General features: G+C 46.4%; 1 protein-coding gene across 1 annotated transcript; it reads right to left on the reverse strand.

Annotated features, from left to right (window-relative positions):
• Positions 1-10,410: 10,410 nt before the first annotated feature.
• LOC142576600 (glycosyltransferase 8 domain-containing protein 1-like) lies at positions 10,411-100,568 on the reverse strand. The gene is made up of 8 exons (XM_075686798.1): positions 100,352-100,568; positions 95,273-95,377; positions 87,840-88,135; positions 82,169-82,256; positions 64,362-64,462; positions 47,050-47,216; positions 24,614-24,714; positions 10,411-19,306 (listed from the first exon to the last, which is right to left on the reverse strand). The coding sequence occupies exons 1-8, from the start codon at positions 100,392-100,394 to the stop codon at positions 19,059-19,061; spliced, it is 1,149 nt and encodes a 382-aa protein (XP_075542913.1). The 5' UTR covers positions 100,395-100,568; the 3' UTR covers positions 10,411-19,058.
• Positions 100,569-144,179: the final 43,611 nt, after the last annotated feature.

Genomic DNA, 144,179 nt, shown 5'->3' on the forward strand with positions numbered 1-144,179 from the left:
AAAGGATGTGCTGCAGTACCCAACAGTGCCTCCCACTCGACGTTTATTTACCGTGATGGTAATGTGGGCGGGGGAGGATGAGTCCGATAGCAGATTATGATGAGTCTGATGACAGAGTCTAGGCAGGAAAGGAAAGAAGACGTCACACGTGCTTTTGTCCGCGTGCCGTGGGGCATGCAATGTTCACTGTTCGGGCTAGGGTTGTGGAAGCATGAAGGGGGAAGTTGGAGAGCTGGACACAAAGGCCAGTCTCCAGGGCCCCTTCCTGCCTATTGGCTGCGCACCCTCGCGCACGCTGGACGGAAAAAGTAGGTCAGACTGGCCGCCGAACTTTCCAGAAAGAAGTAGAAAAAGATGACTCAGAGGCGATGGAGGGCGCGTAACTTTGCCCGCGCTAGGAGTCGGCCTCTCTCCTTCGTTCTCGCACACGGCGTCGACGGGGCGAAAGAAAAATCGTGAACTTCCCAGAACAGACGATTGCTCCTAGCCAATAGGAAGACGAGACCGGAACGACAGAAGGAGTGAGTTTGTACGGGCACCGGCCTCCGAGATACTGGTGATGGCGAGGGAGACCTGGTTGTCGCGGCAACGCCCTCTCCCCTCACGCCACACCTGGCGCGCTAGCATATGCAGGTGTGTCCTTTCGTCCGCTCTGCTCCGTGGAAGTGCGTCCGTGACATGGCGTCGCAGCCAATTGCACTTTGCGTGCCGTTTAGCTGCTACAGACTAGATGCCGGCTTTTTTGCTCAGTGGGCCTTGACGCTTTCGCACCATGAAAAGTTAATATATTCCTAGCCTGTCTTCAGTTGTTCAAAGCATACTTCGCGTTGAAGTCACAAGAGGAAGTAATGGAAGTGCCGTACATAGTCGTGTAATGGCCGCACACGTGTAAAAGCCACACCCAGAACTTTCTAAAAAAATCACCTAAATAATTTTTGAGCATTGGCTGAGAATTATTTTTTGAGAATGTTGGCAGAGTTATCTGTTGGCGGCGCGAAAATTTCGAAGCTGCTTCTTTTTTTTTTTTTAATAGGTGGCGAAACAAGACAGGAAGGCCAAGTTTTTGGCGCCTCCAGCTAGCAAAATCACAGCTTCCGAGATTTAGCGGCTGTCTCCAACACGCTGCCGTCGCTGGTTTGTGGGGCGTCGCCATTTATTCCAGCTGGCAGGTGACGCGCTACGGGAATAGCCAAGAATAGCCAGAGCCAGTACAAACAAATACTGCAGGAAGTCACCATACTGCAGTTCAATAAAGGCGAGTACCACCAAAAATATTTATGAAAAAAAAGTACTTTTCTTCGTGGAATGGCCGCACCCCTGATTTCCACCCGAAATCTCAGGGAAAAAGAAACCTGCGGCCATTACACGAGTATATACGGTAGTCTAAGTACAGTAGTTACATTTTTTCAGAGAACAGAAGACGTGCCTGAAGGCAGAGTCGTTTACAATATCTTGTTGCTGCACAAGTATGTAGATTTCCGGCTGGAGTCACTGATATGCCACTCGGCACTGCCTTGTGCGAGATTATTTTAATACAAAAACATAAATAAGTTTCAAACAAGTTCTTAAAGTATTGAAATAAAGTGGTATCTACGGTAGGATACAACTTAAAGAAACAGCAGTTAACAACTAAGACACATGGACCGTGCCGGTTGTTATTCCGCCAGCCAATCACAGAAGCAAACAAAACAGTCGTCATGTGACCTTTTCAAAATGGTGTCATACTTGATAACTCCGGAATGTCTGCTGTTCTTGCAGAATTTTCATCGGCGGATGCAATGAAGTGTGCAAGAGACATGGCCAAGGTGTATGGAGTCTGAGCGTTTCACTCTTTAAAAGTCCGCGGTAGAGTTCATTTCATTGCTGAGCCCGTTTTTCGTTTTACTCAGGAAACTTCACTGCCAACTGAAGTGGAACTTGATAATAAATAGCTGCAGCGAAGCAAGCGTTTTATTTCAGTTCAATAAGGAATTAGGGTTTCCCCGTTCCACTATAATATGCGAGTGAAACCGTATAAAATTACGAACCAATAATTTAATTTTTGTGGTTATTGCCTTATTAAGGTAACAGGGAAAGTTGAAGTACGAACTATTTGCAGTCTCGTGGAAGAACGGTGGCTGGCGGTTCTGAGGGCATGGGCGGGGCTTCACTGCAGGCTTAAGTTGTATCCGACTTTAGTTAGTTCTGGAATATTCATCAGCAGATAATTCGTGTTATAGGATAGTGCAAATCGCCTACTGGTTTTCATTATATTTCTTCACTATTTGCTTTAGTGCAATGAATATTCTGTGGTAGCATATCGCACAATTAGTGAAACTATTTAAATTTAGACTTTGAATTGTCCATTATTCTTAGATAAATATTTTAAGCCTTCACGGATGTTGCAGAATTTTGCAACATTAGTAAGAGGGATGTGAAAAACAGAACAAAGCAAGTTTTACTCTCGCATTGCATTTTTTAAATGTTATTTTCACATGTTAAATGGCTATACCACAGTGTTCTAGAAGGAGGCAGTGCGCTCACGTGGTGGCGGCGCTTGACGCACTTCGTGTCGCCGCCGACGGGTGGCGCGGTTCGCAGCGTCACGTGAAACTCGCTGCCATGTCGCAGTAGAACGGGCACCGCGCATTGCTGCAGTTCCCGAAAGAGATGCAGCACTCACGATGTGCAATGCGCGATACTTGTTCTGGTGCGTCTTATCGGTGTACAGAGAAAAGAATTACCGCCGCTGTGGCTGATCTACGGAGCGTAGGCGATGTCTTGTACCGGAAGCGCGGATGAACGCGCCTGGCTATTAACGCATATACAGGGCGCGAAGCAACCGACGATACTCTTTTATTTCCTGCTATTAAAATGTGCAATGTGGTTTCGCTAATGCAGCAGTCATATTGGACAGAATTTTAGCATTGCCTTTTTTTTTCGTAATCGCTGGCCTGCAGCGGGAATGCGCGCTACAAAGCAAAATTTTTTCCACGACACTTAACATTAGATTATCGCTTTTTCGAGTGTTAAGCTCATGATTTATATGCATGAAATCGTTCGCACTGTTAACACGACACAGCATATAGAAAGGAAATATAAAATCCAGGTACATTTATGCAATGTTTATTTACAAAGAAACGAGGAAGGAATGTGGACCAGAAAAATCAGGCTCAAGAAGGCTGAACGTTTATAAGTGGAGGTGTTTGCAAATTGATATAAACATGCACCTGCAGACTCGCCTCAGGAAGTTTTCGCGATCTTCCTGTGCATGACTGTTTACCTTCTCTCGTGATTTTCCGAGTTAATGCCCTTTGTAAAAAAATGGAACCGCGTTGTAATATAAAAGCTTATTACATTCTTGGTGAGTTCGGCTGAATGCTCACTGCAACCAATTTTGTGCGAGCACTTTGCTTTCACCAGACTAAGCACATCCAAGATGCTATCAGCATATAGTTGCTTTTGCTGAAGCATTCAGTAAACATGTCCTCAAGCATTTTTACAAACGAAAAAAGTGTTCCACGTGGGTAGAGAAGCCCGCCTCTATCCCTGTGCAGTGTCAACGCAGCAAGCCCAGGATTCTCATCTTCGGACGACACGGTTAGCGCATTCATGCAATCCTGGCAGTTGGTTTTCATTACGCACTTTCGTGCGACATATCCAGACACATAGTAAGTTATCCGAGAGTCGCTCCTCTCTATGTGCTGGTCGTGATCGACCGAAGAGAACACTACTTCGGCGCCTGGTAAATTCCCCGAAACAATGAGAGCATCTACCTGGTCCCACAAGTTGTTGCTGGGAGAGCAACTTGCGCTGCTCTGCTGTGTGTTTAGCAAGGCAGCTACCGCACATGGATCCGCATTACCATATCTCATGGTTTTCACTAAACTGTAAAAAGACATGCAGTTCATCGTAATGAGAAATTGGGTGAACAAAGACGCCTTTGGTGCATCCTTCGCACGACTGTATCCAGTCCGGCACCCGGGCGCGAAACAGTAATTTCGACGGCGGCCAGGCATTCTCACGCACACATACGCACATTGAGCCAAGCACAGCACAGGCACAGAGAGATATTGCCACGCATACAACTCCGGCGGTATTTGCAGTCGAGCGCCGACAACGCCGAACCAACCGAGCTGTACCGAGCGCACCACCGCAACCGCAACACGAGGCAATAATAATAATAATATTTGGGGTTTTACGTGCCAAAACCACTTTCTGATTATGAGGCACGCCGTAGTGGAGGACTCCGGAAATTTTGACCACCTGGGGTTCTTTAACGTGCACCTAAATCTAAGTACACGGGTGTTTTCGCATTTCGCCGCCATCGAAATGCGGCCGCCGTGGCCGGGATTCGATCCCGCGACCTCGTGCTCAGCAGCCCAACACCATAGCCACTGAGCAACCACGGCGGGTGCAACACGAGGCAAGAGAAGTTTTTCAGGTGAAACATGCGTCAGCGCCCCTGGCAGGCATGCGGGAAGTCGACGCTGAGTGCGCCGCGGCGGAGCGGCGCAGGGATACGACAGTGAGGCCACTGCCCCCTTCTAGAACACTGTAGGCTAGACCCGTGTGTTCATAGCCTTGTATATGATTTTCTTGAACTAGTTGGGTTCTCTGCGAATTTACTTTAAACAGCAATCTCATCATATCCGAACCTAACAATAGAAAAATAACTATGTGGCCTATGCTCTACATGCGCTGTGCTTGACACCCTACATAATTAGACAACAGTAGACAAAGTACAAATTAGCTCACATTCCAAGACGAGGATGCCTAAATTTATACCATTATAATAAAGCTGAATAAGGCAATAAAAATGGCATGTTCCATCTGACAATATTGTAACGTAGGTTGGAGACGGAGTGTTCCAAAAGAGACGTTCCTCTTTAATGGCGGGCCAGAAGAAGAGCGTGCAGCTTACGCACTTCATCGCCTTCCATGGCGCCGGCCGTTGCGCGCGCCGTTCTGCAGTGCGGGAACCCCACAGCATTGTGTCAATTGCGCCCCATGCGAAAAGCGACCGTCTCGGTCGCGTCACAAAGTTCTTACAGCGACATAAGAAGTGGAGCTCCTCAGGTGCATCTCGGCGTTCACGTACGCGCATAGTATGGTTTCATACGCACTACACGAACAACTTCAGCGCGAGGACGACGACGGAGCGAACCGGGGTCAAAACTGCAGGGGACGACTTCGTAGGTCACGTCACTGAGGCGGCGCGTAACCTTGTAGGGACCAAAATACCGGCGAATCAACTTTTCCGAGAGTCCACGGCGACAGACGGGCGTCCAGACCCACACGCAGGCGCCGGTATTGTAATGGACGTCGCGTCGACCCTGGTTGTAGCGAAGGGTGTCTTATTTTGTTAGCTCCGGATACGATGCCGAGCAAGAACTGCGCCGAGACCCGCATTGTTGACGTCAGTATGAATTTCAGTGTCAGCGTCTTCGTCGAAATGAGCAAGTATTGGGGCCTCTTGCAAACGCTTGCGCAATTCATTGAACGACTGCTGCTGCTCATCCGCCCAAATGAAAGGCACATCGTCGCGTGTGAGCAGTGTCAGAGGTTCAGCAATTTTCGAGAATCCCTCAACGAAGCGCCTATAATATGCGCACAAACCAAGGAAGCGTTGGGCAGCCTTCTTGTCTGCGGGTGGTGAAAACTCGGCTACGGCGGCTAACTTGTCGGGGTCTGGTCAGACGCCTTCAGGGCCAACGACATGGCCAAGAAATTTGAGCTCTTGGAACCCGAAGTAGCATTTTTCAGGCTTGATAGTGAGGCCGGCAGTATGGATCGCAGCGAGGTTACTCTCGAGTCGTGCGAGATGTTCGTTAAACATGCTCGAGAACACGACGACGTCGTCCAAGTATAGGAGGCAGGTTTGCCATTTGAGTTCAGCAAGCACGGTATCCATCATCCGCTGAAAGGTGGCAGGTGCGGAAGAGACCGAAGGGGAGAACTTTGAACTCATAAAGCCCGTCAAGTGTAACAAACGCTGTTTTTTCGCGATCCTGTTCATCAATTTTGATTTGCCAATACCCTGATTTAAGATCCAACGATGAAAAAAACTTGGCATGTTGTAGACGATCCAGTGCGTCGTCGATGCATGGCAATGGATAAACATCGCGCTTGGTGACACGGTTCAGCTTTCTGTAATCTACACAGAAGCGTAGTGTGTTGTCTTTCTTTCTGACTAACACTACAGGGGAGGTCCACGGGCTGGTGGACGGCTGGATCACGTCGTCTTGGAGCATCTCTTTTTACCTGATGCTTGATCGCTTCCATTTCCACTGGAGACACTCTGTAGGGATGCTGACGGTCAGGACGTACGGCCTCGTCCGTAATGATTCGGTGCTTTGTGATGGATGTGCGCCGCACTTTGGATGACGTTGAAAAACAGTCCGCAAATTCATTCACGAGACTCAGTAGACGATATTTCTGGTGGTCGGGCAGAGCGGCGTTAACGTGAATCCGTTCTTTTAGGCTGGGTAACCCACTATGCTGACACGATGCGGTTTCAAATGTGGCAATGTCAGTTACATCAGTGATTTCGTGAATGAATGCGATTGTCGTTCCTCGAGGTACATGCCGATATTCGTTGCTAAAGTTCGTTAGCAAAACGACTGGACATTTGTTTCGCAACTGAAGAAGCCCTCTGGCTATACAAATGTGGCGCTCAAGAAGCAGGGGCATGTTCACCTCAGCAATTCCTTCGGCGTCGTCCTCCATGGTAAGCACGCTGCTCTTGGGTGGCAACGTGACGTGATCGTCAGCTACGCGAAGCGCGTCATGGTCGTTGCCATTACTGTTCGCTATAGCTTGCGTAGTAGCGAAGCTAACTCTGGACACTTGCAGGTCGACGATGGCACCGTTCGCCTGAAGGAAATCCATGCCGAGTATAAGGTCCTTTGAACATTCAGGAAGAATGACGAAGTCGCCGATGTACGCGAAGCCCCGAATGTTGACTCGTGCCGTGCACCGGCCCATTGGAGTTATGAGGTGCCCTCCTGCAGTACGAATCTGAGTTCCGGTCCATTGCGTCGAAACTTTGTTCAGTATACGCGCGAGATTATATGGCTCATAACAGACGTGTCCGCACCCGTGTCGATTAACGCCGTGACTTCGTGGTCATTTATGGTAACTGGTACGTCGCAGGATACTGACACGGAATTACACTGCTTTCTCTGCGTCTCAATTACTTCATATCGCGGTCGTCGTAGTGGAGGATCTTCAGCGTTCGCAACGTCAGCGACCTCACCTCCGCAGGTCGCTGGACTCGGTTTTCCCGGGAGGCAGGGCTGGGTGAGCGACGCCTCGTTGCTCTTGACGTGAAGAGGGGGCTGGAAGACCTGTTTCGGGCGGGTGACGGTGACCGGGGTTCACAGAATCGTGGGGCAAACAAGATCCTGGCGTCCGCGAGGTAGGCTTCAATCTCCAGGGGGCGTTCACCATTGCGCGGGCACGGCGCATTCAGTGAAAATCCACGGAACCCAGCTCGGCGGTAAGGACACGCCCTGTAGAGGTGATCGACTTCACCGCAATGAAAACACAAGGGCCTCCGGTCTGCGGTGCGCCATACGTCGCTCTTGCGGGGTGGTCGTGTTTCGGCAATGAATGGCGTGCGGCGGGTCCTGAAGTCGCCAGTTGCTTGTTCAACGGCGCGCACACGTCGCGCGCATAGTGAAAAGTCGGAGACAACGAACTTCGCGCAGCTTCCACATACGACATACGAGGCTGTGGCTGCCGTATCTCGTACTGTGGTGTCTCGCTGCGCTCCGGGACTTGGACTGCCTGCCTGATTTCCTCCCGGACGACCTCAGCCAGAGCGAGTTGCTGTACCTATGCTGAAGCCACCTGAAGCTTTTGGAGCTGTTCTCGAACAACAAGCCTAATGAGCTCCCGCAAGGCGTCGGTATTGTCCAAGGGCATAGCGAGAGGGTCACGCGATAGGGTCGACACGTCGCGGTAGTACTACCGTGTTCGCTGCTGCAGTGCCTTTTCCATTGATATGGCTTCCGCAAGAAACTCTGCAACGGTCTTTGGTGGATTGCGTATTAGGCCACCGAATAACTCTTACTTGACACCGCGCATCAAGTTCCTGAGCTTCTTTTCGTCCGGCATGCATGGAGGGATCCGCGCGTCGGAAAAGTCGGCACATATCTTCAACAAACATTGCGACGCTTTCGTTCGGCCGCTGTACTCTCGCCTGAATTGCAGATTCAGTTCGCTCCTTGCAATCGAGGCTGGCGTATGTGCCGATTAGCTGCCGTCGGAATTCGTCCCATGTCGATAGGGCCGCCTCACGGTTCTCGAACCATGTCCGCGCATAGTCCTCGAGGGCAAAGTAGGCGTTGCGTAGCTTGCGCTCTGGAGTCCAGCCGTTGAATTCTGCGACACGCTCAAAGTAATCGAGCCAGTCCTCTACATCCTCGAAGGTGCCCCCATGGAAGGATGTGGGGCTTCCCGGCTGGTTGAGGACGAGCTCGGTCGGCGCGGTCGAGGAAAATGATCCTTCTGACTTGGTTGGGTAGCGGCTCGTGCTCAGGTGGCAGTCCTTTAAGTCGGCGGCTTGTCCGTACGTGCACAGGAGTCAGCTCGACCGGACTTCGTACTGGGCTTGTAGACGGTGTTCGATCTGGGAGTGGTAGCATGTACCCCGCACCTCCACCAGAAAAATGTAACGTAGGTTGGAGACGGAGTGTTCCAAAAGAGACGTTTCTCTTTAATGGCGGGCCAGAAGAAGAGCGTGCAGTTTACGCACTTCATAGTCTTTCATGGCGCCGACCATTGCGCGCGCCGTTCTGCCGTGCGGGAGCCCCACATCTTTGTGTCAATATGATAGCACATGAGTGTCACCAATTCCTGTTTAATGAAAAAAAGCTTTTAATGGCCGTGCATTATGGCATTTATGAAACCATAAACCAGTGTACTTAAATTTACATTCGAGCCAAGTTTTTTTTAAATTCCATCATTGTACATTGAAATGATTTTACGAAATTCAAAAGAAATCACTAGCGGTAGGTAGAGCAGTGTTCACTATGCCTTTGCTATAGTTAAAGCTCGATTTAACGAAGTGACGACCACGCTCACATTATTTAGTTAAATTGGAAGTTCGTAAAATCAAGAAACAATTTGTTCGGTCCTTATGGGTACCTACCGCGTATGGATGGAGATGGAAAAATTTTATTGGGTACCTACCGGGGAATGGAATTTTTTTTTAGATCGAGAACTTCATAACATTGGGTTTTGTTAGATCGAGTGTTAGCTGCATATTGCTACGCAACTAGTTGGAAAGCCTAGTACGGTCATTCATATCCCACTTTAAAGCCCGAGCATTGTGATCAAAGGATTTACTTTTTTTATTTAGCAGCAACTTTAGCAGTAAACTTGGCGCACTGAAGTCTGCCTTTTACAAATAATCTTCTAATCTACCGCCCCTCCGCAACAGTAAGCAGGTGCTGTGCCACCTTCAGCGGCAGTTGCCAGCTTGTTAGTTCCCTATTTTCTTTCACTGTCCATTGTATATGTGTGTTTGCACATCGAATAATAATTTGTGCTGGTTCGACTAGTAGTGAAATGTTTATTGCTCTCAAAGTTACAGAGTAGCTGTGAAGAGGGTAGGCAAGGCAAAAACCTGATTCAAGACAGCCCCATACCCTTTGACCACATGACAGTATCTTCAATATATTCCAGAAGTCAACCTAGCTAGTGCAGGCTCAAAGGCTAATGTGTCGAACCATACCGGGCCGGGTACGGGCCAGGCTCGGGCGGGCCACCGAACGGCACTTTCAGGCTCGGGTCGGGCCAGGATCTGAAAATATGGCCTGTGCAGTGCGCTGGCATAGACAACAGAAAACGGCATGACCGACAACTCAGGCATTCACTTTTGTTATTCAGTCTTGTACATGTCCTGTGTTGCGCTCTTTTAATTTTGCTATATCCCGCGGACCACCTAAGGGATCCTAAGAGTTCTAATTGCAATAGAACGCAAGATGATTATGGCGGTGAGATATATATTGTTTCATGAAGCAACACACTGCAAAGCACAAGGTGTGGGTTGATGGATGATTAAGTCTATGTGACTGTCTTCGCGGCCAATCTATGTCAGCTTCTGCGCATGTGTGGCACTTTTCCGAGAGAAGAAAACTGCAAAAACCACAAGCGTGAATTGACACTCTTGTAGGCACTCTGCCACCACCTTGAGCATTCTTACATTGTGGTCCTGCACCTATAAAGCTTAATTGTTTCACACTTTTACTCATCATGCCGGTTATCTGTCCATGAGAGGCCACTACTAACATAATGACAAGCAAAGAGGCGCAGGGAAGCTATAGTGATGTTTTCCATGAATCTTTGTGCTTCAGAAGCACTTATGTAAGAGAGGGAGAGGAAGGAAATAGGGGAAAAAATTAGAAAAGCACACTAGTGCAGTGAAAAGTTTACACACAGTTTATTCCTAGACGTCTGTTCAAATAAGTTACAATAAATACAGCAAAATCAGGAAGCACTGGACAATGCAACAGTCTACGGAGGCACCGCATCACAAACAGAAATGACCACCTCACTAGGGCCAGAAATGACACCACTAAATACAACCAAACAAACATGCACACCCACAGACAGGTCGAGTCACAACAGGTCAACAGATCATTACACTCAGCTTAGAGCCGTGAGATTCGACACTCTACCATTGCAATACTTCTGCAACATGCACAGCTCCGCACGCAGGGGTGCTCACATTGCTGCAATAAATTCACTGTGGCAGATAGGCCAGTGAAGAAAAGGCATAACACAATGTTGTAATGAAATAACACTGTGTAACGCCAGAAGACGTGGTAATGAAACAAGCATAAACTAAAGCAACCCCAAACCCCCAAGGAGTATGCCTTGGTAGTCTTGGACACAATTCTAGACTGTGCATAGTTCACTGCACAACCATATAAGAAAGGAGGGTGCAGACTTCTTGCAACCTCCGAACCTCACCGAGAGTAGTTGAACAACCATGTTCTAAGATAGTAGTGTGTAATTTCGTCAATTCTTCCAGAAAGTTAGGCTCTTTTATCATGTTTGCAGCCAAGAAAATATCTCATAATCTGCATACTGCACTTTAGCAGTAACCATAAATTTGTTGCCCTTGAGAGAGAAATACAAGTTTACAGAACCATTCTTCCAGTAATGTGTGATGATGAGACACACACACAGACACAAAAGATTCAAATGAAAAAAGAAAAAAAAAAAAGAAAAACAGCTGCATGTTCACATAGCTCCTGGGCTAGGTCCCTTTGCTAAGTAGTTAGAGCTGGCCTGTGTTCCGTGCAATAACAAAACAATAGATATGCATATTCATTCGCAATACCTCAAAAGTTTCAAGAATCAGGACATGGCACAAGGATTCATGTCCCGATCATAGGTGCTACTTAACGAGAGGTTTCATCACACAAGCACCCCTTGATCACAAGTTGTGCTTTGTTGAAGCAACTGAAAAATTTGTGTACTTGAAACTGTGGGTGCTTCATTTGTCAGAACCAGGGGACTGCACAACTATTTGACATATGTAATATCGGCGTAAACATTTGTGAAACTGAAAGACCGCATGTTTCAAAACAGTAAGATGAAGCACCAGTGATGCAAGCAGCACGTCTCTTTATAACTGAGTCTCAAGGAAATGGGGCTCACGACAAGATGTACCGCCTGTGCCAACAAGTACAGTGTGCTGTAGCTGCAACTGAGCCTAGCTCGATGCTCTCTGGCTGAGCTGCAGTTGTGGAGGCTGGCCTGCTCTGGTATTTCAAGAGCACTGTAGGGAGTCTGCTCGGACTAGAATACAGCCTACAAAGCCTAGTAGAGACTGGTCAGTTCTGGTACTTTAGGAAATCTACAAAGTCCATGCAAGACAGGCACCATCGCCACAACAAGGCCTTATGCCGACGCCAGTCATTGAAGGAGCAGTTAGCAATATTTTGCCATAAGAGATGCAGCCTTTGACACCTAAAAGCAGTTGCACAAATTTGTGCCCTAGGTGGTAACCATGAGCAAGCTGACGTGGTGCTGACGTAGGGGAAGGAAGTACAAAAATGTTGAGCCATGCAATGCTACGAGCAAGCAGATCGATAACAGGAACAGAATATTTGAAGCCACGGGCAAGGTTAAGCTGTACACTAGGTGCACAAAGCTTGCACTGAAATGGGATGTCGTTCCTTTCTTTTCTTTTTTTTTTGAGGCATTGGGAGCGGACAAGTGCTAACACGCAAGACACTCATAAAGTCTGCGACACTTTGAAGCCTTGTTCAAAAGTTCTTGCCCAGAAAGGCAATGACAGCCATCTCAGTCAACTTATTCCAGCCCTCACTCACATACACAGGCAATGTCAGTGTTGCAAAAGCAAGAGCCTATTACCACATCTGCATAAATATAACAGGGCTTTTGACGAACAAGAAATGAAATAATACAAGTACAATTTGAACTAAAGATGCGTAGTGCAACCATAGTCAAGGGCTCAGAATGCATGCCCATGCTTTGGCACAGAGGGACCGCTTGTGCCATGGCTTGCACGGGCAACGCAACGATGCACTCTGACAGCCCAGATGCACGGTGCAGGTGAGAGTGCAAGGGCGTGCACTCCAAAACAAAGTAGCAACCACAAGGTGCATATTTGCAACGTATTTTTGACATGGCATTGTCTGGCCTGGTGTTGAGGTGTCTGTTCTGCATTGCACAATATTCATGCTATCATGTACTACGACGTTTCCGCTGCCATCTCGAATGCATGTGGGAATCACTCATCATTGTAGTGCTGTCATGACACAGGATAAGATCATAGATGCTGCTATGCCACATCGAAAATGTGTTGAAAATGTTTTTTTTTTTTTGTAGCTGAAGCTTAAAGAGGGTGACAAGACACTTCTGTCACACACATATTCCCTTGCTGACATGTGCTTCCTCCAGTAAAACACATGTGTATTCCAAGGCCTAGAGAAGTTTGCTTTCCCACAATGGGTTGGTGCCTAATGACTGAGCTTGGTACAAAATTGTGGAGAAACCTCAAGCTAAGTGTGTGTGGAGCATGGGTCTGAATATAATAATGCAAGGTACTTGCTCAAACTTGAAATTTTGTTCAAGAAGGGAACATTATACTTGTGTAAACACAATATTTTTAAGACATTTATAGCACCATATATTGTGTAAAAAAAGAACAGGATACAGACAATGCTTGAGGAACTGCGTAATACTCAACCTTGTAGAGCCACCTTCCAAGACAGTAAGAGCATAAGGCTGCATTTATATCACAGCTGATAAAAAAAAAACACAGTGCAGAGGTAATACTTAATATACAAGGCAAAGGGACCAAGTGGCTTGAGAGTGAGATCTAGCAACAGAGGTAGAATAGGAAACAATAACCAGTGGCATTAACAAGCAAAAACAGTGCACACTGATCGCAAAAGTCATCGCAAGGTATATATGCTGCATTAAACGCTGCTCTATATCTAGGAAACAATACAACCAAACATCATTTGTTGCACGCACCCTTGCAAATAAGTAAACGGAGAAACAGCCAGAGACTGAACACAGAGAAGGAACAATATCCTGCTCCAAAGAGGCGCAGTTCATAAATCTTCAGATTTAGCGTGTGCTGAAAAAACATAGATTGATAGATGGGGATTAGCACAGCAAAGCAACACGAGGCCATGAAAGATGCCGCAGTGGAGGGCTCCGAATTAGTTTTCATAGCAAGGGGTTCTGTAACAAGTGCCCAAAGTGTGCTACACAAGCATTTTTTACATTAGTGCAGTCGCCTTTGATTGGAATCAAACCCACCTTCTCATGTGCTTAGCTGCAGAATGCCATGGCCAACTGGCTCACGATGGCAGGTGCTAGAACAACATTTGCTGCATGCCTTGCAATCATCCTAGAAGGAAGTATTAGCACTACAAGACAGGACAGATGGGAAGGCAAGTGCCACACTTGTCATTTGCCTTCACATAAGCTGTTGTTTCGAAGATGTCGAAACTAGGCCTAACACGTACCTTGCACACGTTCAGACAGACAGATAATGGCATTCAGCAATACAAAAAAGTGAAAATCTTTCTCACTTATGCTGTTCGTCGTTCAGGTGGCATAAACAGTATGCATCATTAGCATGCCTTGCAACCATCTTTTCACTAAATGCTTCAGTTGTGATAGAGTTTTCAAAAAATTGTGAAGTGCACACTTATTGATAACAGAACTGACTATACAGTGAGATGAGGTACAAAAGAGGCAGACGGCATATTTTCAGATACATCAGACTAAAGGTAAGGGAAACGTTTCCGGGGCATAGAAGTATAGGCCACTATGATTGCAGCGGCCTATGCTCTGACCACATAGTATAGGCCATTCTAATCTGCCTTGCGTCAACACTGAAGCATTTGAGTGGAGATCTAAAACAGGTGACAGCATGGTACCTTAGGCAAGTACAGTAGGCAAAACAAAGATCCCCAACTGAATAAGTGGCACTGCCTAACTTGAGAAACTGAGACAATGCATTGGGGAAGGCAAAATAAAAATTCAAAAGACAAACAAGGTTACGACGGTTGTCCAAGTGTTGTCTGCTCATAAACAACAACCGGCAATTTTTCTGCCTCGACTCATTGTGCACATACAGCAGGCAGAGATATGAGGAGGCACGCTGTGTACAGTACAAAAATATGCTCATGCCCATTAGAAAAAAAAATAAAGAAATAACAATCTCATAAGTAGACCATCACACTCCCTATGCTCTGCAAACACTCTTACAATGACAGCAATAAGCCATGACGAGGTTCTGCACATGCCTCTGTCGTGGTCTTCAATAGAAGTGCCGTACATTTCAGACCGCACAATACACTAAAGCACTTGCCGAAATGATCCAGTAGGACATTGATAAGTCAATGCTACATGCAAGGGCCAATATGCTCACTTGATACTACTAAATGCATTGAGATGTATACAGTGTGCTAACCTTCACACCTAACCATAATGAAATATTTAAGCATGCAAGAAAGAAGTTTTCTAGGATGTTTGATCAGGCAAACGAAATAGGTTGTGCCGGCATTTGACTCGAAGCACCCCATGCACCTCCTACACTCCATTTCAGCTTCTCTCAAAGAGAAGATTTCAATGGCTGTTAATACTTAAGCCATACGTGTCCTGTGACAATACATATGTGACTAAGCACTCTGCCTGACCTCTCTGCCTTTCTGTAAATCAATTTCTCTCTCTTTTTAAGCATTCTGCCAGTGACACAAAGGCTGGTAGGTGGAAATTCACGTAGAAATGCCAGCATACCTTCTGACACCATAGATGCCATGAAATAAATTCAATTACTATCCCACACTTACAGCTTGAAATGGAGTGGCACACTGCAGGTGTGCCTGTCTCCCACAGATGTTGGAATTTCAGGCCTCCCATTTTTCGTTTACCTTTGTGATAAAAAAATAGAATTTCAGGCTGCACAGTCACGTCAGAAAAATTAAAGATTTTTCAGCTCCTGTGGTTTCCAAACATTCGCTTACTATGGTACAACTAAACTGCGGTGCGTTTTGGATGCTGCTTAACAAAATCAGCTCGATCTTATTTAGAAAAGAAAAATCTTTCACTAAAGCAGCATGTCTAAAGCAGCCCATAGTGGACTAATATTTAAAGCAGAGGCACACAGACAACACAGCATGTGTCCAGAAACAATAACAAATCCTTCTGTATGAAATTGCAGGTCAACACGAATAAATGTCAGACTATAAGAGGAAGGCAGAGCTGGCAAACGAAATAGGTTGTGCTGACATTTGACTCGAAGCACTCCTTGCATACTTGTTTATCCTGGAGGGGTAGTACTATACAAAATTCACCAGATGCTGTGGCACCAACAGTTCCTGGAGCCCGTCGTCTCCTACCGTCATCCTAATAAGCCAATTCCATTGGGTGTTTTGAAGTCTGTTCTCAACCAATGACATCAGTGATGCTTTAAATTCAAAGCATAACAAACTCAGCCATCCTAATGCATTTCAGCTTGTGAACAGCATGTTCCACTTCTATAAAGGCAAGTGAGAACATTGCAGTACGCCAAAAGCATGGTCTCCAAGATTACGATGCATCATGCTGTAGCAACAGTAAAACACCGCCACTTCAGACGTCGTGCAAGACCGTTACAGATAAAGAGATTTGTTGTGCTGTTAAGAAGTTGCACAGGGCCTAATAAAAACAGAACGCTTGCACATGGTTTCCCTACTTGTTTTTTTTTTTTTCACAATGAGAAAGCCAAGAGGCAGCTCAGAGCTGATGCTAAATTTCCTCATCCTTTGCATGCTACAGTCAAACCTTGATATAATGAACAGGAATATAATGCAGTAAATAAGAATTGTCATACCACTATTACTGTGTAATGTACATATACTTATAACAAATATTGGATATAACGAAGCTACTTCTGCGTCAGGTGTGACTTTTTTATAATGAGGTTTGACTGCATTTCCCCCTGCACTGCTGCTAAAGGAGGGGGGGAGGGAGGCAAGTGCCATCTGGTCATGACCTATTGTAGGTGACATTAAATCTGTTTTTTACTAAGCAACAGTGTGCGGTTTCACTGACACCGATGACAATTAAAAATGCAAAAACAACACACGTTAGATTGACAACCACGCAAAACAAAACAACTTCCGGTGGTTCCAGTAGGCATCATTTGCAGTCATCAACCAAAAATTCAGACACTGAAAACTCAAGATACGCTTGACTATTCGGACTGCCTTTAGGCGCCACGACTGGCCCCATAGACTAAATGTATAAGAATAACAGAAATTTCAGACACCTTAACGGCATGTCATTTAATATTTTGAACATCGCCTGTATGGCTGCATGCTAAATTGAAATAGCGATATTCTGGCTTTGATGTGTCGCCGGCATCGCCGTGGCATGGTTGTTGGCCATGTTGTTGGGGTATCCCTGATACTGAAACTAGCAAAGCCTAGTTGGTCCAGCACCAACTAGGCTTCGCAGGACAAGCCAAATCGCAGAACAAGCCAAGCCAAGCTTGGCAAGCTTAATGGTTGTGCAAGTTCTGCTGGTGGTAGCTGCGTGCACCCAGCATTTGTTCACTCGCATCTTAAATAGCTACACGGTTCCGGTGACTTCTTCAAGCTGTTTCAAGCAGTGCCAACTCTATCCTCAATGTTTGTACTGACAAGGGCTAGAGAATGACTGTTGTGAAAAAAACCTGCGATAATTTACGTATGACAGCACGGTTGACTTCTGTATTGCCGCCAGGGGATGAAGATTCAGTGCATGTATTGACTGTCTTTTGTCTATCTGTGCTGACAGCATAACAATGGTCGCGATACAAACGAACCAGGTTGCTGGCAAGCATACGTGAGCTCATTTCCATGCAGCAATGCATTGTCAAACCTGGGCTTTGTTCTGAGACGATTATTTCGAAGATACTTTCCCTTTTGCAACATTTTGCGTGACCAGCTTCAGACGTGTCGACGAACGACAGTGTTCCTAGGCACTGTACCGTTGCTCGTTGATGCCAATGCACCTGGTGCAAGTAATGCAAAAGTGCAAGCATTTCCAAAAGTCATGGTACAAAAATATGGCATACCCTTTTTGGTCACTTCTGGATTGTCAATTGTTTTCTGGTGAATCTGATATTCCGAACTCCTGATTATTCTGATCCCTACTGAGTCTGAATTATTGGTCGCTGACTATAGTAAGAGTAATCATGGCTTGCGCCTTCCCCAATGTATCCAGAACTTTATAATAGTTTGCCAGTACATCTTGTAAGCATTGCAATTTTTGCTATGTTTCATCCCAATGTGACTCTTCATTCTGGGTGTTTATGCTCATTTCACACTTTTGCAAATGCTTTTCTTCTGCACGTTTATGACCAACTGAGAAGCAAGAGTTGACAAATCTCACCGCTTGTGTGGCAGTGGCACTATCTGGTGGTACAGAATGACACTTCCGTGAAAATGCTGCATGCCCTCTTAGATCAGACCAACCTTGGAGGCTATGCAGATAGCAAAGCTCAGTACAATGTTTGGCTAGGCCCAGCGGTATTGCTCTGCGTGGTCATGAAAGTACGGCTTTGAGTGCAGCTCAAGTGCTAGGACAGAGAAGGACCGCAGGATGCAAAAGCGAGCCACCGTTTTTTGAATGATGCACGAAACAATGGCACTGGATCCACAGTGATGCACTCAGTGCCTTCTACGCTGAGCTTAGAACATCGTTTTAATAGTTGACTTCAGCAATTAGTGTCTTGTATCATTCACGAGCCTTGCAGGTATTTTATGCTCACAGACGTTCAACAGATAACAACAGTTTGCTCTAATGGTGTGCATAACTACTACCAGTTGTGAAAATGATGGTAGTGGTTCAACCTAGATAAAATGTTGAAAAGTGAAGATTGTAATATATAATCATGGCCCTGCAAAGCAGAATCTTCAGGTCTATGTGCTTCTTACCATTCATTGTTGTTATTGGCATTGGTTGCACTGTGTAAAGCAGCAGTCTCTTGGAGGCCTTTGCAAAATGTTTGGCCCATGACAAGTTCAAAAGTTCCAGGCTGACGAGCTTCAGCTTAGATCAAATTGTTGTGAAAGTTCACCTTCAAGCTGAAGACAATCACAGCCGAGATTCATTCACCAGAGTTAGAAGTAATGCTGGCATGCTCACGACTGCCAGAACTAGGAGAACAAGTGTAAAAAATGTCCCCAAGGAAGGTATGATGGCAGACCGAAGAAATGAATAGGGCCAGGTGTTGCCTAATGACAAAATTTTTGGCCAGGGAAAAGAGAACCAGAGAATACAAAACTTGCTCTCACTTTCCCTAACATACAAGTTCAGTTGGAAGCAAGCACCTGTCTTGTTCATTTCTTTTGTTTCTGGTCCATTGCCTTTTCATTGTGCCATTTCCACACCTAGGACCATGCATGTAAGCTCAGTGTCTTAACTTATGGTAATCCTGCAGTGCTTGTCCTGATCCTTTCTTACATCTTCTCTCTATCACCTGCTGTGCAGTTTTTCACTCAACACAACCAGTGTTAGCAGACTGGCCCGGGTTGCCATCCTGTTTTTCAGATCAGGTTGAGCCGACGATCTGGATGAGCAGCCGATGGCCTCGGGGAACGCTGGCTGGATGCAGGTGAGGCTGCCCCCACTCGAGAGGCTGGCCGGAAGCGGCCTGTGGGATCTGGTACAAAGTACCGGTGCCAGATGTCGGAGTAAGGTGACCTGGCGTTCCAGGGCTTAAAGCGACCTGACCACTGCAACAGCTTGGCACTGGTCACAAAGAGGCGTGAGTACTGGCTCCCTGGTGTTACCCCTGCATTGCACAAATACAGTAAAATCTTGTTTGTTTGACTGTCGTTAATAAGAAAAATCAGATAATCTGGAGTTGTGCTGTGGTCCTGGCAAGTGTCTGCATTATTTGAGGGCACCAAGCTCCCATTAATGTGTATGTATTTTGCTACGCATTGGTTACTCTGGACAATCCGCAGAGCGTGGCAAGCGTGAAGTGTCGCAAATGTACAATGCAACTAAGTAAAAGCAATGTTAGTGTCATGCCGAAACTAAGTGCTGGAGTCTGCGTCATCATCAGTGGGAACATTATGGGAAAAACCTAAATATGCATTGCACCGTTTTATTCTTGCGTTAACTGCAACATGTGACACCGCATTGGCCGCGTATGTTCAAAACTGCGTGGGCACCATAAATGGTAGTGTCTATAGCGACCATGGATTCATCAGCTGCAGTTGTGGCACGCAGTAGTTTCACTTTGATTCAGTGCAAATGTGTGTAACGTCAGAAACAAGGCACAAGCTATGACGGATGAAAAATGATGCTACTACTGCGGCCAGCATGCATGCGTCAAATCCACTGGCTACATCAGTTGCCACCCAGCTCACAAGTGAAAAAATAATCGGAACGTGGGTGCAGCAGTGACAAGCACATCCACTCGGATGAAGAGGCATGCCTTCCACTGCTTCCTCTCTGTGAAGGAAGTCGGGAGGCCCTCACCGCTGCGATAATGCGATTCGGGCTCTGCAACACGCCCACTACTTTCGAGCGTATGATGGACACGATCCTTCGTAACTACACGTAGAAAACACGCCTGTGTTATCTTGATGACATCATCGTGTTTTCACCAGATTTCCCAATGCACCTCGTTCGCTTCCGTGAGATACTGACCTGCCTCACCTTTGCAGGCCTTCAACTCAACATCAAAAAGTGCCCTTTTGCTGCCCGCAAGTTAACAATACTGAGACACGTATCGAAGGACAGTGTGTTTCACGCGGTCGCAGAGTTTCCGAAGCCCCCTACTCTTAGGGTGCTCTGCAACTTTATAGGGCTCTGCTCTTATTTTTGGTGCATTGTATGCGCTTTTTCAACTTTCATTGCACCACCAACCAATTTGCTTACTGCTACCACCGGCACCTCCGCGGAGTCAACTTCATGTGACGAAGCCTCCAAGCAACTACGTCGCCTACGTTGCCACCGATTTCTCGACACTATGATCCCACAGCACCTACATAGGTACACACGAACGCCAGCGGCACCGAACTTGGTGCTGTCCTCGCACAAAGGAAGGACGGCTATGATGAGCACATAGTCGCATATGCGAGCCACACTTTAAAGAAGGCAGAAGCCAACTACTCTGTAATAGAAAAGGAGTGCTTGGCCATTATTTGGGCTCGCATCAAATTTCGTCCGTACCTATATGGTCGCCCTTTTGACATTGTCACCGACCACCAAGCTTCTCATCTTTGCCTTTGCTGGCTGTCCTCGTCGAAGGATCTGTCAAGTCGCCTAGGCCAATGGGTACTTTGCTTACAAGAATGTGACATCCACAGCGTCTACTGATTGGGGAGGAAGCACTTTGATGCCAATGCACTTTCCCAATCACCAACTGCTTCTGATGTGGCTTCAGTGTCTTCGCCCTTCGCATTCATGTTACCCATCAACGTCGCTGATATGGACGAGCAGCATAAGGATCCCCTGCTTTAAACCACGCTGAATTTCCTCCACGATCCATCTGTCACACCTTCTTCTCGAGCACTTCTTCGCCAAGTCACTCACTTTGCTGTACGCGACAACGTCCTTTACAGCAGAAATTACTTACCTGATGGTTGCAAATGGCTCCTTGTGATACCACGACACATGCGTTCTGACATATGTGCTTATTTTCATGCTGCTCCTCATAGTGGTCACGCCAGCGTTCTGAAGATGTATGCTCGGCTAAGGCACCATGACTTCGTGCGCCATTACATGCGTGCTTGCATGGCACGCCAACGGCGTAAAATTTCACAGCGCCCTCCTGGTGAGCTACAGCCGCTGCCCGGTCCGGCTCAACCCTTCGATCATGTCGGCATAGACCTATAGGACCACTTCACTGCAGCTTCTCACGTAACCAATGGATAATTGCAGATGTCGATCACTTGATGTGCTACGCCGAGACTGCCGCACTCCTGGCAGCCTCTGCACATGAGGCTGTGTTTTTCATCTTGTGGAACTTCTTCAACATGGTGCACTACGTGAATTGCTCAGCGACAGGTGGCGTCTTATTGTCGGAAGTAATCCAAGCCCTTCTCGCCGCATGCAGCATCATTCGCCGCAAGTCTACAGCCTACCACCCACAAACGAACAACTTGACAGAGAGGTTCAACTGCACACGCGGTGACATGTTGACTGTGTACAATGTCTCGGACCACAGTAACTGGGACACTGTTTTGCGATTCGTAATGTATGCCTATAATATGGCCACACAAACTACCACTGGCTTTTTGCTCTTTTCTGCTGTATGGATGAGAGCTCTTGTGTACTATGAACACACTGCTTCCATACCGGCCTGACGCTTCTGTGTGCACATCTGTGTCTGAAGCCACCAGATATGCAGAGGATTGCAGGCAGCTCGCTCGAACCCTTACAACCGCCGCTCAAGGTCGTCAAAAGCTGCGGAATTTACAGTGGTGCGCTTACACCAAGTGTTATGACTACTTCCTTTGTTTGATTGTGGGTCCCACCTCATAGCCCTGGCTTTTCAACAAAACTTGCACGCTATGATGGCCTCTACGGCATCATAGATGGCAGCTCTGCTGTCATCCACGTTGTAGAACCTGTGACGCAATCACCCGACCTTAGGCATTGTGGGCGTGACACGGTTTATGTCAACCAACTTAACTCTCTCGATACCACGCCTATTCAAATCAATCACTGGTGATCGATGCTTTAGATCGCCGATTTCAACAAGTTGGAGCCATTTCTTATCCACTTAAGGCCATCCAGTAGTTAGTACAGGCATTACACTTTCAGAGTCAGTTAAAATTTTTGTGATTCAGCAATGTTGTGACTTTTGACGGACCTTTTTGCAAACTAATGTGTGCATGTTGTAGCAAAAAGAGGTGCGGCTGTTATCTTCTGCCGTGCTCGAGAAAAAAGCTTGCCGCTCACGATTACGCTACACTAGCATAAAAATTTTGTGATCAAATGACTCCCAGTGAGTCAAGAATTAAATCGCCAGCATTGCCATCTGATAGTGCTGAGTGATGATAATTAACCGAAGACAATGCCAGCTGTACACTAGTGAGCTTTGATTTGGAGACCCGAGTTGTTTTATTCCGCCAAAGTGTATTTCTGAAGGTCCGCTGCATGTCCAACATGTGGGCTTTGCATTTTCAACCAGTTTCCAAGAGTTTCCAAGAGCAAGGGGCGCTGCCAGTATCACTGCACAGTTATCGAAAGTCGCCCCCATGGCATCATCCTGTGTGGCTGCGCCGCGAGAAAAGTGTTGTGCTCAAAGCTATGCTGCACCCACACTTAAATTTAGTGATGAGTACTCGAGTTACGTTCCCGAAGATGACAGCAAACCACAATCAAACTCCGATGCCGATGAGTCAGCATGGGACATGCGCAGCTGTTCACCAGCGAGTTTCCTTTACGGCCTTGAGCGGTCTCCTTCCTTGTGCACGCTTATCTACCGGTCTTTTTGCACAACCTGAGAGCTCTAGTGATTATCTTGAGGGAGCATACTTCGCTTGGTTACGATGTGCTGCCATCAGCAGCAAACAAACTTCTGTTCAAGCCGAGAGCGCCGCCCGTAGCACATCTCGGCCCAGCACTACGAGCACCGCAATTTTGAACAAAAACCAGATGTCTTGTGGGAAAAGTGCGAAGTGCACCAATGCTTCACAGAATCCAGGAATTGCATCACTACATGGCAAGAGCGATGAACTGGTCTTTGTTTCTTTTTTGTATCTGAAGAACAGCAGTGTACTGAGCATTCATTTTTTCAGATGCTATTCCTGGGTTATTTATATTTGAAATGTATATTTTGAATGTCCTTTGATATTGATGTTTTTGTAGATATCATGCTTTTATTGTTGGTTTTATCAACTGGCAGCAAAAATTGCGCTTTATACAATTTTTATGTTTTACCTAATAAATTGTTTTCTTTGGCAACCTATGCTTTTAGAAACAGCATTTCATTATGCACAATACACTGTTCTGTAATGTGTGCTGGAATATTATTTGTGGTGGTAAATATTTTTTTTTCTGAGGCCTATAAAAAATGACCATTATCTCACAGTAACAAAAGAGTTAAGCCGTACTGTGACCCCCTGATCCTACCTATGCCGTGATTCACCAGGATGGCTCATCTCTCCCGGGGGCCATTGTAGTGAAGAAGAGGATGAAGAAAATGCTTTTGTGTCTGCTGTGCATGCGATCAACGTTCGTGTACTGCCACTGTGACCTTGATTTTGTCTAGTGCCAGAATAAATTGTCATACTACAAAAGGAATGTTCCAGAATTTGGGCCCATGTTTACCCAAGTACATGTTTACCATTGCCTACCCAAGCAGCGGCTGTAGCACTAACAGCTGTTTTTCAAGAAAACTAGGCCAAAAGCTGGTTGTCTGTTATGACAGGCCATGAAACCACAGTTACAAACACAGCATCAATTACAGGCTACTGGCAGAGCCAACAGGACTAGCCACAAGATCACAACTGAAAAGCTTTTAATGTAACATGCATGCATTACTGGAGAAACTGGTAAAGTTGTTGCTTGATGCATAAGCTAGCATCCAATTTATTATTGTTATGAATTCATTCAACAAATGTTGAACATTGAACACATTAACAGCTCAGAGAACATACTGCCCTTTGTTGACAGACAGAAAAATCTGCCTGATAGTTACAATGATGGGCATTAAGTGTCCAAAAGAATATTCTGTTCTGTGATTGTACATTCTGCACGTTTTCAATAGAGGGTATGCTAATTTTTCCGTGACATAAGTCAGTTGCTAGTAATAGGAGCACATAATTTCTTTATATTGAACCCATAAAAGGTAGGCACAAATTAGATTCAGAGGTTCATTCGAATCGGGCAAATATGGTATATACGTTGTACTTTCACTGAACAATGAAAGCAGTTAGCCATAGTGGCACTGATGCTGCTTGTTTTATCTCGGCTGCTTTTCTCCATGTTCCATTCTTTGTGATTGTGAACTGTATCAAACGTTTGCATGCCAGGAATGAAACAGGCAAGTACAACACCACAAGCAAGGCAGCACTTAGGTCTCGATGGACTAGTCCTATGTCCTGGCAGGCTACTAAGACGAAGGTGCGTACCGTACCTAGATTGCGGATGTGCCACTGGGGGTCCAGGGCACTGGTCTTGTTGTGAAGTGCCAGTAGCAGGGGCCCCAGCGGTCCCTCCCGCTTGAAGATTTTCTCTCTGAAGGAAGGTTAGAAAAGAAGGAATAAAAAAGAAAGAAAGAAAGAAAGCAAGAAAGAAAGAATGGTTGAATGACGGCTTCCAAATAAGCTGCACAATGAAAACAAAAAATCACTTTAGGATGGACTGACACACAATCCCCCCATATAACAACCTTTACGCATTGTTACCATCGTAGACTGACAATTTCTTTTCAGTGGCAGAGCAACTAATTTCACTTCTCATCAGGGTTCGTACAGAACATTTGGCTCAAAGTTCAAAGGCAATGCAAGGATTTCAAGGATGCCAATGGACAAAATTCAAGGAGGGGAAAGGAAACCTATTCTTACACGTACACTGAAAATGAGTGAAGACTTCTTTTTAGTTGCGATTTTTTGCAACTAAGCAGCTGCTGAGTTGGAGTTGGCTTCAAGCATTCAGGTGGCTTTTCAAAGTTGGCTTTGCCCTTGTAAAAATGTCAACCACCCTTTGGCATGATGGTTAATATAGTGTCCGGCTTTAGTCAAAGACAGCCATTACATTAAAGCCAAATGGCTGAAACTTACTCTCTGTCGGGCATTTCTAGAGCTTATAGGGCTCGGAAATACAGCCACAATGGCTGCGGTGTGAACCAATTAGCAAAATACCAAACTACAGGTTTTCCCGCTCAGCTTAATCCCAACACCATCGAAAATAATCCAAGTGCCAGCCAATTTATTCTGAGCACCAGCATTCTTAATCCAAGTGCCAATAAAATTTAATCCAGGTGCCACCACATTTAACCCTAGCGCCATCCGAATTAATACGCATGCCAACTCATTTAATCCTTGCACCAGACATTTTAATCCAATTGCCACACATTTTAATTCCAGTGCCAGTCAATTTAATTCTGTTGGAAATTTATTGAGAAACAAATAATTTTTGCAGAAGAGGTCACAACAGGCGTCATGAATGCCATCTATTCATTGATGTGATCACTTTATTGGTCTCAGCACTATAGGAGCACAGTTTCCACGTTACCAGTGTCAGCATGGCTGCTTCAGAAACACTTCTGCGTGGTATACCACGTGCTCATTTCCTCCTTTTCGAGTCGTATTTCTGAGTGACAAGAGTGACTCACATAAGCGGGTCAGGATCGTGACAGATATTACACGACTTGGGTTGCAATCATGACCTGCAATTTCCTTCCCTATCATCATGCATATCGATCGACATCGTTCACAAGGGTAAAAACTTGCTCACCATTACTCAGGCACTTGACATAATCACTAAGCGTCTCATTATAGCTCACTAAGCTTGTATCTTGCATCCACTCCTATGCTTCCAACATGCATATCAAACGAAATGGTTCTGAGAGTGTAACAGCTTATTCTTGAGTGACATGATCAGGTCACTGGTGACTCATTCGACATCGCCGCCGTCGCACCTCTCCTAACCTGCCTACTAACATATCAAAGGAAATGGCTTTCAAAGCTTAAAAACCTGCTCCCTATCACTCACTCGAGTGGCGTGATCACTAGAGAATCTCGTGACGTCACCATGCTTCTCATGCATGCACTATCCCAACTTGCCGACATGCATATGAAACGAAGTTGCTTATAAAGGGTAACAACCGGCTCACTATCACCCAGTCAATGAAGTGATCACTAGTGACTCTCATGACGCCACCACGCTTCTCAGGCATGCACTATCCTAACCTGCCAGCATGCATATCAAACGAAGTGGCTTATAAAGGGTAATGTCTGGCTCACTATACCTCAGCCAATGAGGTGATCACTAGTGACTCACACGACATCATCAAGGTTCTTATTGAAACGTACTCATACTAACCTGCCGACATGCATATCAAATGAAATGGCTTTTAAAGAGTAACAACCTACTTACTATCACAAAGTCAAATTAAATGATCACTAGTGACATGTGACATCACCACGTGTTTTACCCAACCATACATTCTACTAATCTGCCGACATGCATATCAAACGAAATGGCTCTCAAAGATGAACAACCTGCTCATTACCACAAAGTAGAATGAGGTGATCACTAGTGACTCACGTGACGTCACCACGGTTCTGCTTCTGCACTGCCAACATGCATATCAAACAAAACGGCTTTTAAAGAGTAACAAGCTGCTCATTATCACAAAGTCAAATGAGGTAATCACTAGTGACTCACGCGACACCACCATGCATTTTACCCACCCGTGCACTCTACTAATCGGCTGATCCGCCGTAGTTACTCAGTGGCTATGGTGTTGGGCTGCTGAGCACGAGGTCGCGGGATCGAATCCCAGCCATGGCGGCCGCATTTCGATGGGGGCGAAATGCGAAAACACCCGTGTACTTAGATTTAGGTGCACGCTAAAGAACCCCAGGTGGTCGAAATTTCTGGAGACCTCCACTATGGCGTGCCTCATAATCAGAAAGTGGTTTTGGCATGTAAAACCCCATAATTTAATTTTAATTCTTTACTAATGGGCTGACATGCATATCAAATGAAATGGCTCTCAAAGAGGAACAACCTGCTCATTATCACAAGGTAGAATGAGGTGATCACTAGCGACTCACGTGACATCACCATGGTTCTCACCCAACTATGCACTCTCCTAACCTGCCGACATGCATATCAAATGAAATGGCTTTTGAAAAGTAATAACCTGCTGATTATCACAAAGTCGAATGAGGTGATCACTAGTGACTCACGTGACGTCACTATGCTTTTTACCCAACCACGCACTCTACAAATGTACTAACGTGCATATCAAACAAAATGGCTTTCAAAGAGTAACAACCTGCTCACTATCACAAAGGCAACACTAGTGATAACGTGACCTCACTACACTTTTTACCGACCCGTGCACTCTATGAACCTACAAACATGCATATCAAACGAAATGACTCTCAAAGAGTAACAACCTACTTACTATCGCAAAGTCAAACTAAATTATCACTAGTGACTCATGTGACGCCACCACGCAGTTTACGCACCCATGCACTCTACTAATCTGCTGACATGCATATCAAACAAAGCATTGCAGAAACTGCAGCGCTTCCCCTTCTACTAACGTGCAAGGCCAGAGGGGATACAGATAGAACTGTAGAGAGGAGGAGAAGGGGCAGTTCCCAAACAAGATAAGGGGGGAGGCGACGCGAGAAGGCAAGAAAACCCCACTACTATACGACAGTGGTGGCGGGGAAACAGGATAAGGTTAAGTTCAAGATACGGTACAGTATGCTGCTGCTATTTCTGAAAAATAAATGCTATGCAAATATGTCAAGTGGGCAACTTACGCAGGGCGTGCAGAAGCAGAGTCGCATTATTTAAAGTGCACCGCAGGGTCCAGAAGACACTACGGAAGCCGCCGACCATCAAATAAACACTTCCGTGCCTGCTGCGCATTAGCTTTGCTGCTATAATATTGCTAGAGGTCGTGGATTTTATCCCAATTGCGGCAGTCACATTTCGAAGGGGGCGAAATAGAAAAAGCATGTGCACTTAGATTTTGGGACACATTAAAGAACATCACGGTGTCAAAATTAATCCACAGTCTGCCACTACGGCTTGCCTTATATTCAGAGAGTGCTTTTGGAACGTACAGCCCCACAATCTAATTCAAGTTTAATATTTCTGCCACAATGTGATGTGCCATGTGAGGAAATGACAATGCTCAAACCTCTCAGAGGTTATAAAATATGGCGCACAACAACACCTCAAGCGAACACCTCTCCTTGTGTGTTCTGTGTACAGACAAACAGCAGTGGTGCACGCAAGGTAACGTTTAACATCAACTCACCACTCTTGTGTTAGCCTAAACGTTGAAGAAATTAAGCTTTAGCCATCAACACCACCGCTAATTATTGTCAATCAAACTATCCAACATGGAAAGCTTCGCTTACATTGATTCCTACAGGGCGTGGTATCTGCATAATTTTTTACTAGGCTTTCTCCGTTTTTTGGCGCTCCTGTTCTGATGGCCATACAGTCGATGACAGATAATTCGGACTCCACGGGGAATGTAAATAGGTTTGAACTCTCGATTGTCCGAAAAAAAAATGAATGTGTCCGAAAAAGATAATTTTATTTACATTTTAAGGCTGCTGTGCAAGGAATAAGTGGTTGATTCGCTGCTGCACACATTTTCGCTTATGTGCAACCACGTACGCCTGTATCTCTGCCAGTTTTGTGCTGTTGCTGTATGCCAATGCAAGGACTGCAAAGGCTCGAGTCCACATGTGAAGGCTCCGCAGCACACAGCACATCATCATCATCCGAGTTAGAGTCGCTGTTTGATGGTGGGAGAACTTGTTCAATTATTTCATCATCGTTAAGTTCGGCACACGACAACACCACACTGTCGATGTCTGCAAAGTCTTCAAATGTAACAGTGGCAGAAATCGGCACACCGCAGGCTAGCAGGTCATCAATGATGCCCGCATCTGAGCTCGTTGTGGTAGGTCGCAGTTTCAGGCTCTCCAGTTGCGGAGCCATTCGAACTGCGACTCAAGGCTCAATCCGAGTTGGACTGCAAGGGCACCGTTGATGCCATTTGATGGAGCCTGTTGATAAGTTCATGAGAAAGACTTGTCGGAGCCAGCAGAGCGCTGCCTGGAACGCAAACTAAATAAACAAGCACAGAATGGCGGTGTGCTGTCCGAAAGGCAAACTCTAGAAACAGAATGGTGATAGCGAGCCATATGCGGGGGTGCCAGAAAAGGATGCGATGGTCACGATGTTGATGCAACCTATAATTCAGGCAAAGCTTCCAAGATCGAAATTTGCACTTAAATCTCTAAGGTGTAGTGCTGCGACCAAGGCTAGGCCTGAGGGATTATTGTCCAACATGTAATCTCTGAGGCAATACTTGATGTATCGTTTCTCTGAGGCTATACTTGATGTCTCATCGAGGTTGCCAGAGGAGATAATGGCAGTGGAGTAGGGGTACGCTACAGCCACAGACGGAGTCCGGATAACTGGATGTAGAGCTGACAGCTGTCTGAAATATCGGTTGTCTTTATACATTAAGATTATGGGGCCATCAGCGGTTGTGCGAACCTGTCCGAATTACTGAGCATGTCCGGATTATTGGTGTCTAATTTATCGGTCGGTGGCTGTACTTGCAAAATCCTCCCTTCCCCCCCATTGCAACAAGCGAGGAGCGCTGTGCAATATATGCAGCCTGGTGTCAGATGCGGGTCTTCAGACCAGTGGCCCTTAAACCTACAGGCTTATTGGCGCACATTACTTATATTTTTATACAGCTGAACCTTGCAATAACTAAATCGCTGGGAAATGCAAAAAAAAAGTGCTTTCGCGAGAATTTCGTTGTTGCAAAATGAGACAGCACAGATAGGTAATGCGTCGGAGAAGGAAACTTTACTGTCAAAATTCTGTTAGCCTACTTTGGCAAGCTTGCTTGAGGACACAGAACTGCATTGCCAACAGTACAGTGCCGCATGCGTCGATTGGCAGTGGCAGCACTGCCATGGAGCAGTATTCTTGGTCAACTGCTTTGCAAGATGTGATCATTTTCGCGAGATTTTGCGTAACTCGGCACTGGATGTAGAGCAACAGCGCTCCACACATGCAGCAGCATTTCTCCAGTGCACGCTGTCGGCCGTAGGCACCGATGCATATGGTACCGAGCGCAAAAGCGATTGTATCTCATATACCAGAAGGCAATCAATTAAGATTATGGCCCCTTCCAAAAATCTACGTCCAGCACCGAAACCGCACGCAATGTCTGTCAGGTGGCACAAAAACCAGCATTCTTGAAGCAAGGGATGCGTATTCCTGGACAATCGCTCAATCACAGCCCGATGTGTGGCACACTACATGCTGCGACTGCCATCGCAATTACACATAACGCCATAAACAAATTACGCCATAAACAATTACACGTTGGTGGCACAGGGATTTACTTCTTTTTGCTGCATTTTTCTTACCGTGGCGCACATTACACACTGCACTAGGCGCACAAAAAATTTCACAACATGTCGGTAGCAACATGTGTGTCACTTCAAATGGGTGGTCAACAAACAAGATGGTGGCCATGGTGTATCTCCAGTGTACATAATCGCTTCCGGCACTTGGTTGTTTTTGTAAACAAAAATGGCAGCACCCATGCAAGTGTAATGTAGTGGTATTTTAAACAATTATAGTGCAAAGCAATCACATTTGAGCACATTTTGGAGCCTGCTAGCCTTGCGCGAGTAGGTAATATGCGGGGTTACGTTCCAGCAAATTTCATTGATGCGAAATTGTAGCGCAGCGACATTTCGTTGTCGAGAGGTACGAAATGCATCAGATACTATGGGCATTCACCAGGGATAGGAAAATATTTCATTGTCATGAGAATTTCGCTGTCATGGGATTTCGTTAATTTGACTTTTCAGTTAATTTAATCCCAACTGAAGGTACTGGCTCGTGCCAATACATTTTTATGGGTCCAAACTTTTGCTACTTCGATCCTAAAATTACCGTTTGCTGGATAATTCAAACTTGACCAGCCAGCCAGCATGCACTCGCCTGACCCCTATGGTGACTCCAGCAGTGACCTCTTCAGTGGGACATCTCCAGTCAGACATGGCTATTTTCGGCCTTCCCCAGGAAGGCTTTCAAGCAATAACTGTAGTTCGCAATTATTGATTACGGTATCTACTAGATTGTAGTGCGCACCTTATTTTCCAAGAAAATTGGGCCAAAAGGTGCCTGTGCAGTGCAATTGGGCACAAAAATAAAGCTTTGTGCACAGTGTTTGTATGCTGCACTGCGTAACACGGTTGTATTACAACTCGCGTGCACAATATACTAGGCACCAGCCTCCAGTCCAGAAGTTTTGTTTTCTGGCCATTACAGGGAAGCAGGCCTCTCCACACTAGTCTCCATGCTTCCTTCCTTGACTGTCCCATGTGCACCTCTGCTTTATCAATTGTGGCATTTTGTTCTCCCTGTAGGTGTGTATGGTGCGAGCGCTTAATTTCAGCTGGGACTTAATACTATTCAGCATGGCGGACGGGAATGCCTTGTCTGCGGCGGTCACAAAACAAAAAGCGCTGGACATGGCAACGACTTGGCGGACAGAAAGCGCCTGCAGAAGGTCACCTATGCGGAATTAGAGGATGCGCTGATCAAGTGGTTCGTCGATGCACTGGCTTGCAACATTCCAATAAATGGACCGATGATGCTGGACAAAGCCAAAAACTTTGCACTCCTCCTACATTTTCCCGACTTCTACCCAGACACTGGCTGGCTACATCAATTCACAGTGTGGCATGGGATTGTTTTTAAATTGATTGTCAGTGAGGCGGTTTAGGCAAGTGACCAATACAAGACCAAGAAGCGGTCACTTGGCTCGTAACAAACCGAGTCATTATTGCAAGCTGGAGCAGGACATGCATAACACAGGTGAAACTATTATTTTGTCAGATGCTGTCGGACAAGGCGAACACTATGAAAGGCAACTCGTGCTGGTGGCAAATACAGCAAAGTGCGTGTTACAGTATTTCTGTGCACTAATATGGATGCCAGCAACAGGCATGTGCCTTTTGTGATCGGAACATCAAAGAAGCCGCGTTGCTATCACGGCTACGTGCCCGTGTGCTACTGGCACAATGCTAAGGCGGGGATTATGTGCAGTTTCTTCGCAGAGTGAATGGGTGAGTTTGATGACGACATGCAGAGGCAAGGCAGGCATGTGCTGTTCAGTGCACCACGTACGAACTTCTCTGATGACAGTGACTCTACTTTTCCTGCCGCCTAATGCCACTTCAAAAGTGCGGCCGCTTGGGTTAGGCATAATATGTGCCTTTAAGGCATCCAGTGGTGGTCCAGCCAGTTTAGGATTTGAAGCAATTTTTGGAGAAAGAAAAATGTCGTTCCGGAGCAGTTTGGAGCAACCAGACCAGCATTTTGGAGCAGGTTCGGATCAGAAAAACATGGCATTTTTGGAAAACTTGGAGCAGTACAGCTGTAAACTGTAGCCATTTTGTGAAGCTTGTTATTACTGTGCAATCACTAAGTACTGCTCAACAGTGAAGCAAGACACAAAGCCAACAGCGACCAATTAAGCTTGCCTTCCCACGGATGGTATAATATGCAGGGTAGGTTGCAAACATTTTTATTTGGGTTGGCGAGGAACTTAATTTTGGAAACAATTAAATAAAATTTTGCAGGCTAACAAGACCAAAGATATACACCTGGGCGTAAGACAGACATAAAATTACAAATGCGCTAGAACAATTTGCACTGTCAGGCACGAGACAAGAAGTGATGGCAAATGTCGTATGTGCACTCCAAATTACAGATCTGCTTTGATATGCTTTACTGCGTTAGGCAAAATGTGTGCTACACCCAGTAACATTTCTACAAGCTCGACAAGAGACTATGTCTATGAAGGGTGCCAAGATGAGATGCCTCCATACGGTTTAGAACGACAGAAAGCTGAGCTAGTTGGTAAGGATTCATTATGCAAAAAAGAAGTGAGGCGTGCAGATAGGACACAAGAGTAGAGAAGTGGATAACACGAACGCGAAGATGGTGATGGCGGTGGAGAACAACGTTCGTACCATCCCGTACACTTGCTTTCCTTCCAAGGCGGATTGTCGGCTTACTCTGTGTCGTGTGGCCTATGTGAATTTATACGAGTTGATAAAACCATAACTTTTGTTGCCAATACCCGACTGCCCTTTTGAAGCACTACCGATTAGAACTAATGGCCAAAGTAGTGTGCTATGGCAAAAATTGGATGTTGGCCTATGTGACAGGCATGGTTTCCACAAGCTATCATGGAAAGCTTGCTGCTAATACAGTCGAATCAACTTATAACGATACCAGTTTCAACAACAGATCGGTTATAAAGATGAGAAGCTGCTGCACCATCAACTTTTGTATTTTTTTCATGGTGAAATAACCCACTTACTACAATGCTTCGATGCCGTATTCGTTATAACGCTGAAGTCTGGCTGCTGGGTGTCCAGTCGAAAGGTAGCGAAATGCGAAATCCTTGACAAGAAAAAAAGAAGAAAACGAGAAATTCGAGCTGGTGCACGATGGGCTGCTGTTTCAACAGCTGCCGCGCACTCATTTTTCAGCCATTTCCGCGTGCCTCTTTCTCATCGCCCTTCCATCCTTCCGAACACGAAAGGGCTGTGCTCATAGCACTAAGTCGCCCCACCCTCCGAAACACGAGTAGACCGCGCCAGTTGGTTCTTTATTCTGTGACTGCGCTTCTTGCATTTTGCTCGCTGGCTCCTCATTCAGCACAGTTCTGCAAACAGCTTAATCACTCATGTTCGTCTTTGTTGGTTGCGTCAAAATCGTTCCTGGCCACGCGGTTTCTCAGCCTCATTTGACCAACAGTTGATTTGACTCGCCGCCGAAATGGAAGATGGCTGATGCCCTTGCTGATCATCGGTAATGCACGACGTTGCCAGTGAAAAGAAAGCGCACGGCTATAGATTTGGAAACTAAGTGCTTCTAAATGATGAGGCTATCGTCGCGAACATGCTTGCATCAGATAGCGGCGCCGACAACGGCAGCGATGACGCGGTGGGGCAGGCTGCCTCAACATTGTTTTCACTGGAGGCCTGGTAGATGATTCAGTCTCTACGGGGCTTCGTCTTTGTGAGGAAGCTTCTGCTGCACTACGTGGAGCACCTGGATGCCTTGAAGAAGGATGTCGGCAAGCTTCGTGTAAAGCATGCAAGGCTGAGGGACGCTGGGTTTTCTCGTGCAAGCCAGTGAGAAGTATGTGTCAAGGTGCTTGTGGTGATCTCACCTCAGTGTTTCTTCCAGATTTCTCAAGCCGACAGGCTGCCGCAGCAGCGTTCTCGCAATTTTTAAAAGGCCCCTTTTGGGGCCACCAAAGCGATGCCTCGGCGGCACTAGCATATCGCTTGCCACCCGTGACACCTCTTTGCAGTTGTTATAGCAGTGCCATTCTTTAACGCCGACAGCCGTGGCTTGTTACACGCGATCGGAGCGCCCGGAAAGCAGTTAAACAAGTGAATACAATCAGCAGCCGGACGGAGGAAGGTGGTGGAAAGGGGCACTGGCCTCCCCACTATTATAGTTTTCTCACAACAGCTCTGCCATCCCCTATTTTTATTTTTTCGTGCAACCCGGTTATAACAATTATCGGTCATAATAGAATTTTCGTGGTACCTGAATATTGTTATAAGTGTGTTCGACTGTACATATATATAGATCTATGTGCGTATGCTTGTGTATATGGTATGTATGTGTATATGTGCATAATATATATCTATATCTATAAATATCTTTATGTTTGTAAATATAAATATGTATGTATATGTGCATTATACATACAGATTTTTCTTTCTTGCTTGAAAGTGCATTTCATTCCAAGCATTCCTTTGTTTTTAAGTGTCGCATTTTTGTGATGCTCTGCAGTGCTCTGCTGTCAAATGTTTTAGGGGGCAGGACCCTTGTCAACCTGCACCTCAGTTTTTGTCCTGTCTCCTCTTTTTCAAGGTGGAAAGAAAATAGACTTTTTATTGATTGATTATCACTGTAGACTCCCCGGCCTCTAACTTCACCACTTGGAATTTCACTGTATTCAGCCGTTGAGATGGCAAAGGCGGCCTGGGCGGAGGTAATGGACACGTTTTAACGTAGATGTTTCCGCAAGGCTGGCTTCATTGACGTAGCACCTGGTGCCGAGCATGATGCTTCTTAAGAGGATGTCCGGTGGCAGTGATTTGTGGCAGCACATTGTCGACTCCGACATGGGGGGCCATGGCTGGGATGATTTTATTTCTGCTGACAAAGACGCTCACATTGTCGAACCGTGCAAGGGCGAGGGCATCGTTTGTGAAGTGCGGGCTGAGAGCGACACGGAGGAATAAGATGACTATGGAACTTTGTAGCCAGCACCCAGAAGCATGCTTGTAGTAATGGGCTAGGGCCTCAGGCAACTTGTTATGCCAGGGGCCTCAGCAAAGTGCAAGCTTGTGCTTTAAATAAACTGGAGACTACCTTATTGGATCTGCACTGCAGAAACAGACGAGCAACATGGACTTCTCTGCAAAGGAATAAATTTGTTTTGACTAGAAACTTCCTTTTAAGCTGTGGTCCACTTACTACAAACATCGTGATAGAACGAACGAATGCCGCGCGACACTCAGGTTCGTTAGAGGTGGGCTCGACTATATTGCCAAATGAATCGGTGGTGTGTTTTGAGAATTTTTATGCATCATGTTTAATTTGACTCACTGGATAATTCTGTCAATTTTATCGGTCTTGGCAGGATCAAATTAATGAAAGCTGACTGTTGTATTTCCCAATTACTGGAGTGTTCAATATACTGTATCTACTCGAATCTAGGCCTGCCCCGGTTCTAAGCCAAATCCCGAATGTCCAAAGCTCGAAAAAAATAAAGAAACTTACTTCGAATATAGGCCAAACAAAAAACTAAGGACAGCGTTCACAAAATGAAAACAGCATTTATTTAATATGAACGTGCTGAGGTCACTCTACGTCATCATTGCTGCTAGCCTCGTCGCCATAGTCTGGACCACACGTACGCTTGCGGATGAGCGTGAGCTTGCGTCCGCGTGCTCATGCATGCGTAGACAGTGTGGCATGGCTCGCACGAATCAAAACGTGGTGCGATCTCGGTGAACAGCTTCTCTCTGTTATTGCGTGCTTATTTTCCTTATCGCTGTCATCTCCTCATTATGGCACACGCAAAAAGCACTCCCCGATGCCACCCTCCAACAACGGACGTTTTTCTCATCTATGCTTCGGTTCCGCCCGGCTTGAATGTTTGACGATGCCTCTGTGGTTAGCACAACTTCTAGTTTGAAAGCGGCACTATAGTGGCATTGCCTGTTTGGTGCCATTACGATAGCACCACGCTATGGGCCACGTTGCACGCCGATACAACACAGGACAAAATATGCGACATCACTCGTGTACTTCGGTTGGCTACTGGCATGGCTAATAGCGGTTGTGATACCGACTTTTCTAGATGGCGCTCTCTATGCCCTATATATATCATTTTCAACTACAAACTGGCACGTTTTTTAAAATCCTCGAATCTAAGCCGACCCCAGAGTTTCATATATTATTTGAAAAAATCTATCGCCCTAGATTCGAATAAGTACGGTAACAAGGTTCGACTGTACATAAAGCTGGTTCTCAGTCGTAAGTTTCTGCCGATTCATAATTGATCAAATATTCGTGAATCTCTTTGCCTGTCAAAGTGCAGACAGACCTGCCACACCGGTTTGCCCTGGCTGCCCTGCTGTCAAAGAGCGACAGAGCACTGAGACATTTACTCCACCTGCAGTCAGAAATTTAACTTAAAAGATGTGTGTGTTTAGATGACCTCTCCATAGCTGGAACAACAGGTACGCAATGTTATTTTCTGCAGGAGTTGCCTTTGTTGAGGCAGAAAGTGTGCTGAAAACGCAAGACAAATATACTCTGGAGTCGCAGGAGCTGGGGTGGCTGGGCAGTGCATGGGTGGGCGCCCAAGTGAACGGCACTCAAAGGGTTCACAAGACAAGTTTATGGCAAAGTTGGCTCGTGGTACAGAATAAAATAAGAAAGAGCGCAACAAAAGACAAGACAGAGAACAAACAGGAGCACTCACTAACAACTGAGGTATTTGAGAAAAAAGTTCATGGTGTGCACACACATGAAAACAGGCACCACCAGGGGTGCTTAAATGACAGGAACAAAGTACCAGCCAATTCTTCATCACAGCTGAGGAACTTAGCTTTTCCAGGAACCTATTCTCACCCTTTCTTAAGTTGACAGATGTGTTACTAACGCTACCGCCACCCTTCTGGTTGTTAAAAAACGCCTCCAAGAGCTCACATGCCACGGTATCCCTGCTTCTATCTAATATCTTTATTACAGCGAAGCTGTTTGTGGCTAGGGTTCCGTGAATTTTCGTGTACGCGAGCAAAAACTATCATCATCAAAATATGCAATGGCTCATTCTTTTCGTAATGCAAAGGATATATATATATATATATATATATATAAGTTGACTAGAATGAATATACATCTATGTGCATACCTTTCGTCACGATGCCCACCAATCAAGGCAATAAATGTGTTCATATGTGTGTTCAAAATTCTGTGCCACTTTTGTCGCATGCTAAACAGCTTTGCTGGCCATCCACCTGCACAGAGTGGAATGGCTCATGAATTTTTCACCAAACGATGGCACATACTTGTAGCTTTCGCAGTGTGTGGGCAGTTGTGTATATCCCTGATATGGCGTGTTTTTCAGGTCCGGTCGTTCACAAGCCTGTCAGTCTACCCCACCTTCCCCAAGGCAGAGGTATAGGGTCCATTATGGAAGTAATGCGCATTTTTGGGAAAAAATAGATTTATTGACCAGACCTGTAAAAATGGTTAAAGTTCCTCAAAATACTCTTCCCCTGTATCAATACACTTGCAGAGATGTGTCTGCCATGCCTGGAAGGCACCCTGAAAGTACTCGACGGGAATGTCTCTCAGGAATGCTGTAACATGCTTTTGGATGTTTTCCACGGTCTCTCAAAGCTTTCCTTTTAGGGCTCTATTCAGCCGGGGAAACAAAAAAAAGTCGCATGGAGGCAAGTCGGGACTATAAGGGGGATCATGGACCACCGGAATGTTGCTCCGGGCCAGGAAGTTGGTAACGATGAAGGACGTGTGGCTGGGAGCATTGCCATGGTGGAGCTTGACCGTGTCTTTCATGTCCGCCCTCACGCGCGCGACCAGGCGTTTCAATCTCTTGAGCACCTCCAGGTAAAAGGCTGAGTTGACAGTTTCTCCCTGAGGTAGAAACTTAATATGGACGATTCCTCGGGCATCAAAGAAGACAATGAGCATCGTTTTGATGTGGGACTTGCTCATTCGCGCTTTCTTGGAGCGGGGGGATGATTTTGTGTGCCACTCGCTGCTCTGCCTTTTCGATTCTGAGTCGTACTCGAACATCCATGATTCGTCTCCGGTTACGACAGAGTTAAGAAAGTCAGGCTGATTTGAATCAAATCCAGCCATTCCTGACAGCGCAGAACTTGAACTCCTTTCTGATTTTCTGTCAAAACTTTCGGCACAAGCTTCGCGCAGACCTTATGCATTTGCAGATCCTTGGTCACTATACCATGTACCGCAAACGTGGACGTGTAGGGTGCCAGCAATTTGTTCGATGCTCAGTCTACTGTCAGAATGCAAAACTTCGTGCACACAATTGATGTTTTCATCGGTTCTGGTCGTTGTTGGGCGTCCAGAATGGCGCTCGTCGGCGACCTCCTCCCGGCCCTCCTTGAACGCCTTGTGCCACCTCCTGGATTGTGACCTTGAAATTCAGTCGTGATTGAAGGCCTCTTGGAGCATCTGGAATGTTTTGGTTGCATTCTTTCCAAGCTTCATTGATAGTGTATTGCTGTTCAAGTGAATGCTCCATCGCGCCGTGTTATCCGCTCACACTACTCGGAGTAAACTAGGTGAGCGGCTGCGTTGGCAGGGCAGAACCCTTGCCACATTTCTTAACCGGTTTTACTGTGTGCTGCCATAGATAGTCGCGTTATAATAAAATCATGCGCATTACTTTCATAATGGACCCTGTAAACCACCCTGACTATGCACTGCACAAATGGCATTACATGCTTTTTCTCGCAGCCTTACACTCATTTCTGGTCTGGAATGCATGCGCAGAGTTCAGCAAGATTATCAGGCGCCAAGAATACAATAGGCACATTGTGCCTATTTGCCACATTCATAACTCTTTCATTACCACTACAAATGCGCTTACATTCGGTTTTTTATGTTTTAGCATTTCATTTTAAGATGTAGTAGTCACAATGTATGCTGTGATAGAGTTAAACCACTATATAACGAAGTAGGTAAAATTGGCAATTTGCTTAATTATATTGAAATTTCATTGTATCAAAGTTTGACCTTTTTTGCAAATAAGTACAGATGCCAGTCGATTTTTCTTACAAGGAAAGGGGCCACACAATTTTCCAAATTATTGGGCAATCAAAACAAGCAAACTTTAACGAGAAAACAATTCATTTTGACGAATTTGGGAGTTGGCGACGAATGATACGGTTTCATGCCACGTTGACAATATCTTCACATCGGTGGTACGAATTAAGGGGGGATCCAGGTCTTTGGGACCAAAAATCGGCCCAAAATTCGAATTTTCAATTTTATTTTCAGCATTCCTGATGCGTTTCCGCGTCTATCTCAAAAATTTGGTTACAAAATACCGCGAAGTTCTTCCTTTATCGTGATCTAAAGATGCAAATCTGCAATTGTTGCCCTTTAAATTGGGGACAAATCACGGCCGATTTTCGTCACGCATAACTCGGTAACTACGCGCTCTGCCAGCGCCATTTTGGTATCATTTGAAAGGTGACATTCCTGGCTTTTTTTATTCTTTGGTCAGCAACATTGCTGGCACTGTGGTCACAAAAAAAACAAAAAAACATTGCGCTGCACGCTATTTTGACCAGTTTGAGCATGTGATGAAGATGGCGAGTCATTTATTGGCTCCAAAGACCACGAGCGCTCAAATGAGGAAAACAGCTGCCATTTTGACTTAGTCTCGCAACTGCGACGCTGGATATGCTGGAAGTCCAACAAAGTTCTGTTCCGTGAATCATTACGGCCGGAAACGTACGAGAGCCAATAAACTTCTGAAAGCAATTCGGTTGTTGCAGTCGGCACAGGATACCCAGCAGCTCACCACTGAAGTTGTACCGCCACCGAACGTTGACGCCTCACTGCTTTGACGGATCACGCATATCCACACGTCGGTAACACTCGCGTAAGAATTGAACACGGCTGTCATAACTGAAGAGGAAGTGGATAAGATAAGAGCACATGAGAAAGCTACGCTCAACAAGATTGCATCTACGACGGCCACGGAGCAAAAGATTCTGGCATTTTTTTGAAGATCCGACCACCAATAGTGCAACAGCCTCGGTCACGAAGCCTGCTACTTTGTACGCTGCCGTTGGACTTGCAGCAGTGAACAATCTTCTTGGCGTTTTCTCATGTAATACATGCGGTGGTTCTGCGTAGCTGGTACAGAGCGATCAGGATTATGGTCTCATTACTAAACTGACTGAGGTTTGAAAGATCTGCTGTGAAGTTGCATCGGGACAGAGCTCGCGGGGAGAGATGAGGGCCCGAAGACGTGTAATCCTTTTGAAGTGAACGTATGCACTGAGCATGCTATGTCATCGAGCAGCAATGACCAAATGGCCATGAATTATACCTAGTGCCTACAGATGGCCATGGGTGCCGTTTTTTTTTCCAAACTTTCTTTCAATATATCAGTTGTGAAATGTTTTTTATTGTTTTCTTAAAACCACAATTTTGATGATGATGCCCTATTGGTGGTGCATTATCTGTGCTTCTACTGGTGCTATCACTGTAATTCCTTTTTTTTCCAGAAAGGCAAAGCTGCGTAGAGTGCAAATAAACGAAATAATGTTGTTGCATTTATTAGAACATTTTTAAAAAATGTTTCTTTAGCAGTTAGATGGATTTCTCTCACTGAAGTTTGCAATATTCTCATTTGATATAAAATTGGGTTAGAACACCATACTTACTTATTTGCACTCTTTGTTAGTTCCACATCATTTTTGTATGTCAATATTTATTATGCCATGTATAGTTTAGTAGATAGCTCACCTCCAAGCAAATTATGCAATAAGGCTGAATTTCTTTAATTTATGGAAAGTTATTTACTGCGCAAGAAAACTGGATGTATATTTAAAGCTAGCACATTGAAATACAAAAACTTGGCAAGTTCCATCAAAGTCAACGAAGAATAAAAAAAGTTTTCAGGCACAGGGTCCCCCCTGAAGTAAAGTCAGCCACGCTTTCATGTGCACTCCGCCCCCACAGCTGATAGCGTCACCTGCACTGGGACGACGCTGTCATTAAATGCACCGGCAGTGGGGAATGAATGCTTCGTCTCCAATAAGCCACTCTAGACTACGCAACCTCCAACAGTAAACGTGTGAGAAGACAGTTTGCAGGGTGCAATGTCGTTTCGGCATGCCCACTCTTTGCACATGCCGCAGATTACCTCTAAAGCAACTTGCAAGGCTATGCATGCACTCAGCCATGCTTACAGCCTTGTGCAGCCATGGCCGAGATGTGTGCCAAAAATTGCGACACATGCCAACTTACCCCCCGCCCTTCGCACGCGCTTGACCGTGTTACTGCGAGTAAGCTCCCCTCCCCTCTTTTCCTTTGCTCGTGCAGGAAGGCGGCACTCGTGAAGCCAGAATCTCTCGGTCTCACCCTCGCACACTTTCACTCGCACCTAAAGCAGAAAGTGCACGAGCCACGATAGGATCTCATCGCACTTGGACTTTATACGGAACATGATGTGGCTCCGCTTTGGCGGTTGCTCTTGTCGCACCGCGTACGATTGCAGAGGTGCAAGCAGCCGCTTGTAATTTAATCATTTGACGATATGCATCGGCGGAAGTTTATATTTATTGTCTTGGCATTCCTTTGTGGTGGAATTGAAATTTCGTTATATTGAAATTGCATACAAACAACTTCGTTATATTGAGGTTCTAAATATATGGTGTTCTATGAACAAGCGGTTATCAAAAGTTGAATACTTCGTTATATCGAGAATTTAGTTCGTTGTATCAAGATTTAACTGTACGTAAAATTACAACCTGATCACTGGGGTATTCAATGGATCTAAGGCAGCAATAAATGCTTGTATAGTTTTTCAGAATTCTTATGTGAAACTTCAAAGAAGCAACTCCAGGTACCTGAATGAAATTAATTTTATATTTTCGTATAACTACTGAGAGCGAAAAAATTTGGAATATACAAAGTATACGCCTGGCTTTTAACTGCTAACTTTTGTAAGTTTGCCTACACAAAAACATTATTATGCAGAATCGCTGGCATCAATACTAGCCATACTAGCCCATGCTATGTGAGAAAGCAGCAGCTTTTGCAAATGAGAAAACGGATAAATTCGTATTGTGCAGGGTGCACTTGTTTTTGCTAATGGCAGCAGGTACCTGGTTTATTTTTTACTGCATTCTTTAGGCTTGCGAAGCAATGATTGTCAGGTCAAAGAGCACGCAGAAGCTTCACGATACTCGATTATTGCGTTTGATCAGTTTTTCTGTTTGATCAGTTTGGCGAAAACTCGTCTGGCGAGGAAAGAACATGGCTGAATAAACGTACACTCGCCAGCTGGAAAACACGTGAACAAGGCACCCGTATTGGGTGCCGAAACGTCAATCTGTGTTTTGAATTTTTTCAGGTGAACAAGGCACCCGTATTGGGCGCCGATACATCAATCTGTGTTTTGAATTTTTTTCAGGTGAACAAGGCACCCGTATTGGGCGCCGATACATCAATCTGTGTTTTGAATTTTTTTCAGGTGAACAAGGCATCCGTATTGGGTGCCGAAACGTCAATCTGTGTTTTGAATTTTTTCATTTGGCGAGTGTACGTTTATTCAGCGCTGATATAGTGCGCATTCAACTGGTGCTGGAGTCTTCATATGCTTTGTTCAGTTCTTGTACACAACTCTACATTCATGCAGAGTGTTGCACAATATTTTAAAGTAATGAATAAGGCCACTTGCACAGTCAGTTTTTGAAATTTAAGAGATTCGACAGTTAGTGAAGCTTCAGTTGAAGGTTGGTCTGAAATCAACTGTGTGCTCTTGTGCGAGCGAGTCCCGTACGACAGGAAAGAGTGCTGGTACATGTGGTGTTGAAACGCTGATGGATAAAAGCAGCCTATAGTGGGAAAAATAATGTTGCAGTTGATAGTCATAACACAATTATCAAAATACCATGTATTCATGAGCATCTATCGTTCCTTTAGACATCGTTAAAACAGCCTAGAAGTTCGATTGGAATATTAGAGAACACTACAGAAGCTGCTGTCACTAAAATATTGTTTTGTCAAGTCGACGAAAGTGCAAACTTTGCTTCGTTTGATTGAGGAATTGCAAGGAGCACTGAAGGCTATAGTTTCGATGGTACCTTCAGTCGAAGTTTCATTTTTCCAGACTTACCAATCTACCAATAATTGTCACATCTGAGCACTAGTTAGAATTCAGTTGTCATATCAGACGGTGCATGGTACCACAATCGATCACGGCTATATCGAACTCAAAGAAGGTCGCAAAATAGTTCAATATATCGATAATTCGAAATATAAAATATGCATGTCAAAAGCTTCTCTAACAACTGCACACATCTCAAGGCAGTTTCCCGATGTCGTGACTAACGGGAACTTACCGATCTTGTGCCTCCAAGGCACGTAAAAAAACAAAAACAGAGTGCGATGACCAGAGCACTTTAATTCGGAAGAAAAAGATCTGTGACTTTTGCTTGCTTTTTCTTCTGCCCCATCAAGTTCACTAAGCTGTCCTTAAGCTTGTTGACAGTGTCCAAATGAGAAAGGCCAGCTCCTTCCATTGTGCTACAACAGCGGCGAATGACGCTGAAAGCTGATGCAAGTTCAACTGCAGTGCATGGTGGTTGGTCCTCTTCGCCGGAACCTTCGCCGCTGCTCGAGTCTGCGTCCTCGTGACCCATGATGTCAGCCAATCTCTGCATCAGCACGATCTGCTACAGCTTGCATGCCGTCACCAGCACTGACAAAATCACTTGCTTTAATGCCGCCTGGGATGGCTCCTGGGAATGCCGAGAGCTTGCAAAATTCGCTGTCCAGGCATCCAGCGTCACCATCTTCACTGTCAAGACATCCGTTGTCTGCACCTGCCACAAAGCCTCCTTTGCGAAAGCAATTCACAACTGTGCTTTTCTTCATGTCGTTCCAAGCACCAGCCAGCATTTGAATGGCTCCGAGGAGGTCCTTCTTGAGTTCGATTCCTAATCGACGGTTGATTAGGAGCCTCTGCACCAGTCGTCATTTGTATCCAACCTTAAACGCTTTCACAATGCCTTGGTCGAGAGGCTGAAGTTCTGCCGTTGTGTTTGGCGGCAGAAACTTGAGGGTGATCTGCTTTAATGGGCAGACGACATGATGGGCCAAACAATTGTCAAGAAGAAAACAAACTTTGCGGCCAGACTTCTCCAGTTCAGCATCCCACGCTTGTAGCCATTCAACGAAAAAATCGCGTGTCATCCAAGCTTTCTTATTGGACGCGTATCGAACTGGGAGGCCTTTTGCATTCTTAAAGCGGCGTGGCGACCTGCTCTTACCGATAACAAACGGCCGTAGTTTGCATGACCCATCCATGTTTGCAGCAAGCAAAATCGATACGCGCACTTTGCTGTTCTTTCCACCATGGCATGCAGTGCCCTTCAGACGCAGCGTCTTGTTTGGCAGCATTTGCCAAAACAGTGCCGTCTCATCTGCGTTGAATATTTGCAACGGCAAAAAGCGGTCGGAAATATTTGGCCACTCTTCGGACAACCACTTCTCTATGTGACTTGTGCTAGTCGCCTCGCTTTCGCCCGAAAGGGTCTTTCCGACGATGCTGTAGCGACTCTTAAATCGCTGCTGCCAACCAGTGCCACCAGTGAAGCTTTCTTCTTCAAAGGCTACAGCAAACCATTTGGCCTTCTCCATGAGCATTGGGCCGTCAACAGGTATGTTCTTGGCCTGTGTCTCCAAAAACCAGGCGTACAATGCCTTCTTGACCTTGTCAAAGGTTAGGACGTGCACACGACACGCTCCAGGACGACTGGACTGCACTGCCTTCAGCTTAACATCGGCTTTGTTCTTGAGGATCGTACTCAGGGTGCTGCAAGGAATTCCGAATGTCGCAGCTACCTACGACTTTTTCTTGCCAGCCTCCACCCGTTGAATGATGCCCGCTTTTGTTGAAAAATCCAAATTCTTGCATTTTTTTCGCGGCCATGGCTCCGGAACACGTGCCAAAAGCGGAAAGAAAAACGCACTGCACTACACGAGTATCAAGCCTTCGCGTTGGCCTCGTGAATAAAAGGAACAAAGCGAATTGAAAGACACATTGCTCTGCGTCTCCACACTACCACAAGCCCAAGCTGCACTGACCTCGCTCGTCGCGCTGTGCCAGCAGTGTCAGCCAACCAAAACACAGGAAACGGGCGCCTGCGGTCAGCGTGGTTGCTCCCTCCCGCTTCCCTTTAACACCCAATCGCACTCCAGGTGCTCCTCGTCACGTGCCTTTTACCCACACGCCCCTCTCTCAGAGTGCGGGGCGGTGCGCGTGAGATCGCGGGAACATCGCAAGATCTTCATGATGAGAAGCGCACTTGCAGGGGTGGGGTATCGTAGGAGAAGCGCCCTTGCCGAGGCGCAGCTCAGCACGGACTTGGATACATCGATATGCTGGTGCACGGGAGTTCTATATAAGCGAACAATAGCGCTATACTTTTGCATGGGATTCCCAAGGGGATTTTTCATCTGTTCGATATAGGCAATAATTCGATATATCCGGGTTCAATATATCCAGGATCGACTGTATTTGTAGAAATATTGCAAGGGAAAAGTTTAACAATTTAACAAATGAAATTGATCAATTTACCGCATTTACTCGAATCTAAGTTGATAGTTCTTTTTCAAATAATCATATAGCAAACTCTAGGGTTGGATTAGACTCGAGGATTAAAAAAAAAAAAAAACGCGCCAGTTTTTAATTGAAATTGATAAGTATGGTGCATAGCTAGTGCCATCTAGAAAAGTCAGTATCACAGCCGCTACTAGTCCCACCAGTAGCCAAGTGAAGTACACGAGCGACGTCGCAAGTTTGACCTGTGTCAAATCGACGTGCAGTGTGGCTACGGCGGTTAGGTGGCTTAGCGTGGCATTATTGTAACGGCACCAAACAGGTGATGCCACCATAGTGTCGCTTTCAAACAAGGAGTTGTGCTAGCCATGGAGGCATCATGAAACGTTCAAGCCGGGTGGAACTTTGGCATCGACGAGAAGATCGTCTGTCGTTGGAGAGAGCAACGGGAGATGCTTTGTGCCTGCACTGCAATGAGGGTGGCATTTGATGGCTAGGAGCGACAAAGGTGCAGAATGAGCTCAGCACGTCAATATCCAATAAATTCTGTTTTCATTTTGTGAATGCTGTCCTCGGTTTTTTATTCGGCCTACATTTGAGGCAAGTTTATTTTTTCGTTTTGCTTCAGAATTTCGGGGGTCGGCTTAGAATCGGGGCTAGCCCAGATTTGAGTAAATGCAGTATAAAGGCCCGGTAAGGAATGAGTTGAGATTATGCGACACATTACGTATGTAAGGTACCACTTCTGGTCTGTTCCTATGTTAAGCACGTGACTTTTCTTCAAGTTTTTGGGCAAACACACCGCCAAAGTCCTGGTCAAAACAGTGTGTGGCAATCAGCCATGCTGCATCTGTGGTACTCACCTGAGATTTGCTCTGATCCAGTTCTCGGCCGTCTCGGTGACATTGTGCCGCACCCAGTCGACCATCCGCACCACGAACACACCCAGGTTCAACGCACACTCGTTGGGCCCCAGACCCAAGTTACGTAGCGACGGCCGGCTCAAGTCTAGAAGCTGGTGGTAACGGCTCTGCAAAATGGTATATAAAAGAACAACATGGACTTGGACACCTTTGGTAGCCTTATTTCAGTGCGCAAAACAATTGATGATGGAATGATGACCTCACAACTGCAACATAGTGATGACATTTCACTGTAAAAATCTGCAGAATCTTATCTCGTATATCTCTCTTAACCTGCCCATCAGGACAATTCAAATTGAGTTACAGTACAGCTTTAAGTATGCAGAATTGTTCCCTAAAGTGTTACACTCAAACTCGTTTCCCTAGGACATTACAGCCTTGCACAGTAGTGCAAAACTACAGCTGTCAGTAGGAAAACAAAATGACTTTTGTTATTTTGTGCCTGACCACACCTAAAGAAGTAAAGACTTTGTATCAGCCAAATTAATGAGAAACCAATTTGTTCGGCTCAAGCATCTTGAAGTTAGAATGGCATGCCGACATGTCTGTGCTTTACAATATTTAGTGCAAATCTTTTTGTTAAAGTATTGCATTTTGGTTGTTCTGAATATTTTTGGATTAGTTAAAGTTGGCCTTGGAGGTACAGCAAAACTTCACTATAACGAAATGCAATATAACTAAACAAGGTAGGTGAACTTCCCTTAGGAATCCTCAAAGAGATTCAGAGCGCAGTGCGTGCTGTAATGGATATAACAAAGTAATATGTATAAGGAAATATTTATGGCTGCGCCTTCAATGTCATTACGAGGTTTTACACTAGCAAACTCGAAGCAGATTGTGAAATAGTTTAATATACAAATAATTTGAAATAAAAAATACAAATTGTGACCATGTGCCATAATGTGCACTGGTGAATGCAAAATGCATCATTAAAGAACATTCGAGCGTATTTGCTGCATTTGAGTGGAACACCAAGCAAAGGAGCGCACTGCTCAGCTTTCCAGCTGCTGAAAGAGTGAAAATGCAATTGGGTTGATGCCACAATTATTTCTCATTGGTTTAAACACGTTCCTTTGGGCTAGTTGGTACAAGACTGGAAGTGCACACAGAATGAGCAGACAAAAACACAGAAAGGAACGAGACAGATCGGAGTGCTGACTAACTGTAATGTCAGCTTCTTGGGAAAATATCGAGCATACAATGGCAACGTTGGTGCAAATAATAGACAGAGCCATTTGTACACAAAATGCAATCTTTTCACACTATTCTCATAAAATCGAATAAGCTATATTTACAACACATGCATGAGCACTCAGAAGAAAACATCGCTATAGCTGGCAGGAACAAATAAACAGGGCGCGATCAAAGCTGTAGAGTTGCTCTAAATGTTTCTCTACTATGCCCGCTACCGACACGATAAGTCATAGAGTCACAGTGATGGTATAAACACAGGTTCACCGGGAAAAATTTCGTCGGCCCAGATGATGGGGCAGTTCCCGACGATGCAGCAGTGGACGAACCGCAAGGTCCCTTGTTGATGCTGGCCTCAACGCGACGCTTGGTAGTCGCGACCAGCATGGTCAATGAACGGATCACAGCTGCGTTCTCCGGGGGGCGTCAATACGGCCGGGTGCTAGATCAATGCTTAGGAACGCTTGGAGCACGGGTCGTAGCTGCACTCTTTGGGAAGCGTCAGCCCACTCCGCAACGGTCAGTGGGGCCCAGGTTGTGGGGCAGACCCGGGTCGTCTCACCTGACCGGCCAGTCGGCTCCATCCACCAGACTCAGGTCAAACCTGGACTGTCGTCTGTGGACATCCCCGGAACAGTCCGGTCCCTTGGAATAGCAGGGCAGCCTCCTGGTTCCACCTGGGAAAGCTTTTCTTTTCTCCGCTCCACGAACCGGCACCACTTTCTTGTCGCCAGTCTTCTGAGCCCCCGCAGCCCACACACTCCTCTTCCTTCTCTTCTCCTTTTTCTAATTGACACCGCCTGTTTTTCCGGGCTGTGGCTTGTTCCTTCTTTGGCTTATGTTGCATTCGTCAAGGACATCTCCCAACACAAGTACAGCGTCAAGTGCATATCACACTAACTTAATCTGACCTACAACTAACATCAGTTGTTAGTCAGAATTCCGTCCTGTCTCATTTATGCCTATGCGTTTGTGTGCTTGCGCTTAGCGCGTTTGCCAATCGTATGTTCTACTGCTCAATTTTTTTTAACACCATTTTGTTTCCATTAGGTCTGAAAGTCCAAATAGCAACTGTATGCGCTGCATGTTATTCGACACACCTTCTAACATCGCAACGCTTAAAATACAGTCAATCCCGGATATACCAAAATCTGATACATAGAATTATTGTTTATACTAAACAGGTGTAAAATCCCCTTGAAGATACCATGCAAAAGTATAGCGACATACTATGCATACATCGAACTCCCATTCACCACCACATTAAGTATATTGAACCCTACGCCGCACCCCTGCAAGTGCTCTTCATCTAACAGGAACACGATGACTTCTTGTGTCGTCAGAAATTATTAAGGCTGACAAATCTGAAATGGCACTGTTTTGGCAGATTCTGTCAAACAAGAGATTGAATCTGAAGGGCAGTACAGGCCATGGAGGAAAAATGAGCAGCACGCTTTCAGTTTTGCTCACTGCGCACATGGATGGCTTGTGCAAACTGCGGCCGTTTGTTGCCAGCAAGAGCAGATCGCCACTCTGCTTTAAGAACCAAAAGGCCTCCCGGTCCGATCTGCATTCCACAACAAAGCTTGGATAAAACTTGATGCTTTCACTAAGTTGTATAGGGCATGGGATGCTGCACCACTGGCTCTGTCTTCTTGTAAACAAAGGACATTTGAAGGACATCTTGGGATTCTGCGAGCAGCCAAGGTGAATCCAACTCCAACCTCCAATTCAACGAATCTTCATGTTGCAGTTTGAATTTAACAAAACTGCTGCACAATACATCTGCACTTTGCGGAAACACCCCCATTGTGGCAGTGACGGGCGAGACTCACCGCTGTACTGTTCACGAGTTGATGCTGAACACGTTTCATTTGTGCTCGCACGGTTACACTTGAGTGGTAAGAGACTGCGGTGTCCTGCAAGCTGAAAGCCACTCTCGAAGCTAGGTGTGTACTGTCGGCGACGCAGGGACTGGAGGGGAAGAGCCGAGACTGAACAGACAAACCGGCTGCGAGACGTCAGAGAACTGAGCAATGTGCAAGAGATGCGCTGCCTTTTTACGACGGCTTGTTGGCTTGTTGGCCACATATGACAATCGGCTGCTTAGACAGCGTTTGTTGATATTGTAACAGACACAGGGCCACGCACATTTGCACGCAATTTGCAGTACAAGTGTGTTGATGGCGACATGGCACATGTGCATACAGGCTAATTTGCTTCTGCGCTGCACCAATTTCTATCTTATCTTGAATAAAAACAAGCAACAAGCCCTTCGAAGCATGTGAGGCATACCGTGGTCTCAGATCTTGGCAATGCGGGCTTTTAGGGTTAGCGTTGCGAAGATCATTCTGCAGTGTGAGCGAATTGCAAAGTTCTTAAAAAAAGAAAAAGAAAGAGAGAGAGAGAGAGGTCGGCTTTTATGCATTCGACATGGCCTTGAAGAAGCAAATCGGTAAATTACCACATTTCATGATCTCGGGAAACTGTCCGATGCTTGTGGAGATCTCAGATAAGCCCTCAGATAAGCACATCCCATATTTCGAATTATTGATCTATAGAACTGTTTTGCAGTCCCCTTCGACCTCAATATGCCTGGGATCGACTGCATTGTATGAGATGCCAAAAATACTAGTTTTAAAAAGAAATCCTAAAATAGCATTTTGCTGCTCAGAAATGTTTCGTTAGGTGAAATGTACAGCAAACACATCCCAATAGCAGTGCAACAAACTCATTACACCCTGCATGCTGCGGGCTGGGCTAGTTCTACAGCTGTATCAGCAGAATCCTCCAAACTTCTCATTTGGGTTTGGGTCACCGAGTCCTGGTGTTTTACTAAACAGATTTATTTTTTATTAATTTCAGAGTACTTTACAGGCCCAAAGGGGAGCATTGAGTAAGGGGGGCATTGTTGAACAAATGACAACAGAAAACCGATACACGAGAGCTAAAAATGTGAGAGCTAAAAATGTTTACACTGATAATGTGTTTGCAAAACAGTGTTACAAATAAAAACGCTAAAGCAATACAAAGAGTTGTCAGGAAACGAAAAGTACAGTTCACGGTAATATAAGAAGTGGCACATCACTCACACAAAATAACGTACATAGTGCGAGCAAATAAAACAAACAAAATTGAAACAACAAATTGGAAAAAAAAAAAAAGTGAGAGAATGCCCAGAGAAAGAGACAACTCAACCCGGCATACAAAACAGTGTATTGAAAAAAAAAAAAGAAGAGAGAGAGAGACATGGCACGTATATGACATACTATATGACATGACATACCATATTTACTCGAATCTAGGCCGACCCCAATTCTAAGCCGACCCCCTAAAGTCCGAAGCCAATAAAAATATATGTGTATACGTGTGTGTGTGTGTGTGTGTGTGTGTGTGTGTGTGTGTGTGTGTGTGTGTGTGTGTATATATATATATATATATATATATATATATATATATATATATATATATATATATAGCCTCGAATGTAGGCCGGACAGAAATAGCGAGGACAGCGTTAACAAAATGCAAACAGCATTTATTGAATCTGAACATGCAGAGCTCGTTCAACGTCATCGTCGCTGTGTTCCTTGTCAGTGTCCCTTTCAAACAGTGCACTATCTTCAGTACCGTCAAGCGCATTAGATATGCTGCACTTTTTAAAGGCACGCACAATCAAAGTACCTGGGATGTCATCCCACACTGCAGCTACTCATCCCGCCAGCTGCGATAGCGATGCACGTTTGATGCGGCCTGTTGCCGTTAGCATGTGGTCTTCATTAGTCAACCAGTCAATGTAATATTTCTGCAGGCAATCCTTGAAAGGTTTGTTGATGCAGAAAATAAGTGGCTGCAACTGGCCCACCATGCCGCCCGGTATGGCAGCGAGGTCCGTGTTCGCTTGGGCGAGCGCAGCCTTCATGTTGTCGGTCAAGTGCCCACGGTAAGAGTCGATGACAAGGAGCAAGTTCTTTGTCAAAAGGGCTCCTGGACGCCGTCGCCACACAATCATAACCCACTCTTCCATCATCGCACCCGTCATCCACTTTTTCTCATTTGCCCGCACAATGACATTTCTTGGGAAAGTTTCTCGAGCAGGCAGTGTCTTCCTTTTAGATATCATACAAGGAAGGAGTTTATGTCCATCAGCTGTGCAGCACAGCATCTCAGTTGCGTGCTGCTTCTTGTAGCCCGCAGAGCGCACCTTCAACTCCTTGGCACCCTTTTCATTCACGGTGTACGCCACTGGCATATCAGAATACACAGCCGTCTGGTCAGCGTTGCCGATTTGCCCAAGGTTGTAGCCTGCCGCTTCTATCTTTCGCAGCACGTAGTGCTGAAAAGCTGTCAGCTTTTCTTTAATATTGCTTGGCAGCTTCTGGGTGATTGAAGTGCGAAGTCGGAGGATAAAGCTGAAGTGCTTCATGAATTTCTGAAGCCAGCCCCGGCTGGCTTTGAAATCCTTTGGTGTTAGGCCTCGCTCCCTCGCAAGTTCCCCAGCTTTCGCTTAGAGCACTTCTGTTGTCAATGGAAGGGCAGTTGCTCTCTGCGTCCGAACAAAGTTGGACAAAACTGTCTCCACATCGCGGTGACGGCCTTTCTTTGGTCCACTAAATGCCATCCTCGTTGTGGCGCACGCAAAAAGTTGCTGTCGTTGTCCCCTCCAACGATGGACGTTTTTCTCGTCGACGCCGAAGTCCCGCCTGGCTTCAAGGTTCGACGATGCCTCTGCGGCTATCACAACTTTTTGCTTGAATACTGGCATCTCCTGCTTGGTGCCATCGTGATAACACCACGCCGCACACCGATACAGCCGACACAACACAGGTCAAAATGGCGACTTGGCTTGTGTACGGTTGGCTACTGGCACGGCTAGTAGCGGCTGTGATACTGACTTTTCTAGATGGCACTAGCTATGTACCATATTTAGCAATTTCAATGAAAAACTGGCACGTTTTTTAAAATCTTTGAATCTAAGCCAACCCTAGAGTTTGGAACATGATTATTTGAAAAAAACTATCGGCCTAGATTCGAACAAATATAGTATGTACAGATGAATATATTTGTTATGATGAAAACTGCAGGTTCAGTAGTTGTTAGGAAGCGAATTCCATAACGAAATTGCTTGTGGTAGAGCCAAGAAGTTAAACTCATTAGTGTTCTCGTAAATGTGAGTGAGGCATAAATCATTATAAAGTCGTCATGATGTGCAAGACGTACGTTCCAGTGGCAAGTTTGATGGCTTCATTTGGTGAACATATCTATGGAGCAAAGATAGGAGTGCTATGTCACGTAGGCTACCTAGTGATTGAAGGGAAAGGTCGATTTTATTTGAGTAATGCTTGGCTGGAAATTGTAATTACGGGAAATGAATCGACCAGCTTGGTTTTGGAAGGCTTCTAACACGCAGATTATGTATTCGTGATAGGGAGACCATATAGGGGACGCCAACTCAAGCTTGGGGCATACAAATTATAAGAATGCTAATTTACAGATATTAGACAGGCAGTTATGCAAGTTGCGATGAATATACTCAAGAGCTTTGGAAGCGTTTGTGCATATGGTTGTGATGTGAAAGGCCAAGGAAAGGCTAGGTGTAAGATTAACGTCTAGACATTTATATGCTGATGCCCGAGATACTAGGTCTGTATTTATATAATAGGAAAAGCCAAGATTTGAAGTTTTTTGCGTCAATGTCATTACTTTGCATTTAGATGAGTTTAGTTTCATTTGAGTCTTCACACCATTTGGTAATGGGATGAAGGTCCTCTTGAAGAATGAGATGATCATCAAGGCTAGGAATTGGTCGATATAATATACAATCATCGGCAAAAACACACATGCAGTATGAGATGTCATTGGGCAGATCATTGATAGAAATAAGAAAAAGCAAGGGTCCTAGTACGCTGCCCTGAGGTACACCGGAACTGACATACCTATGCAAGGGGTGATGTAAAATTATTAATGACTGTAAACTGCAGATGATTTGTTAGAAAGTTACGAATCCGGAGAGCGTTAAGTAGTCTAATTTGGGAACGGATAATTTGGAAATTAAGCAGCAGTCAGCTACACGGCCGAAGGCTTTGGAGAAGTCAAGAAAAATGCAATCTGTTCAAAGGCTACGGTCCATGCTAAAATGCAAGTCTGTAGTGAATTCTAGTAACTGCATCTCACATGAAAAGCCTTTCCTAAACCCATGCTGGTTAATAAAGAAAAAATTATTTCATTCCAGATGATGATATATGTGAGATGCAATGATATGTTCAAGCCTTTTGCAGCAAATACTTGTCAATAATATTGGACTATAGTTTTCTAGGGAATTCTTGCTGCCACTTTTGCGTACTGGTATAACTTTTACAATTTTACAGTCTGAGGGAAGCTGGCCCCATGATAACGACTGGCGGAAAATAAGACATAAAATTTTGCTAGATAGTGCGACTGTATTCTTTAAAATTTTGGAGTTAATATTATCGACACCTGAAGAACTAGTCAACTTAAGGTCATTTATGAGACCTGCGATACCATCTTCTGTTACATCGATGTATTGCATGTACAGTAAAACCTCGTTAAACCGTACCCGCTTAAACAGTAGTTTCGTTTTAAAAGCAGTAAAGTCAAATCCCCAACTCAGCGGCCATTGAACATAATGTGTTTTGTATCCGCATAAACCGTACCAGCTTATTGAGTACGCATCGGTTAAAACGTAGCATTTCCACTTTCCACTAAACGTAGCATTTCCAGCTCTGGCCAACTACAGTTTAACAAGGTTTCACTGTACTGGTTATCTAGATCAGTGACTTGATGCAAATCTGAATGGTCTTCTGTTGTGAATACAGACGAAAAAAAATGCATTAAAGAAGACTAGGCATTCCTTGTCACTGATTGGAGCTTGATTACCATCACTTAGTGAAATGTGATGCGCCACTATTACGTGAAATTGCCTGCCAGAATTTTGGGGGGTTGTTTTTAAGTAGTGAGGGTACACCTTGAGAGTAGTATTTTTCTTTAACCTCTCTTAAAGATGAGCAATAATCTTTTAAAAGAGAGCTATATTTATCATGTACCGTGGGTGAGTTTGTATGCTTTGCAGTTGCGTATAGCCTTCTTGTTTCTTAGCCTTCGAAGGCACTTGGTAAACCAAGGGTTCTGTCTATCGCCTGTTATTCTGATTAGAGGGATTAGAGCTAAAAAGGTGCCAGAAAGAAATGTCTTAATTTCTTTGTTAATTTTGTCATAGTCTCCCCTGTTGTGATTACGGATGGATTTGTTTGAGATGCCTGTAAATTGCAAGGGGATCTTAAGAGGAAGCTTTAGCTCGAGTGCTCCTATCTAAATATATGTAAAAGGAGAATTCATTTTTCTCGGCAACCACTGCACCAAATTTGACGAGGTTTGTTGCATTTAAAAGAAAAACTTAAAATCTAGTGACTGTTGGTTTCGAATTTTTGAGTTAGGTCGTCAATCTTTTATTAAAAATTGGCGAAAATCAAAAATTTTCAAAAAACGAAACTATCAAGTTTACAACTCTGTAACTCAACCACTAAAGATTATAATACAATTCTGTGAATTGCATCTAAAAGTACATCCATAGCGGACAAAATTGATATGTTACACATGAATATAAAAAAATTTAATCAAAGGAAAATACAACTTTTGTAAAACCGTTGTAACCAACGTAACAAATTCATGTAAGATGTAAAATGACATATTGAATTTGTCCACTTTGAATGATCTAATGGATGCCCTTTACAGAACCATGATATCAGTTCTTGATGCATAGCTATCAATTTGTAAACTTCGTGCTTCTATTTTTTTCAAACGGTCAAATATTTGAAAATCGTTTTAGGAAAATTCAAGCCCTAAATCGAAATTCCGCTTCCAACAGTCACTAGAATTTAACTTTCTCTTTCAAATGCAACAAATTTCATCAAAATCGGTCCAGGGGTTATCTCATAAAAACGTTTTTGCGTTTTACATGTATTTGAATAGGCCGCGTCGGAGTTGGGCCCGAGCTAAAGCTTCCTCTTAAGAGTAAGTTGTAGTAGCTTGCGATCACTGAAACTGTCTAAGCAAAGAACACCAACTGTTTCAGGGGTGTTAGTGAACACTAAATCTAAAGTGTCAGTGCCACGGGTGGGCTGGGTAATAATTTGGAATAAATTGAATTTTAACATTAAATAAATGAACTCCGCTGATGTATGGCAAGAAGATGATAGGTTATTCCAGTCAATCAAAGGAAAATTAATGTCACCAAAGAGATAGACAATATCAGCTTGACAGAGCTCAAGAGCTTTAGAAATACTATTGTGCAGTTTGACAAGAAAGTAGTGGTTTGCATCGGGAGGATAACAACAACATGCTATCAGGAGCTTGTTCCTGTAGGTTTGACATTCAGCTCATACTATCTCAATACTGAACTCTACATTAATAACTTGTGAGGTAACTGTTCTTTTGATACCAAGGAGTATGCCATCACTTCTTTTTTTCAGTGCGATCACACCTTAACATGGTAAATGCGCCATCATGTGGAAATATTTCCTTATATGTTATTTCAGAGTGTAGCCATGTTTCAGTAAGAACAAGAATATCTGAACTGCAGTCATCAAGAAATGAGGCAATAGCGTCGCCTTTAGGCAACAGACTTCGTATATTTATGAAAGATATTGAGAATGATGGTGTGATTACCCAGGTGGCTTAGACTTTCTAGATTCACATCATGCAGTGGGGCTTGCTGCTATTTCCCACAAGGAACAGCAGTTTTGCAATCGCTATCCAAAATATAAACGATGTCCCTAATACATAGCCGACTGGTTGATAATGTAAAAGGCTTCGCTTCTGTTTTGGCAAAAGCAATTAGCTGCTTTATTGCCTGTCCGGTCACTGGCGAAAAATCTGCGCGAATTGATGCAATAAATTGTCCAGGCGACCAGCGTGTGAAATGTTGACAAACTACCGTATATGTACCTTTCGTTATGGTGCAACTTCTTGATGGATGGAAAGTTGGCTGAATAGTTGAGGCAAATAAGTGAAATTAATTCTCCCCTGACGTCGCTGAGGCTGCTTTCATAGAATCGTGCGCCACAACTCCGGCAGCAACTAATGCAACACAGGAATGATAGGGTTAGCAAAGGTGAGTGCCTATCCTCCTGCAAATGATTGCTTGCTTTGGCTTTGCATACCATCAATGACAGATTTTTCAGATGCACAACTTTTCGGACATGCTAATTCGGATGCCTTCGCGGTATCATCTAGTGCCACATCGAGGCAATGTATAAGGACATCTGAAATTTCAGACGCTAAAACCCTTCGCCGTCTGATTTTTTTTTACTTTTTACCATGACCACAGGACTGAAATGGCAGTAAGTGAAGCTACCACCATTGCCATTTTGATTATCTCGCAGCCTCGAACCAGCGCTTTCGCATGCTGATCCGCTGGGCTTCCTGCTGTTCGGTATCATGTGTTTCATTTGTAGGATTCACAGCTGTCAACAATGGTGCCGACTTTGCCTTCGTCATTCTCACCGATGGCATTGAAGCGCAAAAAGCATAGAGAGGGTCTACAGTGTTGAATGATGCCAGTTCTCGGATGTTAGATTTGCTGCAATACCGAAGTGTTACGTGGTAAAGCAATGCAATGTACTGGAGGGAAGGATACCAACAGTGCACCAATGTCAGGGGACGTACAATGTGTTCCTTAATCCTTTACTGCCGGAATTGATACAGGCATGGCACAAAAACATTTTTGCACAAGCCTTTAACTTCACTTAGTTCTCGTAATCAAATGCCACTAATATCTTGCATGAAGAGTGAATTATTTATGAACTCTGTGGCATGTCACAAATTCGTACATCCTGCACTTGGGCCAAGAAATGTAGCGCACATATCGCAAGAAAAAGAAATCAGTTTTAAGCAGTTTCTGGCTTAACATGTGCAAAAATTTTTATTTCCCATTATAAAGATGACCACATATTTAACAGATGTGTGACACAAGTTTTTTTGGTAGGCTATGGCTGTTGAAGATACTGAAAATATTTGACACTTTAGTTCAGAAAGAGGTGCACATTACACTTTGAGCCCACAAGAAACTGTATCTCTTGCACTCTGGTTGCCTACATGGTCGACGCGTGCTGTTGACGGCTGGCCAGTGTCCGGTGCTGGCAGTCCACTGCAGGCAGGGGGCCAAAGGGGAGAGGGGCACACACCAGCATGTGCCCTCCCACCCTTAAAGGGCTCCTCACCAGATCTGGCCATTTTTGAACTGACTACAGTCGAACCCAGTTATATTGAGCTCGCAAAAAAACGCCTATTATTTCGATATAGAGCATAATTTGATATAATCCTGCTAAATAAGTGGATGTCATAAACGCACATACCATTCATAAAATCACTTTATTGATGAAACTAGCTTGGTTTCGCATGAAATAGTCCTGCATTTCTTTCTGCTTGGGCAATTTCGCTGCCTGCGACGCACACCTTTCCCCACATTGTCAAAATGAGCCTGAGCAGCTGAGGCCGCAACCTTCCAGATTCGCGCAGAAGCACCGGACTAGTGCGAGTGCACCAATCACTTCGGAGGATGTGGGCAAAGAACCGTCGTTGCTTTCCTCATTGTGCCCGCTTTCATTTGTGCTCGGTACGATGTCGGCGATGTAGTCTTCGTTTTTGGGCTCTCACGTGGTCGCGACACCATCATCTGCACTCACAAACTCGTCCACCGTTGGTTCATCAACAGCTTCTGGAAATTCTGACAGCTCACTCCAAACACCGGCAACGGCTTAGTCGCATTCATCAGAACTTACAGTCATTATCGAGCACGCGGAAACCGGCACGTATGAAGAACCACTTGTACACGGCCGTGCGTACGTGTCGGGCACCATGGGCACCGGATCGCGAGTTTGGCCGCTTTAGCCCTAATCGTGCCGAGAGTGCTCCTCGGAATCTTGCAGGCTGCGGGGACATACGAATTCTCATCGCGTTTGACCTGATTTATGACTTCGAGCTTCACGACGAAAGGCAAATTCTGCTGCTTCATCACGGCAACACTGCGGTAGAAGGCCCAGAAGGTGCAAACACAATGAACCAGAAAAGCATCAACACAACCTGCACTTTCGCCATCTTGCATGACGAGAGCACAAGAGCCTCTGATTGGCTGTCTGAGCAAGCGCTGCGGGCGGACCAGGATCATTTTTTTGCAGGGGGGTGTCGACAGCTTGCCTGAGCAGCCCGAACAGCGCGGTCACAGTAGGGAAAGCGGTTGGATGGAGCCGCGCCACCGGATTTCCCCGCTACCGCGAGGGAAAGCCAACTTCTGGGGGCACTTTTCCGCTGCTTGACGTTCGATATATTGGGAGTTGCTGCTATTTTTGTTCGATGTAAGCGTAATTTTTGCAATACATACTCACTGTAACTATACCGTGACCAGAAATTGTTTGATATATAGAATAATTCGATGTAAATGGGTTCGATATAGTCGGGTTGAACTGTAGCACCATGTATACAATGCACGCTAACGATCAAGTCTGCTAAGTATTACATCGCTATGAATCGCGGAAAGAGTTGAAATTTCAAACTGAAAGCCATTTGCCCTTCTCCTCGGGGGCGCTGTGCTCCCAGCCGGAGAGTCGACATATATCGCACAAGTGCGCCTACATACATCACACTGCTGTGACTTCGCTCGCAGTGAAATGTGACTTTGAGAACTATTCAAGCCAACATCTGTTATTTGTGTAATATGTTGCTAGAATAGACGAATTAATGTTTAGAGAAATTATAAAATACCCAAACCAAATGTCTCCATGTTTTTGTTTTGCTTCGCACTGCAGCGAAAGAGATGTACTTCTGTTTTGTCTGCTTGTTCCCACGTCGTGCAGTCACACATGCAAACAATGAAAGTATCATTTCTTCTGTGTTCCAGCACGTGATCATGCTCTATAAATCGCTTGTATCTGCGTCAGTATTCGTGTAGCACTGACTTATACCACTAGTCAGGTGTTCTCGTGTGGAGAGGTTAAAATTGTGTGCTGCGCGAAACAAGACAAACGCAGCAGCTCGCATGCAATGCCGTCAGTGGAAGTGCACTGCACAGCAAAAAAGCGAGGGAGAAAAAAAGAACAATGAAGGCGGCGAATCATGCGATCCTCAAACTCCGGTATGGGAAAATGCAGGGAAGGAATTTCGCTTGCAGAAATTAGACAAGGCAAATGGAGAAAGTGTTGCTGCCCCTCGCCTCCTGAAATCACTGGTTCGTAACACTGAAATATTTCTATCTCGACTATTAATGAACTAATTGGAAAAATTCTTGCGATAGAAGCTCCCTAGAGGGCACGTAACAATTTCCAGCGTACAACCGAAATTTTCTATGTGGCCTGATGAGGGGCCCTTTAAAACTTTCTGAGCAACAGGGACACCTGGCAAAAAACAATGTGCAAGAACACCTGCCTGCCCCACTCCCCTACCCCAGTCCAGTGTGTACCCTTTACACCCCATCGAAAAATTCCTAGCTGCAGGCATTAATTTTGTGCGACTCTTCATCCTCTAAGGTAGCTTTCATTGCTTATATTTTCCTACCATAAGAGGACCTAATGTCTATTCCCTGCCGAAAAACAAGGCAGTGTCATGGTCTTTGGATAACATGTTGCTACAGCCATTGAGTGCTGCAGACGCCGAATGACACGAATTTGCGATGTACCTTAGCCAAAACGGTTAAAAAATTGACTGTATTCTCAAGCTCACTACATACCCATCATAATCTCTGGGATCTAAACAATGCAAATAGTATTTTGGAAACCGGAACTATTAAAGGGCATGAGCTTGTAGAAGCACTTGTAAAAGCATTCAAGGAAAACTATAGCGTGACTACATCAGATCTCTTGATGCCTAGCTACAACATGAGAGACTGCCTTTAAGGGGGGTCTCTGCTATTGAAATAATGTTCATCATCCTTTTCATCAATATTAATCAAACTTTCCAGTCTTATGAAGATTTTTGTGCTAATTTTAAATATGTAGTTAGTTTTGTTGTAGGTAAATTAGTTTCTATGTTATTTACCATTTCACTTCTACTGTTTAAAGACACAATGGAAAATAAATGGCACAATAAAAAATTATCTGTAAAATGTGTTTAGATAGCATAAGGAGTAAGCAATGAAGGATAGCTAGCACATTTTTTTATCTGACCCTTAATGGATATGTTACAGTCCATTAATTACAAGCCCACCAAATATGGCAACCATGTGGCAGAAGTTGTAGCAAAATAATTAATTTCCAAAATGAAAGAAAAAATTGCTTGCTATACTTCATGGAGTATACATTGACTCCTTTGTGCAAAAAAAAAAAAAAAAAAAGAGTTAGTTCTATCTGTTCTTGAATGAGATATTGAGGCCTGAATATTACATGGAGCTCAAAATTCGTTTTTTGAGAAAAGTACAAAAAACAAACAGCATTAAATATGAGGGGACATGGCATCCAGAACAACCATTTTTAATACTCGCTCTAGACATATGAAACTTTCAGGACACATCCAATCTTGTTCGCTGTTTATAAATATACAATTAAGACGTTTTTTGATCAATCAAAACAAAGTAGTTACAATTCTTCATATGTTAAAAATTTGGGATGCAATTGGCAAAAAATGTATTGAAACAACATAGATAAAATTAAGCAGGTATGTTCCTGGATGTTCAAATATTGCAAATATTGCAATTATACAAGCACTTGGATGTTTGTATCTGTATTTTAGCCAAACTTCTGAAATTCTGAACTTGCAGCTTTAGAAATGTGAATTCTTTTTGGTGATTTCTACATGATTTCAAAATATTTCAGTGTCCTAAGACACTATGTCATAGTTTTTGTGCACTCTTTGACTCACATGTATTCAGGGAAATATACAATGACCAGAATTGAATGAGTAGAAGGGACACAGTGCTGATCTCAAAAATTGAGAATTTTAAGAAAGCTATACTTAAGGGAAAAAAAACTAAAAAGCTGGGAAAATATAAATTTGAAGCTTCAAAACCGCGAAATAATAACTACGACATAATTAAAAATGCTAAATTCTCCCCCTAATGTAGACAGGTGAACGTACAGGCTCGTAACAGAATCTGAAATGCACCAACACAGAACCCGCATATGCATGAAAGGCACGGGAATAGGCATCACCACAATGTCTGCGGTCTCCAAAGTAAACCTACACCCTGGGACAAAGGGCATTGGTTAGCTTCACTTCTGTGTTATTGCCCATGCGGTTTGAGATTGTGTGACGTAGCGACTTATCTCCGAAGCGATCTTGTCAGCTCATCTGAACCTCGGGATAACCGCCTCCTCTTTCTTGCCGTAGGAAGCTGAGATGGCTTGTGCTTCACTTTTCGTGGATGTGTGTTCGGTTTCAAACATCTTTTTTTTTAGAGGGCTGATTTGCCGCTTACATTTGCAATACAATGAATAAACGGAGTATCAGCGGCTTTCGAAGCAACTCACTGCCAGGCCTAGCAGATGAGCTCGTCTGCTAGGCCTAGTTTCTATAGCAACAGCCAATCAGAAGGCACCTCTCAGCGCGCTGGTAAACTGAGCCAATCGGAGGGCTGCGTGGTTCATCAGACCGGCCTGATTGTTTACATTTGCGCTTTCTTTTATACGGTCATCGTCGGCGAGGATGTGGGGAACTGAAAGGCAGAACTTTGAGCTTTCGAACAATACTAAGATGGCGGCACTCAGCGGCGGGAAAGACAAGAAATAACTCTGTGAACTCCAGTGCTTCTGCACGATTTTAGGGTCGTTTCTCGCTGTCCACGCTGACAAAATAATTTTTCTTCGGAAACTTAGGGTGCGTATTTAGGCAAATCATTTTGATACAGTGTAGATTAGGCATTACAGATGCCGAAACAAGTATAGTGAAACCTCGTTAAACTGTAGTTGGCCGGAGCTCGGAAAAAGTATGTACTAAAAGGTAGTACTGCTTAACCGAAATAGCATGAGATCGCCCACTTACCTGCCAAAATCGGAACTCAGAGAGAGTGCGATGAAAGAGGAAAAAGACAAGCAGTATTTATTCACTTTGTGTGACAAAAGTGTTATTTTCGTTTGATACCGTGGCAGCCTCGCAGCGACAACAGCGGCCTCAAACTTACTGGAACTGCGAGCCAGCTTTTCAACGAGCCCCCTCTTCTCTGCAAATATTCGTATGGCAAATTCGTCGTTGGCGTTATTTATCCTCCGTGCACGCACGTGGTAGCCCTATAGAAATCGCGGGGCGCCTTTTTCATTGTGGGGTGCTGTTCTTGTCGCGACAATTGCATTCATGAGGCTGACGTAACGTGCAGCTTCTGCCACTGTCGGGCCTGAATAGCTCGTGCTGTCGCTTTCCGTGTCGTTCTCATCACTGTTGCTAGCCGACACTTCGGCAACAACAGAGGCAACAATGGCGAAAAGTCGAACCTCGTAGTCGTCATCTTTTCGCGTTCGCAGCAGCGCTGCTGCCGAGCAACTTCTTCGCATTCCAAATGCCACACAGCGTAGGCAACAGTAGATCCTTGATGCGTGCCAGCGTTGACTTCTTTGTGTCACGTTTGATAGCACGAAAGTTTTTCTTCTACGCTGAGCACCCGGCATCTTTTTTATCCAAGCTTCAGCATGATGCGAGCCTTTGTTTGCACGACGCCACAACGCTCTCTAGCACAGCGCCGAAATGATGTTGATGTGGCTTCATGCCAAAACGTAGAAGGTGCTTGGAGGCCATTGTTCTGATCTCTGAGACTTGTTCTGCCGGGCCGCCTGATGGAGACGATGCACCGCCATGTTTGCGCAATGAAAAGTGGAAACCCTACGTGTTAACCGATACATACGCAATAAGCTGGTACGGTTTATGTGGATACAAAACACATCATGTTCAATGGCCGCTGAGTCGGGGATTTGACTTTACTACTTTTAAGACGAAACTACTGTTTAAGCGGGTAAGGTTTAACGAGGTTTTACTGTAGTTCCTAAAAATCAAAAAAATTTTTTTGTGACTTTCGTTCTTTAAGACCCGTGTACCCTCTTAAGCGAGACGAATGACGAAAAGCTCACCCCTGCCGTGTTGTATCTCCTGGACACGCTATCACAGTCTTTTGAGAAGAGTCCTACGCTGTCATCAGGAATGGACAGGGTGGCCAGCTCGGATATGTCACCTGGGCACGCAGATAAGGGAGTAAAGAGACATGCTAAGCACACTGGTCAGTCTAAGCCAGAGCAATAGAGGATTGTTACAGTCAAATCAAACACCATTAGCATTTTGAAGCACTGAAAACATTACACAAAAATATGCCAAAGTAAGCTGTAAGCATTGAAGACTTGTAAGTTGCAAGGTTTTGGGAAAGGTCGCCCTTGTAACATGGCAATGTATGTCCATGGCTATTGTACACAGATAAAAAGCTTGGGCGTCTGGCAAAGCGCATCATTTTGATCTTGGCACTCCTATTGTCATATGTTCTTGTTTTCACATAGATCTGTCCGAATATAAATGTCACCTGAATAAATGGATGTTGGGCATCACGGTAGACGCACAAGGAGAACCCTTCACGAGCAGAACCGTGAAATTGGGCAACCCCGAAGTTGCGGAGGAATCAGCCATAGCACTAGCGGTGGCCTCCACCAAAGCTAGAATTACCACAAGCGACTCAAAGATTGTAGTTCATAATTTAGCGAAAGGATGCATCTCGTCAGAGGCATTCAAAATTCTAAATAATAACAGCAGCCATCATCGCGGGATGATCCAAATTATTTGGACACCAGCGCACTCGTCTCTTTCCGGCAACGAGGCAGCTCACAACACAGCTTGAGTGCTTACTTGCCAAACAAGTGTGCCAGCCCAGCCTAGAACGAGACACTGCACGGTCAGCTACAAAGAAATCACCAATTACTATTGGCTGGGAAGGCCCCGGTACCCACCAGCTCATCCCGAGCTAACCAAGAAACAGGCGGTAGCCTGGCACTTCCTGCAAACAAACATGTATCCTAACCCGGTGAACTGCAGCAGATTCTATCCAGGGCAATAGAATGATAAATGTAAATTATGGAAGAGCAGGGCTTATCTGCCACATATTCTATGGGCATGCATGAAGGCGGCTCCTTTCAAAGGCCGCGAAATTCAATACTGGCAGCAGTGGGAGACCCTGCTGCACAGCTCAGACCAGAGAGACCAGGTTTGGGCCATCCAACTAGCCGAGGCAGCCACTGAGACCCAGGGGATCTGAGCCGTCTGCTAGGTGAAGGGAGGCTGCGTCTGCCTCCGCAATTGTTGGCATCTATAAAAGTTGACTCTCTCTCTCCCCCCTTGAGTGAGTGGGACGGTTTAGCTTTGTGTGCGCATTTGCTCTTGCTCCTCCTCCTCCACAAGGAAGGCGCCGGTGGTGTCTGTGTGTGCATGCATGCGCATCAGTGCCTTTCCCTCTGGTGGGCCAGTGGTGGTTAGAAAATCCATTTTACTGGCTTCCGCGTACCGAGTGGTAACCGCAGGCAAGGAGAACTTTCACTCTCTCCTTCTCCTGAGTGAGGATGCCTCTGCCAATAGACTTCAACCTTCAGCAGCCTTGAGCACAAGCTAGAGCATGCCAATCTCTCTCAGGAAGCTTGTAGAGATGACCGCTCTGTTACAGTGTAATTAAAAACAAAGGTTGCAGTGAAGTGAGACGCAAACGACATATACAGGCACCAATGTTTGCGTCTCACTTTGTCCTCATCTACTTAGCGCCGCAACCTTTGTTTTTAAGTCACGAACCAACTAGCTCAGCAACAAGTTTTGTGTAATTAAAAGTTATTTGTTACTCATTACGTGGATGATTTTGCATCTCTGAATGGGTCCCTCCATGCTGATCAAGCTCCAGACCGCCAAGCCCACGCTACCTTGACAGTCATGGGAACCCATCTTTAACAACTGGTTGCAGTGGTGCGATACAACATCCACTGGTTGTCTACGTGAGATGCAACAGTGCGTCAGGATGTTCTAGGCTGGATTCTTGGCTGAGAGGTTTGGCGAGTGTGAGGCTTTTCTCTACTGAGCTTTTACCAGGCTTTTGTGAGTGTAGGTAACAAAGCGGGTAGAAGCCGTCGTCATCTACTTCATGTTAGCGTCAAAGTCTGTCTGTCTTGTACAGAAAGCAGCACTGAACTCAGTCATGAATTTCAAGCAGCTGCATAAACCGGAGTCGCTGGGGCTTGCGGAGAAGTTGTGTCTGGATGTGTCGGACACACTCAAAGAACCAGAGTTGATCAAGGCTATTCTTGAGTTCAGGGCTAATGATTTTTAGCTTTTGGAATTTCTATTAGGGAGAGGACAAAGAGACAGGTACAAGGGCGCGAATGTGCAATGCAAGAGTGCCACTGTGCACCTGAAAAAGTGAGAAATTAAAGGGAAAAAGCAAGAGGGTGAAGAGTGAGAGCATCAATTAGCACTTGAAATGGTGTGGCTTGATGCAGAAATGGAACACATTCAAGCAGAATTTTTGGGTCACAAGGCACCCAGTGCAGGAAAAAGCTTTGATCAATGTTAAAAAGAAAAGTGCGCCTTCAAGTTGGGAAGGCTGCGAAAGGCTGAGCTGTTGGAGTTGTGTAGGGAGCTTGATCTAGATACAGTGCAAGATATGACAATCGCCACTATTCATAAAATCAATTTAAAAGTGAAAATGATTGGATGAAGATCAAATACTTTGTGAAGACGGTTCTAAGATCAGGTCTCATGAAGGCAGAAAGTTCCTAGGAAATGGAAGCATTGGACAAAGAGCTGGAAGAACTCCGACAGGAGTTGAGCCGCAAATAACAAGAGCACGAAGACTGTGAATGCTCAAAATCGAAACAGCGTGAAGTCGTGAGTACGGCTCCGCCAAACGCTTGTGAGCTCGCCGAAACAACATTAGGTCAGGATATGACTGTTTCAAGTGATGCAACAGAGTCGGAAACGCACCGCGCTAAGATCGAAAGCGCCCATGTGTTAAAGCCGATCGGCCTCGTCGTGAAGGCAGTACTTGAAATGACGGTTCCAAGCGGCCAACATGAGTCAGACACACAGCGCGCGAAGATTGAGAGAACCTCCACATTAGAAGTGGTTCAGCTCACTGCAAAAGCAGTAGTTCCAGAGCGGACAGTTTCAAGCAGTAAGCACGAGTCAGTGGTGCAGCACACAGAGATCGCAGACGCAGCCTTGTTAGAGCTCAATGATTAGAGGAAATGGTGGTTTTCAAGCTGCGAGCGTGAGCCATAGGCTCGGCACTCCGAGGCAGCAGAGATCGAAAGCACGTCTGTGTTTTAACCAAGTGACACCGCTGTGAAAGCAGTAGTTCGAGTGACTACGAATTCACGTGATGAATCAGAGGCGCCGCATTCAGAATGGTAGCACCTTTACGATAGAGCACGGTGTAGATAATTTACGCCCCGAGATGGAGCCACACGGCCTTGGAGTCATGAAGGCGCGTAACGGGCATGACCTCTAAGCAGCACACCTGCAGGAAACACTAGAGCCCAAAACGAAACAGGTAGACGAGTCGACAGAGTCGGTTGTTGTCACGCCCATGTCACGGAGTCTAAAGATGCTACACAGAAGTAGTTCCGCCTTGACGTCCGAGTGAAATGAGGAATTCAGCCCGCAAAACATCCAGCGTGATGTGACGTTGCAGTGTGGAATAACGTATGCTTTCAAAAGAAAGTGCTGCACTACAGCAAAAGTGTACGGAAGTCAGGGAAACTGAGCTTGATCATCGTGCCTCAGCCATATTGCCAGGGCATGCTGTGCTTATCGCATAGTCTGTGTTCCGAGCAGCCAGGTGCTAGAGAGACCAGCTGTTTCCGATATTCAGAGCAACCTGTCGAGACATGCGACATATGTGAATGTGTAGACAAGTCAACGAATGAAGCGGAAGTGCTAGTGAAGTTGGTATGCGTTACTACAGGGCTATGCCAGTGGCTTGTAGACAATGTAATTGTGACGGGTGCACTTCACATAGCCTAAAGTTTTCATAACACACAGGAATCATCAGATGAGGCAAGGTCTAAGGGTGAGCCCAGAGCCAAGATGTATTACGAATGTACAGCAGGAACACGTCACTTTGAGCTAGGCGATGCAGCGCTAAATTGCCTACGCCAAGCATGCTTAGCATTCAAAGCTGCGAGGTGCTGGATAGCACAGGGAAATGTTGTTTTCCGTGAAGAGAAATCTGAACGGTCTTTTCGTGCCCTAGTAAGAGCAAACGATAGCGAGCCAGTACTGAAATCACAGGATTACATTGAATACGTGGGTCAGGGAGACGCTCGTGAGCAAGGCAGGGCTGATGTTGTGTGCTAGGTAGCAGATGGAGATGAGGAGCACCCCATTCTCCATGTGACTTGTAAATGGACAATGCAGTTGCGAACAGTTGCACAGTGTCACCGAGAGAGAGAGAGCATGCAGGCTGTTCCTAAATTGTCAGGCGACCGTGCATCTCCGTGTTCCATTATTGAAATGGGTCAATGCTAACAAATTTCTCCCAAAAGGGCCTTCTCCTGCACTGGAGCCTTGCCTTGTAGGAACATTTCGGGGTGAATAAAAAAATGCGAGTCTCAAGGAAAAGCCCATAACTCAAATCAGAACGCTCAACAAATGAATACAGTAAAAACTCGTTAATTCTACACCCGTTAATTCTAATAATTCAGATGCCTCTATTGGTCCCGGCCAAAGTGCATGTTAGCTATGGCATCAAACCTTTGTTAATTCGTCAGAATTTGGCCCCGCACCGCTTAACTCGGACAAAAGCTGACGGCTGCCGCTACACGAAAGTGTGGTGCATGTATAGCAGCACTGGCACCACTGGAGTGAAATCAAAACCTGAGAGGCATTGCCATCGTCATCAATTAGTGGGGGCGATCGCAACGTCACTGAACGTCAGTGTCTTCTTTCTTCGCTCCACTGTGCCTTCGACGCCATTTTCTCTCGTGTTGTCGAGTCGGCATCATCTCTTCTTGCGGAGTTTTCTTTTTTCATTGTAACTGTGTTTTGCATGTCACCACCATCGGGCACTACAGTGATGGCAACACCAGCAAAGCAGCAGAAGTACGAAGCCAAGAACTTGGTGACTAAGGTGGAAATTTTGCAGGCTTTGAAGAACGGCAAATCGCGACAGCACATTATGACCAAGTACAACGTGAAGCAGAGCATGTTGGGAACGTACGTGAAAAATTAACAACAGATTCTTCAAGCCTTCGAAAGCGAGTTTCATGCATCAAGAAAGCAGTTGCGAACCGCAGCTCATCCCCAGCTCGAAGAAGCTTTGCTCCAGTGGGTTACTGACTGTCGCAACGTGCATCTGCCTTTGAGGGGACCTCTCATCATGGCACAAGGTGAGAAGTACGCTGCAATGATGAACATTGAATTGTTCAGAGCTTCAGAAGGATGGTTTGCGAGGTTTCGGGAGAGACACGAACTCGCCTTCAGAAGTGCGTGCAGCGAAAAAGGCCAGCGTTGATGAAAGCATGACCACCCAGTGGAAAAATGTGAAGCTGCTTGAGCACATCGCCGCATATGAACCAAGTGATGTGTTCAATGCAGACGAAACTGCTCTATTTTTCAGAGCTTTGCCCGCCAAGACGGTGACTTTCAAAGGGGACCCGTGCATTGGTGGCAAGAAGTGCAAGCAAAGGATAACTGTGCTTCTTGCCGCCAATATGACTGGCATGGAGCGCTTGCCACTTGTCATCGGGAAGACGCATAAGCCACGCTGTTTTAAAAACATCAAAAGCCTTCCTGTCGAGTACAGAGCGAACAGGAACGCTTGGATGACCTCGGACATTTTTCGAGGCTGGCTGCAGCAGTTAGACCGGCACTTCACATCTAAGGACCACAAGATAATTATGGTTGTTGACAACTGCAGTGCACATAACTGTACAGTTAAACTGCAAAGCGTCAAGGTAGTTTTTTTGCCACCCAACACTACATGTGCCCTTCAGCCGATGGACCAGGGTATCATTCAGTGCGTGAAGTCGAAGTAATAAAGTCACCTGCTACAGCGAATGATCTTATGTTCGGAACTTACTTGGTGCAATGCACATGTGTAAAAATACACCTCCGCCAGTCATCGCCAACTGTTTTCAGCGCAGCAGTTTTGTGAGGCCCGAGCATGCGGCAGTAGCTGACGAGGTGTCAGCTGAGTCCACCGATGATGGCTGCCCGACCTTCGATGCTGTCCTTCCCACAGATTTGACCCTTCAGGACTACATCACGATTAATGATTGTGCCGCCACGACTGGTCTCCTGACCGATGAAGAAATTATTAATGATGTCACGAGCACCCAGGAAGACCATGATTCAGACGAAGAGTCATGCGAGGAGGTGCAGCCACGACCTCATCACACCTCACGAGAAGTCCCTGTTGCGCTTCTGATACAAAATACCATATCTACATGATTGTAAGTCAACCTATTTTTTTTTAAATTTGAAAATCTGAAGTGGGGAGTTTCGACTTATAATCGAAACCAAAACACGGCACTGCCAAAAAAGCGAGACCAATGAGATACCAGGGGAGCTGCAACGTAGTTGCAATTTTATGTTTGCTCTATGGTCCTACCCATAGTTTTCGCTATCCCGCGTGTTAGTTCGCTTTTCGGAAGGGTTTTTCAACATTTTTAGAGTTTTACAGTGCACACAACACCCATGGGGGTTGTCGATAGTCGATGGAAGTGCCGCTGTTCCATTCGTGGTGGCACCCCCAAAACGGCGGCGCTTGCAGGGAGTATCGATAGTTCTTGGAAGAGCAGACGCCGCTCACGTGTTTCTATTTCCCTGTAGCTCCTAGTTTGACGTGTTCAACTCGACTGCCGGCTACGTGCTACTTCCATGCTTCCTAAGTCGTCATGAGTGCTCCAGGCCCACTAAACATTTGGCCCTTGTTCACAGCAGCGTTCAAGAGGGCTGCCATCCTTTACACCAAAGAAACAAATCACTGCGCAGCGGGCCGAAAGTTCGATGTTTCTGAACGGGTGGTGCTAGTGGCGACTGCAGCGAAGCAAAATTTTTGCCTGTGATGCCAAGCGAAGGATTTCCCACGGGCCGAAGTCCACAGCTGTAGGCCAAGCTTGCGGGGTATGTCACTGAAATGTGTGATCGGTCCCTGCCAGTGAAGCGCGACATGGTCACGAAACAAGCCTGGATCTGCGCCTTTTAAGGACCTGCTCTGCCGTGAGTACAATGAGTGGTTGGCGGCAGAAGACCGAGAACTTACACCAACCGGACCTGTCAAAAGAGCCTACCTGATGGCTGCATGCCTTAGGGTGCATTTGGCATGGGCTGGTGCTCCACAAGATGTCGTAGTGCAATCGTTTGCCAAATGTGGAATTTTGGTGGATGACGACGTGCTGTGGGACCATAGCAGCGATGATGATGGCAGCACAAGTGAGGACGATGGCACAAGTGAAGACGAGTAGTCCAGTGACCATGCCAGCGACTGATAAATTTTCGTTGCGGAATGCACCCTCAAGTATACTCTTTTTTTCTTCCTGTCATGTGATTGGGGGGTCGAGTTACATTCGAGTCGACTTACAGTCGTGTAAATACGGTACTTCAGTAAATAAAGGTATGCTTCTCCAACTTGATTTTAATGTTGTTTTTCCTGCTCATTTGTTAATTCGGCATTCTGATAATTCGGACATTTTTCCCAGTCCCGTGAGATCTGAATTAACGAGCTTTTACTGTACACCGTGATGAGTATCAATTTTGTGTTGTTTTTCATCCTGACTCAGGTTGTTGAACTATGGCTTTTGTTTTGCTCTATTCATTAAAAATGTGTTTTGCAGTGTCACTAATTCATGTTTGATATTGTTGCTGCTGCATTATGTTGGTAGCTTGGCGTGGTATTAAAATGGGGCTGTAGTAAGCCTGGCAAAGCTTAGTCAGAATATGTCTCCTGCTTGCATGCCGAGTCGTGTTTTCAGTGTGGTTCCGACGGATGCCTTCCGTGAACCAGAGATTGCAGCTCGACCTCATAATGCGTTCGGTGGATTTCTCGCTACAGAACATTACCCCTATCGGAAGAAACTGTCTACCGGATGCAAGCTGTTGGACAACCGCCTGCGGCTACGACTACCAGTTCAATCCCTCCGGACAGTGGATGCACTCCCCTGCCCATCGGGATCTCCCTTCCCCAGAGGGACAGTCTGTTACGACCGGCTTGTGTGGTGAATAATTTGTCATGGTCATATAATTTGTACGTCATGAATAATTTGCCAAGATCATGGCGAAAGCCCGGACATTACAAATATGCCGCGCAGCCCACAACCATTTAAATATGCCTAGGAGACCGCAACAATGAAGACATTAGCCCTTGCATGCACACTGCTGCCTCCTTCCCCAGGGCAAGCGCGACGACTAAGCTTCGTGCATGCATTCACTCCTTCCTCTCCTCCGCAGGGAAGATGCTGGTGGTGTCTGCGTGTGTGCCTTTCCCTATGCAGGGCCACTGGTGGCTAGAAACTACGTTGTACTGGCTTCCATGTACCGAGTGCCGGCTGCAGGCATGGAAAGTGTTCGCTCTCTCCTTCTTCTGGACGAGGGAATTCCAGACTCGATAAAGGACGCCCCCGCCAATGGACTTCAGCCTTCAACAGCCTTGAGCACAAGCTAGAGTGTGTGTCGCACTCTGTCAGAACGCTTGTAGAGCTGACCGCGCCATAATGATGCAATTAAATGTTATTTGTTACTCGTTACGCGGATCATCTTGTGTCTCTGCCTGGGCCCTTCCATGCTGGTCAAACTTTAAAGTGCCAGGCCCACACTACCTCAACAGCCATGGGGACGCGTCTTTAACAGAGCAAAAGATATGGGGTGAAATCACCGATGAGGGGCTGACTTTCAGCTATGGTTCAGCAAACACTGCCACGCTTGCCTTGGCTGTTGGGCCTAACCAGCGCTTTTTAGCGGGATGTTGGCCACCAAAGTTGCGGTTTAGTGACGCATCAACGCAGATCTATCCACAGCGGCCATACGGGCACAGCAAATAATATGTTTGAATGATCAAGCTGGTGCGGAAATGAGTAAGTGACTGCAAACAAATTAGTCTTCGCCTTTCTTAGCTATGAGCTATGCTACCATATTTTTTGCCCTTTACCACACACCAAAAATTTTAAAAATTTAACAATAAAATCAGGATACGGCTTATGTGTTATTTCTTTTGCCTTGAGGTGTGGTTTCATGGCAGCGCAGACCCTCCGCCATCATCAGCATCACAGAAGAGGTGGCAAGCAGAATCGCTACACAAAGATACGACATGAACAATTTGTGCATCCGTGAAAGCATACTGTTGTTGCATAGCTTTTGACATTATATGCAGCTACAGTCGAACCCGGATATATCCAATTCAACGGGGATCGGAAAATAGTTCAATATAGCGAAAATTCGATATACAGATATAGGCCAAAAAAAGCACTCGCGATCATAACAAATTGTGACTTACCGATTGGAACAGCCGCGAATCGCATAGCATGTGCATATAATATGAAAGCGCTTTATTTCACGGAAAAAAAATCACTAATTTTGGGCTGCTGGGAAATGAAGTTGAAAACACTAGACTCAATCTTCTCGAGACTGTCCAAGTGCGAGAGCCCAGTGCCTTCCATTTTGCCGCAACAGTGCCGAATCAGGCTGAATGCTGACGCCAGTTCAGTGGCTGTGCATGGACGCGTTTCTTCAAAAACACAGTTGCCCTCGTCATCGCTGGAATCGCCGTCTTGAACACCAGCTATTCCGGTCACAATGTCCTCATCAGCGAGGTCGGCTACCACTTGAACTTCGCTGTCAGCGTTAATGAAGTCATCAACAGTCACTTCGGATGGGACGGCGCCGGGAAAATTGGACAAGTCGCGAAACGCATCCTCCAAGCACTCATCATCATCTAAAGCTTCTGGAAATTCATCTCCAGCCACTTCAAGGCCTGCCTTGCCGAAACAGTTGGCTACTGTGGCCTGCTTCATGTTGCCCCAAGCGCCGGTAATCATCTGGATCGCTCGAGCAGGTCAATCTTGAGATCGGTTCCCATGCGGAGGTTTACGAGGAGCCATTGAATAAGTCGTTTCCGATAGCCTACCTTGAATGCATTTATGATACCCTGGTCGAGGGGTGCAGTCTCACTGTGGTGTTCGGGGGGAGAAACTTCAGTTCGATGTGCTGCAGCTTGCAAGTTGTTTGATTGGCCGAACAGTTGTCTACCAGAAGGCAAACTCGGCGGCCCGACTTGCCCAACTCAGCATCCCAAGCCTGCAGCCATTCAACAAAAAGTTGACATGTCATCCAGGCCTTCCTATTACAGCCGTAGCGGACGGAAAGCTGTTTACAGTTCTTGAAGCAGCACGGTGACTTGCTCTTCCCGATCACGAATGGCCGTAGCTTGCACGAGCCATCCATGTTGGCTGCAAGCAGCACCGACACACGCACTTTGCTCATTTTACCGCCGTGGCATGAGGTTCCACGAAGAGCAAGTGTTTTATTCGGCAACATTTGCCAAAAGAGACCAGTTTCGTCTGCATTGAAGATTTCTGCAGGCGAAAACTTCTCAGTGATCTTCGGCCACTCCTCAGAAAGCCACTGCTGCATCTCCTGGCTGCTGACAGCCCCACTTTCGCCTGAAATGGCCCTTCCTACAATGCCGTGGCGGTTTTTAAACCGTTGCAGCCACCCAATGCCACCGCAAAAGTTCTCTTTGCCAAGAGCCGTAGCAAACCATTTGGCCTTTTCGATTAACATTGGGCCATCCACGGGAATATTTTTCGCTCGGATTTCAAGAAACCACGTATAGAGTGCCTTCTCCACTTTGTGAAAAGCAGCAGGGCGCACACGACACGCTCCCGAGCGACTTTCCTCACCTGCTTTAAGCTTGATGTCCTGCTTGTTTTTTAACAACGTACTTAAAGTACTCCGCGGAATGCCGAATGCGTCTGCCACAGAGGACTTCATTTCTCCATTCTCGACACGCCGGATTACTTCAAGCTTTCTTGCAAAGTCTAGATTCTTCCTCTTTTTTATGTCTGCGGATGCCATAGGTCACCAGATGACTGCAATCATACATGCTACACACGGCAAGTTGAAACAAGTACACACAAGAAAACATGCGATGCGCAGATGGAGCAGTCCGAGCAGCAGTCAACGGGGCTGCGAAGGAACGACAAAGGGAAAAGAAAGAAGAGAACGGGGAAAAAGATCGGCGGAATATGCCGTTGAAGGCGCTGTGGGGGCGACTGCCGCTTCGCTATGCTTCGTTTTTTTTAGCCCTCTCTGGCAGCGACCGTGCCAACCCTCACTCTCTCTTCCTTTCCCCAGAAAGCGTGCCTTGGAAATGTCGCCGCGTCTCCATGCCGCGCACTCTCTTCGCTGAGCTTCAATGGCCCTGCCCAATGCACACGCCGGCGGTACAGGAGGAGCGAGAGAGCTCGCGCTGGTGAGGTGCAAGAACGGGGGAGAGACTCTGCGTCTCCGTCGCTAGGCGATGGCCACGCGTGCGCAGAGGAGGAGCCTGCTGACTGACTCTGCGGAAGTGTTTTCCCCTGAGGACCGGACACAAATGTCATTGGGAAAAGCGCACCTTCCAGGGGCGTGGTGCGGCGCGGCATTCGATATATCGAATGTCCGACAAAAATGGAATTCGATATACTATGTAATTGTCCTATACTTTTACATAGTATTTTCAAGGGGGTAATCTGTTTGTTCGATATAGCCAATAATTCGAAATATGCGGGTTCGATATATCCGGGTTCGACTATTTCCATGAATTCTTCTCTTGTTTATGGGGCATTGTGATTGGGGGTGAGGCTTATACTAAAAAAAAAAAAAAAATATGTGTATTCATTCGTTTCGAATGCTTCGAGCACTGAAATGAGTGCCAAAGCGAATATTGAATAGCATAGTAAGCGACCAAATATTCGAAAGTAGGCACAAGCCTACCCTCATGATTCACTGAAGAAACAATCACAGCAGGAGCACAGCTGTGCCATATGATACGTGAAATGTGCCACAATGTGGGAGCTTCATACAAACGAGCAGCTTCACCACTATCACAAGATGGTGACAGAGCACGTTTTCGTGAAGGTTGCCGTGGGTTCATTCTGTGCTTGACTACGACCTGGAGTGGTATTCTCAGTCAATCAATTTGAGAGGTGCTATCATTCTCGCGATATTTTCGTGCCATGCCGCACCAGATGTGTTGGCGTATATGGCCGTCAGCATTTCTGAGGCTATGCCCAGCTCGCTATCTGTGCACAGTGCCAAAACGCCATCCGATGCAACTTCGACATGTCCGACAAATGCAGTCATGCAAGATCACACGAAAATGACAGTAGTACAGTAAAATCTCGTTACTATGAACATCACATCAACAAACTTGTCAGATTAAATTTTTTTTAAATCCCTGCCAAAATGCCTATATATTCAAAGTAAGAAACTCAGTTCTACGAATTTCAGATTACTGAATATTTCAGAACAACATACGTAATTTAATCCCGCAATCACCAAGATGCTTCGTTATTGTGAAGTTCTGTTGAAGTTTCGGTACCGAATCCCTGAGGCTTACACCTATCATCACCATCTGCAGCAGCAGCAGCCATGCGCTGGGGAACCCGTTTCAATGGGTACAGCCACAGCAGCATTGGCATCAGCGTGAGCGTCGCATATGGTCATGTTCGGACTCTCCTACTGCGTCGTAGGCCTAGCGTTACCACGTTGATAATTATTGGCAGGAGCTGCGAAGTTATCGGTGCTGTGATTGTGTTGTGCATTCGCTTTGCTGAGAATGAGTTCTCCTGGCCCTCGCATTAAAAAGAAGCGACACCAGTTTTCAGTCAAAGAAAAAATGGACATTTTGATGCAGCTGAATGCTGGAAGAAAGCAAGTCGACCTGTGTAGGGAGCGTGATATTCCCCCATCAACAATACTCAAGGATTGGGAAAAGATCACAAAATTGCATCGAGAGTCACAGCTGGTTCCCTCAAGAATACGCTTGCAGCTTGGAAACTACCAGAACGTCGACGACGCCGTCCTCACGTGGTTTAAGGATGCCAGACAAAATGATGTGCCCTTGTCAGGGCCGATTATTTAAGAGAAGGTGCTACATATAGTTCGCGGCTGCCTTGGATATCTCCGGCTTCGATGCAAGTGCTGGATGGCTTTACTGCTTCCGGCAAAGGAATGACATTGAATGGCAGGTTGCTTGTGGTGAAGAAAAGGCAGCAGGTGCCGAGAGTGTGGTTGCCTGGCGGAACAAGCTCTTTCAAGAGATCATCGAGTCTTCCGCTCCAGACGACATTTTCAACGGCGATGAAATGTCGCTCTTTTATCAGTTGTTGCCTGATAAAACAATGAACTTCAAAGGTGACAGGTGCAAGGGTGGAAAGAAATCACGTCTCCGCGTATTGTTTTGGTTCTGCTGCAACTCCATGGGCACGGAAGAACTCAAGCTGCTAGTTGCTGGCAAGTCTTCTAAGCCGCACTGCTTGAAAAACGTCTCATTCGTTGCCTTGCGACTACCGAGCCAACAAAAAAGCATGGGTGACGCGAGGATTGTTTACTCAGTGGCTGCTGCAGCTCGACAACACAATGACGAAGAAAGACAGAAAAATTCTCCTCATCATTGACAATTGCTTGGCGCATATCGTGAAGATGCGATTGAGCAATGTGCAACTTGAATTTATGCCCCCGAATTGTACTTGTTTGCTCCAACCTTTGGACCAAGGCATCATCAGATGTGTGAAGCCTGAATTTCGGAAGCGTCTAGTGCAGCACCTCCTGATCAATAATCGACTGAAGCAGCCCGCACAGGTAAACATCCGTCAAGTTGCAGAAATGCTTACAGGGTCGTGGTGGAACGTGAAGGCAAGCACGATCAGCAACTGCTGGCGAAAGGCAGGCCTTTTAAAGGCTTCACCTACGCCACAAGGCTGTGAGGACACAGAGGAGCTCAACCCAGAACTGTGGAATGAGCTTACCGAGAAGCTCTCTGCCGACACCGCAGTGACCTTAGATGATTACACTGACAGTGACAGCGCGGCGGCTACATCTGTGGATCTCACCAATGAAGAAATCGTGAATAAAGTGCATGAGCAAGAAGATTGCAATAGTAACGAAGACAATGCCAACACTGGATCAACACATGAAGAAGAAGAAACTGTTTCCAGCTCGGATGTTTTAGTTTTTCTAGAAAAGACACGATCATGCCTCGGGCGCTGTAAACATGTCCCCGATGACGTTCAGAGGAAGGTCGAGGATGTGGAGGCGTTCGTCCTGCAGCACTTGCTGTCTACTCGCCACAAGAAGATTACAGACTTCTTTAAGCAATAAATTGTAGTTAAACTGTGCCCAACGTTCTCGTTTATTACCGTATTTACTCGCATAAGGATCGCACTCTTTCGTCAAAAATATTGATGCAAATTCAGGGGTGCGATCATCAAGCGGGTTAAATTTCCCGTGAAAAGAAGACAAAATTTTTGTCATCCGACATTGGCTGCGGAATGACAACAGGTCAACAAACAGGCGGCTGCCACGGTAAAGTGCGGGACACCAAAACAAAAATGGCGGCCGGCGGGGCAAGCCGAATGCACCGAACGAGATTTCTTTTTCTTCTCTATGAGTACATTACGGGCATTGAAACAGTTTTTTTCCATATCAGTAATGAATAATATTGTTAATATCAGCAAGTTTGTAGCAGTAACGTAGCCATGTCGACTTTGAGGGGACGAAAACAGAGATGGGCCCGCTTAGCTGCCAGTGACATAGAAACACATGGCGGGCATGCTGTGGAAACTTCAGCATTTGTCTGCATTACTATCCTAATACGGGACATTTCCGCTATGGGTGGGCGAATATCTTAGCTGTGTTACAAGTGTCGGCATATAAATAAGGTACATTTCTAACATATCAGTGTGAACGTGGCTACTACTGTTTCCGCTTGCGATTTGTTGCATGATCACGAGTGCAGAAGAGAAGAATTGAAAGGCGCCTTTTTTGTTGTTGTTGTTGACAACAACCATTCTAAAGCCTACAAGTAATAAAGCCAAGGCAAGTTTGGCTGTAGCTTGTTTTTTTCTTCGTGGAAGTGATGAAAGGAATGAAAGGGGGCATCTGCTTAAGAATGTTTGGAACATTTGGTGCAGACCAATTGGTATGTATTGAAGAGTCGTTTGTGTAGCATTCGACAGCATTTGACAGATCGTAAGCGCAATCATCAGTAGCTAGACTTGGCACACAACATGTCGCTGCGGCAAGTTCAGGGTGCGATCATTACGCGGAAAGGAAAAAAAGATTGAATTTTGACGACAAAATTCAGGGGTGCGATCATTATGCGAGTGCGATCATTTTGCAACTAAATACAGTATTTACATATGAACACGCGCATCTGCTGCAAAGGTATGTAATTTTCGTTGTTGTGTTACATTACTGACATGAAAATATTGGTTTTTCAGTACTACAATAATTCAAATTAATGAATTAAATTCGGCAGTCCCGCGAAGTTCGTTGTAACGAGATCCTACTATATCTGTAACTGAGCATGTGTTGGTGGGCTAGTTGGTTAAGCATGATTACAAAGACGGCGCCGAATAAAACAACACACGAAGAAGGGGGACACGAGACAGCACGTAGGTGCACTACGTACTAGAGGCACAAACAGATCACTATAGAATACCGCCTTTGTGTGCTTGGTATCTGCAGCCAATAAAGCAAAAACAGCGACAACAACACATTCTTTTATTGGGAAAGCAGCTCATCTTGAAAAAAAATTGCCCTTCTGTGAAAGTAATTTCTGCATACCTCATTTTTTCTGATTAGAAACGTAAAGGGGCGGGGGGTACACTATATTTTTCTCAAATAAGTCAGAGACATGTTATATTAAGGTGCACTATTATTTTCTCTAACCCTGCAAAAATTCGGTGCATTCAGGTATTCTGTACCTGTTGTGTCACAGTGGCTCATGCCAATTTTCGATGGTTGGCCAAGAGTGGCAAACACCCAGTGCGGCATATTGAATCGATAAACCAATGAAGGTCAAGCAAATCAAAGAATCCACTAAATATACTGAGCCATGCTGTTACTGAGTATACTGAGTATGCTGTTGCTGTAGTATACTGGTAAGGCAACATTATTTGTTCAGGTTTTATGTAGGAATTAATTTTTCTGTTACGCAGAACAAACGTGTCCTTACTCAAGCTACTTTGTAGGTCGGCATGCAAGGGTTTTATAAGCTGGTACTAGCATTTAGCACACATAACCTTTCTATGTATACATTCAGAAACATATGTGCCAAGATTACTGACCGACCCACCAGCCGACAGCAGCCAGGCCATACACAAGTAGGCAAAGAAGCCTGTGAGTTAAAAACCTCCACCTTACATGGCACATAGGTGGAGGTTTTTCCCACAGTTATAACCGATAATTGTAAAAAAGCAGAGAGGAGAAACGTACAAACATTTTAGGTAGACAGACAGAAGCTCCAGTCGAACCCACATTTAGCATTACTCAGATTTTGACATTACTCAAACCTAACAATGAGCTGTGTGAGTTCTATGGTAAGGTGAAGCTCTTACTACAATTTTCCCATGGCGCATTAATGGCTATAACAACTAAAAACTGGCTGCTGGGTGTCTGCACAGGAAAGAAAAGCAACACAAAATGCAGGAAAAGAAAAAAAAAAGACAGCTGCTTTGCCACAGCCCGCCTTTCTGCCATGGGCCCAGCACGGCATGCCTTCGTGGCCTCTCTCCCGTATCCCTTCCACATTTTCAACGTCGCCGGGAGGGTGGAAAGGAGAGGAGTGTATGAGGCTGGTGGTGCGATACGACAAAGGTGTGCCGTGCGGGGCACGAGGAACAGAGGTGGGTGTGGCAAAGTGGTGCGCATTTTTTTCACCAAGGATGTTGCATTCTTTTTCTTTTTGGTGCACACACACATTATCTATATTTATTTGTAATAATCAATAATCCGGCATGACCGCATTGTAGATAGGTTTATCCTAACATAGAAGACATTGAAAAGTTGACGGCGCATCAGATGCTCATTGTTACATCCGATATAAGTGTACCTGCTGCTTAAGCTTGATACTGCAACAATTTTCAAATCTTATTCGGCTCCAGTGGCGCAGCCAGGGGCTGGCACGCCAGACACGTGCCTCCCCTCAAAATTTTTCTGTTAATATGCAGCCGACAACCGCCCTCTTCCTCCTCATTCAAGGTGAGGAGCATGTCCTCCCCCGCTTTCCCCCCTTCCAAAATTTCTGGCTATGCCACCATTGGGCTCCCTCCACTTTTTCCTGTAGGGCCCAGTAAATCCACGGCAACACGTTGGACACTGATAGTACTACACTAAGCTCACATCTTGTAGCATCATTCTTCAAGCCCTGATATAAAGGATGCATAGGATAATTAATTGTCCTTCCTCTACTACTTGATGACCATTCTTTGAGAACGGAAACATTGCGTTCAAACCATTCGTGTAGATTCCGGAATGCAACTGCAAAATTCGGGGCTATTGTTGCTTGTGTAGTACTCAGCATTTCAAATTGCTCAGCAAAACTCTGGGAGAGTGAACATGTAATCCTGAGGCAACAGTTTCATGGTGATCTCGTCCTGCCTCTGGTGTACTTCTGTGGTATGAGTGGGCGTGCAGTGGCTGGCAACTCTAGATATTTCTTCTTATTCAATGCACCAAACGCATATTACTGCAGACAACATACTACAGCCTTTAAAGAGATCTCAAACCAGTCTACCTTGAAAACAACCTGCTATAGCCACATCAGGTATTTGCATAAAATCCACCCTTTAGAGCAGCATAGAAGATACTGTTACACAACAATGTAAGTAACAATGTGAATGTAGTAGTAAATTTAGAAGGTAAGGGCCTACCGTACCTTGCACGATGACATCATCATCCAGCACTACGACTGGACCTCTCAGTGAAGGCAGCAGCCGGCTAAGGTAGAGCTTGGCGTGCGGCAGCTGAAAAGCAGGTTGCAACAGAGACATTTAGAAAACAGTCAAAAGTATTCCAGGAAAGCTGTTTATGGCTGGGATCTGGAAAAAAAAATGTGCCCAAGATGTTAACAAAAACAAATCATCATGTGGGCCTTATCCTGGCGATAGTGCAGGAAGGGTCCAAGCTCAATGGCACATACCCCTGTGAGTTCAGGCAACTGTAAAGCACCCTTGAACTACCCTTGCCACACGTGGGACCTAAAGAGCTCCCACTCTCAAAGGTAAAAACAGATGTTTTTTGGGGAAAAAAATGTTTTGCACATAGTACAACTTTTTCAAAAAGGACTTGATGAATTCTCGGTGCCAACCGTGCAAATGTGCTAGTGCCACTGCTCACGTGTTCTGTTCATCATATTCTTCCACAGCTGGCTCCATTGCTGCTCATCAATCCAGGGTAGAATTTCACTTCTCTTCTGCCACCGTAATGGGGAGGCTGTGTTTACGGGGGTATGAGCCATTCATTGTCTTGCATGACAGACACAGCTAATAACAGAGGTGATACACGAATGTGTGTGCGTACCAATATCACCACAATTACCACAGATTAGGCTGATAAATATGTTTTTACCTTTGGTCAATATTCTGAGTCACCTCTGTGTAGTGCACTAAACAGCTTCGCTGGTCTTCTACCTTCGCAGGGCGGAATGGCTCATGAATTTTTTTAATTACATTTTTATTTATTTAAGTACCCTAAGGGCCCATTAGGGCATTACATAGGGGGGGATGGAAAAGGTCAAGCGTAAGTGCAATGTCTACAATGTAAATAATATAGGAAAATATTAGGTACCATAAAGAAAACTGAAAGAAAAAATTTGACAGAGCAAGCTATCAATTTTTGGTCTCTAGATCCTGGAACTCATCTTCAGTTCTTTGACTCTCCCTATGCCAAATATTATTTCCACATCTTTCTCAGCCTGCATGAGAACAATTTTAATGGGCATTACGGCCTAGCAAGACATTATAAATGCACAAACTGCATTTTTTAGGACATGATTGCTGCGTACAGTAATGCTCAAACTTCTTAGCATAACCGAGTGCAAAGAGAGTAGAATCATAAAAATTCGCAGATAACCGTATAACAATTAAAGGCGCAACAAAATTTGGACCATGTAAGGAGCCTAGTTTCAGATGTTGTAGATAACACATAGGAATGTCATGCAAAATTTTCCACTTCAAATATGAGCTGAAGTGACACAAAATGTTCACAAGAATAGACATTTCTGACACTGAAACTTAAAGAACAAACAAATGGTCGATCAAATGGTAGATCCAATGGAAATGCGCTAGCATTAACCTTTCCCCAGCCATAAGTAACCAAACAGCTGAAGCACACCACAAGGCTTCCTAACAATGCCTTAGACATGCCACTTCACGCTGTGCTCAAAGATACGCACCTCCACAAGGCATTTCTGAACCCGTCATATGCCACACGCAACCCGCAAAGTCTGCTGCAGTCCACCACAGTGCGATTCCTTCCTCTACCCTGGTGGTCTGCCAGCTGGGAACACCGAACCGCTGTTGTATGCCACCTGTATTCCTACAGGCTCCTAAGGTGCGACATCTAACCACCCTTTCCCTCCTTTGCACATCGTCTATCACACCCTCCCCCGTCATTCATCCCTCCTCTCCACTTTTGACAACACGCACTTTCATCATCCTTCTGACTCTTTCAGGCTCTCCCACGCTGCTAGGTAACAGACCGGCGCTGCCGGGTTTCCAGTTGCATGAGCGTGCCAATGCTGACACATTAAAATATGCCACAATTGCTGGCTGGAAATGATGCAGAACCCTGAATACTGAGAACCAGCACAATGCCTGGGCATGACCTCATAAACTTAGTGATGCCCATGCACCACAACATATCTCAGAAGTAATGCTGGTAACTGTGTCATATCTGTTAACCACAAGGTTAAAAAAGTTATACATTCTCTGTGTTTAAAAGCCAATGCCACAACATGAATATGAGACAGATTAATTTTGACCACCAGGCATTCTTTATTGTGCACCTAAATCTAAGTGCACATGACGTGAATATGCGATGGCGTAGAAGTAGAGCATTCGCTTCGCATGCAAGAGGACCGTGGTTCAAATCTCGGTGCCGTGCAATTTTCCACCGGATTAAAAAAAAATTCGCATGTCGACAAAATTGCATAAACAGGCCTGGAGTGCGGCCTGATCCCGGTGACCAGAACCGGTAAGGCACTGCCTCACCAGAGCAGGATTGGCCACCCTGGTGCAGTACTTGGCCACAACCTCCTATATGACTACAACAATCAAACCCCAGCCCTCAGTCCCCAGCAGCTGCGAAGCAACTGATCATGGCGGCGGTCAGACCTGTGACGAAGAAGAGGGTGCTAAGAATCTCTGGATCCGGACAGGCCGTCATTGGAATCTGATCCTGGCAAAGTTTAACGGTGGAATGTTATCTAGTGAGGCGAGCCTAGCAGTGCTATTGGAGGAATTAGCGGGCATTAAATGGGATATAATAGGGCTCAGTGAGGTTAGGAGGACAAATGAAGCATATAAAGTGCTAAAAAGTGGGCACGTCCTGTGCTACCGGGGCTTAGCGGAGAGACGAGAACTAAGAGTCGGATTTCTGATTAATAAGGACATAGCCAGTAACATACAGGAACTCTATAGCATTAATGAGAGGGTGGCAGGTCTTGTGAAATTTAATAAGAGGTACAAATTAAAGGTCGTACAGGTCTATGTGCCTACCTCCAGTCATGATGACCAGCAACTCGAAAGCTTCTATGAAGACATGGAATCGACGATGGGTAAAGTCAAAACAAAATACAATGGGCGACTTCAATGCCGGGGTCGGCAAGAAGCAGGCGGGAGACAAGTCAGTGGGGGAATATGGCATAGGTTATAGGAATAGCAGGGGAGAGTTATTAGTAGAGATTGAAGACCGGAATAATTTGCGGACAACGAATAGATTCTTCCACAAGCGGCATAAACGAAAGTGGACATAGAGGAGCCCGAACAGCAAGACTAGAAACGAAATAGACTTTATACTCTGCGCTAACCCTGGCATCGTACAAGATGTGGACGTGCTCAGCAAGGTGCGCTGCATTGACCATAGGATGATAAGAACTCAAATTAGCCTAGACTTGAGGAGGGAATGGAAGAAACTAGTACATAAGAAGCCAATCAATGGGTTAGCGGTAAGAGGGAAAATAGAGGAATTCCGGATCCACCTACAGAACAGGTATTCGGCTTTAACTCAGAAAGAGGACCTTAGTGTTGAAGCAATGAATGACAATCTTATGGGCACCATTAAGGAGGGTACAATAGAAGTTGGTGGTAACTTCGTTTGACAGGATACCCGTAAGCTATCATAGGAGACGAAAGATCTCATTAAGAAACGCTGATGTATGAAAGCCTCTAACCCTACAGCTAGAATAGAACTGGCAGAACTTTCCAATTTAATCAACAAGCGTAATCTAGCTGACATAAGGAAGTATAATATGGATAGAATTGAGCATGCTCTTAGGAAAGGAGGAAGCCTAAAAGCAGTGAAGAAGAAACTAGGAATAGGCAAAAATTAAATGTATGCACTAAGAGACAAAGCCGGCAATATCGTTACTGATATGGATAAGATAGTTGGAGTGGCTGAGGAGTTCTATAGAGATTTATACAGTACCAGTGGCACCCACGACAATAATGGAAGACAGAATAGTCTAGAGGAATTTGAAATCCCACAAGTAACGCCGGAAGAAGTAACGAAAGCCTTGGGAGCTATGCAAAGGGGGAAGGCAGCTGGGGAGGATCAGGTAACAGCAGATTTGTTGAAGGATTGTGGGCAGATTGTTCTAGAAAAACTGGCCACCCTGTATACGGAATGCCTCATGACCTCGAGCGTACCGGAATCTTGGAAGAACACCAACATAATCCTATTCCATAAGAAAGGGGACGCCAGAGACTTCAAAAATTATAGACCGATCAGCTTATTGTCCGTTGCCTACAAAGTATTTACTAAGGTAATTCAAATAGAATCAGGAACTCCTTAGACTTCTGTCAACCAAAGGACCAGGCAGGATTTCGTAAAGGCTACTCAATAATAGACCATATTCACATTATCAAGCAGGTGATAGAGAAATGTGCCGAATATAACCAACCCTTATATATAGCTTTCATTGATTACGAGAAACCGTTTGATTCAGTCGAAACCTCAGCAGTCATGCAGGCATTACGGAATCAGGGTGTAGACGAGCCGTATGTAAAAATACTGAAAGATATCTATAGCGGCTCCACAGCCACCGTAGTCCTCCGTAACGAAAGCAACAAAATCCCAATAAAGAAGGGCATCAGGCAAAGAGATACGATCTCTGCAATGCTATTCACAGCGTGTTTACAGGGGACACCTGGATTGGAAAGAATTGGGGATAAGAGTGAATGGAGAATACCTTAGTAACTTGCAATTCGCTGATAATATTGCCTTGCTTAGTAGCTAAGGCGACCAATTCAATGTATGCTCACTGACCTGGACAGGCAAAGCAGAAGGGTGGGTCTAAAATTTATCTGCAGAAAACTAATGTAATGTTTAACAGCCTCAGAAGAGAACAGCAGTATACAATAGGTAGTGAAGCACCAGAAGTGGTAAGGGAATACATCTACTTAGGACAGGTAGTGACCGCGGATCCGGATCATGAGACGGAAATAATCAGAAGAATAAGAATGGGCTGGGGTACGTTTGGTAGGCATTCCGAGATCATGAACAGCACGTTACCATTAACCCTCAAGAGAAAAGTGTATAACCAGCTGTGTCTTACCAGTACTCACATACGGGGCAGAAATCTGGAGGCTTACGAAAAGAGTTCTACTTAAATTGAGGACGACGCAAGTGCTATGGAAAGAAGAATGATGGGTGCAACGTTAAGAGATAAGAAAAGAGCAGATTGGGTGAGGGAACAAACGCGAGCTAATGACTTCTTAGTTGAAATCAAGAAAAAGAAATCGGCATGGGCAGGACATGTAATGAGGAGGGAAGATAACTGATAGTCATTTTAAGGGTTACGGATTGGATTCCAAGAGAAGGGAAGTGTAGCAGGGGGCGGCAGAAAGTTAGGTGGGTGGATGAGATTAAGATGTTTGCAGGGACAACATGGACACAATTAGCACATGACTGGCGTTGTTGGAGAAGTATGGCAGACGCCTTTGCCCTGCAGTGGACGTAGCCAGGCTGATGATGATGATGATGAAATCTAAGTGCACTTGCACATTTTTGGCCCCACTGAAATGTGGCTGCCATGGCAGTGGGGGATCAAATGCGCAATGTTGAGCTCTGCAGCGCAATGGGCTGCCCCGGCAGTGTTTTAATCACCCTGCACTGCCTGCATTGACTGCTAGAGTGCTATTTAAAGCTGTTAACAAAAAGAAACTAGACAAAAACAAGTCTTGTAGCTTAACCTAAGCTGCTTCAATAGTGCGTACTGCTCATGTATAACCTATTTAGCAAAAATGAAACTTCTTAGCGCTTGGTCTTTGAAACGGTGCAACATCCTCTCACCAATGAAGAGATAAAAATCCAGAAGCCTCCCTTACTTGCAGGATGCTGGCAAGCTCGGGAGCAACGAGTGGTGTCTGCGGGAACGTGAGCACCTCGTACTGGAACTGCGCGAGCTGTGCCTGGTGCATCCAGGCATGTAGATGAAACTGGGTGGCGTTGTCCGTCACCACGTGAAAGTGCAGCAAGGAAGTTGGCCGGCGGGTGTGACGCACTGTGCTCACCATAGCTGCTACAGCACCACCGAGACCAGCATTGGATGTTACCAGCACCACGTGCACAGGAGCAGAGGATCCGCCCGGGCCACCTTCGTCGGACTCGACCAGAGGTTCACCTGATTGCAATGTTTGGTCATCAAAGAAAACACTGCAATCAATGTCACCACCGCAAGCCTATCTTCACCCTTTAACAGCCGAGCCCGAGCTGTACTCGTTCGGGGTGTCTGCACCAATATCGCCAAAGACGATCCTTCCTCATGCAGCGTCCAGCTCTTTCTTATTCGCTTGCCGGAGACAAACCACACTCGTCAAATCATCAAAGCAAATGTATCAGCTAGTTGATTGTTCAGCTTCAATGCGGGAACGGCGCTAGAAATTCTGACACAGATGAAGGCACACGGACAACGACATGTTGCGCTGAAATGTGGTTTTCCATGTGCCTTCATCTGTGAGCAATTTTCTAGGATTGTTTCTCACATTGAAATCATCAACTCACTTTGTGTTGTAAATTTGAGTTCTTGCACTTGAACACCATTCTATGACAATTTCAATTCCTTTCTGAGAGTGGCTGTGTCCCACTAATATTTTGGGCAAATATAGAAGGTAAGCCTTCTATTTATCGCTTTGTTTTTTAATCCAGTTAAGTGAACGAGAATTAGAATTAAAAAAAGATGAGCACATTTTGTGCCCTTCCCTACAAAAGAACTCGAGTAAGTGGTTAAAGAGACATGAAAGACCAAATCAAAATGAGCTGCCCATTATAGTGTATTACCCTTCTCCAATACCATGAAAGCCATTCTTACCATGAGAGGAAGCTTAGAAACCCAGAAAATAAGGACGCCTCGCGACACAGACGTGGCATACCCGCACAAGCGTGCCACGATGTCACAGACGTTTGCGGTGCCTTCTCGGGCCTAGTTAATTTCTTGACGGTGAAGATGGGCTGCATCATATACTAAACAAGCCAAATACCGAACTTCACAAGTTTTAAAAACTTTCGCTGCACCACAATGGCCCATATACAAGATAATAAAATGAAATATGTGACATCATGATGACGTACTTGTCACTCGGGTTTCGGTGTGAATTTGAAAACGGGAAGTTTCGCCCCCATTTTCCTTTTTAGGAATCAACCTCTCACTGAAAAATTATAAATACTATACAGTTTTTAAAGAATACTTTATTAGTCTAAACTGGATTTAGTGTTTCTCTGTAGTGTCATAATGACATGACATTGTGGAAATTTTTCTTTTTTGTGCATGTTAAATGAAGGTTGCAATGCCTTAGTCTATACGTTAGGAAAAACAGCCAAGTGCCCTAAATAATTTTCTGCAATACTTGTTTCTATGAAGCAGTTCTGGCTTTGGTAGTAGAAAGTGAATGTGTCATGACGTTGCGGAACAGAAGCTGGCTCTGTTCCTGCTGTCGCTTGCAGCTGCCACAGACAAGCGCAGCCAGACAAAACACAGGCAGCACACTTGCTTACTTTTTAAGTGTGAAGCATGTCTTAGTCTAGTCAAAGCCAAGGTCAAACGCAAAGCCTGCCAAGGTCACAACGTTCGTTGACATGTGCTGCACTCACACACACTTGCTCACTAACCACTACTGCATTGGCACCACCGCCTGCCTCCACTCGACGGTACTAGCCAGTATCGGTGGATGCACCACAAGCAGATGTGGCTCGGTTGCACCAAGTGCGCCATGTTGGCAATAGGCCTCTACTTGCAGATACAACAATGGGTCCTCGAAAGTATCAAGCAGAAGAGAAGTAGAAGAGTGCAAACGCACCACCGAGACTACCGAGGTGTGCGATGGGTACCCAAGTGGCAAGGCAGGAGGCAAAGCAATGGGACGATGACATATGCGCGGCCGTGGAGCACGAGCAGGCAGAGAGGCAATGCTTGGCCGAGGAGCAGAGTACTGCTGGGAAGCGCGACCAAGAAGAGAAATGACGTGCAGCCAAAGAACAGCAACGCACCGAGCCGAAGTTCGCCAAGACTAGGTGGCTACGATTAGAGGACCGGCAATCGCAGAGTGCACATACATATTTTAAAAAGCAGTCTGCCGAAAAAAAATTTCATGGCACATGTGGCGGCCTTCGAGCGAGTGTTTTCCCAGGGGGAAGCGAATTAGTTTAGGCTCTGCGCCACTTTCAGAAGAGAAATGCTTTGCACTGACTTAGATAATCACTGAAGATTATTTCTGCGGTAGTTTTCTTTAACAAGCAACACCATCATATCTAGCCTTATTGCTATATGATGTCAGCGAATTTTACTCAGTGTCATGACATCACAATATTGTCAATGACACCCGAGACAGCTAAGACAGCTTCAATATCAAGTAAAAATATCTTTTAAATGTTTTCCAACCCTCATGCTTGTATGTTCCTTTTGCACATGAGAAGCATAAGCAATCTGATACTGCTTTTGTTTAATGCAGTGCAAGGGCCTATACCAGCAATCTCCAGTCACCACTGTCTCACATTTTCACACTCCTAAGACTGCACACTTTGCAATCTTGTGCCATAAACTATACCTCTATCGTCCTCGTGTAGACTTCCTTCCCCTCGGCACCTATTCTGTTAACCTAATATACCACCAGCTATCTGCTCCATGCATTGCATGACCTGCCAAGCTCCATGTCTCCCCATTAAAGGGACACTATAGAGCAACACTAGAACAGTTTATACTGGCCAAACATTCTTTTAAAATCCAAGTTTCATTCATTTGGTCAAAGAGGGTTGATTACCTAAGAAGAATATGAAGACCAAATATCTTTGTTTGAATTTCCCACTAAAACCTCTGAGTCAGGTCGGTACATCGGTGTGACATCACACATTTTGAATTATTTTCTGCAGTAAGGCCCTTTTGATGCAGGAAACGTTCTCTAATCTTGCTTAGGTACGTGTACACATTATTTAGGATGAGTGTAGCCCATTCTTTAGTGGTTAAGAACTAACAAGACATGAACAGGCACTGTCAAAACGTCACGCTGTGCTGGGGCAAGAACTTCAAGGTGACATTGCCATCTGTCTTTCGTTTGCAAATCTCTCCTGGTGTACCAAGTCATCTCTCACAATTAGGAGTGGCTGTACTCGCTATTGCTAAATCATACTTCCCTAATACAACCCAACCTAACAATCCTTTTCACTGTCTCTTTAATCTTCACTAGCACTTCAGCTGCACCTGTTTGCCCTCTCATCAGAACAATCTTCATTCCGTCTCCTGATGCTGTGCCTATCGGTTTCTGTTCCATCGTGTAGTTTGCACATGGCAATTAGAACATCCTCTGCCACATGAGTGCTTGTGGTGAGGTCTATCTATGAAGGATAACTTTCAAATTAATTTTAGTTGCCAGTGCGGTGGCCCTTCGAAGCTGCAAAGGAGCGTCAGTCATTTACTCGGACTCAAGAACAGCTAATAGAACCATCTCGTCGGCCCTCGTCTCTAGGAAAGCAGCTATGGTTATTAACACCATCTTCTTCCAAGAAACGGGAGGAGACAACCTTACGTCCCCACACATCACATGGTTACTGGCCCACATGGACAACATTTCCGGACCTCCTGACTGTAATCCGAACGAGCGGGCACACCAACTGGCGCGAGAGCTCACATTCCGCGTCTGCGGTCCGCCCTTTCACTTCAACCCAGCCTGGATGGACTTAGACAACAAAGATCTGCTCGTATCATACCACGAAATCACTTCAAATCATAGGTTATCACGAAGAATTTTTCCTCCTCCTCACCCAAAGCTCATAACCGTACAGGCCGTCACTTACAAACAGTTGCAGACTAGGACATACATCACACCAACAACACTAAGCAGGATCAATCCTGACCTTCCTACTGAATGCCCACACTGCGGCCCCGAATACAACAACTTCAAACACATGCTCTGGCTGTGCCCTGCCAACGCGAGCACGGACTTTCCCGACCAGTCTTCCTGGGACTCAGCGCTCAGAAGCACAGAGCTCATCGCTCAGCTCAAGGCTGTCCAGAGGGCCCGGGCCGTCGCCGAAGGACTCTGTCTACCTGCCCCGACCTGGGTGGAGCCGCCGGATTGATTTCCCCTCAGGACCTAAATAAAGTTCTAACTCACTCACTAGTTGCCAGTGCAGTGGCATGTCATCTCCACTCCCTTGTACCCCATGCAGTGCTCAAGTTAAAGACAAATCATGAGCCACTAAGAAGCCAAATTTTCGTCCCGATAAGCTACAAATGGTGTTAGTTGGTGTCGCGTATTTGTGATCTGGTAAATCCATGTGTGGTTCATGGCAACAATCAGACAAAAGTTCAGGTGCAGCCTGGTGCATGCACTTTTGAACTTACCAATCAGATGCAGCATGTGCCAGCCCACCTGGCATCAGTGGACTGGCGCGAGCACCTGTCCAGTATACTTTTAGAATTACTGCCTTGGTACTGCGCCACAAGTGACACCCGCTCAGCCTGACAGTGTGAATAATGACACAAATACTATGTGAGCTGAAAGAAGCAACAGCATATGTCATGCTTAGCAAAAATATTCATGTGCCAAAAGCTATTGCATACACTCAGCTATAGCATAGGCATCGCGATGCAGCAACACTCATTAGTGGTCTTGCTCTGTAGTACCGAATGTCCTCTTGAGGCTTCTGTCTTTAGCAAGCCCAAGCGCAAATGCTGTTACATGCAGTCACACTTGTCCACTGACCCTGCTTACTTACGGGCTTATCAGTCGCACTTTCAAACTTTTATCCGCTACTGCAGTAAAACCTTATGACTTCTTGTGACCACAATAAAGCTTAAGTTTAAGCTTAAAGGGATACTAAAGAGTGGAAAAATGATTTCTTCTGTATTAGTAGATTACCTTTCCACACACACAAAAAAAAAAAAAGACACCACCCCTACTATGAGAATACACCTGGTAAGTCAGAGAAAAGCACAAAGATGAAAGATGGGTGGGGCAATCGCCTTCAAGTTCCCACACCAGCAAGCCGTAATGCCGCGGATTTTGACAGCATCTGCTACGGCCCAGTTAATTAGTTTGCAACAGACTACATTGTGTTCTAAAAGAGTCAATGACTGAGCATGGCAAGTTTCAGGAACCTTTACTGAGCTAATGCAGCCCAGGTATGAAAAATATACTTTTAAATGCCTGACATCACACCCATGTACTAGGGTTGCAGTTTTGGCACGAAATTCAAAAAGTGAAACATTGACTTTCATTTTCTCTTCTAGTAATCCACCTATTACATCGAAATTAATGACAACAGAATTATGAAAGAAGGCTTTATCAGCCAACACTGGATTGGTGTTTTGCTTTAGTGTCCCTTTAAGCTTAAGCAAGAAAGCCTCATAATCACATCGTGCTTTTGGCACATGAAGCCCAAGAATTTAAAGCTTAAGAAAAGGCAGAGATGAACAAGGAGAAAATTACAATCGTAGCAGATACAGATAAGTGATTCATCATTCCTTTTAATGGCTTCAATTTCATTAATGTCATACCACTTCCAAAGAAACTAAACATGATAGCGCTATCAGATGTCACACAAAGGATGTTGCAAGTCAGTAGCTTATCTCTGCATTTCTCTGTTTTTCACTTCAGGATGATTGACTGATTGATTGGGTTTAATATCCCAAGGCAACAAGGGTATTATGAAAGGGTTCTTGCACCCCAAGCATTGCGAGTGTTTTTACATTCCACCCTCACATTGAAACACAACTATGGCAGCAGAGATTTGAACCCCCAACCTCAAGTTCAGCAACTACTGGGCTGCCACAGTGGGCATTCATTTGTAATGGCAAATTGGGCTGTTCATTTCAGAGCGCTCACACGAAGCTTTAAAGGTAGTTTAACCCTTTAAGGGTCAATGACGTAAATATACAGCGCCGCGAACAAGTCTAAAAATGGTCGATGCCGTATATTTACGAGCTGTCTGTACGTTTAAAAAGCGCACCTATCCGAACTCTTTCTTTTCTGTCATGTGTTGCCACTATGTGGGAATACAGGGAATTTTTTTCGCGTGCCTCCCTCTCTCGGTTTTCATTTCATGGTTTGTTTTAGAGCTAGTTTGCTCCTACGTGTCTATATACTACTGCTCACGCATTGGCGCACGGGCAGGCTGCGGTTTCGGTTTTGTTCTGCGCACGGTTGCGGCTTCTTGCGCTTGTAAAACTGATGGCTATCTCGTTACTAATCGCTCAAATGGTGACCGCCTGTCTCTTGCTCGTTTAGTGTTCACAGGGGAACGCATAGGAAGGATGCCACTGTGCATGTGTGTCCGTTGCTTTCTTTTTTTTTCCTTTGGACACTTGCGAAAACTAATTTTCTCTGGTTGGCGATAAGATGAAGATTAGCGGAAGTTTGTCACACGTTTTGCTTTTTCGACAGGCACACAACCACACAGTTTTCTTGAGTTCTCACACCTATGCAGTTCTATTACACTATGGATGTACAGTCAACCGCAAAAGTTTACGGGACGCATGATCTGCCAAGAAGCTGAATTCTCGCGAAGCGTGGTCACACAGTGCCGAATTAAATGTTCCAGCATGTAGTAGCCTTCGCCACCTACACTTTGATTAATCAAATACGAAGTCTCATGCCTTAACAATGCACGAATTCGCATTTGAAGGGAAACCGCATCCCATAAACTTTGCTGTTGACTGTACATATTAGTGTAAAAGCAGGAATATTTGAGTCGTGCAAAATATTCTCGTGTGCATATTTTCAAAGCACTGAACTATGTGTATAACAATGCATCAAATTTTTCATTAATATAAGTTTATTTCATTTTTTATTGTTGTTATTCATGAATGGCGAGTACATATATATCAACGCAAAATATTTTTTTTTAACTTTACGGTCACCCTAGAAAAATAAAGGTAAAAATAAAGAAAGGTAAATTTCTTTCGAAATAAGTCCCTAAGAAGAATTGTAATCTGCAATAAAAAAAATTGACCCTAGGTGGTCGCATATGGTGAAAAAAGTCAACCCTCAAAGGGCTAACGAAGCAACTAACCTTCAGTGTGACAATAAGCAGACTCCTATAGTGTTAACAAAGCAGAAATAATGCTACGAAAGTCTCTTGATTTTTGTAATACAGCTTCATTGTCATTTTGCACGACCATCAGAGTGCTCTGACAGCACTATGATATGACCAGTCGAATGTGCCATAACATGTCTTGAGGCATGACATGCAACACTGCAGGCTACGGCAGCAAATTTCCAGTGCCTGTTCCTGAAACAGCATGCCAAAATAAGGCGAATCTCATTACCACCCGCAGACCGGCCAAACGAGAACTTGGCCTCGTTGGAAACCATGAGCCGGTAGCCATAGTAGAGGCCAACAAGGCACGTCACCGCCAAGGAAGCGAAGAGACCTGCAAAGTACATTGTTCCTCTGGTGACAATGCAAAAGTGGAACAAGTTCAAGCAGACATGCAGCTGATGACATGGTCATGCCATGCAGGCTATTTTCAAACAGCACTCCTCTGTTTGCTGTGAAAGCATCACAAACCTGTATGACAGAAACAGATTAGAAAGGAGTTCCATGTCAGGCAGACAGACTTGCCGAGCCCCCTTTGGTGGTGCCCCTCATTTCCTCCTACGCCTACTTGCGCATTGATTTTAGGGAAGCAGGCCCTCCATGGTTGCCGGACCTTCCAAGGCACTGTTTTGTTCAAGGTAGTTCTAAGCAACTCCCTTCTTTCAACTGGCTCTAACCACCCGCTGTCTGCCCCTATGTTCTCTGGGCTAGCTCGGCAACTAGAAATTATTGCTTGCCTATCATGTGGTGACGCCACAGTTCCCATGAGCCTTTCTTTACATTTTTTTTAATGATTATACTTTGAAATGTTCATTTGACACTACCTCTTAGCCTTTTCTTGTTTATTCATCCATGATCACTGAGGTACACTCTGGTGATAGACGATAATATCACTACAAGTGCTTCCATAAAACAAAACAAGCAGTGCAATTTCAAGTGAAAGTTTGGACACCAACGGGGCCATGAATAAACATCTTGCAGCTGAGAATAGGGTGCTACATTACATGCGTACATGTAGTTCTACCAATGCAATGGCTGCTCCAATGTTATGCTGCATGGTCACACCATAGGATCACTTAAATCTTTTTTCTCAGCTGCTTTCTACATACTTCTTTCTGCAATTGTACCCTCAACAGTAAATTAGAAAAAAACGTTAAGGACAAGACATAAAAGTATCTGAAGGAAATTTTTATTTTTCATTAAAATGTGCACAATACACCAAGAATAAGAATATTCAACAAATATAAAAATATTTTGCAGAAACTTTTTCAGCAATAGGCTTTTTCCCTGTGGGCAACACCAGGCAGAAAACCGAGGGAAAGCTTCCCCATCAAACTTGTACAGACAGTCCACAGTGAATGCAACACAGAGGTGTACCACTGCATTTCTTCTACATTAACTTTGTTACACCATTGCAGCCAGGGATTCCACATCATTGATCTTTGTTCTCTGACGGTGCCTTAAAGAGAAAGCGAGCCATGCACCAAACTTCATTTTCCTCGTCCTCTTTTCCTGCTTTAATCCAACAAAACAAGCTCACGGCCTACCCATTCAGTGTCGGCCAAAGAGATTTAGCAAGAAACTCTACGCTCAAAACCGTAACTCGGCAAAAAAAAAAAAGATATTTTGTTTTGTTAACTGTAGGCAACACTATTCCATAGAGGGTTAATGCCTGCCTAACAGATATCAGTTTTCTTTGTCATTATTAAATTACAATTGTGGCAATAGAGCAGAAATTAAAACATTATTGTGAAGCATAATTTCACTCTGGAAACAAAGCACTGCTGTGGACGCTTCCCTGAAGTCATTACCTCTATGAGAAATTCATTTCTTGCTTCACTGTCCTAAACATTATTCTTAACCTTTTCTGTACCGCAGCGCATGAAAAAAATTTTACCATATCTCCCAGGATCTTGTCCGAAATGCAGCAAGTGACAGGCAGCCATATTTTTCAATTTAAGATCCCACGCGGCCTATAGTATTGATAGGAACTACAGACGAGGCCACTAACATTAGAATTACTCTGTGAGCATATACAGCAGCTCTAACGAACTTTATGTAGCCTTCATGTAAGTCTTGTGTTAGGTGGCGACGAGCCTTTATATGGGTATCTGCCACCATAAGTTAAATTGTGGATGAAACTTTCCACTAAATTTAGTGATGCAAGTTACAAAATTGTGAGAGACCATTCTGACAGGCTACGTTCCCAACGATGAGCGGTGATGCTCAAGTACTAGTCCCATTTCTTCAATAGACCTTGGCCTCAGCCACAAAAGAAATACTATAGCCTATCTGAGCTCTATATACAACATATTTACCTCGTCTAATTATGGAGCCGCCATGCTTCAGAATTTGCCGCTTTCAGTGTTTTGTGCAACATACAAATGTAAAGGAATAAATTTGATGTGTACAGTTAAAGGATAAGGCAGCATATATATTAAGGTGCATGCAGGCTGCCCACATTTGTTGCAATAAAACTAACTCACAGAAATTTGATTAATCCGATGCGAACATCCGCACAAGTCAGTGCGCAACAAAAACAGGCAGGAATGCACCACGACTTCCGAACAGCCTGGGACACGAACTGACAGCCCACTGAATTTGGTGGGGAACAGCGGCTCAATACTTTTGAAAAAAAGCACTCGCCCATAGGCTCCCCAATTAAATCTGATATACATTTAGAATTGAAAACAGTGACCAGAAGCAAGGGGATGGATGTGCTCTTTCAAGAGTGCACAATGGGAGGATTGCTCCCTCCTGAAGACTACACCCATCACTGGCTGCAGTGATACGAATTGCGATGACGATTGCAGTCATAATCAGTAGAAAAAAAGTTAAAATTGTCCCACCAACCACTGCATTACTCCAATACTGTCCATAACAAGTTAATGCTGCACTATGAAGATTGTCTTGGAAGGTAAGCTTCATTGTATCATTTTAATGAGACAACAGAGCTATGAAATATGATCACATGCCCAGAACGATGTGCAAAATAGTGATTATCATACCACGCTGAGGGCTTCCTTATGTTGTGCTGTCATTCTTTCTTTTTCTACAAAAATATACAGTCCGCACGCTTGCAAGACAGAGAAACTCAACGGTCAAATCTGTGAGATCAACTGACCACACAGTGATACCACGGTTTATGAACGCTTCTGTTCACGGAGAATTCAGTTCACAAACAGCAGCATTTGCAAAATTTTACCTCAATCCACAAACACCATCTCAGTTCACAAACCTCGTACCAGGTTCATGGAGATAGCTTGTGTAATGTTGGCATGCTGTCTTGTTTATTGTTAAATAAAACAAATTTACCTAGAATAATATTATGTCTGAATTGATTTCTGAGCTTAAAGTGTAAGTCATCCATGCAATGCAATGTTCTTTTAATAGCACTGCAAAGTTTGAAAGAACGCCTGCAACCAGAATGTGTCACTGAATGTAATATCGGAAGATGTAGTGCAGAGGTGGTGAGGGGATCATGTAGAGAGACTGAGGTTGAGGAGATTGTGTCCATGGGTAGGAGTATCCTAATCATACTTTGGGAAACATGCAGAAGTGGTGTGCAGTATCGTGGATCTGGATGTCGATCATGGAGGCATGGAGGAACTTGTGGAAGACCATAAAGAGAGGCTGACAACAGAAGAATTTGCTGAACTTCACTGTGAGCAACAGAAGGCTTTTGCTGACGAACTTTATAGCGAGGAAAAGCATGACAGGGAGGCTAACAGCAGTGCTTTATAATTTACTCTTGACAAATTGAATTAATACCAGGACTTCTTTGAGAAGCACTGCTGAAATATAATCAGTGGGATAGCCAGAATTTTTTTTTTTAGGTGGGGCACAGCCTGGGCAGGCTGCACACTAAGCTAATTTCTTTTTGGGAGGGGGGCACATATTCAGTGTGGCCCCTTCAACCCCCCCCACCCCAACTATGCCACTGAACACACCTGAAATGAACCTAGTGTATAACCTGATTAACAACAATGTGGTCACTCATAACTGGACGGTTAGGTTGTGCACTGTGGTCAAAAAATAAAACAAGCAGCATTGCCAGACTTCGCCAGAACCGTGCCTGCAGCTTAGAGACAAGGAAGAGAGGCGAAAGCTCGTGAAGTATATACACGCGATGTTCTTATTGAAATTGACCCTCCCTCAACAAATAACCACCTGCTGCTCCCATGCCTGTCCCTCTAACCAGAAGCGTTCTCTCTATTCACACGATCACTTTACTATACTGCACTGTACAGTAATGAACAGCAAACATGTTTGTGTATTGACTATTCATGTGTTTAAATAAGTTATGTCGACACCATCAGAATCTGAAATGATTAACTATATTTATAAATTGTTTCCCAAGGGAAAATCTCCTTCGGTTCACATCAAATTTGGTTCGCGACGTGGGCCACGAAAATAATTAAGTTCGTGAATCGAGGCACCATTGTATTTCACTTCATGTTTACAGCAGAAAAGACGTCACAAAAAGGGTCGCTTCGAAAAGTGCTTAAATTTCAAGCCTGAGGCACAGGTTTTCTCGTCTTTCTCGTCAGCCACTACAACCAAGGTAGCTAGAATTGGTACAGCGTGCAAACAACGGCAAAGCAAGTCACTCTTAAGCAAACACTTATACGACTCCACTCAAACAGTTTCTGGAAGAAGTTCCCGCGTCCCGGTAGCTGTTTTCTCTTGGTACGTACGAAGCACTTTCGGTTTGTTAGAAGAAACAAGCCGATCGGCGAATTGTAGTTAGAGCGCCCAGTTGAACACCTCCATTTTAATCGCTCGTTGTTCGGGACAGCCGAAGCACTTAAATACTTCACTGTGCATGAATACAAAATCATTGTTCTTATAAACAAGCCCCATATTAGGTTTTGATGCCTATCAGAAAACTTAGTGCTTTCGTGTACACCGCATTATATAACGACGCACGGCGTAGAAACGCTATGCCACTACAGAAAAATCCGGAAAGTTTGTTCAGTCGTGCGAATATGGAGCAACCTCGTCATCCGATCATCGCCCTGAATAAATTCAAGGACGACCGCTGTCATCGCACTATGCGACCGATCTCTTTCTTCATTAGGCCCCTGCTGATATTCGAAAACTTTCTGAGCACCTTTACGGAAACGTCAACGAGCGCGGCTCTCGAAGAGACCAATCGCTGACTCTTTATAATTATGAGGGAAGCTTAGCGGCTGTCAAGAGACCCACATCATACTGAAACGTTCGTTTCTTTTTCTTTTTTTTCGACACGGCTGGACGCGCGTATACGGCTATTACAGTCTCTGTCGGACCCAAGCAAGTCGCTTACCTTTGACGAGGCAGGTGTTGTGCGAGCGTTTCAGCATCGCCATATTTCCCTACGTATGTGTGTCCTTGGAGGATTACAATTAGACTAGTTTACTGTCATTAACGCAGTCATCGCGCATTAGCTACACAGGGCGAAACTCATTCCGCGCACAGCCGGCGGCACACATTTTACGGCGGTGTGCTTAGAAAAATATACAAAACAAAGACGCCGTTGCCAGACGCGCAAACAGACCTGGATAAAGACGGCCAGCAATACTCCACCGACAAGTGCGACGAGCGGCTTGGGCGGCGCTAGGCGGCGTCAAGAAGGTTAAACTACAGTGACGGGGCCCGGTACTTTAAAGGGACAATAAAGTGGTAAATGATTTCTTCTACATGAGTAAATTACCGTTCTACAACACCAAGAACACCACTCTTACAACGATAAGACGTTTGGTGAGCCAGAAAAAGCGCGAGAACGAAAGACGGATGGCGATGTGTACGTCCCCGCGCCTGGGGGCTGTGAGGTTTTGGATTTTGATGGCATCTTCTAGGGCCTACTAATTATATATAGCGGTACAGATTGACTACATTGTGTTCTAAAGGAACCAAATATTAAACATGGCAAGTTTCGGGAACATTTATTCCGCCAACGCGGCCCAAATGCGAAAACATACTTTGGAATCCCTGACGTCACGCCGACGTGCCGGCGCTGGGGTTTCGGCGCGAAATTCAAATACTGATACTTGGACCTCTATTTTCTCATCTAATAATCGAACTATTTTTTTGAGATGACTGCCTGCAGGGTTCTCAAACAATGCTTCATTAGTCTAAACTGATTTGTTGTTTCGCTTTAGTGTCCCTTTAACATCAGCACTAGAGACGAGACGTTCATTTGAGGGATCGCCAGTCGTTTGTGCTCAGGCGCGAGAGAGAAAATCTGGGGGCTTTTGCTTGACTCTGCCTAGGCACTACGCAGGAGATTTCTTAGCGCGAAGTTGTATGTGCTTGTCCCCTAGACATGCCGGCATTGCAGAGTGCGGGCGAGTTTGTTACGCCCTGCCGCTGCGTGCCTGCGCGGTGAGGCAGTGCACAGACGCCCCATTTGGTGATCGCTGTGTCTGAAGGGGCAAGGTTCTGACTGGTGTTGTATAAGTCGCGGGTCGCTTTCTTGATCGTGACGAGAGACTGGGGTTTTTGCAAGCACTGCTCCAGGAGGGCACATGTAACCTCAAGAGAAACACCTGAGGTTATAATAATATAATAAAGCAGGCGGCGCAGGATCTCCAGGGCACCCAAGGGGTGGCAGGGGGATCCAAGCCGGAAGCAGGACGGCCCGTGGGTTGCGGCCGCGGGGGCCGAAGCGCGCCAGCGGGTGTTCGCAGAAAAAATTGGCTCTCGAGGACAGCCGATCTTGGGCACCCTTGGCTCGCGCAGGCCTCGGCGAGCCCGCGGACCAGTCCGGGTACTAGCTTTGGTGTCCCCGTTGCCGCTTTGGTGTCCTGGAGGCGCCGCCAATAGGGTGCCTACATGTCGCGCCTCCTCCCAGCCGGGCCAAATGTAGGCTCCCTAGCCGCCGATAATGCGAAATAATGACACGTTGTTACAATTAGTAAAAAACACGACTGAATAAATATAGTTACGTCCAGCCGCCAACTTGGGACGCTGTTCAGCACCACCGCGCCCCGCAATTTCTCCAACACCAGGCAGAACTTTGCGTCTGAAGCACGGAGCAAGAAACATTTAGGAGTGGAAACTCCGCTGTTTGCGGCGACCAGAAAAGGTCACAAGCCCGCCGAGCCGTTATCGTGCTGGCGGCGCCTGGCGGCCTGGAAAGAAATTACCGCCGTTGAGAGCACGCCAGAGCCGCCTGCCCGGGCGCTGCATTTTTTTTTCTTCGCTGCGGCTTCTACGACGCGCCGCATGGCGCCGCCACTGTATACGGCCCCGTCGGCGCATACAATTGTGACCTTATCTGGTCGCCCGCGCTCGCTCGCGCTGACGGGAGTTTCACCTCCTAAATGTCTCACTCCGTGGTCTGAAGGTACATTGGGAGAGGCGCTGCGATCGCCGAGAAGTGTAGACGTGCTCGCGTCGGCTCCGTGTCATCCTGAAATGATTTTGCAGCATTTTCTTGCGAATTGTGGCCTAATTTTACACCAGTCGATCCGTGAAGATACCAGGACTCCGTGGACGCCTCATTGTCAGGTGGGACACTACATTTCCCTGTGCTACAGACATTTCCCTGTGCTGCGAACATTTTTGTGACTCTCCGACACCACCGCCGCCGCGCGTGCAAAGCAGGCGCACTGGATGCGTGGCGCGCACTCGAGCGAGCTCCGTATCACCGATCAAGTTTCTCGGCCACAGCAACGAGCATGGATCTCGAAGTGGCCGCCGAGATGGGCTGGTGAACAACTCGCCTTCGCCAACCGGCGAAGTTGAGGGACGACTTTTCACCCGAAACTGACTCCACCCAAACCTCAAGCACTCGTTCTCGCTCCAAGACCAGGCCACCAGTCAAAGCACAAGTTCTCAAGGCTGGCTCACCGCCGAAATTGGTAGCCCTACCGTGACTACAGCCGCGTACTCCAAGCCGCACAGCTCAGCCCAGCAGATATTCAACAAGACACCGTGTGCCCCAACACCCAACAAAGTATTGTCGTTGTCAGTACGCCAAGTCTGCAGAACGCCGACCTGTATATCTGCATAAAATCCATTCAAGTCAGTGGGGTCACGCACGATGTTAACGCATATGAGACGGCCGCCGAGGACACGACGAAGGGAGTCATCCGCGGAATCCGCCTCTCCGATACCCCACAGCAAGTCAACGCCAATATCGTCAATACCCGCAACCCCCTCGCACTAGCCGAAAAACGCATTGAAACGACAACCACCGTTGTTATCGCCTTCAGTGGCCCCTGCATGCCATATCTGATCCGTTACGGAGCCACCTTAATCCCATGCTCATCATTCCGCAAGCAAGTAGAAATTTGCTACCAATCCGGCCGCCTCGGACACCGCATGGACGTCTGCCCTTTTCCCAATAACAAGATCTGCCGAGGTTGCGGAGTCCGCAACCCACCTCCCGATCACACGTGCAACCCCGAATATTCATTGTGCGGCGGCCCTTATCTTACGGCGGACAAATCGTATACGGCTCACTGCAAGACGCCGTACGTTATTCGCAAGCGCATCGGTGAACGCCGAGCTGCAATGCAAGCCACCCTTCAATAAAGCGACTTCCCGACTTTGAACTCCAAGCCCCGCTCCAGATCACGGTCTCCATCACTCTCGAGGCAACATTGTTCCCGGACCCCTTCACGTTCGAGACAGCGCCGTTCCCGATCCAGATCTACCTCTAGCACACCCGCTAAGTCTCCTACTAATAATGTGAGCTTCGCAGAAGCCTTTACGGGCGCCTCGCGAGAGGGTCGCAACACACCTTCTCCGCAGTCCACGAACCCCAATGATAACGCAGAAATAGCTCACCTCAAAAAAGAAAACGCCATTATGTGCGACCTGACTCACAAGCTCTCACAAGAGGTTTGCGATCTTAAAGGGAAGCTGAAACACTTTTCGAAAAAAAAAAAAAGTTCTCTGCGGCATTCTACAGTTTTGAGTCCCCTGAACACGAATATCTGGTTCAAAAAGGGCGGAAACACACGCAAGCGGCTGTTTTTTCAAGAAAACGCGCACCAGCGCCTCAGGGCATCACGCGAATGCCGCTGTTGCCCGTGATTGGTCGGGGCCGCTGTGACGTCATTCGCGGCAGTCTCCGGTCGGCGCCGCCGTTTCAGAGCGTAGCGGCGTAGCACGCTGTTCTGTTCTGGCTTCATAGCTGAGTTGTAAGCATCATGGAACGTTCTCGCTGTCTCGGACAGCTTGTATTTTCGCCGTACATGTTCGAACCGACAGCCAATACGGAAAACGATGGCGGCAACGGCGGCAACGGCGATGTTGAGTGTGCCAACAGCGAGAGCGATGTGTGCACCTTCTCGTGCGTTGTAAATCTTAGCTGGTACGTATGTTTTTTTTTTTTCATGTAGCTGCACGTTCCAATGACGGGAGAAAAAATGCTCTAAAGTGTCACTGGGAACTTGCTGCTGGAAGAATGCCGAAGCACTAACTTCTTATTAGATTGTAAACGCGAGTGCAATTCCGCTATGTTAAGTACCTTGCCGCTGCTTGTGTAAGGTTCCGTGGTTTTTTGCGTGTTGATTCACGATCGCGAACATAAGTGCCGCTTTTCAAAGCGCACACATGCAATGCTGCGAGGTACAGTCATGGAAGTTGCTTATCATAGACATCCAGAGATGGCCAGAGGTATTATATGTGCAATATTCATACTATGGTTCGACGACTTTGCGATGGTGGCTCGATCAAGAATCGGTATGCGTGCTCCATGCTAGTGTTGACGTAAAGATATTAGGCGGTTTAGCACCGCCGTGTGGTAAACACGATAACTGCAACTGAACGTCGAATGTCACTAGGCAAGCCTATACTCCATTTCATACCTCAGGTGCAACGCTGTGGAAGCTACGCAAGAAGTCCGGTCACCGAAATTTATTACTGCGCGCGTTTCCGTCTATGCTTCGCAGCGTGCTAGCGGCGTTTGCTCGCGCGAGCATGCACGTGAAGCTGCCGCGACGGGCTGCAATTAAAAAATGCCGAAAAGAAAATTGATTTAAAAGAACGTGTTATCAGCCGTATAAGTACACGGGTGGTTTCTATGGGTGAATTCTTCTTTTTTTTCATTCAGAACTGAGCTTATATATGGAAAATTTTCTCAAAAGTCGGGTCAAGAAACACCGAACTTTTTCTAAGTGTGAACGCAGCCACTGCAAGAAGTATCTCAAGCCTCCACAGCGTTGCACCTGATGTATGAAACGGAGTATAGCAACGCCAGCAACAACGCGTTTCCGCATTTGTCGTAAGGCTATCCGGCTATCGCGGAAATGGTCCGAGCACAGCACAGTTGATTTCCTCGGCACGAACTTATCTCTCCTCACCGCACGGACCCACTGCGCTGCAAGCTTCTTGTCCTTCGGGAACCTGTGAAACACCACATCGTCTCGCCCGCCTGTGTTCGCGCAGCCGAATGCTGCACAGAACGAGGGCATGTTGGGCGCCCTTGGCTGTAGGCACTCACGCAGCACAGAAGGAAAGAACAGTTTACAAAAATCGCAAAAGGAAACAAACGTGAGCGGCGGCGGCGGCAGATCTCTCGTAGCGTCGTTCAGTAAAGCGCAGGACGGAAGAGGCATGCCAGCACATGCCAGCACGCCGGTCCGGCAGCTCGGTCCCCGCGAATGACGTCACTCTCGCCGATTCTCTCCTCTGGCAACCACCTCACCCGGCGCTCCGGGAAGCGATGGGGGCGTGTCCGCGGGGGTGATTTAGAAAGCGATTTCCGCCCCTTATATTAACAAAACGAAGAAAAAAATTTCGGAACCGTAAATTATTAGGTCTGTTCTTCCCAATCCCAGCAATTCATGGAAATTGAAAACCGTTCCAGCTTCCCTTTAAGGCCTTTACATTTTTCATATCAGCGGCATGCACTGCCTTGCTGGTTTCGAACTGATATAGTTCTAAAGTTCGTGTGATATTTTATTGACTTATTAAATAGAGAAAAAACATGGAAGCATTGATATCGGTTGTGTTGGGCGCAATTTTTGGCACATACAAGTACATTCTTTTATGAAAAAATACATATTTTACTTGTTTTGACAGTACGTAGCGTTCAAGAATTCGTTTGCAGCATCTTTAGCAATGACAATGCAGTTATCATTCATTTATTGGATCCCCAGACAAATTAAGAGGAAGTTTTAGCTCGCGCCCAACTCCGACGCGGCTTTTTCAAATACATGTAAAACGCAGAAACACTTTTCTGTGATAACAGCCGGATCGCTTTTAATGAAATTTGTTGCACTTATGGGCAGTGACGTGTCGGAACGCGGGAACGTGAACCACAACGAGACGGCCAACTCGGCCGCGCGAGGACTAACCAACCGCGCAGCTGCAAGCACGGCCGACTCGGAGTGTTGGTCGCGGTGCAGTGCCAAGGACAAGATGACCACCTTCAACGAAATAGTGAAGTGGTACAGACTTAACAGACAGACTATGCCGCCACCTCACCCGGGGCTTACCCGGGAGGAGGCAGTGTTACACAGGCAATTACAGACGGGGTCCCTGCTCACCCCGGTGCTATAGCTAAGCACGTGTGTCCGAGCGTGTACGCGAGTGACGTGTGTAGACTGTGCGCTAAGGAGAGAGCCACCGCGGCTCACATCCTTTGGGACTGTAGTATAAATCCACGAGAAGCCAGTGAGAAGACGACGATCCCGCCGCAGCTAGAGGCTGCAACGAGGACCTATGACCAAGATACACAACTAAAGGCCGTCCAGCAGGTCTCGGCAGCTCTAGAGAGGCAGCGACCTCGCGAAACCGAGGAGAAGGGGGGCAGCACCCCCAGGAAGGGGGTGGCGGCCCTCTCGGATCCGCGGAAGTAGTGAGGAACCAAGACCTCGAGGAGCACAATGCACGAGACTGACGTAGTGGTTGTTGTTGTTGAAAAACTTTTATTGCTCTCAGACGAGAAGCACATGGAGGCACGCACATGGGCCGGTCCTTAGGGGCCCGGCCCTTAAATACTGGGTGGAATCCCTAGTACGGGACCCCAGTGGCGTCGGCCGCTGCCCGGGCGCGCTCGACCAAGGCCCTTTGGGCCTGCAGGTCATAGCAGCCGAGCAGGGTCGCCTCCCAGTCCTCCCGAGTGGGGTTTGGGTGAGGGGCAATAGCTGGGTTAGATGGGCAGGCCCACACCATGTGGTAGATGTCCGAAGACGTCTCCGCACAGTGCGGACAACTGCCCGTGAAAGAACGATCAAAATGTTTGAGTGCTGCCGGGCACAGCAGAGTGTTCGTATAGAGACGGAGTAGAAGCCGCTACTCCGTCTTAGATAGACCTTTACTCGGGCGAGGGTAAAGGCTATGGCCAGATTGATAATGCAGGACAATGTCTTTAAAAGAATACGCGGGATTGAATTCAAGATCCTGATCTAGGGGGTCGAGAAAGGAAGCCCGGAGAGAGAGCGCGCGGGCGGCGCCATCGGCTGCCTCATTCCCCTCGAGACCCATATGAGCAGGAGCCCATACTATGTTCCGGTGAGCGGGGTCCCCGGTGTAGGTGCAACTTTGAAGTAGTCGGTAGGCTAAGTATGGAGCCCAGCCTTGCTCGACGTTCCGACAGGCCCCTCGCGAGTCGGAGATAATTGTTTTGGAATCAGAGTGGGTAGCAGCCAGTGAAATGGCGACCTCCTCCGCATGAGTTATGTCGCGGGCGCGAAATGTAAGCCCGTTAACTGTTTTGGACTGGTGGACGACTGCGGCCGTGTACCATCCCCCATGGTGGGGGCCGGAGGCGTCCACGTAATAAGTGCCGGGTTTCGACCCATAGTGGCGGCCCAGGGCTTCCGCCCGCGCCAGGCGCCGACCATTATGGTCCTCACGTGTCATGTTGTTAGGAAGAGGGCGTACGTGGAGGGCGCATCTCCACTCGAAGGGGAGTCGTACTCGCTCTTCCATAAGGGTGGTGTGTTGGATGTGTAGTCGGGCAAGGAGGCGGCGACCCGACAGTGTCTTAGAGAGGCGTGTGTATTGGTTAGTTAAGTGAGCCTCTCGGAGCTCCCGGAACGTGTTCACCATGCCTAGACCCAGGAGTCGCTGGTTGGAGGTGTTCACGGGGAGATCGAGGGCTCTCTTAATAATTTTGCGGAGGATGACTTCGAGTGCATCCTCGTCTTGTTTCCGAAGGTGGAGGTAAGGAGTCGAATATAAGATTCGACTGGTCACGAATGCATGCGCCAGCCGCAAGGCGTCTTTGCACCGCAACCCCCCGCGTTTGTTGGAAACCCGGCGGACCATGCGGCCCACCTGGTCCCCCAACTTACGGAGCTGGGCCAGGGTAGTGTTCGACCGTCTATGTTGATCAATGAAAAGCCCCAGTACCCGGACTTCTGTGTGTTCAGGAATTGGTCCTGTCTCCAGAAAGAGCTCAATTTTGGCTGTACACTTTGGTGAGGGGCGTATGTGTACAAATTCAGACTTTTGAGGGGAGCATTGCAGGCCACAGTGGCGAGCATAACGGTCCACTATGGTCGCCGCTTGTTGCAGGTTGGCCTCAATGTCTCCGAGTGAGCCCTGCGTGGCCCACAGGGTGATGTCGTCGGCATACAGCGCATGCTGCACACCAGCGACAGCACCCAATTGGGTCGGCAGGTGCATCATAGCCAGATTGAATAGGAGAGGAGACAGCACTGCACCCTGTGGTGTTCCTCTGGTTCCAAGTCGGAAGGGACCGTGTTCAGTGTCCTGGATTTTAATGTAGGAGTCACGATCTGTCAAAAATTGCCGAATGTATCTGAACGCGTTGCGTCTGCAGCCGGTTTGTGAAAGATGGGTGAGTATTACCTCGTGAGTAACGTTGTCGAAGGCCCCCTTCAAGTCTAAGGCGAGTACGACCTTATCGTTGTGGGGGCATTCGACCGGGTCAAGGATGTCCCGATTGAGTTGTAGCAGAACATCCTGTGCGGACCTGTGCGGGCGAAATCCGAACATGGTGTCTGCGAAGATGTGTTGATTTTCCATGAACTCGGACAACCTGTCACGCACCATCGTCTCCATTAGTTTGCCCACACACGAGGTGAGAGAGATGGGGCGAAGGTTGTCCGTGTTGATGGCCTTGCCAGGTTTGGGAATGAAAGTGACCAGAGCGGTTTTCCAATCGTTGGGGAGTGGCGCGTCCCCGAGCCAGATTGAATTGATGTAATCCAATAAGGACTGGTAGGCCGGGTCGGGTAAGTTAGCGAGTAATTTGACTGTAATTTTGTCCCGACCCGGGGCTGTGCCACGTTTCATTTTCGCCAGGGCTGCCCGCAAATCGCGGAGCTGGAACGGCTGATCCAGCTCAGCGTTCTCCGAACCTGCATAAGAGTACGCCGATCCGCAGTGCACAAGTATTGGTCCCGTAACTTGTGCGCTAGCTGAGTTGTGTTGCCGTGAAAACTGTGTATGGCACGTTGTAGATGTTTATGAGTTTCTGTGCGTGTCTGCGTTGGGTCTATAAGGGCGCGGAAGAGCCGCCAGGTATTCCTGCTGGACATCTGCCGCGCCGCCGTGTTGCAACGATTCACCCAGTTGGCGTCTGCGAGCTGGGCCGCATACTCGGCCGCCCGCTGGGTGAGCTCGGCAATTCGAGCCTTAAGTGGCCGCGTCGCGGTAAAAGCTTGTCCTCCCTGCGTGGAGGGAGCCTAACCGACTCTGCAGGCATATTTACTAAAGTTGTTCTCTCTCTCTCTGTTGCACTTGGGAGGGAAAGTGTCTGTTGGAAGCGGAATTTCGATTTAGGACTTGAACATTGTTTAATATTTTGAAAAACTCGAAAGGTCCCCCCCCCCCCCACAATATAGAAGCACGACGTTTACAAACTGATAGCTCTGCATCAAGCGCACATGTAAACGGCATCTATTATAACAGTCAAAGCGGACAAATTTGGCGTGTCAATTCGTATCTTACGTGAACTGGTTACGTGTACAAGGATTTTGCGAAAGCCGTATTTCCATAATGCAAAATTTCTTGACATTCACGTGTAACATAGAAATTTCGTCCGCTGTAGATTTACTATTAGGTGCAATTTCCAGAATTGTGATATAATTTTTCATTGCTGAGGTACATAGTCTTAAACTTGATAGTTTAGATTTCTGAAAATTTGCGATTTTGGTGAATTTTTAATAAAGAATTGACAACCTGAATGAAGAATTCGAAACCAACAGTCACTAGAATGTAAGTTTTTCTTTTAAATGCAACAAACGTCGTCAAATTTGGTGCATTGGTTGGCGAGAAAAACGAATTCTCCTTCTTCTACATGTATTTAGATTCGAGCACCCGAGCTAAAGCTTCCTAAAGAGACCGAGCTGCAATGTGAGCCCCCTCCCCCCCTCCCCCCCCCTGATCGAATAGAAATAGAAACTTTGTTGCAATGGAAAATATTTGAAGGAGGGGTGGTCGGAGCCTCTCAGTCCAGCGCCCCCCTGGTCTCTGCCGCCTGCCTGACCTGGCTAATCAAGGACTTTTGTCCTGCCACGTCGGAGCGGGCGAGCTGTGCCTCCCACTGCTCCATTGTGTTGCTGGTATTTCGCCTATGAGGGTGCTTAGTACACTCCCAGGTTATATGTGTTAGCCTAAGTATGCCACCGCACCGAGGAAAGTTGGCCCTATAACGAGTGGGATACATGGCGTTTAGCAATTTTAAATAGGGGAATACCCCGGTCTGTATTTTACGCCAATCGGCGGCCTTTTCCCCGCTAAGTTGTGGGTGAGGCGGCGGGTATTTTCTGCGGACTCCGCGCTGATGAGCAAGGATGTCTTTGGCGTTTAAATTTGTGGAATTTTGTGAGGGATAGTGCGGGTTGTTGGGGTTAGAAGAAGACGCCGTCGCTCGGTTAGTGAACCCTCGAGCTAACGCGTTAGCCTTTTCGTTCCCCTGTACCCCCGCGCGGACCGGGCACCAGAGTAGGCGATGATGGTGGTTGAAGGACTTGGAGATTATCGCGAGGCTGGCCGCAGCCACGTGCCCCTTGAGAAACATGCGACATGTCTTCTGGGAGTCCGTGACCCCGACCGAGTCCCTTTGCGAACGTTCCGCGTGAGCAAGTGCGATCGCCACTGCTAATATTTCAGCCGAGGTGGGGTATCCCGCCGTGACCGACGCGGTAATTTGCTGTTGGCTGATTGCGTTCACGACTGCCGGGGCGTACCTCCTTTGGTAGCGCTGCCCGGTCTCTTCTGCATACACAGCTACGTCCGTGTAGTACGTGTTGTACCTATGGTTATTAGAGTACGCTGATTGAATGTGTTGTGCGCGTGCCCCCCGAACGAAATTCCTGGCTACGCCACTGGTCATGGGGTTAGTGTCGGGATATTGTTGTGTACAGTCCCAAAGCATGTGTGGAAATGTGGCTGGCTGTGTCTTGCAGATATGGCACGTGGGATTGGGGTATACGTCTGGGTAGATCTTGTTGTAAAGTTGTAACGAGGGGTAAGTATTGGTTTGTAGCAGGCGGAAAGTTGTAGCCTGCGCTCTGGAGTTTGTTATGTGGACCGGGGAAGGTTCTACGCTCTAAGTAGAAGGACTTCACAAGATCATTGTAGCGTGTTAGGCGATCCCTACCGGTGGGGGCAGCCTCCCCTTCTCCCGCGCGGTTAACTAAGCCTCGCGCGCTACGAAGTGGGTAGCCTGGTTGAGGTTGGGGAAGTGCGGGTGGACGGTGCCTACATGAGCCGGGAACCAGACGAGTGTAACCTGATGGTCGGCTGAGCGGGGTGCTTGTTGAAGATGCGCAAGGCTTGGTGTGAAATACGGCCGTTGATATAGTTGATAACGGCAGAGCGGGAGTCAGAGATGATGGTATGGCATGTTAGGTCTAGTGTGGCTAGCGCGATGGCCACTTCAGCTTCCTCAGCGTGTGGGGTTACTAGGCTGATAGCAAGGTGGAGAGAGCCTTCACGCGTGGTGACGGCTGCAAAGCGGGTACCGTGGGGATATTCGCCGGCGTGGACGAAACTCACACCGTCGTGGCGAGTAAGAGATTTGGTGAGAGTCGTGGCACGTGCTGTGCGGCATGCGCGGTTTTACTCGGGGTGCATGTTTCTGGGGATAGGGTCAGCGTGAATCCAAGCTCGTATGGTGGAGGGGATCCGGTCTTTATGGCCGTGTTGATGGTGGTAGGCGATACCGAGCGGGGTGAGGATATGGCGGCCCGTCGTGGTGAGAGTGAGTCTCTCCAGCTGAGAGCGACGTTGGGCCTCGATGAGCTCGTTCAATGTGTTATGGACGCCTAGTTGAAGGAGGAGGCCAGTGCTGGTGCGACCGGGGAGGCCGAGGGCTTGTTTATAGACACCGCGTAGGAGGATGTTGAGCTTGCTTTGTTCAGCCTTGTACCAGTTTAGATACGCAGCAACGTAGGTGATGTGGCAAATTACGAATGACTGGATTAATCGGAGGAGATTCTCCTCTTTCATACCCCCACGGCGGTTGGAGACCCATTTCAAAAGTGTCATGGTGTTGGCTGTATTCATCTTGATTTTAGCGAGGGCCATGCCATTCGATCCGTTCGCCTCTATGAACAAGCCGAGCACACGGATATTGGTGACGAGGGGTATGGGGCTGCCATCCTTGAGATGAGGCGCAATGTCTTCGTAATGGCGTTTAGCGGTGGAGTATTTCGGACGGCGGCCACGGAGAGTAGGCCTGTAGAGGAGGAGTTCGGACTTCTCAGGGGAGCAGCGAAGCCCCGTGCCTTGGAGATAGGTCTCGACCGTTTCAATTGCGGATTGTAGTGCCGTTTCTATTTGGCCGTCATTGCCTTGGTGGGCCCAGATGGTTATATCGGCAGCGTATATGGTGTGGGTGACACCGTCCACTTGCTGCACTCATTGGCAAGATCGATCATAACGAGATTAAAATGTATTGGGGGATATAACAGAACCCTGGGGGGTTCCCGCGCTGCCCAGAGTCTGGGCGTCGGAGCAGAGATCCCCCACCGAAAGGAAGGCCGTGCGATTAGAGAGAAAGCCTCCGACGTAATTATAAGCGCGCACATCGATACTAAGGCGTGAGATGCGGTCAAGAATGGTGGAATGGATTATGCTGTCAAAGGCTTTTTCGAGGTCGAGGCCGAGTATAGCTTTAGTAGTACGTGTTCTGCCTTCTAGCATATGGTTCTTAGGTTGTAACATGACGTCTTGGGTCGACAGGTGGGCCTGGAAGCCAATGACCGAGTGAGGATACGCTGCAGTGTCTTCCAGATGGGTTTTAATTCGCGTGAGGAAGGCATGCTCCATAACATTTCCCACACATGGGGTTAGTGAGATGGGGCCAAGATGATCGAGGCTAGAAGGTTAGCCAGGTTTGGGAATACGAATGACCTTTGCTGTTTTCCAGGCCAGCGGAATGGCACCATTACGCCAGCAGTCATTGATCTCATCTGTGAGGTGGGTGACGGAGGCATAATCCAGGTTACGGAGGGGGAGGGCTTTGTTAGTGACCCCATCGGGGTCAGGTGCATAGCGGCTGTTTAAATTATGCAGGGCGGCTGGGATCTCAGCGACACTAAATTCTTCGTCCAGTGGGGGGTTGGGGGTCCCGGTGTAGGAGCCGTGAGGTTGCACCGGGCCCACGGGTCGATACTTGTTAGTGAGGTTGTCTAATACTTGGGCGCTGCCCTGTTTCTTCGTTTCTGTATAGAGAAGTTTAGTGAGGCGATCTTGGGAAGAGCGGATGGCTTGACTATCGAGGAGGTGTTTGAGAAGCTCCCAAGAAGAGGGACAGTGGATCTGTCCGTCAGCAGTATTGCACAGTTCAGTCCACTGCTGACGGCTCATAGTGAGGCAATGGGCTTTGATTTCCTTGTTGAGGAGGGCTATTTTAGTGCGGAGGCGCCTGTTGAGACGTTGCCCTTTCCAGCGGGATAGGATGGAGGCTTTAGCCGCGAGGAGATGGGCCAGTCTACTGTCCATGCGCTCGACGGGGGCATCGGTGGTAACGGTGTGCGTGGCTGCCTTGATGTCGGAGTGGAGATTTCGGGCCCATGCATCAATGTCCGCTATGCGTTCCGCGTGCTGGTCAGCGGATCGATGCTTGCGAAATGCACCCAAGTCAACCCAAGTGAATTCACTTGGTTTGGCGGTAACTGCAGCTATCCGAGGGATAAGTATGGCAATGATGGAATGGTCACTACCGAGATCATGTTGTGTGTTGCTCCATTAGGCGTTGGTGACGTTCTTGGTAAATGTGAGGTCGGGGGTCGTGTCGCGGGAAGTGGAGCTACCGAGGCGTGTGGGGAACGTGGGGCCTGTAATGAAAGTGAGGCTGAAGTCTTGGGAGTCTTTCCGGAGGTTTTGAGCCGCCGTCGTCGAGTAGCCATATCCCCATACCACGTGGGGGAGGTTGAAGTCTCCACCGATAACGAGGGGGTTGGTGCCAGCTACGTTAAGGGCCTTCTTGAAGAGGGTGAGAAAACGGCTTCGAACTTTGGCAGAGGGATGGCTGTACACGTTAAAGAGAAAAATACTTTCCTTACGTTTCCTGGTGGGTGCGAGAAGGTGTTCGACGTTTCGGTCGTGGAGAGCGTTTTCGATGGCGGTGATTGTCTTGCGGACAAAAGTGCAGAGGCGGTGAAAAGCATGTGACGGGATGAAACGTTGGTAGCCTGGGAGGGTGACCGAATCGATATGGGTTTCCTGAAACATGATGATGTCCGGTTGCCGGGTGAGGGTACGAAGGTGTTGACGGATGACTGGCTGTTTGCGGAGATAGCCTCGGCAGTTCCACTACCAGATAAGTGTATAGCTGTTAGTGTGGGCCATGATGGGGATTGGGGGATGCCATCATGGGCAGTGCCGGGGTTTAGTTGGCAGGAGGAGCGGGCATGGGGAAAGTTTGTAGGTGGGTTTCAATGTTTGTGACGCGTTGTGCCAGGGCGAGAACGGCGTGTTGCATGGATTCGACTGCGTTCTGGAGTGTATTCATCGTGCTTTGAAGTTAGGCTAGCATGTCCTTAACCTCTGAGCGCACTTAATTGGCCCGCGGCTCCCTCTTGGAGGGCCCGCTTTTTGGGAGCTAGTGTCAGGGGAGTGTCGTGGCTAGAGGAGTGGGACGCTTCGGTGGGTGGTGTAGGAGTGGGTGTCCAGGATTGTTTAAAGGGAAGCTGAAACGGTTTTCAATTTCCATGGATTGCTGGGATTGGGAAGAACAGACCTAATAATTTGCGGTTCCGAAATTTTTTTCTTCGTTTTGTTAATATAAGGGGCGGAAATTGCTTTCTAAATCACCCCCGCGGACACGCCCCCATCGCTTCCCGGAGCGCCGGATGAGGTGGTTGCCAGAGGAGAGAATCGGCGAGAGTGACGTCATTCGCGGGGACCGAGCTGCCGGACCGGCGTGCTGGCATGTGCTGGCATGCCTCTTCCGTCCTGCGCTTTACTGAACGACGCTACGAGAGATCTGCCGCCGCCGCCCCTCACGTTTGTTTCCTTTTGCGATTTTTGTAAACTGTTCTTTCCTTCTGTGCTGCGTGAGTGCCTACAGCCAAGGGCGCCCAACATGCCCTCGTTCTGTGCAGCATTCGGCTGCGCGAACACAGGCGGGCGAGACGATGTGGTGTTTCACAGGTTCCCGAAGGACAAGAAGCTTGCAGCGCAGTGGGTCCGTGCGGTGAGGAGAGATAAGTTCGTGCCGAGGAAATCAACTGTGCTGTGCTCGGACCATTTCCGCGATAGCCGGATAGCCTTACGACAAATGCGGAAACGCGTTGTTGCTAGCGTTGCTATACTCCGTTTCATACATCAGGTGCAACGCTGTGGAGGCTTGAGATACTTCTTGCAGTGGCTGCGTTTGCACTTAGAAAAAGTTCGGTGTTTCTTGACCCGACTTTTGAGAAAAATTTCCATATATGAAATGAAAAAAATGAAATGAATGCAAAATGAATGAAATGAAAAAATATGAATGAAATGAATATGAAATATATGAATATGAATGAAAAAAAAAAGAATTTACCCATAGAAACAATCCGTGCACTTATACGGCTGCTAACACGTTCTTTTAAATCGATTTTCTTTTCGTCATTTTTTAATTGCAGCCCGTCGCGGCAGCTTCACGTGCATGCTCGCGCGAGCAAACGCCGCTGGCACGCTGCGAAGCATAGACGGAAACGCGCGCAGTAATAAATTTTGGTGACCGGACTTCGTGCGTAGCTTCTACAGCGTTGCACCTGAGGTACGAATTGGAGTATAGGCTTGCCTAGTGACATTCGACGTACAGTTGCAGTTATCGTGTTTACCACACGGCGGTGCTAAAACTGCCTAATATCTTTATGTCAACACTAGCATGGAGCACGCAGCCACAATCGCAATGTCGTCGAACCATAGTATAAATATTGCACATATAATACCTCTGACCATCTCTGGATGTGTATGATAAGCAACTTCCATGACTGTACCTCGCAGCATTGCATGTGCGCGTTTTGAAACGCGGCACTTATGTTCGCGATCGTGTATCAACACTCAAAAAACCACGGGACTTTAGACAAGCAGCGGCGAGGTGCTCGACATCGCGGAATTGCACCCGTGTTTACAATCTAATGAGAAGTTAGTGCTTCGGCATTCTTCCAGCAGCATGTTCTCAGTGACACTTTAGCTCATTTTTTCTCCCGTCATTGGAACGTGCAGCTACATGAAAAAAAAAACAACATACTTACCAGCTAAGATTTCCAACCCGCGAGAAGGTGCACACATCGCTCTCGCTGTTGGCACACTCAACATCGTCGTTGCCGCCGTTGCCGCCATCGGGTTCTGTATCGGCTGTCGGTTCGAACATGTACGGCGAAAATACAAGCTGTCCGAGACAGCGAGAACGTTCCATAATGCTTACAACTCAGTTATGAAGCCAGAACAGAACAGCGTGCTACGCCATTCTATGCTCTGAAACGGTGGCGCCGACCGGCGACTGCCGCGAATGACGTCACAGTGGCCCCGACCAATCACGGGCAACAGCGGCGTTCGCGCGATGCCCTGAGGCGCTGGTGCGCGTTTTCATGAAAAAACAGCCGCTTGCGTTTGTTTCCGTCCTTTTTGAACCAGATATTCGTGTTCAGGGGACTCAAAACTGTAGAATGCCGCAGAGAACTCATTTTTTTTCGAAAAGTGTTTCAGCTTCCCTTTAAGAAGCTGAGGACAAATATTGTAATGAAACTTTGTCATTCAAGAACCTTGTTTAAATTCTCGTACATATACAACGGCCAGTGAAAAATCTCGATGACGCTGTCATTTGTTCCTATGTATTGCGCAGGAGCAGCTGTCACCGGTCGTGTATCGTGAGTAATTGCACCGAAATTATAGCCGTAACAGAGAGCACATATAAAAAGCAGGAGTTCTGCAAAATAAACGAGGGCGCGTCAAATGAAAGTCAGCCAATGCGAATATATGGCAAGCGGGGTACCTCATTTAAAAGTAGTCTCCATGATCATTTAGGCATTTGTCCCGTTGTCTAACGAGTCGCGTGATTCTCGTCTCATTAAATTTCTTGCGTTGCTGCTTCACAAAGTCTGCAACTGACTCTTTCACGTCATCATCCGACACGAATCTGGTTCGCTTGAGCTGTTTTTTCAAATGCTTCAAAAAATGGAAGTCGGAAGGCGACAGGACTGAGCTGTATGGCGGATGTTGCAGCGTTTCGCACTTGAACATTGCCAGTTTTGTATCAACCACATCAGCGACGGGGGGATGGCATTGTCGTGGAACAAGATGACCCCATTCGTCAATTTTCCACGTAGTTTGTTCTTGATTGTGACACGCAGCCGATCTGGCGTTTTACAGTAACGAAACAAATTGATATTCTCTCAAGATGTAGCGTATTCTATCAGTAATGGCTCCTGACGATAAAAAAAAGAAACAAAAATCAACAACACCTTTCCGGCGGAAATGACGGCCTTTCCTTTCTTAGGGGTGGTGAATTCGAATGTTTCCACTGTAAGCTTTGATTTCGTGTTTCAGGCTCGTAGAAGTGGCACCATGGTTCGTCCCCGATCACAAATGGAGACAAGAAGTCGTCATCCTTATTGTGATAGCGGATCAGATGAGTCAAGGCAGCGCTTAACTTCTCTGTCTTCTGGCCGTAGTTTAACATCTTGAGCAACTATTGCGCACACAAGAGCGGATAACCGAGATGTTCGTGAATTATGGCGTGAACCGAACCGGGACTGATGTTCACACGCTCTGCCAGTTCATCGATGCTTATCTTCCGTTCTTGTCTCATCAGCTCATCCTTTGCAATCATTTGCAATTTTGTTAGGGGTGATTGCAGGATGGCTTTGGCCCGGTTTTGGATCGTCTTTGCAACTTTCACGTCCTTGTTTGAATCGTTTGCGCGAACGCTTCACAGTGGCCAATTAATGCAATGTTCAACGTACGCGGCAGCTATACGGTGACTAATTTCTTTTTTGGGAAATACCTTCAGCTGTCAAAAACCTCAGGGCACCACGCCGCTCAACTTCTAGAGCGTCCATTATGTCGCGCAAGCGTGTTCAACCCAGCGCATGAGAGCATTAAACAACCTTGATACTAACACCTGCGCGCGTGCCTGCGTGTCACTTTTGTAATAGAGAGATGCCTCTGTGTCACGTCTCGCAGATAATGGACCGAACAATTATTGCGCGGGGTGGGTTGGCTCACTTTCATTTTACTCGCCTTCGTACATTAGAAATACAAAGATACAATGGAATATACAAATGCGAAGATACAGCTTGATAAAAGGCAAAAAAGTGTCACTTGAAACAAAGTTCACTGCACGTATACACAAAACCCTGCAACAAGATATTTAAATATACGTATACGTCTCCAATAAATCTACGTATCTAAAGAAAGTCACTGTACACAATGCGTCAAACAAGGCAAATAAGCATGTGGCGCAATCAGACATTCACAGAGTCCCAGATCCCACCCCCATTCCATCCACTCCCCCCGATGTATCACGCGCGACGGAAGGCGGCGCGCTTGCTCCCCGCTTTTCTCTTTTGCGCACACGAGACTGAACCACCATCGTCGTCTCACCCATTCCGGCCCCCCATCCTCCCCCTTACGCTTTCACTCGCACATACAGCATGCGGCGCACGGTCACGATGTTATCGCCCTTGGACTTTATACGAAACATGACGGCGACGGCAGGAATGCGCCTGGAGTGTCCATAAATTGCTATCTCAATACTATATAATAAGACTATCCGGCAACTGAAGCGTCCCGTGGCCCATTACTGTGCGCAAAAGAAGAAGTAACAAAATCGAACTTTCACCTTACGACAATTCACTGCGCCACAACAATGTCTTGTTTTTTCTTTTGTAGGGTCGGGGCACCGAAATGAAAAAGCACAAAGTATGTTGGCCACAATCAAATGCCTACTTTGGGCATCTAATGTAGCTACCGAAAGAATATCGAAGAAAACGTGAGACGCTTGGTCCACCGAGAACCATACGCATACTGCTCGGCATCCTACACTGGCGAGACAAGGCTTTCCGGAGAAGTTGCGCTCAAGCGAACGCGGTGCAATTCGTCGAGTCCCCACGGTGACGGCGGCGAGCGACGACAGTTTATTTTTCTCGTCTGCTAGCCAGAAAGTGCCCAAAACTCTGCCAGGCGAAAATCCACTCGGCCAGAGAAAACCGAACGCGCACCGAAATGCGCCGCGCGGTGGTCGAGGTAACACCAGTTTGTATAGGTGTTCTGTGGTAACACGAGAAAAAACGCATGCGCTCTGGCTGCCTCTGGCAGCCCGCGGGTAGGGTAGCAAGGACAAAAAGATTGAAGAGGCTCAATGTGTCCTCGCGAATAAAAGTCGAAGTAGAAAAAATAAATAAGAACGTAGTTACCTTGGCTGACTTTAGTGTCTTGACATGGATACTTTGGCGTAGGTGAAAAAGAAATGTTGATATTTTTTATGTGTCATGACGGTACAAATGAACAACCACAACGCTTCATCTCATCCAACCTCGCTGCTGGCTTTGTCAACTTGTCTGATAGTGTGCTGATTTGGCTTGTATCGTTGTATGGTCCGATGTAAGACTTTGGAAAAGTCAATGCACTTTTGGCGTCCAATATTTATAGTGACATAAAACCCACAAAGTTCCGCAATTGAAAATCTAAAGCACAACGTTGGAAATGTCAATGCACCTTTCACATCAAAAGTTTATGAGAACTTTATACCCATAAATATCGAAATTGACATCCATGCGCTGCGTAGATTCCGCGGCCTCCGCAAAATGCCGTGGCGAGCCCGTTCGCCTTCAAAACGCCCTTGAAACTTTGTGCTCGGATGGGGCTGCTTGGCGTTATGTGACTCCCGGTGCATGGGCGCTGCCGCGAAATCCAGCCCGATCGCAAGGTTCGTGCTGAAATGTCTTTCCGAGCGTGAAAAAGACATTCTAGAAAAAATTCAGAATGATTTCCGGCACCGGAGATTGCTTGGGTGGACAGCACGAAAAAAATTCGGGGGCGGGGGGGGCCGAAGCCCCATAAGCTCCCCCCCTTCTGGCTACGCCCCTGCCCATGACCCTCTCGTCGAGATGGCACGCTGCGTTGCGTAGCTCCAACCTTAACGACCAACTCTGGGCGACCCAGCAGGCCTGCGAGGCTGCGAAGAGGCAACACCTCGACGCCCGCACGTGGGGGGCCTAGGCCCAGCCGCCACCTCTTCCTGGTTTCAATAAAGTTTATTCAGTCAGTCAAGGTACGTCGGACAGACTTTCTCGCGCCTGCAGCGTTGGTGCTGGGCCAGTCATCGTCCCCGGCGGCCTTTCAGCCACTTGCGTTCAACCGCAGTTACTAAGGCGCTCTGCCTTCCAAATTTTCAATATATACGGCCCGGGCTCTGTTACGGTCGCTACTGCTCCCACAGAAACACCTATGATATTATTGACAAGTGACATCGCCGTAAGGAGCGAGAAAGCTACGATCCGGCACGACTGACTTGGCCCGCCGCTCACCTAATTTACCGCCCCGGTAGCCAGCGTCCACCCCACTGTGGCGGCACGCCTAGGAACAAACGCCTACAACACGCGCTAAAGAACCTCCTCCGTAGTACCTAGGCACAAGGAGCAAAAGCCCCCTGATTTTCTCTCTGGCGCCCGCTCTTGCTCGCGCCTGCGCACGAACCGCTGGCGATCCCTCAAATGAACGTCCCGTGCAGCGGTGTAGCCGTGGGTGTAGCGGAAGCGCCACGGAGGAAGGAAACTTCCTCCATGGGAAGCGCCTTTCTATTACCTTCTATTTACGCCCAAGCCCAGTGCTCGACCGCTGCGCCACCATGCGCCGCTCGCGTGTACCACGTTTCTAGGTACCTTTTCCCCGAAACGCCACGGTGAGCGCCCTATATCCTTGTAGGTACTTGGTGGGATTAGGCACCGTTTATAGATCTTTTCGGTTCCGCATCTCCTCGCTGCCACCGCAGCGAGTATGCGGCCCGCCTCTGCACCCGCCACCGCGGCGCTGCTGTCGAAGTTTGCGCTAAGGAAGCGCGTCGTCTGCTGCAGGCGCCTAGCGTACCGTTGTGCTTTCGCACGGCGCTTAACGGAAGGCATTGCTCACGCTTCACGGCGTCATTATCTGCGCTTTACAAGTTTTAGGAGTTAGCCCACGTATGCGTACAAACGATCGGTGATTCAGAAAACAGTGGGCTTTGGCGATTACATTTTGTTTTCGGCAGAATAGTCGCTTTCGTGCGCGTGCATTTCGCGCTTTTGGTTTTTGATGCGTTTAAACGCTTTAAACCCACTGTAGAAAACTACGCTGTCGCATATATGGCGTATGAATCAACGTTTATTGATCAAAACATCTATAAACAATGGTATAAATCATGTGAATCTCATTGATCGTCTGTGCATCACGGCGCTGGCGTTTCGTACCCTCCGCATCTGTATGGCTAAATGAAAAGCTTACTTCGCACTTGCGCTTGAAAGGTGACGCTATCTCTCTTTATCAATCACACTGATCGCGAGTAATTTTTATTCCTGTTTTCCGAACGCGAAATCGCGCAAGTCAGGATTTACAGGAATTGAAACAGCAAAGCTTGAACATTTCTCCCGATTTTATTAAGGACGCGATACACCCTCCAGGGTCGTCTAGAGAGGTTCCATAAAGAGACTCCTTAGTTTTCAGGGAACATATGGAGGGCTACTTGATAAATGGATATCATGCTGACATTGCTCTGCCACCTCTGGTAAATAGTTATAAAATTAATACATTACAGAGACGTTTTTAGTGGACTTGTATTAGTTTATTAAAATTCTTCACACACTTTCAGCGACCTTCTTTTTCGCTTATTTCACCACTCACACGAGCTTTGCTTTTTTACGCTCTCTCCGAGCTCTATTGGCGCTGTCGTTCTCCGGGCTCTTCTTTCGGGAAAAAAAGTGCATACGTGTCACCAAATAGAAGTGCACAGTCTGTGCTGTAACATCACAGCTATGATCTGGGCAACCAATACAGTTTGTCCCTGTCTGGCAAGGGTCCCTGTCTGTCCCTGTCTTGGCAAGGGCATCTAAAACCCTCCAGAAAAGGTCTCGAAAGGATTCTTTTTTTTATGCTTGCACAACAGTTTCTTCCATGCTTTTCACGCAGCTAAACAGTTTGCTTGAAGGACAAACAAGGCTACCAGTCACAAACTCGCGTTCAGTCACAAGCATTGCTTCAGGAGGTAGAGAGTCTTGTGATGCCATTGTGTCCCTTTTGCACTCCATGCAGGAGGTCACTTTCATCATCATATGTGCCACATATATCCAGCTAAATAGTACAATGCCGCCTTTTCTGGACTAGAAACACTGTACACGTGATCGTCAAATTGGGCTGACAGTACCCTCGGAGGCAGTGATGTGAGCCGCCGGAAGACTTCATATTTAACCTCTTTTTTTTTTAATAATTGCTTCACGGCGCTTCTCTCCAAGGCTCTCAAATGTACTGAGCAGAACCCGTCCATCCCCTGCTTCACAGTTCTCCTTCGTGGCAAGCTTAACAGGCGTGTAAAGGGTCAGTAGTCTGAAGAGCTGGCCGAATTTGGTCACGGTTGGATGGTCCTCATCTCCTCTGAAGGACCTGACAAGTACGAAGAATCGCTGCAAGGCAAGAAACTGGAGCTTAACAACTGTAATTATGAGGAGTTGAAATGGAAACGGGATGGAAGGGGTACGGTTACCTCCAGTGGATCCTGGTTAAGGCTTGCTGTCAGAATGTAGCCAACACCTTGGTTGAAGAGAAACTCAACAAGTGACCGCACAGACAGCGTTACACGCAGGGACTCTATAGTCTGCTTAGATGCAAACAGCTTGACATTAGGAATACACTATGTCTCGTTCATCATTGTCAAGTCCTCCAAAAACTGAAAACGAATAGAAACAGCAAACAATTTATGAGAAAACGGGTGAATCGATTGAGTTTCATATTAATTAGTGCAAAGCTTCTGAATAATAATGTCTCCATTCATTCACCAAAATAAGAAGGCAATATATAACAATTTTTGTACCTTAATTTTTGGAGATCCCTTTCGTATCCCAGCTGCAGGAACATTGGAGTTCAGAATGTCGAAGAGATCATTTAGGAGCATCGTGAACTGTTCCGTTCCAGAACTGTAGGCGAAGCCGGGTACTTTCATTTGTCTGTAGACCTTCAGGCCAATCGACACACTTCGGCTGAAGAACTGCAAGCAAAAAATGAGTAAAAGAAATTTCTCAAGTTCCAAGAAACATAGCGGCAAATAAGTTTTGAGAAGGCCTGGATGCAGACAAGCCCAGTTGCCATGTAATGTATAAGCGTGCAGTTTAATGGTATGAACCGCTTACAGCGTTTATAATCATAATGACTAAATGCCCAGAACACACCACCTGAGTCGCTAGACGAACGTTCGATCATGGTCTGCAGCTTCTGTGGCTTGACGTGATGCTCAGTCAACTTAGGTACAACTTTTATAGCGACTTTCGTTTCAGCCTCAAAAAGGCGTTCGTTGTGCTGGAAATTTGCTTGATATTCACCTATCTGCAATAAATTATTGTACACCGTTCCGTTATACACAGTAATTAAAAACAGGGCAAACAAGCGTCGGCAAGGACACCAATCAAGAGGCAGGCATATCCGAGGAATAATTGAACTTGCCTGGCCATACTTGTGCTTCATCATATGATTCCAGATACATTTCACAATATGTGGCATGTCACATATGAAGTGGAGGAATGTGCCATCTGGAAGGCAGGGATGTTCGATCTTGCACTGTGGGTGCTCCACCTTAACGTTGATTCCAAGATGCGTCCACATCGATTTGTTATTGCCGGCACCATCGCTGATCACTGCCAGCACGCGAGCACCGTGTTCATGCAATTGCAGCACTGAGCTGATCACTATTTTTGCCAAGACCCATCCTGGTGCTGCACCCTTAGCTGCAAAAGTTGTTATTGGCTGTACCCATGCAGCAAACATTGGGTTGAACATTACAACCAGTGCATGGTCTGCAAGTTAGTCCGTGCCAACTTGAGTAATAACACCGTAGTCTACAAAGCCTTCAAATTTGTAGGAAGACCTGTTAAACTCGGTTCCTTCCCTGAGCTTCACTTCATCGATGATTAGACACCCATATGTGTAATGTTCTGGCTTGCCTGCCATATGCAGTTTATTGCTACCAAGGGCAAATTTGTTTAGGCCATAGCCACACGGAAGACCCTTCAATAACTGCACAAGACGGCTGGCACTTGGCAGGGGCAAAAACTTTAAGTCAGATAGAGTTCTGTAACACTTTGGGCTTGTCAGCCTCAGGAGCAGACAGATCATAAGCCAATCTGTAGTGTATCGGTGCCCACGTGGCGACTTGGCCGCTTGTTGCATGACGGCCGCCTGTATGGCCATCTTTTGTGCATCTGGCAGATTTTGCGTCACTTCACTGAGAGTTGTTGAAACCGCTTTCTTCAGTTTTTCACTGAGTTGGCTAATTTCTTTCTTCTTTCGCTCCCGAGCTGCAGCGGCACGAGTGAGCCTCTTCCTCAAAACACGGGCTGCAAGGCACACATTTTTCTTGGGTTTCAGTCCACTTGTTCTTTTGACATCCTTCATCGTCTTCACACACTTTACACAGACCCCTTTTTCTGCCTCAGTCAGAACTTTGCACAGCTTGTGGTACACAGTCCCCTTACTGCTAGACGTGCAACCATGGCAGGCTTGCATAGTTTGTACAACCTGCACAATTGCCTCTACGTTTCGTAGCGAAGTGATTGTCATATCCATGGGCAACGTCGGCACCAGTTTTCCGTGGGCAGATACTACGTAGCTCATGTCTTTGCGGACTATGACACTCTTCAATATTGTGCACACCTCTCCCTCCATTCCTGCCTCGTAAAAAGCAATCTGTGATCGGTGTCCATTTCGTCTTCAAAAGCTGCCGATCTCCACTGTCGAGGCAACCGCAAAGACGCGCTCTTCTCCATCAACTCATTAACAGTCAAACAGCTGATTTGCACGGGCTCCGGTTGCTCTTGTACGGCGTCCCCTGCAGCGTGCCTCTGAGCTGCTCCTGCGTTTGTTGCGACACTTGCTCTCTTTTTCGGAGATTTTCTTCATTTACGATTTGAGGATAAGTACTGCGGGAGATTGGGAAATATGGTAGGAACTGCATCACTCCTGAGGGACCATACTCCGCGCTCGATTTCAATCACTTTTCCGTTGATTATATGTTTATAGGACTTTACAATGTCCCCTTCTTGGAAGTGGGTGTCGCACACTTTGCACGTTTTCCCCAACACTTTGTCTGCGCGGAGTATCGCTCTCTGTCACTTTGCAAGGAGAAGCGGATCGGTCGGCGGAGAGAAGTGCCTCTTCTCTGTGTTGCGCCGGTACCCGCTGGTGCATCCCGGCACGAAACACGTTGGCATTCGGTTGCCGAGTCCTAAAAAATTGTAACGAAGATAAATCATACGTACCACTTACCTCCCGACAGAGAAAATCTAAAGAAAGATCCGGCGTTCAAGAGTGGCAGCCCACGCTACTTGCAAAGGGCAACGTGAGCGCGCACACCGACCACAATACAGCGAAAGCAGCTGAAGCTCAACTTGGCACTACTCACGATAATGCACACCCACTTGGAGAGAAAAAATCAGGACCACTCGACGAGAAAACGCGACGCAAATGTTCTCGGCTAATGCAACGTCGGCAGCATGGTCGGCAGGGTTGCTGCACGGCTGCGTGGCTAGCGTAGCGCAAACTTAGACCGCAGCGCCATCTCAGTGCCTAGGCGCAAAACGCGCCCGCTTTGGGACGAACAGTTACGAAACTAAAAAAGCTTTATAAACGGTTGGATTAGGCACAGTTTATAGATATATAAACGGCGGGATTAGGGGCGTCTTGCGCTGGAGTTTGAGATATAGTAGCGGCGCCCGGTGGCGGTGCGCGAAACGTTATCTGGGTAGTACCAGCTTGGGTAGTATTGAGCCTTAGCTGTGGCGAAGCACGTTTCTAGCCCGAGTTTTGCGTCGAGTCGCGCTTTTTTCTGCCCTGTTGCAAGTGCGAGAAGTCTCGTCACTTCTCACAGACCACGCCGACCACGCTGCGAGCTCGCCGCAGCCTATGGGGAACCAGCGCTGGAGTTTTCACGACGCCTGCAGCGCCGCCCTGGCGGTCAGAACGTGCACAATGCAGCCGCTCCCGCGGACGAAAATTGCTACTGGTAGTGGCGTTGCGTGCCCTGAAAGTCGAAGGAAAACAAAAGGACGCGGACGATACTGTTGCGTATACTAGTGCCACAACTACGTCGGGATGAGGGAGGATGTATCCTTCTGCGTCTTTCCATCTAAACCCTACGAACAAGAATAGAGGCGGCGTTGGATCCAAGTAGTCAGGCGAGCGGAGTAAGTTCCCGTCTTGTCGCCCGGTCAAGCGGTGTCGGGCTGGTTTCTAAATCGAATTTCGCGTGTGTGCTTGGTTTATTCGATAGTTCAGACGGTAAGCTGTGGCAGCCAGTACCAAACAGCAGAATCTGCAGTCGGCATTTCGTCGGAAACAAAATGAGCAATAGCATGCACCATCCGGCATATGTACCAACCATTTTTCCTTCGTAATACCCCCGCCAAGCCCCTTCCAACGTCACCGCACCAAGCGAAAGATACGAAAGGTCAATATTATCCATTCATTGCCAAGAATTATGTGGGAGGGAAGCTGCCTTGTAATGCGAGTTGTGCGCGACTAAGCTGCCTATGTGTTTTTAAAAATGCGCATGCGAATGAGGATTCGGCGCTGAGATGCATCCGCTAAATTTATGTAAATAATGCTAAATGTAGCCAGCGTTGCTACGGATCCAGCAGCGGAGCACTCAAACACTTGCTTGCGCGAGTCAGCTGATGCGATAAAGCTTTCTTCTCCGTTGACTGCTGTGGCGAAGTTACATTAGAATTTTTTATGTCTAGCCAGAGAAATATGGAATGTCTTCAGGCCAACTAATACTTCCGAAACCATAGCGCTGCACGACCGGAGCCGTAGCTGCTAGATTTGCGAGGCAGCTAGGCGCAACCGTTAAAGAAACACACATGCTCGCCGCGACGCACTGTGAAAAATATATAAAGCTTAAAAAGCTTCTTTCGTCATTTTTTCACTTGATGGCGCTGGCTTCTTTACGAAAACTGTCCACTTGAAGCGGCGCGAAAACGGAAAAATACGAACTATAATACGGCCACGCACGTGTGTCTCGTCTGGTCGGGAGGCTGGAATATGCCGCACCTCGTCGCCAGGGCGGCGTGCAACGCACTCTTTTCGACGCGCCGCCTATCCAGCGCTGGTTCCCCATAGTTTAACGAAAACGGACCCTCCGTGAGACGTACGTAATGCTGAGAGCAGAAGGAATTGGCGACGCCGATCCTGAGAGAGCTAGCTCAGCCTCGAAAAAGCGTCACCGTCGTTACTTCTGCGTCGTCGGCTGCCATGAACGAGAATTCTAGACCTGAATCCTAACATCAGATTCTACCGTTTTCCTTCAAGGCCTCACGAAGCGGAGCGTCGGGCGCGCTGGATAGCTGCAGTTCGTCGCGCTGGGTAAGCGAAACTTCGCGCCATGCTGACTGATTCGCCTGTCTTGAAGCTTGCTTGATTATCTGCATTCTAAATTCTGTCTTTTGTACCTACAGTTCCGACGGCAGACCGACATAGTAGCAGGCATGGCTGGTGATTTACGATTCGAGATCCGGCCACAGCGACAATTAACAATTCGACCGGTGCGAAGTGGTGTAATGACCAGGTGTGTGGAAATGAGCACAAATGGCCGGGCTGATTCGGTAACAATTCACTACCCCACTAGGGGCACCATACGTTAGAGAGTTAAATGTGCTCATCCTTGACCTCAAGCCAGCACGTTGAGGCAGCGCAGCAAGGTAGTATTGATTACAGCACATCGATGTTCGAGCGCTGTTATTAAAAGCTACATCAAGCGAGCAGCGCATGAACTCGCGCTGCGCACGTACGTCACTGCGAGCTCATGTGCATTGCATCGGTTATTTATCAGCTGCTAAAGGGACAGATGGCCGCTACTACAGTGCAGACATAACTACTTGTCTAGCGGCATGCAGTCAACAAAGAGTGCAGGAGGCCCGCCGTTTCGTGGCATGTCGAAAGACCGCTGCCGTCGCGGCGCGTGCGATCGTACAGTTCCGTACACATGATGTCTGCTTATCGCTGCTGTGAATTCGTTTATAACAAGCATTTCCTTGCGTTGGTGCGCCTGAATCTAGCAGCGTGCAAACCTTACCTGATGTTCAACTTCGTACGCAATTCGCTACGGAGTACACGTATTCGGCGTTGCATAATTTATTGCCTTTGCGCAGCGTGCCATCCCTGAAAAAATCTTCGGCGCCCGATATTCGCCGCAAGCCGTGATACAACGAAACCGAAAGTGGCGGGTCCATATGTAAACGTGCTTTCCGAAGCATACGACCGAGCTTGGTACTACCCAGTTCAGGACAGAGGGCGCTTTTTAGCACCATTTTCGCAGCGCCCCCTGGGCAATACAAGAACCCCCCTGTTACGCCTGGGCGCACAACTTCTCTCCCAGCTGTCGCTAAGAGAAAATAGGTTTTTTAAAACAAGCCGCCTCGGCTGTTTCGAAATAAGAGTTGCGTGCGGAAGCTGACGCAACACTGGACGAAATTTTTCAGTTTGGATAAGATAAAGGGAGGTGATATGTGGTGTGCAAGGCGCTTCGATCTACAAAAGCTGGGATAATCGTGGGGCTTGGAGGGTTTTTCGCACCACGAGCCACATCATCGCTGCGCTCAAGCTTCCTTTCCTTCTTGACATCACTGTCTCTCTTCCAGAAGAAACAATAGCAAGGCGCTTCCGCCATATACGACGTATAATAAACGTCCAAGAACAAGAAAAAAATCACGTAGAAACTCCTCTGGGAGTTAGACTATGCGTAAGCAGCGTAAGCATTGTGCCACTACTCATCTCCGCGCAGCCCGGTGTCCTTACCAATGTTATGTAACTTTATTAGGCCATTACTAACGACAGCTCAGTGGCGACACGAACTGGTACCGACGGCGGCGCAAGGAGAATTGATGACGGAAGCAAAGTACTGCAGGTGGAGGCCCGAGGTGCGCAGATGACGGTTCTGATCATTATATAAACCGTTATCGCTTCTCAGCGCCTTATTCATCCGCATGAAACCATTGGAGACTTTTAGCGTGTCCGCTATTCCGGCAAAAGGAGGGGGGAGGGTTTGGGCGGATTGCTGGATGGGCGGGGGCAGCGTGTAGTGTTCAGGAACACTAGCAGCGTGAGCGGCCGGAGCGGTGCAGCCGCCTTGGTGGCGTAGAGTTCAACCTCACAAACACTGCTAAAATTGCAGTAAGCTACTATATTCTGCTTCGCTGCTGGTGCAAATTTTCGGCAGTGGCGTAATTGTCCACACGATTACGCCGCTGCCACACGATTATGTCCACAGCTGGCGCCACCAATCTGGCCGCTCACGTTTACGCCCCCGTTCACCCGGCAAACCGCCCGCGCTTGCCGGAATACTGGACGCACTAAAATTCTCTATTATTGAGCCATGAACGTACTCAGACGACGGCTTCTTACGGCAATGCCGCGTGGGCCACAGCTTGAAAGCGATCTGCGATGCCCACAAAAGAGTGCCAACTGTTCATAGCTTCGCGCGCTGTTTTCTTTCCGCTTACATAGTCTTGAAGAGACGCGCGCCCTCTTAGCTTCACAGCGATCTGCGAAAGTTGCAGAATGAGGCGTTAACTGAGGGCACCGCCAGCTTCGTTGCCGTTGAAGCGGAAGGCAGCGCAAAGGCAAATTCGTTCGCTACTTCAGGCGCTATCACGAAAGCGGTCGTCTTATTACGGGACAGATGAAGGGACGGTTTTCTCATTGGGTAAGCATACAAATGCTTAAGCATTCAGAATTAAAATTTACCTACACCGCCTAAACTCTGCGAATGCGGGCTGGCCCGAACACACCGCACGCCCTGGCACAGCCAGGGACGAAAACCAAATACATAGAAGGATCTAGGGTGCGTGCCATGACGCTTCGGCGAAAAAGTACCTAGAAATGTGGGAAGTGCGGGAGGCGCATGGCGGCGCAGCGATCGAGCGCTGGGCTTGGGAGTAAATAGAAACACGCGTATCTAATTTCTTATTTCTAATTCTTATTTCTTTTTCCCAAACAGTATGGTTAAGGCCAGTTCTTTGTTTACATTTGTATACTGTGTCGCTTGGCATTATTTTTTTTTTGTCTTTTTATGCGACTAAGCGGTCAATTATGGCCTCCCAGATTCGAGCGCGTCAACTTCGCATGCAAATCTCGGAGGCCACGGACAACGCGTTGTCCCCCCTTGTCGTTAATGTTTCATCATTGTTTCTTCAACTGAGATAGCGGCGTAGTGTTCCTTTTCCGGGGGTGGGGAGGGGGCGACCAAGACGGCATCGCTCAGCGGGGGGCGGGGGAGTAGGTTGGTGTTGGTTGTTATCGCGAAATTCGTGAACCCTGCGATTCTTCTTATAACGTAAGCAATTCTATACATACCCAACAAGAAAAACCATCCATCCTTCAGTCCGTACCGCACGATACCTTTCAAAATAGAACCCGCAGCAGCGAGTGAATTCACCTTCGTGCTAGCTCTCGCTTCAACGCGACCGAAGCGGCGAGAACAAAGCGCTCTCGAAGCTCTCAGCTCATGCCGCACTATGCCCTTTTCGCAGATCACTTTCAAGACAGGTGTACGCGCGTCTGTTTTCAAAGCAAACTAAACAGCGAGAACACAGCGCGTGAAGTTTTCAGCAGTGGACACACTTTGTCCGCATTGCAGTTCGCTTTCGAGATACGGTTTGCGCGGCCGTGCCACAAGCAGCCACCGCCGGAGAACGGTTGATAATGGTTCGACGCGGATGAGAAGTGCTAAAGAGCGATAACGGCTCAAAATGAACGGAACGTCACCAGCACACCTGGCCCCGCCACCTGCAGTACTTCGCTTGTGCCATTCACTTGGCGCCGCCGACCACAGCGGCTCGTGTCGCCGCAGCGCTGTCGCTTATACTCGTCGGATCAAGTCTCAATAAGATTGACAAAGACATGGACTGCGTGTAGATGAGGAAGAGTCACAGTGCTTACGCATATTCAGACAAATCCCAGAGGAGTTCTTGTGTCATTTTTTTCCCCGGAAAGGTGCAGTCGGCGGTGACCCAGAGTTGACAATGCATGTAAGAGGGGTGCGAAGCTTTTCTTTTTATGAGAGTCTTGCCCAGCTCCCAAAGGTCTGCTCAAGCTAAGACTTGTTGATGGCTGTATGTGGCTTTCTTTATTGTCGCATGCCCTCGAACCGCCATGAATCCTACTGTGTAATGACATTAGAGCAGTATTCACGTCCAAAAGGAAATGCAGACGGTAATTGGGCTGCCTAAGGTGTGCGGCCCGGCGGCAGCTCCCCTCCTCTCCCCCGTTTCCATTGACAAGTTAGGGGGGAGGTGTCTAGAGCAATCTTGCACCTTCTCCCCACAGTGGCGTAGCCAGAAAATTTTTCGTGTGAGCGGCGGGGGGAGTCCCAATTGACCTTGGAGGAAGAAGGAGCTGGACCATTGCCATAGTAGCAAAAAATTTACTGTTAGTCAGGGTTTGCACCGCTACTCACCCCCCCTCCCCGCAATCGACACGCAGATCGAGCTATCAGAACGTGCACGACGCGCATGCATGACATAACATGAATGACATGCCGCGAAGCTGGCATGGATGTAGTGGCATCATCATCATCATCAGCCTATTTTGATGTACATCGCAGGACGAAAGTTTCTCCAGCGATCTCCAATACCCCTGTCTTGTGCTAACTGGTTTCACTTGGCAGCAGCGGCAGCGGCCAGATTGCAGCGCGCTAACAGGACGTATTCTTCGCACACGCAGATTTCCCTGCACGCCGGTCAGTGGCGTAGCAACAGGGGGGGCCGGGGGGCCGTGGGCCCCGGGTGCAAGGGGCCAGTGCGGTAGGGGGGGGGGGTGTCATATACGCCTGAAGACACCCCTCTTTCCGCCGGCTTGACTGGGCGCAAATTGCAAAGAATGCTCCGGTATAGTACTCCGAGCTCATGCGCCCGATGCGTTGCGCCGCAGAATTGTCGGCTGCAGCTCTATCAACACCCCACGAAATAATTGCACGAATGTGCGCGCTAAAAAATTTAATTCGCGAAATGGTCGCTAAACTAATCGCCTTAGCGGAACGTTTCATGTGGGGTGCGCTCGTGCTGTGCGTTCATGCTGGGAGCTTGAGTCGCTAAACATACAGTGAGGCGTTGTAAGGCGTTGGGGCTCTTGGGTCCCTCTTCCGTTCAGAACGCGCAGCGAAGACGAACAAAGACAGCAGCAAGAGGGCGTTCAACCAGCGCGCCCGGCGCTCGCGTTTACGGCGAAGCGTTCGTTGAGAGCGACGTTGCATAAGTGGGGCCGTCAAAAGTCGCGAATGGGATTCTCTGGATCGTCTTCGGACTCGGTTCGGCCGAAGAGTTTGGCGGCGTATGACTCGACAGTCTGTAGTCGCGGGCCCGCCGCGATGTCGGGCTCGCTTTTACTTCTCCTCTCCCGCTCGCTCCGAGAAGCCGCTGCGAAACCTGCCGTTATGTTTCACGCTTTCCTTCTTACCCTCGAAAGTTTCAGAAAACTGTTGTTGTTGTGTGACTTCATGTCACAAACACAGTATCTGTATCAGCTGCACAGAATTTCATAAAAAAAGGTGAATTTTGTAACATTTCCCGATCGAGAGTCTATGAAGTTATGTCTTTTTGTGATTACTAGGAACTCAGTAGCGCGAAAAATACGGCAGATAAGTAATAACCATATCCTTAATAATCCCGTAATTCGTACTTATAGAGGAAGCACTTCAATTCGAGAATTGATGACTCAAAGTCATATTATTAACTCAACAAAAACTTTTTAAACAAAATTGTTTTGGGTGCTACAACCTACAGTACTTTGGCACTGCGGGCGGCGCCCAGTATATGGCAGAAGCGAAAGAAATATGAAATAGTGGACCAGTTACGTTGATCCCTTAATCCTCTCCATTGCGAGTGCAGACCAACAGTAGTGGAAGCTTTCGCTGGCACGTGCTTCATCGCGGCCTTTTCTTTCTTTTTTTATGGTGACGCCAAGAATCGACGCGAAGCGTGCTCTATTCTGTTCCCAATCTTGCGGTGGTACCGCAGCTTGGATAATCACGTTTGTCCGTATAGCAGCAAATGAAAACAAGGCTTTATTGATCAGAATGAAGAGAACTCGTTATTGTCATAGCATTGGCGCCCGCGCATGCGGGGAGGCAGGTAGCGTTTCTAATAGGGTGGGGAAATCAGCGTCACTGACAAACAATTTAATTTTCGTTTCCGTTCAGGGCTGCCCACAGACAAAATGCTGCGTGCCATAGTACCTACGACGATTTTTGTGAAGTTGTTGTTGGGCAAGATAAGAATGTCGGGCTTCAGTTTTGCAAATGCAATATTGCCGCTAAAATTGGTAATTAAAACTTTATTATAAAGACATTCTTTGTTACTTGTGACGTGAGTCATGTTTTCCACGATGCCGCATTTGTATTGGCTGCCAAGCGTTACAGTCTGACAGAAGATGTGCACATGGGCTTATCACACGTTATCAGTGCAGCACCCTGCGGTATTTGACGCAGGAAAAACAGCGTGTATATTTGCTGCATTCGCGGTCTCTGGGAAAGAAAGCGACGGAGAGGGGGACCCGGGGAACCTGCGCGGTATCCAAAGTGGCTGTACTGGTGCTGAAACCCGGAAATTGTCGATACCCTCGCCTTCCTCGACTACATCAGGGGGGGAGGGGGTGACAGAAGACCTATGGGCCCCGGGTGCCAGACGACCTGGCTACGCCACTGACGCCGGTTGCCTTCGTCGGGCCGATAGTCCGCTGTCTGCGCAATTCACCGTGGCTCTCTTCATCGCAAAGACTACCTGAAAGGGATCATGCCGGTGACGTGAAGCAACGTGACCCCTGCACTCCCATTGGGCCCTCATCAGCTGCTGCGGATATAAATCGAGGAACCGACTGACCACCGATCACTTGGCAGCAGCGGCAGCGGCCAGATTGCAGCGCGCTAACAGGACGTATTCTTCGCACACGCAGGTGTTTTTTTTTTCATTCTTGGTATTTATTTTCATTGTTGCCCCTGTTGCTGCTGCTTCTGCTGCCACAGTGTGCTATCTTTGCTTTTCACTGAACCGCTTTCACCATGTCTAAGGAACTGATGGCTCTTTTTGAAGAATTTGAGCGGGCACTGAGGGCGGAATTGAAGGAGTTCCGGGACGGCTTTGATCGTGATTTCCGAAAAGAAATGCGAGTAATTAAAGCTAGCTTGGCAAGTATCAATAAGGTGCATGAGGAGGTGATTGCCGAAAATCGGCTCTTGAAAGAGACTAACACCAGGCTTGAAACACGCTGCAGTGACCTGTCTCAGCAGGTCAAAGAGCAGGAAAACAGGCTTGTCCAGCTTGAGCAATACTCCCGTCTTGCAAACCTTGAGATTAAAGGAGTGCCTTTCCGTAAGGGAGAAAATCTTACGGAAGTAATCACTAAAATTGGCGAAGTCATTCAAGAACCCGTAAATCCTGCTGATATCGAAGTCGTTCATCGAGTTCCTACAGCTAAAAACCCACTACAAATAATATTGTCGTGCAATTTGCCAGTCGCAAGAAACGAGACCTGTTCCTTGAAAAGGCCCGCCCTATTAGACTTACAAGCAGTGCTCTTGGTTTTGATTCACAAGCTCCGGTCTTCATCAATGAGCATTTGTGTGCGTCTTCGAAACGCCTGTTAGGTCAAGCAACTGCTCGTAAGCGCGAAGTAAACTGGAAGTATGTGTGGGTGCGCAATGGAAAGATCTTTGCCCGGCACTCCGATAATGCACCTTGCATTAAGATTCTACGAAGCGAGGATCTTGCCAGAATGTCGGCGCATGCTTAAGATGATATACCTTGAGGGCTGTTGTGTACCGTTGTTATCATTATGTGACGTGAAGCTCACTGCGGCCGCTCTGGTCTGTTCTTGTTTGCGCAACCGAGAGTGTGTACTTGTATTTTGTGTAGCCATATACACCCTCGAAGCCATCACGTTAATTCATGTCAGTTTTACATGTGAAGCACTTGCGTGTTCCGTTGCCCTTCGTCTACAAATTATTACTTCTCTGCCACTCCCACTGCTGTGTCTGTTCTTTTCATCATGGCTGCTGTAAATTACTACGATCGGTTGATGCCATGCGACATCAGCAACAGTGTTAACGCCAACAATTCTTTTTCCGCGGTGCATTTTAATATTCGTTCAATGAAAAATAAGCACGATCAGATTGAAAGTTTTTTAGGTAACCTTGCATTGACGTTTGATTGTTTGTTATTCACTGAAACGTGGTGTGAGCATGAAGCAGACCTACTCAAATTAACATCGTACGCCGCGTTTTTCCTAAATAGGCCTTCCCGCGGAGGAGGAGTAGCTATTTATGTTAGGTCTTCTTTGAAGTGCAACATCATTCCACAATTTACCGTTATAACCAATGGCTATGAAGCTCTCGTGCTACAAGACAACACTTACATTCTTTCTGTAATTTACAGGCGCCCTGGTGGAAACCGCAACACCTTTTTCAAATTTTTGAATGCTCTTCTTAATTACTGTTCACAAAATAATTACACCCTATTGCTCGGCGGTGACTTTAATATTAATCTAAACGAAGTGAACGCCAATTCAGTCGAATTTCTTACGGCCATTGAATCCAATGGGTTCACCAACACCATCACATCTCCAACGAGAATCACGGTCTCTTCGTCAAGCATTATTGACTTTTTTATTGTTAATATAGATATCATGGTAAAATCTTCGGGTACACTGTCTTGTGATCTAAGCGATCATTGTCCTATTTTTATAACAATAGAAAAGCATCAACCTGCACCTGTTCGAAGCAGACCGGTAACCTTTCGGGCAATTACTGATAACAAACTACAATCATTCAGGCGACTAATAAGTGAGACACCATGGACACAACGTCTCAACTATCGTTCAGTGGATGAGGCTTATAATGCGTTCATTGATAAATTCATTGCTTTATGACTTAAGTTTCCCATTAAAAACGAGACAATCACCCAAAAGAATTAAGAAACCATGGGTTTCATCTAGCCTTTTCAAAATGATTAAGAAAAAAGATCGCCTGTACCACAGTTTTTTGGTAACCAGGAATCCTAATGATTACGTTGTGTTTAAGCAGTTTAGGAATAAATTAAATAATGAGTTGCGCAAAGCCAAGCGTGACTATTACTCGGTAATTTTCGCTGAAAGCAAGAATAATTCAAAGCTAATTTGGCGTGCAATAAATGAGGTAATTAACCATAGAAATGTATCTAATGACATTGGCGAATTGATTATCGACGGGTCACCAAAATCAGGCGTACTATTAGCCGATTGTTTTAACAACTTCTTCACCGAGCAAGCAACAGCAAAATATAACGCAGATGCGTGTTCTGTTATTTCAAATAAAACAACCAGCTCAGTATTTCTTAGCCCAACAGATCCATCAGAAGTATTTACCGTTCTCATGTCCTTAAGAAATAATTCCAGCTCTGATGTAGAAGGCCTCACAATTAAACCAGTAAAGTTTGTTGCTGACTTTCTTGCACTACCTCTGTGTCATATTATTAACCTTTCACTAGAATCGTGTGTTTTCCCTGCAAGAATGAAACTCGCCAAGGTTACAGTCATTTTCAAGTCAGGCTCGAAAAACGTCATGAGTAATTATCGCCCCATCTCAATTCTACCTCTTTTTTCGAAAGTGCTAGAAAAAATCCTGCTCAAACGTTTGCAGAATTTCTTTGATGCAAATCAGTTAATATCACACTCTCAATTCGGCTTCCGTAAAGATTTTTCTACAGAATCAGCTTTATTAGTCCAAAAAGAAATTATTTTACAGAATATTGAAAACAAACTCTTAACACTAGGAATCTTTGTGGATTTCAGTAAGGCCTTCGATTGTCTAGACCATAATATTCTCTTAGATAACTTAAACAAGTACGGCGTTAGGGGAAGGACACTTCAAATTTTTAGTTCATACCTTAAAGACCGTGAACAAATAGTGAACATAGACGATTTTTGTTCATCCAAACTATATCTGAAATGCGGCGTCCCTCAGGGCAGCATATTAGGACCTTTTCAATGTCTATATAAACGATGTGATAACTTCGACAGAAGCTGATTTTGTAATTTATGCCGATGACGCTTCCCTATTTATCTATGGTCTTTCGGCTACAGAAATAATTTCAAAAGCAAACAATGCCCTAAACAGCCTTTTAAATTGGTCTAAATTAAACAATCTCAAAATAAATACAACTAAGTCAAAGGCTGTTATTTTCCGCGCTATAAATCGTCACATAGGGACTAACTTAACCATTAACCTAGGCAATAATAATTGAGGTCGTTAGCCACCATTAAACACTGGGTGTTGTATTTGATGAGCACCTTCGATGGACTGAGCACACTAATTACGTATCCCTAAGTTTATCTAAAGCTGTTGGAGCACTTTCCCGGTGCCGGGGCATTCTTCCAGTGCACATTAAAAAACAGATATATGTTTCATTATTTCAATCACACATTGCATATTGTCATCTTGTTTGGGGCACGGCATCACCGACTAACATGAATAGAATTGTGAGCCTGCAAAAGAAAGCGAGTCCTGTCATTGCAGACGAAGAGTACTGCGCACACTCCAAACCGCTTTTTATTCGGTTAAAAATTCTGCCCATCAGTGTTATGCTACCGCACATTATTGTTTCTTTATTCACCACTAAAACCACGTTTCGTACTAACTTCCTTATCGGAATATCAGCGCTCAAGGAGCGTGTACCGGCAGCCAACACTCGACAATTAGAAAAGTGGTGTGTTCCCAAAACTCGAACGAATTACGGTCAACAAATGTTAAGGTATATGATACCTTACACCCTGAACAATAATACAACCTTAATTGATGGCTCCGCAATAAATAAACGTGCTTTAATTGAGTACTTTTTAAACAGTATAGCTTAATGGGCAACAGATTTATATCATACAGCTTACATTCGGCGTTGTGCGTTCTTTTGTGTGGGTTAGTTTTGCAGGCATTGTCTTAATTTCACTTTTTTTTCTCTCACACCGTTTTTGTAACAGTTCATTCTTCATAAAATATTTAACTTAACGTTATATATGCGTGTACTTGAATGGTGTGCGTATATATGCCATGTACGCATGTATATGTAAATGTGTATGTAGGTGTACAGGCGCCCAAATCTTTAGCTGGCGTGCGCGAGCGGCGACTTTTCCATGCGTCGGTGCCGTATGACGGGGCGAGGTTGGAAACAGCTTAGCAGACGATGGGCCCAGCTGGGCGCGCTTTGGCGCCGTGCGCTTAGCCTCAGACTGTTTCTAGCCTCGCCTCGTCATACGGCGCTGACGCACAGAAAAGTCGCCGCTCGCGCACGCCAGCTAAAGATTTGGGCGCCTGTACATATTTGTAGATATAGGGGCGTATGCGCGCCACTTCTACGGGTGTTTGCGTGTGTACGTGTGAATATAACATGTCAGTGTACAATATTGGTTTGTTATGGGTGCATGTATATGTAAACATTTTTTTTCGTTCGTCACAGCTTGGTGCGAACAGTTTCTTTCTTTCTTTCTTTTCTTTTTTTGTTTGTCGAGTTGCTTTTTTTCTTCTAGTATGGGTGTACAACATACACTGCTGTTTTGCCGCTGTTGCCACTGCCTGTAGGGCCTCGTCAAGCTGCTCAATGAGCAGCTTTTTGTCTGGGGTCCATTTTTCCTTTCCTTGAGGAAAATAAAACTGGTTCTGATTCTGATTCAAGTTTCCTAATTCCATCACGTCCACCTTATTCTCTGCCGTCCTCGACTGTGCTTCCCTTCCCTTAGCACCCATTCTGCAACTCCAATAGACCAGCAGTTATCTCCCTTACGCATTGTAATGTCTGCCCAGCACGATTTTTTCCTCTTGATGTCAACCAGAATATCAGCTATCCCCGTTCGCTCTCTAATCTACATCGCTGTCTTACAGTCTATTATCGTCATGCCTAATATTTTTCATTCCATCGCTCGTCGCGCGGTCCTCAACGTCTTCCGAAGTTTCTTTGGTAACTTCCAAGTTTCGGCCCCATTCGTTAGTAACGGTAGAAAGCCATGATTAGCAGTAAGCTCCATGGTCATGATTTAGTAATGACTGCCGTACGCTCTCCAACTAGTATTTCATTTTTGTTAATTTCCTTGATCAGAGGCTCCTGCGAGTAATTAACCTCAATAAACGTATTTCTTCGCAGGTTCTAGAGGCTGACTGCCGACCATGACATTTCGTTCTCTCGCCAGGCTGTGGAACATCACTTTTCTCTTCTGCATACTAACTTTCAATTAGACTATTACACTTTCTTCGCTAAGGTCCTCAAACGTTTGTTGCAAATAGTCTGCAGCGTTGCTGAGTATGCCAACGTCATCTACAAACCGTAAGTTTGTGAGCTACTTACCGTTAGCCCTCACTCCTAACCATTCCCAGTATAACTGGTTGCACACCTTTAAGTATTCAGTGATAGCGTTCTAAATATTTTACCATTGATCATGTGAAGCCTTTCGCAGATATCTGGCTATGCAAAGTCGGCGCGTTAGTGTCATCCGTTCGATATCAACATTTGTGGGAAACTTCATTTTTGACCGCTGTTCGAAGTCAGTGCGCCGCAGCCTAGATGCGCCGATCTAATCATTCCAGCTACCTGATTCAAGCGCAGGTAGCGCGCGTTTCATGTATAGCCAATATCAACGCGTGAACTGCCAATGTTCATCTATCATATACTGTAAGTTTGTTCAGTTACTCCCTTAAATTAGGGTGTAAATTAGAAAGACTGGGGTGTTCCAAGGGTGTTTTCTTATTGAACACCCTTTTCCTTGAACAAAGGTGTTTAGAAGGGTGAAAATATAAGTACACCCGCATTACAGCCATAAGGGTGCGAACATTTTAAGAGTGTATACGGGGGGGGGGGGAGTACGCAAACTCTTACTTGCATCCGGGCCCCGCGGTGTTGGCGTTGCCGGTTGCCGCTGATGCGGCGGCTGTCATGGCGGCGGTGTTGTAACGGGCTCCGCAACTGGGGCCGTGTACCGCTGGCCGTACCCGGATCGAGTAGCAGCAGCCGCTCCTCGTTCTCCAGCCCCATTCTGCCGCCTGCCCGGACGGTAAAGGTAATGGGGGGGGTAGGGGGAGAGGAAAAGAGGGAGAGTACTGAGCCATGGCACTGCACGAATCGTCGCCAAGCATATGGCATGTTGATCTGTCATTTTTAATTTCGTTGCGTATGTTTCCACCTTAAAGGCCCGAAGGAATTACATGAGCGGGGAGGGAGGGTGCTCGTTCGAGGGTTAACATCAACTGCTTCGATAAAATAGACTTGAACAAATGAACGAATGAATGTACAACAAATGAACAAATGAACAAATGAATGAATGAACAAAAAAGACCAGCAAAAACCGAGAAAAAAGATATTCAGTGAGGAAATAAACCCTATATAGATATCCGTATAAGTTGAGTACAGAGTAATTATACAGCAGCAAACATAATAAGGCTAAACGCAGTAAATAGCTAGAGTACGCAATACGCGATTTGTGCTCAATGCACAATGCGCCAATGTTTAGTGTTGTTACCAGAAATGAGCGTTTACCTTTTGCGCGGGATGTATTCCGGTCACTGCATGAGACAATCGTATCGGGCAGGCTGTTCCAGCGCACAATAGCACGAGGGAAGAAAGAAGAGATAAATGCAAATGTACAACTTATGCTGTAGGGATGGCATGACCATGACTTCCACGACTATTACTACAAAGTGGTTCGTAAACCACCTGTGTAAGTGTGAGGTCAGCCTAAGGAATCTGGGAAATGAGCGAGAGAGAAAATTATTGGCCTTAGAGACTGGGTTTCATCGACTTTTCGTAAACAGTCTTTTCCCGAATCGCCGTTCCTCCCTTGGAGATAAGTTTGATAGATTTATTTATCCATTACATAATTAATTAAAGTCCAGGACGGCAGGTAGGGGAGAAAAGGGACGGGAGAGGCCTAGTTCACATTTAGTTTAAAAACCTTAATGGGAAAGGGTCCGCACGGTCAGGTACGCACTCAGGGGGGGGGGGGGGCGCCCGGCCCCCTCCCCCCAAAATTGGCCATTGGAAACAGGAGTCGCAAGGAGTTGAGAAATTAAGTGAGCTACTAAGGGAGAGAGCCAAGGCAACAGCCAAACAGGAAGAAAAAGCGAGAAGTAACAAATTTAACCATTGTTTATGAATATATTTATGGATCAACATCTATTTATTGAAAAAGGAAGTATAGAAAACAGTGCCGGAAGTGAGAATAATTCTGTGTCTTTTAAATGACGCTTCTACAGTCATCAGTCAAGCGGCCTAACGTAGCCACTTCTCTGCTGTGCTTATGTGGGTGTTTTTCAAACCTTTCGCGGTGGGCGCAGTACGTCTGGAACCGCAGCGTTCTGCGCTCTACACGGTTGCACGGGACTTGCCGCCACGCATTGTTACGTAACTTCCCAAATAACAACACGAGTCGGTTTGGGCACTTGGTAGATCTGTAAACGAGGTATCCCAAAAAAACTGTGATTGTTCCGCAAATATATATTTTTCTATAGTTCTTGCAGAGCTCATTTAAAAAAAACGCGACTATAGTCGGATGCAACCTAAGTCTGCAGTGAAGCCCCGCCCACGTCCTCATGACCGCCAGCCACTGTTCCACCGCGAGGCTGAAAATAATTCTTACTTCAAACTTTTGCGTTTACAAAAATAAGGCCGTAACTACAAAAATAAGATTATTAGCGCGTAATTTTATACGTTTTTCCCTCGCCTATTATTGTTGAATGCGAAAGCCTAATTCTTTATTGAACTGAAATAAAATGGTTGCTTCGCTGTAACCATTTATTGTCAAGTTTCACTTCACTTGGAAGTGAAGTTTCATGAGTAAAACGAGTTCAGCAGTGAAATGAACTATACCGCAGAGTTTTGAAGAGTGAAATGCTCAGACTCCATACACTTTGTCCATGTCTGTTGCACACCTCGTTGCTTCCGCCGATGAAAAGGCTCTCAATATAGCAGACATTCAGGAGGTATCAAGTACGACGCCATTATGAAAAGGCTGCATGACGCCGATTTTTTTTTTTTTTTGCGTCTGTGATTGGCTGCCGGAGTAAAACAACCCCGTGTGGTCCGTGTGCCTTGGTTGCCACTGCTGTTTTTTAAAGTTGGATACTACTATAGTAATGTTTATTTTACGCTTCTTTTCTGCGTGAGTGCATTTGACGTGGTTCTTTGTTGGCCAAGTGAGTAAAGGTGAGGTCTATTTCGCAGGCGTACCTGTAAGATGTACCTTATTTCATTTATCTTTTGAGCGTTTACGCGTTTTTACAGCGAATGGTGGGCGCTATTCACATTTGTATTAGTAAAGGTACAACCCCCTCCTCATTTGCATAGAAAAGTTACCTAGGGTTGCCCCCTGAAAAAGAAGCCTGGGTACGTGCCTGCGCATGGTAATCGGCCTCTGGGCTCGCTAACTTTTAATTTCTTACAATTTTTCATTTCATAAAGCGGCGCACTCATCTAGGAAAGCAAAATTGGTATGAAATTATGAGTTAGAAATGCAGAGCACATAGTGCGGTGTAACCCTTTCGATAAGAAGCGAATGTTTGGAGAATGTAAGACAGGGAGGCTCAGCACACACACACACACACACACACACACACACACACACACACACACACACACACACACACACACACACACACACACACACACACATATATATATATATATATATATATATATATATATATAGAGAGAGAGAGAGAGAGAGAGAGAGAGAGAGATACAGACAGAGGCGGGGGGTTGCAGCGCAACACATGACATGCGGGTATACGTGCAGCTTTCCCGCTAAAAGTTCCCCTCTCACGGAACATTATCGGCAGAAATGTTTAGCAGACGCGGTCTCTCGTACGCAGATTCTATAGTGTGTGCACGTCTTGTACGAATGCACGTATAGCCCGCAACGCTGTCGTTTTGTCACGCCCTGTCGCGCCTCACTATATGTAGGCGTATCCGCGACGACTCGTATGCACGTCGACTGGCGCAGCACTTGCCGAACAGTTCGCCGCTCGCGAACACAGCACACATGCGCGGAGCACACGGCGGGGGCTGTCGCCGTTCGTATCGACAGACGCTCCCATCTGTGAGCAAACATGCGACATCTGCCGTGACGTAACTCAGTGCGCCGATGTTTGGAGCTTCGCCGCCTCTGGCTGGCATTTCATTTGCCACTCTACATACGCAGCGGCTCGCTTCTTTTATGGCTGATTTTATCACTTCGACGGTCAAATAAATAATATCTGCGAACTGTTCCGCCCCGTTTAGCCTTCATTTCGTTGATTTTCGGCATTATTAGCCCAACACGCCGTCATCATATATAAGTACTCGTGTGCTTGGCAGTTCAATAAGATTTTTTTGCCTGTGTTGTTGCAGGTGTTGATAAACACTTCCGGCTAAAGGATGCAAGCCGTAAAATCGTAGATGCTTGCAGCAGTGTGCAGGGCGTCGGGTTAAAAATAACATATAGCTGAGCAATCACACCAAATTTTTTTTTGACACATAATACGTGAAGCGCACCGTGTAGAACAATGTATGGCA

Source organism: Dermacentor variabilis, chromosome 3 (assembly GCF_050947875.1).
Source record: "Dermacentor variabilis isolate Ectoservices chromosome 3, ASM5094787v1, whole genome shotgun sequence".
In the NCBI taxonomy this organism is placed as follows: Eukaryota; Metazoa; Arthropoda; class Arachnida; order Ixodida; family Ixodidae; genus Dermacentor; species Dermacentor variabilis.

What these genes read in the sequence shown, in the direction of transcription:
- LOC142576600 (XM_075686798.1), bottom strand. Translation starts at nt 100,394, where the DNA reads ATGGCGATGCTGAAACGCTCGCACAACACCTGCCTCGTCAAAG. An exon ending in CAACACCTGCCTCGTCAAAG is followed by an intron (nt 95,378 to 100,351) that starts GTAAGCGACTTG and finishes TGTACTTTGCAG; the next exon opens with GTCTCTTCGCTTCCTTGGCG. An exon ending in TGGATCAGAGCAAATCTCAG is followed by an intron (nt 24,715 to 47,049) that starts GTGAGTACCACA and finishes ACCTTCCTTCAG; the next exon opens with AGAGAAAATCTTCAAGCGGG.